General features: G+C 48.1%; 7 protein-coding genes across 8 annotated transcripts; 5 read left to right on the top strand and 2 right to left on the bottom strand.

Moving 5' to 3' along the window:
• Positions 1-1,871: 1,871 nt before the first annotated feature.
• FOSL1 (FOS like 1, AP-1 transcription factor subunit) lies at positions 1,872-15,454 on the top strand. The gene is made up of 4 exons (XM_039366189.1): positions 1,872-2,008; positions 7,594-7,839; positions 9,869-9,976; positions 11,323-15,454. Exons 1-4 carry the CDS (start codon positions 1,904-1,906, stop codon positions 11,812-11,814), a joined length of 951 nt encoding a protein of 316 aa, XP_039222123.1. The 5' UTR covers positions 1,872-1,903; the 3' UTR covers positions 11,815-15,454.
• CCDC85B (coiled-coil domain containing 85B) lies at positions 15,259-18,518 on the bottom strand. Its single transcript, XM_039366190.1, has one exon. The coding sequence runs from the start codon at positions 18,481-18,483 to the stop codon at positions 17,806-17,808; it is 678 nt and encodes a 225-aa protein (XP_039222124.1). The 5' UTR covers positions 18,484-18,518; the 3' UTR covers positions 15,259-17,805.
• Positions 18,519-18,543: 25 nt separating this feature from the next.
• On the top strand, positions 18,544-32,432 carry LOC120318494 (FGF1 intracellular binding protein). Of its 2 annotated transcripts, none has more exons than XM_039366188.1 (11): positions 18,544-18,683; positions 24,331-24,479; positions 25,056-25,254; positions 25,890-26,016; positions 26,224-26,324; positions 27,673-27,806; positions 29,587-29,695; positions 30,009-30,072; positions 30,914-31,000; positions 31,574-31,671; positions 32,168-32,432. In XM_039366188.1, the coding sequence occupies exons 2-11, from the start codon at positions 24,395-24,397 to the stop codon at positions 32,235-32,237; spliced, it is 1,074 nt and encodes a 357-aa protein (XP_039222122.1). In that variant the 5' UTR covers positions 18,544-18,683; positions 24,331-24,394; the 3' UTR covers positions 32,238-32,432. The 2 variants fall into 2 exon arrangements, with proteins under 2 accessions (XP_039222122.1, XP_039222121.1); XM_039366187.1 differs by lacking the exon at positions 18,544-18,683 and adding an exon at positions 23,382-23,514.
• A 2,392-nt stretch (positions 32,433-34,824) lies between these two features.
• EFEMP2 (EGF containing fibulin extracellular matrix protein 2) lies at positions 34,825-48,027 on the top strand. Its single transcript, XM_039366253.1, has 12 exons — positions 34,825-34,962; positions 37,617-37,702; positions 38,959-39,007; positions 40,147-40,383; positions 40,516-40,638; positions 41,181-41,297; positions 42,526-42,645; positions 43,139-43,258; positions 43,741-43,867; positions 44,612-44,807; positions 46,289-46,494; positions 47,601-48,027. Exons 2-11 carry the CDS (start codon positions 37,625-37,627, stop codon positions 46,448-46,450), a joined length of 1,329 nt encoding a protein of 442 aa, XP_039222187.1. The 5' UTR covers positions 34,825-34,962; positions 37,617-37,624; the 3' UTR covers positions 46,451-46,494; positions 47,601-48,027.
• A 1,905-nt stretch (positions 48,028-49,932) lies between these two features.
• MUS81 (MUS81 structure-specific endonuclease subunit) lies at positions 49,933-60,173 on the bottom strand. Its single transcript, XM_039366219.1, has 16 exons — positions 59,902-60,173; positions 59,068-59,248; positions 58,789-58,931; positions 57,903-58,001; positions 57,316-57,396; positions 57,013-57,101; positions 56,321-56,506; positions 55,770-55,868; positions 55,129-55,256; positions 54,489-54,601; positions 54,193-54,309; positions 52,811-52,906; positions 52,453-52,575; positions 51,552-51,655; positions 51,074-51,157; positions 49,933-50,428 (listed from the first exon to the last, which is right to left on the bottom strand). Exons 1-16 carry the CDS (start codon positions 60,013-60,015, stop codon positions 50,362-50,364), a joined length of 1,824 nt encoding a protein of 607 aa, XP_039222153.1. The 5' UTR covers positions 60,016-60,173; the 3' UTR covers positions 49,933-50,361.
• Positions 60,174-69,446: 9,273 nt separating this feature from the next.
• Positions 69,447-77,938, top strand: CFL1 (cofilin 1). Its single transcript, XM_039366218.1, has 4 exons — positions 69,447-69,641; positions 73,667-73,974; positions 76,200-76,276; positions 76,975-77,938. The coding sequence occupies exons 1-4, from the start codon at positions 69,639-69,641 to the stop codon at positions 77,085-77,087; spliced, it is 501 nt and encodes a 166-aa protein (XP_039222152.1). The 5' UTR covers positions 69,447-69,638; the 3' UTR covers positions 77,088-77,938.
• A 17,221-nt stretch (positions 77,939-95,159) lies between these two features.
• CD248 (CD248 molecule) lies at positions 95,160-97,335 on the top strand. Its single transcript, XM_039366263.1, has one exon. It carries the CDS (start codon positions 95,181-95,183, stop codon positions 97,254-97,256), a length of 2,076 nt encoding a protein of 691 aa, XP_039222197.1. The 5' UTR covers positions 95,160-95,180; the 3' UTR covers positions 97,257-97,335.
• The last annotated feature ends 14,511 nt before the right edge of the window (positions 97,336-111,846 follow it).

The raw sequence follows: 111,846 nt of genomic DNA, 5'->3' as shown, positions 1-111,846 counted from the left end.
AGAGCCAAGGTTGCCTATCCCTGCCCTAGACTGTACATCTTATCGTCCTCAACCATCAGTCCAGCTGTCGGGGCCTGATGGGTATTGGAGTCCTGCCACTTCAAAAGGAGCCATGGTTCCTCCTTCCTGAGCACAAAGTCCTGGGAAGCTACGTTATTTTCTGTTTCACCTTCTGCTTTCTGAAGCAGTTTCCTTTTGAATTGCTTTCGATTTTTCATTCAGGCCACCAGCCCTGAGAAAAACATCTTTAAAAAGGAAAGTTAACAGATCACACACCTCATTCAGTTTGAGGGTGAAATCCCTTTCTATGCTCAGACAAGACCTTGAAGAGTAGTATTTTGATCTAATAACCAAATAGGAAAAAAAAAACATGCCCAAATAACAGAATAGAACAAAAGAGTTGGAAGGGGCCTTGGAGGTCATCTAGTCCAACCCCCTGCTCAAGCAGGAGACCCTATCCCATTCCAGACAAATGGCTGTCCAGTCTCTTGTTAAAAACCTCCAATGTTGGAGCACCCACAACTTCTGGAGGCAAGCTGTTCCACTGGTTAATTGTCCTCGCTGTCAGAAAATTCCTCCTTAATTCCAGGTTGCTTCTCTCCTTGATTAGTTTCCATCCGTTGCTTCTTGTCTGGCCTTGGGGGGGGGGGCTTTGGAGAACAGGTTGACCCCCCCTCTTCTTTGTGACAGCCCCTCAAATATATTGGAAAACTGCTATCATGTCCCCCCTCGTCCTTTTTACTAGACTAAATATACCAAATCCAGGTTGAAGCAAAACAGACTAAATAAAAATTAATAGCGGGAATGAACTAGATGTACTAAATCCAGGTTGAAGCAAAATAACAGCATAAATAAAAATTAATAGCTTGAGCGAAGCCGTACAGTAAGGGATCTTGTGAACGCCACCAGGTAAGAGATCCGTTCTGATCTCTCTCCCGATCTGCGAATAAATCCTCGATTTTTAAGGGGGAAAGGGGCGAACCAGTTTTGCCCCACTTTTTTTTTTTTTTTTAATGAAACCGGAGTAAGGACGTTTCGCTTTAGGATTGCAACCTGGCTGAATTCCCACTGGGGAAAAGTTAGGGGATTTCCCCGTTTCGGCGCCCGGGGCGGGGGGGGGGAAGCGATCTGAGTCACCCGCGTGAAGAATGCACGGAGGCCTTCTGGATGAGGCAGATAAGACACGTGCCCGGCAGAATGCGAGGAGGGGGAGAGAAAGTTGGGACCCCCATCACTTTCTTTCTCCCCAGACCTGCCTCTCCCCCCCCCCCGCATCGTTTCCCCAAACCCTGATTTTTCACCCCTGTCCCAGGTCGAGATCTCGCTCTTTTCAGCAACAAGAGCGGCCTCTGGGCATGTGCAGAGTGTGGAGGCTGCCCCTGTCCTCTGAAGCACCCAGTTTTTATATCCCCCCCGTACCCCACCCCAAAAAACAGGTGGGGGGGCGAGGCGGCAAAGCCCGCACGTGCAAAGCCGGCACGAGAAGGGAATCCTTCAGCCGGCGCGCCAAACAGGAAGACATCAGCCCATGTAAGGGCATCTGCGTCACCGTCTCGTGACTCGAGGTTCGGGAGAAACCAAGTGCGGCCGCTCGTAGGGGGGGAGGCGGATTTGGGGAAAGCTTTTGGATTTCTCTCGGGGCGGGGTGAGAAAGGGTGGAGAGGCAGGTTGGGTTCACAAGGGTTTATTCCCCCTAATGGGCTGCTCGGACCTAGGCTTCCCCCTGCGGATGGCGGGTGGAAGGGTCCAAGTCCCTCCCCCGCCCTCCCCCCCCTTTGGAGAAAAGTGGGATCGCCCGCGCCGGGAGTCCCCATTCATTGAAAAAAAAGGGCCAAGGTCGAGCCGCTTGGCTTCTTTCGGGCCTCGCAGCGTCGGGCGTCGGAGGGGCTGAGCCCGGCTAGACATGTTCAAGGGTTACGGAGCAGGAAGGCCACCTCCTCCCGCAGCTCCGCGGCCAAGTTTATTTCCCGCCTTGCCCTCCGCAGTCCGCCCGGGATCTCAGCAGCAGGTAAGTTTCCCCTTTTGCCTTCTTTCTCTCTTTTGAACTCTGCACATGCTCGGGGGGCCGCTCTAGACTTTGCCGTCTTGCCTGGGGTGGCGCCAGCAAGTACATTTTCCCCCTTTCTCTCTTTCTTTTGAACTCTGCACATGCTCGGGAAGGGCTCTAGACTTGGTAGTCCACCCGGGAATGGAAGCAGCAAGGAAGTTTCGCTTTGCCTCCTCTCTCTTTTAAACTCTGCATATGGTCGGGGGGGGGTGTTCTAGAAATCTGCCCCCGTCCCTCTCTCCCCCCCCTCTCTCTTTTGAACTCTGCACATGCTCGGGGGGGGTTCTAGAAATCTCAGTGTGCCCCCGTCTCTCTCTCTCTCTCTCTCTCTCTCTCTCTCTCTCTCTCTCTCTCTCTCTCTTTCTCTCTTTTGAACTCTGCACATGCTCGGGGGGACTCTAGGACTCCCCTTCTAGCCCAGCTCCCGTTTCCAAAGAGATCTTCCAAAGGACTTTGGGGGTTGTCCTTCAACTCCCGCCGTCTTCCAAGGACTAAAACTGGGGCGCGAGAGGAGACAGATAAATCGCTCTTTGGGTGTGCTCAGAGGCACTGTGATCAGAGGGTTTTTGGGGGGTTCCGGAGAACGCGGAGAGGATTGCATCGGGCTGCAAGCGGCTCGCCCCCCCCTTTTGCGAGGGTCGAAAGAAAGTTGACACGGAACAAGGATGGGGATCGTGAGAACGGGGGGCGCGTGTTTAAATTTAATCCTTACCTAAAAGATTTTTTTTAAAAAAAAATCCACGTTCGGAGCGTGCTGTCTGGCAGCCTCTCCAGATCGGGATTCTCCCAAGGGGATCGACCTACAGCAACCCCCCCCCCCACCCCAAAAGTGGATTTTGCAATATTTCTGAAATAACAACCAAAAACCAACATGGGTGAATCAGAGAATGTGACTGCGTCTTTTCACGTGTCTTAACGTCGACCCTTGCAAGGGGATCCAGCCGAGGTTCCAACGCGTGTCTGTAACTTGATACTAGACCCCAGATATTGTGAGAAACGCTCTCCTCCGTTTCACCCAGTGTAATAAAAGGAGGCAATTTGCAATGCAAACGTGCTTCCCTGCAGCGAGGATTTTGTCTCTGTGTGTGTTGGGGGGGGGGGAAATCCTCTTTTTAGCAATAAGCATGCTGAGTAATGATTTTTTTTCAGACTCGGAAGAAGGGGAGGGGGCATTTAAAAGGCTGCTTTCTCATCTCTCCCCCCCCCCTCTAAATACCTGAGTCATCTGCTTCAGGCAGGACAAGGAGTTTGATTCCTTCTCTTGAAGGGCAGGTCATTTTGTGTGCTGTCATAAGTCTGAGTCATCCTCAGATTTGTCAGAACAGAGTCACCCGTTCTGCAGACGGAGCGTTAGGCCGGCCACTCCTTGCTGGGACCCAGTTTCAAAGTGGCTGGGGAGGTTTTTTTCTCTCTCTCTCTCTCATCCTTTCCCTGGCTTGTGAAATCACCCCCTCTTGCCCCCCCCCCAAGGGATAGGTACCCGGGCCTGCCTGATCAGGCCTACCTCGCAAGGCGGTGGATTCCCAGCTCTTTGAAGTCTGGCGTTAACCTGGCAGCAGCGCAAGAAAGATCGGTGGAAATTTTTTGTTTTTCATAATTCACTCTGTTCTTGGCTTGGAGTGCTGGTTTTAAAATGAAATAAATGAAATAAATTAAAAATAGGGAAAGCAATCTCTTCTTTGTTAAGAAAAGGCTGGACTGCCATTTGTCTGAAATGGTTTACAGCCTCCTGTTTAGGCAAGGGGTTAGACTAGAAGACCTCCAAGGTCCCTCCCAACTGTCATTCTATATTCTGACGGGGGGGGGCTGGACTAGAAGACCTCCAAGGTCCCTCCCAACTGTCATTCTGTATTCTGACGGGGGGCTGGACTAGAAGACCTCCAAGGTCCCTTCCAACTGTCATTCTGTATTCTGACGGGGGGCTGGACTAGAAGACCTCCAAGATCCCTTCCAACTCTGTTATTATTATTCTGTATTCTATAAAATCCTTTTGGAGGTTTCTTTGGGCAGTTTAAAATTCAGGGTTTTTAATCTCCACACACACCCCCCATCCAGCTAGTCAAACTCTCCCCAAGAAGGACCTCTAAGCAAAGGGCTTGCCTTCCTTTGCCTTGAGCGAAGTGCCAGAGAGGTAGACTTCCCTTGTCCATGGAGGATCCATTTTGCCCCAGGGCGCAGGGTGGCGGGGGGGGGGGGAAGAGAGCAACATCCCCCATGACTCAGCCATTCTTCCCGCAATGGATTCTGCATCTGCTGTGGGAGAGTTTGTCGTGTTTGGCTAAGTGCTGTTGTCAGAGGTGTGCGTGGCTCTAACCACTCCACTCCCTTGTTCCAACACCATTTCCAAAGCAGCGGCAAAGAAGATTTGCCCTTAATAGAGGCTAAATTAATCCTTACCCTCTTCCGGAAAAACATTCCTTTCCCGTTGTTTACATGACACGGATTGCCGAGTCATGTAAACAACACCAGGTGCCTTGCACAACTTGGAGAGGACTAAGTACCATGGTTCCCATTTGGGTTAATGGATCATTTAGTTCAGGGGTAGGCCACCTTGGCTCTTTTATGACTCGTGGACTTCAACTCCCAGAATTCCTGAGCCAGCCATGCTGAGGGAAAAGGGAGAGGTTTCCAAGCTGAGCCAGGCTGGCTCAGGAATTCTGGGAGTTGAAGTCCACGAGTCATGAAGGGGCCAAGGTGGCCTACCCCTGATTTAGTTCAAAGTTTAGCCTTTGGTAGAAAACTAAGTTAAATTCACCGATCTCACTTATCCAGCTCAGCTCATTATTGTCCTCAACTTACAACTGTTTGTTTAATGACCGAAGTTAGAACAGCACCGAAAAAAGGGACTTATGACCGTTTTTCACACTTACGACCGTTTTTCACACTTACGACCGTCGCAGCATCCCCATGATCACGTGATCAAAATTCGGATGCTTGGCAACTGACCCATATTTATGACGGTCGCCGTGTCCCGAGGGGGTCACGTGATCCCCTTTTGTGACCTTCTTACAAGCAGAAGTCAGATTCACTTAATAACTGTGCTCCATACTTAACAACTGCAGTGATTCGCTTAACATCCAGGGCAATAAAAGTGGTCATAAAGTGGGGGAACAGTCAGTTAAAAATGTCATGCTTAGCAACATAAATTTTGGACTTATTATCCTGTAGTGAGTGAATTAGGACAGCAGACCAAATTGGATTAATTGAATCTTGCTTGCGTGTATGTGTTTGTGTTGTTATCTTATTGTGTGTGTGTGTGTGTTGTTATTTTGCTTATCATTGATTTTCGGTTATTTATTTTAATAATATTTTTAAAACACCTCCTTCTGCCCCTGACTTTAAATGACTCTGGACAGCTTACAATTTAGAAAGCAGGAAGAATTAAAGGGGGAGGGGAGAAATTGTGCATGCAGGAAAAAACAACAACATACAAAGCACAACAATAACACCTGGCAACATAAGCCAAGGATATTTGGAGTATCTGGTGTTAAAGGAGCTTAGCTTCGTAGTCTGTGTCCTCAGTTATATAAATCCAGGAAATGGGTTTATTCAAAAAGAAAAAACTTGGCCTCTAAGCCAAAAAATTGCTCAGTCATGGCTTGGCTTACTCTCTAATGCAAACACAGCCCATGGCGTTCTTTTAGGGCCGGGAGTGCAAAAGAGGATTAACCAAGTTGGGTTAACTTTGATTCATGTCAATCCTGGTTAGGTTACCATGTGTGAAAGCAGCATTTCTGGCCAGCTGTTGGTTTGGGATATCATGCAAATATTTTCTCCCTCCATAGTCTGGCCTGCGTGCGAAACCTGCTCTTATAGGGCCAAGTAATCCCCATTTATGGCTGGTTGCGATGCGACAAGCCAGCCGGTGTGGCTTGTTTGACAAACCAGGGCTTAGCTCAATGCTGAATATCTAGATCCTACCTAATTCACCTTCATAGTACTGTACAAGCAGTGCTTAATTTACAACGATTCATTTAGTGACCGAAGTTACAACGGCATTGAAAGAACTGGCTTATGACTCCTTTTCACACTTAATGACCTGGCTTTGGAGCGCTTAATCCCCATGGTCACATAATCAAAACTCGCCCGCTTGGCAACTGACTCATGTTTATGACGGTGGCAGCCGTGCTTCTAACGTCACGACTGCAGGAATTCCCTCGTGGCAAGCGAGGTCGTAAAATGGGGCAAAACTGGCTTAACCAGTGTCTCACTGAACAATAGAAAGGTTGGTGCTCAAATGTGGTCGTAAGACGAGGATTACCTGTCACGCTTGTCCTCATCTAAGCAGGCAGCTGTCCCGGTGGCCTACCTCGCAGGGTCGTTAGTGAGGCTGGACGGCAGATAGGTGAATAAAAAGACACTGGAGAAGGGGACACCGCTATCCGGGGGTGTGTGTGAAGCAAGGGCAGCTTTGGTGGCTTGACGGTGACATGTCAGAACGTCCCCACCCGGGTTTGAGCAGGTCAAAACAGCCGGCCTCTTACGCTGCTTGGGCCGCCTCGCCCAGTGAAATGACGCCAGCACCCCACGCAAACAGCCGGGGCGGGACGCAGAAGTGTGCCAAGAGCCTCCAGGGCAAGGCAGAGGCTACCGGGGAACTAGGTCACCGAGTGTGGAAAGGGCAGGAGGTTTGCAAGCTCTGGAACAGCCAACCTTTTACCTCCAATCCGCCTGGTGGCTGGGGCGCCCTCTGTACATGCACAGATGGCTCCCCCTGGCCAGGGTGTACCTGGGAGGGGAAGGGCGAGTCAGGAGAGAGGCACCCTTAAAGTGGCTTTGGTCAATAGGGGGGGCTGGTCTACCGGGAAGTGGGACTGTCACACTGCGGGTTCTTGCAAAATGTAATTGTAATTAAAAAATAAGATTATTAATTTAAAGGATCCTATGTTACTTCGGGGCTCCCAGCCTCCCCCCTCCCCCACTTTTTTGTTGCAAAACAGAATTTCTCTTCGTTGAGCAAGCAGGGAAATATTTATCACTCAGCCATATAATTTTGGTCCTTCCTTCCTTCCTTCCCTTTCTTCCTTCCCTCCCTCCCTTCCTCCCTCCCTCCCTTTCTTCCATCCTTTTCTCCTTCCTTCCTTCTCTCCATTCTTCCTTCCTTCCTTCTTCCCTCCCTCCCTCCCTCTTTTCCTTCCTTTCTTTCTTCCTTCCTTCCTCCCTTCCTTCCTTCCTCCCTCCCTCCCTCCCTTTCTTCCATCCTTTTCTCCTTCCTTCCCTTTCTCCCTCCTTTTTTTCCTTCCTTCCTTGCTTCCTTCTCTCCCTCTTTCCTTCCTTCCTTCTTCCCTCCCTCCCTCCCTCCCTTCCTTCCTTCCTCCTTTCCTTCCTCCCTCCCTCCCTCTCTCCCTCTCTTTCTTCCATCTTTTTCTCCTTCCTTCTCTCCCTCCTTTTTTCCTTCCTTCCTTCCTTCTTTCTCCCTCCCTCCCTCCCTCCTTTTCTTCTCTCCCTCTCTCCCTCCCTTCCTTCCTTCCTTCCTTCCTTCCTTCCTTCCTTCCTTCCTTCCTTCCTTCCTTCCTTCCTTCCTCTCCTCCCTCCCTCCCTGAAAGAAATTCCAGCCGGATCTGGCAGCCGGGAGCAGCAACACAGCCGCCACCTTCGTGCCCAACCTCAACGCCATCACCACCAGCCACAGCCTGCAGTGGATGGTGCAGCCTTCCCTGATGGGCGCCTCTTCGGGATTCCCTCCTTTTCCCCGGCCTTATCGTTGCCCGCACTACACAGCCGGCATCCGTCCTGGCGTGATTCGCACCATGGGCCCGGGCTCAGTGCCTCGGAGGCGTCACTCGGAGCATGTGAGTGTCGGGGGGGGGGGGAGAAAACTCTGCAACAACATCAGGCTAATATTTTACCTGCCCGCTGGTTTGTTTTCATTCCGCTTTCCGTATTTTTATAAATAACTTGAGGACTAGAAGTAGAACTAAAGAGAAGCTTCCTGACAGTGAGAACAATTAACCAGTGGAACAGCTTGCCACCAGAAGTTGTGAATGCTCCAACACTGAAAGTTTTTAAGAAGAGACTGGACAGCCATTTGTCCGAAATGGCATAGGGTTTCCTGCCTGAGCAGAGGGTTGGGCTAGATGATCTCCAAGGTCCCTTCCAACTTTATTATTATTATTATTATTATTATTATTATTATTATTATTATTATTATTATTATTATTATTATTAACTCATGGTGGAGTTGACGTCCTCACAACTCAACAGTTGCCAGATTTGAAAAAACTCTCATTGCAGTTCAGTTTGCACCCCTGCCTCTGTCAAATACGAGCAGTCCTCGAACTTACAGCCGTTTGTTTAGTGACCATTCAAACTTACAGCGGCACTGAAAAAAGGGACTCGGGGCTGTTTTTCATCCTTATGACAATTGCAGCCTCGAAATTTCATCACTTGCCAGCCGGCTCACATTTATGACGGTCACCGTCTCCCGGGGTCACGTGATCCCCTTTTGCGACTCTCTTGGCGAGCCAAGTCAATGGGGAAGGCGGATTCATTTAACGACCATGTTCCTCGCTTTATAATCGCAAGCGATTCACTTAACAACCGTGGCAGGGAAGGTTGTAAAATGGGGCAAAAATTCACTGAACAGCGGTCTCGCTTAGCCACAAGAAATTTTGGCGTCAGTTGCGGTCGCAAGTCGAGGACTACCTGTCATTTTAAAAAGGAAAAAGCTCGGAGCCCGTTTTGGAGGGGAAAAAAAGTGGAAACCCTCAAAACTGAAAAAACAAAAAAAAACAAACCAGGTTCTCTTGGATTGTCCTGGTATTTTGCGCCCCCTCCTGGCCATGAGGTGACATAATTATTCTGATAACGGGAATAACAGAGCTGGAAGGGACCTTAGAGGTCATCTAGTCCAACCCACTGCTCAGGCAGGAAGCCCCATACCATTTCAGACAAAATGGCTGTCCAATCTATGATCTACGGATCTAGGATCTATATAGAGATGGGTCCACCCCTCTCACTTGGTGCTCTGATTTGATCCTGCTTCTCCTGAAATTCAGGCTGGGGAGTGGGGATGATGGGAGATGTATTCCAAGAATCCCGAAAGTGAAAAAAAAAAAAAAACCCAAAATCGCATTCATTGTCTGCTTTTTAACACACCGCCATCTTGTTTTTACGGTCTAGAGATTCAGACCAGGCTCAGCCAGAATCGGTCTGGTTTGGAAAAAAAATTTTTCTGCAGATTTTGCACCGCTAAGCGAGGCGGTGGCAAAGTGAGTCGTGCCTGATTTTATGACTTTTTCCCCACCATTGTTAAGCGAATCACACAGTCGTAAAGTGAACCTGGCTTCGCCATTGACCTTGCTGGTCAGATCGAAAAAGGGGATCACGTGACATTGGTGAAGTGGGTTTTGCCTCATTTTACGACCTCTCTTGCCACCGTTGTTAAGTGGATCACTGCAGCTGTTAAGTTAGGAACACCGTCGTTAAGTGAATCTGGCTTCCCCATTGACTTTGCTTGTCAGAAGGTCGCAAAAGCGGATCACGTGACCCTGGGACACGGCGACCGTCGTAAATACAAGTCAGTTGCCAAGTGTCCAACTTTTGATCACCTGACCTTGGGGAGGCTGCAACGGTCGCAAGTGTGAAAAATGGTCATAAGCCACTTTTTTCACTGCCGTTGTAACTCCGAACAGTCACTAAGTGAATCATAAGTCGAGAATTAACTTTATCTTTGGGGGGGGGTGTTGCTGCCTGTTTGCAGAGCTTCCCCAAGTCCTTCTGAAGCAGAGCAGTTGCACGCAAGGTTGTGTTACACACTGTGCTGCTCCAGAGACGGTTGCTTTGTCTTGTGTAGTTGTGACTCCAGACTCTCCTTTGCAGCTCAGCCCAGAGGAGGAAGAGCGACGGCGTTTGCGGCGGGAACGGAACAAGCTGGCGGCCGCCAAATGCCGCAATCGGCGCAAAGAGCTGACCGACACGTTGCAAGCAGTGCGTTCAAGACAAGCGGGATATTTTAATTGCGTTAGCACAACAGTCTACCATAGGCGGGGGGAGGGAGGGGGTCAGACTGGATGACCTCTGAGGTCCCTTCCAGGTCTTGCAGGCTGAGCTTGCAAAGGATGGACAGGGTCCTTCCAAAGAAGGGTTTGTTTTCATTGGGGGGGGATTTGGTAGGGGGTGAGTTGGCTCCTGGGAAGGGGTATAATTCTGGTTTGCCGTGCCTGTTTGCAAAATAGGTTTGTTTGGTAACCAGGTTAATCAGGACAGGCAAAAATGAACTGCTACGGGAAGTTGCAGCCATCTTTTTCTGGATTTTGTCTTTCTTCCAATGACACCCCTGCTTTTTGGGTCATTATAGAATAGAATGGAATGGAATGGAATTGGAATTGGAATTGGAATTGGAATTAGGAATAGAATAGAATAGAATAGAATAGAATAGAATAGAATAGAATAGAATAGAATTATGGAATGAATAGAATAGAATAAAATAGAATTATGGAATAAATAGATTATAGAATAGAATAGATTATAGAATAGATTATGGAATAGATTATAGAACAGAATAGAATAGAATAGAGTAAAATAGAATATAGAATGGAATAGAATAGAACAGAAATATAGAACAGAACAGAACAGAATAGAATAGAATAAGCTGGAAGGGACCTTGGAGGTCTTCTAGTCCAGCCCGCTGTCCAAGGCAGGAGACTTTACAGCAAGGGGTCTGCCAGAATTCCCCAGCCAACATGGCTGCCCAGGGAATTCTGGGAGTTGAAGTCCACCCAAAAGTGGCAACTTTGGAGACCCCCCCACTTTATACAAGGCAGTCCTCGACTTATGACCAATCCACTGAGCCCCAAGTTTCTGTCGCTAAACGAAACATTTGCTAAGCGAATTTTGCCCCCTTTGACGACCTTTCCTGCCACCGTCGCTAAGCGAATCGCTGCGGTTGTTAAGTTAGTCACACGGCTTCCCCCGTTGACTTTGCTTCTCCGAAGGTCGCCAAAGGGGATCCCGGGACCCCGGCACACACTGCGACCGTCATAAATAGGAGTCAGTTGCCAAAGCGTCTGAATTTTGATCCCGGGACCACGGGGGACGCCGCAACGGTCGCAAGGGTGCAACATGGCCCTAAGTCCCTTTTTTCAGGGCCCTTGTAAATTACGACCGTTCGCCGTGAGTCGAGGACTACCTATACATTCCGGTCAACTAGTTTTCTGGGTCCGTTTTTGGAAAACCTCCTTGCAAGGAAGCCCCCCAAACATCAGAAGGATGGGATTCCTTCCCGCCTCCCGGTCTAAATCCCTTTTGTTTTTCATTCTCCCCCCCCCCCACAGGAAACGGATCAATTGGAAGCCGAGCAGTCGGGCCTCCGGAAGGAAATTGCGGAACTGCAGAAGCAGAAAGAACGTCTGGAATTAGTGCTGGAAGCCCACCGGCCCGTCTGCAAGATCCTGGAAGAATCGTCCGGAGATGTGGAGGGGGGCCACAGCCGGCCAGCCGTCCCCTCCGAACTGCTGGACAAACAGGAGTCTCCTCCGGGCCCCCGGCGTGCCTCTCGCCGGACGGCCCCGGTGCCCCCCAGCATCACGCTGCCCCCCAGCGGCCTGCTGGAGCCCGAATCCCTGCACACCCCCACCCTCATGTCCACCCCGTCTTTCACCCCGTTTACCCCCAGCCTGGTCTTCACCTACCCGGGGCCGGGGGACCCTGATGGGCCCTCGGGGTCCGGCTTTCCCTCCGAGCCCTGCTCCTCCGCCCACCGAAGGAGCAGCAGCGGGGACCACTCCTCGGATTCGCTCAATTCTCCCACCTTGCTGGCGCTTTGAGGAACGAGCTGGATTCGAATCTTGTCCACATTTTTTTTTTTTTTTAGGGGGAGTGTCAAGAGGGTTAACCACCCTTCCTGGCCCCTTTGGCCATACCCGATTCTCTTTGGCCTCGCTTTTTGAGAGCCCTGTAGTTACGGGCCTCCTGTGTCCCCGCCCAGACGCAGGCGTCAAGTTGCTAGTCCTCAAGAGCAGCCAGGAGCCTCTTTTCTTTGGTTCGGAAGACCGGCTGTCTGAAAAACCCGAATTCCAACCAATGTTATGTTCTTTCGCGAAACACTAAAATATATCTCTTACACAGGCCTCTGGTCCTTGCCCTTGTGTTGTTTATAAGGCCCAAGTGGCTAGTCCTCAAGACTGACTGGTCAGTCTTTTTTTTTTTTTTTTTTTTTGGACACCCAGAATCCTCTTTCTGGAAAAACGAGCAAGGCTTTTTGGGTCCTTCGATCACGTTCAAGGAAAAGACATCGCCATTTTAAAGTCGTTTTTCACTTTATATCTGATTTTTGAAACCAAGAGAAGAAATTTAGGACAAATATAGATTTATTTTTCTACAATGACTTACAGCCAGCGGGATGAAGTGGGATGCATTTCTTTGTGGTCCAGAACTGAAGCTGGTTGGATATACTGTATATTATTATTATATATAAACATACAAGTGGTCTTATTTTTCCTGATGCCTCATGAAAGTTGCATTACAAGGGATGTTTGGACACAGTTGTGATGGTTTTGTGCAGTTTTCGACGCTGGTGGTCCTTGATCACTTGAAGCTTGTGCAAAAAGGATTTGATACAAATATATATTGTCATTTTTTTGCGTCTTCAAACGTCATAGGAATTAATCTGAGTTTAGTGGGACATTTAAATAAAAATGAAGTGAGCACAGCAAACTGTGACATCGCAGATTGGCGAGGGATCAATTCATCTATTTGTATTCTGTTATTTTTTTTGAAAATGTATGTTGAATAATAAGCTTAAGAAACCTGCAGGATTCCACAGTGCTGGAGCCAATCCCAGATGTGTTGTTCTAGATGGGCTGGATATTTTTTTTCCCCCCTTTTGGCTTAATTTTTCTTGGAAAATAAACCAAACATTGCTGCTGGACCTCATGAACTCTGTGATTTGGCCAAGAATACTATCTAACCGTAGGACAATTGTTTTGAGAAAGCTGGGAAAACAAACAGAAAGATGTGAAGATTCTCCAGAGAATAGCCTTACGACGGCAATCCAGGCCACAGGTATTCCTCGCTTTACAACTGCAATCCAAGCCGCAGGTATTCCTCGCTTTACGACCGCAATTGGGATCAGAATTTCCTCTGCTAAGCAAGGCAGTTGTTAAGTATATGATTCTGAAACGCTGCAACCGTCATCAATACATACCAATTGCCAAGCGCCCGAATTCAGATTACATGACTTACAAGGACATTGCCGCGGTCGTAAATGTGAGGACCGGTTCATAAGTTAACTCTTTTCAGTGTGGTCGTTACTTCAAAGAATTGCTGAGCGAATTGTTGCAAATCAAACACTGTCTACCTACCGCACTTTGCAAAGTCAGATCAACGCTTTGCCTTTGCAGACTTCGCCTCAAACCTCATGAGGACTAGCTGCCTGCAGAGCCAAGCGCCATAAATTTGTGATACTTTAAGGCTAAACAATACTGTAACCGCTCTTGGCCTTGCTTCCCGAAGCCGTAAAAGGAGATTTTAACCTACCTTGGACTGGAGAACTAAAGAAGAAGAAAAATGAAGAATTTTGCTCATTCGTCCGCCAGGGAAATCATCTTTTTCCAAGAAAAATCACAGCCAGAAATTAACACTTGAGTTGAAAAGTTTTATTTACAGCCAGTGTTTAGTTCCATCATTGCCAAAAAAACACGTTTTCCATTTCTTGTACTCCTTTTTTCGTGTGTGTGTGTGTGTGTGTGTGTGTGTGTTGGCAGCCCCCTTCTTTTTTTAAAAAAAAAAAAATTGTGCAAGCAGCTTTGGGAGAAAATGTTTATTTGGAAAAACGGAGGAGTCTGATTAAAAACAAATACTATTGCAGTGGGATTTGTGTGGATTTTGTGTGTGTGTGTGTGTGTGTGTGTGAGTGTTTTCAGCCCAGGACGAGCCGCAGTTCTGGGCAGGTGATTATAGAGAGTGGATTTCTTTCAGGCCAGCCAAGGAAACCAATTAAATGGATGGATAAAAGCCAGGAAAACTTCACAGAAGTTTGTTTTTATTGGCTCAGGGTTCCCCGTTTCTGGCCACGTTCACACAACCAGTTTCCCCGAGTCGGTAGAAAATGTGAGTTAGTTCAGGTTTGAGGTGAGAATCCCACCTGTCTGCATAATTTACAATTTGTGTATTATTATGCCAAGCCAGGAAAGGGGGATTTTGATCCCCGGGTCAAACAGGTTGTGTGAATGCGGACTTTCACGGGTCAAGAAGGAAAACACACACACACATACTTTCTGCTGCATTTAATCTGCCTCCGCTCTTTTTCCAAGTCAGATTAACCGTTTTCATTTTGATCGAGCAACGTCAAGAGTCCCCAAGGCAGACCAAGGGATCTCTCCATCCGGTCACGTGGATGGTCAAGGTTGCCCTTATCAGAAACCAGGATCCGGCCACCTGCTTCCTGGCTTACGAGATCTTTTGTCTCCATCCCGGCTGGGCAGGAAGTGTCAGGAAGGCCGTTTTGTGCCCCCATTCCGTTGTGATTTTGCAAATAGCCGACGCGCCTTGTGGTTCCTCCTCTTGCAATCCTCCAGGGATAGATCATACGCCGACCAGCAAATCTGAAAGATTTTGAACAAATCAGGATTGTTGTTGGGCTTCCCTTGGGGAGGTGTGTGTGAAATTCTTGGGGTTGCCGGCTGTTTCCACCCACTCGTAACCCTCAACCCTATTGTTGCGTTTGCTAAATGGGGGGATGCCCAAACTGAACCCTATTTTGATTTGTACGGGCTAAATGAAGTTGGAAGGGACCCAAGACATGTGGACTTTATAAAGCAGTCCTAACACTTCACGCGATCTTGATTTTATCCCTCTGTTAATGCAGCCTAGAATTGTGTTGGCTTTTTTGGCAGCTGCAGCACACGGCTGGCTCATCTTTAGGTGATTGTCTACTAAGACTCCAAGATCCCTCTCAACAGTTGCTACTATTGAGCAAGGTACCACCTATACCAGAGGTCCCTAGCGTTTTGGGCATCGGGGACCCGTTCCGTGGAGAGAGGTTTTTCCACAGACCAGAAGGTGCGTGGTTTTGTGTGCTGCCTGCATCCCACAGATGGGGCTTTGCTCGTTTGTGGGGACCGAATGCTGGCATGCCACAGCCCTGACCTACACCATCCTTGTGCATTTGGTTTTTCTTGTCTAAATGCTACTCGGGAACCATCCCCATATCTCCATCCGGGGGAATAACGCAAACCCACCCATGCAGAAATTCTCCACCAAAGTTGCTGTTTTTTGTTTTTTTTAAAGATATTTATTAACATTCTCACTTTCAAGAGGAAGAATCCGACCTCCGCTTTTCCAAAGAGGCCCCTTTGCCTTTGTCCAGGCGTTATCAATTCAGCCAGATGTTGTTTCCTCTTTTTTAAAAAAAAAATCCTGCCACCCAGCTTCGCTCAGGGCTGACTGAAAAAAAAAAAAAAAAAACCCGAAAACAATTGGCAATACAACAGGGGCGTACGCAAGAATTTGGGGAAAGGGCCTCTCTCTGGCTGGTGACCAGTAATGTCGTTTTATTTCTATTTAAAAGGAAAACAGCCCTCTTTCGCTGACACAGGCATTTCTGCAATCTGGCCAGGGACCGTTCCAAATCGCGACGGCACCGAAAAAAAGTGATGGAATGACCGCTTTTCACACTTAACGACCAGGTGATCAAAATTCGGATGCTTGGCAACTGAAGCACATTTATGACGGTCGCAGTGTCCCGGTGGGATCCCCTTTGGAGACCTTGTGACCAGCAAAGTCAAGAGGGAAGACAGACTAACTTAAAACTTGCAGGTCGTCAAAGGGGGCCAAACTCACTTAACGAATTTCTCACTTAGCAATGACATAAATTTTGGGCTCAGTTGCGGCCGTTAAGTCGAGGACTACCTGCAGCTGGTGCTTTCCCCATTTTTCACCCCTCCCCCGAGCAATCTTCCAGCCCTTCCCTCTGCCCTCTCTGGGGTGAATGGGCACCCAGAAAAATAAAACCCCAAGCCATAACCTGCCCTAAAATTTCATTTTGGCACATACGACAGCCAAGTGGCAAGGAGTTCCACAGTCCACCCTCCTTTCGAGCTCCACCTTTGGGGTCCAAAGCTGGATCTTTGAAATATTGCTCATCAGAAAGAAAGAAAGAAAATGGGGGACGCGCGCCCCCCGCACATATTCTATCGAAATTCAACGCCCCCCCCCTCTTAATTTCCCTGGATAGAAGGGGGAGGGAAAACAAGGAAGATTTCAACACTAGCAGAACTTCGAAAAGTGCAGGGATCTATTTCAAGGCTGCAAATCTTGGCTTAATTGGCAACCTTGTGCGCCCAAACTCTTAAAACTGGGGTATCTTTGAATCACAAAAGGCACCCATAAAATTCTTATTTTCCCCACCCAGTTTTGGAGTGCAAGTCTCAGCACTGCTATGTAAAAACAGGCTCAACCTTTAAGCCAGGGAATAACAACATTTTGAAATAGTTTGGCAATTCCCCCCCCCCCTGTAGGGGACCCAGTTGGATGGATGGATAAACGGGAATCTGTCCTTCCAAACGCAATGCACCCTAAATTTGCACATCCTGTCTGCCAGGTCTCCCAACACGGCTGCAGTTTTTACAGTATTTTGCACCCAGATTTAGCTTGTCCATAGCTTAACCCATTGTTTTGTGTATGATCCATCGTATTCCAGGAATTCAGAAAAAAGGGTTTATTCAGTAGCCTTTTAAAAGTCCTTTCTTTTTTTGGAGTCTATGATCCCCGTAGATCTCTTTCTGTGGTTCCTCCAGATCTGCTCTTGCAGGGATTAAAATTGGGAGTCAACAAGAGTGGGGAGAAAGTGCCAAGGAATCAGATGCTTTTTTCCCTCCCCCCAAAAAAATCCTGTCCAAATTCAAGCGATAACCACATTCGTGAACGCCGGTTCCAGACAGCGAGAAGAAAGCTACAAAATGGTGAATCCTTTTTTTTTTTGCAAAGTTTCCACCAAATTTGCAAACGGCTTCTCGGATTTTCTCTCTCATTTGTCCTGCAGGAAATCAGAATCCAGGCAGATCTGTCTCCTCCTCAATTCCGCCTAACAACCATCCTGCAGGGCAGGCCATCCCGAGGATATGCAGAGAAATTCTTCACCTCGGTGGAGGAAGCCAGCAAGGCGACCCCATCCAAACCGCCTGTGTTTCCATCTGGATGGGGGGGGGGGAAGTCCACAGGCCAAGTTAAGCCAAGGGGCGGCTTTCGAAAGACTCCTGTGAGACTCCCAAACCTTGCTACTCTCATTCAAGGGGGAAAAGGGGGGGGAAGAGGGGGGGATTTAGCCATAAAAATTCCTCATTAGGTTAGTGAAGGAGAGTCTTCGTTCTTTGACCCGCAAGGATCCTGCTTCTGCTGCTCAGCTGCCTTCAAAGGAACTGACTGGCCAGCAGGGTGGCGGGTTCGAGTTCTTCCCCAGAAGAGACACCTCGGGGGGGGGGGGAAAAGATCAGAAACCTACACAGGTCACCCAAAAGCCTGGGGAGCCAGCATTTGCCCACCAGCCTTTACACCTTCTAACTGAATTTTAAAAAAAGTTCCCCGCCGAAGAGTATTGTGTCATCCAGAAGCTGGCTGCGTTGGCAACAGACTTGGAATCGAAGTTAAATACCGGGAAAGAGAGGGTGTGTGTGTGTGTGTGTGTCTGTCTGTGTCTGTCTCTGTGTGTGGATTGCCTCCTTCCTCTCCTCCCTTCTTCCTCTCCGCGGGGTTCCCACGCTCCCGGGCTGCCGTCCGTCCGTCCGTCGGGCGCGTCAGCCCCAGCCCCGCCGGCAGCCTCACTCGTCGGGGGACCAGGCGGGGTGCGGCTGGTCGGGGCTGCCCACGCTGCCGGTGCTGGAGCTGCCGTCGCCCAGATCGCGGGGTCCGCAAGGCAGGCTGAGCTCGGACGAGCCTCCGCCCGGGCTGGGGCTGGCGTCGGGGCGGGCGCCGGCGGCGGCGGCGCTGGCGGCGGCGCAATCCTCCAGCGCCAGGCAGAGCTCCTTCAGCTCCAGGTTGTCCTGCGCCAGCCGCTCCTGCAGCCCTTCCAGGCCGGCCAGCTTGCGCAGGCAGGCGGCCACCTCGTCGCGCAGCACTTGCGCCGCGTGGTGCCCGAAGAGCTGCCAGTGGCGGGCCAGGCGCTTGGCTTTCAGCCGGTCCTCGTCCAGGAAGCAGCAGAGGTCGCGCAGCTCGCGGTTCTCCGCCTGCAGCCGCCCGTTCACCGCCTTCAGCTCGCGGATCTCGCGCAGATGCTCCTGGAGCTGCCGGTTCACGCCCTGGATCAGGCGGCCGCGCTGCACCAGCGCCGCCAGCTTCTCGGCCTCCTCGCGGCGCAAGCGGCGCACCAGCTCCTCCTTGCTGCAGCCGCCCAGCTCCGCCTCGCCCGCGGGGGCCTCGCCAGGCGGAGGCGGCGGCGGCGCAGGGGCAGCCGCGGCCGGCGGGCTGGAAGGGCGGCTGGCGGGCGGCGCCGGGAACATCGCCTCGCTCAGCTCCGGCCGGGGCCCGTGGAGGAAGGCAGCCGGCTAGCCCGCCGGGGCGGCAGCGGCATCTTTGCAAAGCGGGAAGGCGGCAGAAGCGGCGCGCTGCGCTTGCAGCTGGGCGTCCAGCCCGCCCCGGCGCCGGGAGAATAACGGGACGCGCGGCCGCCGGGCGCTGCGCCTCCGCCGGCCAGGAGCAGGTGCATCGCGGGCAGAAGGGCGCCTGCGCGGCGGGAGGGGGGGGGAGGGAGGGGAGGGGGAGCGGCCTGGGGCGGGGGGGGTCGGTGCAAAGGGAGTGGGTGGGTTGGGAGGCGGAGGAGCGCGCGCGCGCACGTGTGCACGCAGGCGCGCACGTGTGCATGCACGCGTGCAGGCGCGCACGTGTGCATGCACGCGTGCAGGCGCGCACGTGTGCATGCACGCGTGCAGGCGCGCACGTGTGCATGCACGCGTGCCTGCGCGAGGGGGGGGCGGGTGGGAGAGGAGGGTGTCGCTGGCTTTTGCAAGCCGGGAGAATTGGGGGGGGGGTGAGTGCGTGGGTGGGGTGGGGAAACGGAGCTTGTCTGCGGCCCCCCCCCTTCCACGGATTGGCATCCGGATTCAGGGGTTTCTCCCGGGATACCCACGCACCCACCCACTCCGGGTTCTGGGACGCGCGAGCAGCCGTGTTCTGCAGCTTGGCAAGGCGCGGGCAAAACAGATTCCTGGTGCTTCCCACGCAGGATGGGGCGAGGGGCCGTGGAGATGGAGATGAGGAAGGAGTGGGGGGGTCCCCGTGGGGTTTGGCGTAGGGCGCTAGCCGAGATGCGGGTTGGAGGAGTTGATGCAAAGGAAGATGGGGTTGGGGAGGTTGAATGTCGCTTTGCAAGCGAAGGAAGGACTGGCAAGCCCGCCAGGGTCGTCTGAACGTGCGGCAGCAGGCTTGCTGGAAGACACGGGGGTCTTCAGGATGGCCTCAACAGCGGTTGTGGAGGGGGGAAACATCAAGGCGACGAGTTTTCTGGGCTTGGGTCGCTGAAAGAGGCTGGAGAAGGGGCGAGGTTGCCCCGTTCTGCGGTTTGTGGCTTGGCCCGTGCAGGCTGGGGTCGTGTGAACTCTGCCAACGGGTTAATGAAGGAGGTGGCGGGAACCAATTACTCAGGGCTGCGTCGTCTGGCTGCTCTGCCAAGTAATTTCCTTTGCATTCTGTGGGAAACGGCTCTGAATCACTCACTGGCGGCCCATTTGGCTGGCCGGCACATCCTGCCCTGCAGCTTTTGTGTTAAGTGAGTATTGTCTCACTTTGCAGGATACAGTCAGCTTTCTAAAATCCAGGGGTTGGGTTATCTCCCAAACCAGGTTTAGCTTGACGGGTGAGTCACTTAAATCCAGTTTTCTACCCATCGGTTTGGAGGGGGATAAATCAAATTCCTCTTTAGGATTGCTTTGTCAAATGCTATTCCCCCACACACCGTGGAAAACAGATTTTAAAATCCAAACTGATTCAATTTGAGGCTTCGGTTTTCCTTTTCCCACCCGGAGTGTTTTCCTTCAGTGTCGTGCCTTCGTCAAACAGCAGCCCCCAAGAGCAAAGGGCCTTCTTTGGACTGGTTTATAATTTGTAAACTGGAAGTTTTTAAGAAGAGACTGGACAGCCATTTGTCCGAAATGGTATAGGCGCCTGAGCAGGGCGTTGGACTAGATGACCTCCAAGGTCCCTTCCAACTTTATTATTGTTATTATTAAATTTGATTGTGAAAGGTAAATAAAATCTCAGAAGTAGTGGTTGTAATTCTTTTATACCAAAATAAATTGGGCTTGCTCTCCTGGCAAGGACAGTGTGACTGATTCCTAGCCTGGTTAGCCAGACTATGGTTTACCTTGTTAAACTACAGGTCGTCCTCAATTTACAGCAGTTCATTTAGTGACCAGTACAACAGCACTGAAAAAAGTGACCTAGGTCCGTTTTTCACACGACCCTTGCAGCATCACCATGGACAGGAGATCAAAATTCAGATGCTTCGCAACTGATTCGTATTTATGATGGTCACTGTGTCCCAGGGTCGTGTGATCTCTTTTTGCGACTTTCCAACAAGCAAAGTCAACAAGGAAGCAAAATTCATTTAATAACCATGTTACTAGCTTAATAAATGTAGTGATCTACTTAAGAACTGTAGAAAGAAAGAGAATAAGAATAGGAATAGGAATAGGAATAGGAATAGGAATAGAATAGAATAGAATAGAATAGAATAGAATAGAATAGAATAGAATAGAATAGAATAGAATAGGAGTTAGAATGGAATAGAAAATAGAATAGAATAGAGCAAGGAAGAGAATAGAATAGAATAGAATAGAATAGAATAGAATAGAATAGAATAGAATAGAATAGAATAGAATAGGATAGAATAGGATAGAATAGAATAGAAGGGAACCTTGGAGGTCTTCTAGTCCAGCCCCCTGCTCAAGCAAGAGAATCTATACCATTTCAGGTAAGTGACTGTCTAGCTTCTTCTTAAAGGTCGTAAAATGGGGCAAAACTTTCACAAATGACTTGCTTAGCAACAGAAATGTTGGGGTCAGGTGTGGTTATGAATTGAGGACTATCTGTAATTTTCTGCAATGTTTTGAAGCCTAAACTCTGCGTCGGGCTCTTTCGGGGTTCTGTCCGTGAACCTCCAAAACCTGGCTTAGCCCGGCCTTGATTCTTAGCTTGCTGCTAACCCTCTTTGCAAATTTCCCATTGATTGATTTTTTTTTTCCCTGCTAGGGGAAAAGACAGATAAGCAAGATGGACAGGCCAAGACACCTTTAATTTGTTTTTCTCCGGGGTTACCATCGTTCAAGAGGATGTGAGTCAGGCCAGAAACTTTAAAGGGGAGGGAGAGAAAAATCTTGAGTTTTTGACATGCCTGGGTGCTGTGCCAAGTAGAACTCGGTGCCTGCCTCGTTGCTTGGCACAAAGGAGAGTTTTGTCAGTGCTGGCATTAAAAGGAAAGCAGAAAGGGATTCCTGCATGGAGAGAGTTTGCAGGCAGAGACTGTGTGTGTGTGTTTGTGTGTGTTCGAAAGTGGGAGCCCCCCCAAATTTGCTGCAAAAGAGAGAAACCAGCACACAGCTCTACCAGTAGGAACGCTTGGGCTATTTAACATGTCCCATCCACCCCATCAACACCCCAATTAACAACACACAACCAGGCCCTGCATAAATACAGGTGGTCCTCAACTTACAACAGTTCATTTAGTGACGGTTCGAGGTTACAACGGCCCTGAAAATGGCCGTTTTTTTTCCACACTTAACAAGAATTCTGAGGTCAGGCAATCCAAATTGAGTCCCTTGGCAACTGCCTCGTGTTTTGTGCATGTCGTTGTGCTCAGGGTACACTGGCTGAGGAGGATGGTTGTTGTAATCCTTATCTGGGTGATAACATAGTTCAGTTCAACGCTCCTCCTGCTTTCGAAGTTAAATCGGCTTATTTTTGCCTTTCTCCAAGCATGTTGAGTGGCATCTCCCATGATTCTGCACTGGCCGCTGGGGATGAGTGGTGTGGTAGTTAGAGAAATCCCTGTTTGGAAGGAAGGTGCTTATTCCGTGGATTACAAATCCAATACTTGGTTATAATGTGAGTAGCTGGGCCCCAGATGAGCCCCATGCCAAGAGATGGCAGAATAACTGATGAATAAAGGAGATTTTATTTAAAAGTACAAAGGGATCAATGTTCTTCAGTGCTCAAAACAATGAATTAATCATGCTTCTAGTCCTCAGCTTCAGCACTAGTTCCAGCCCCAAAGCCCAAAGGGATCATTTTTTTAAATGCACAAAACACTGAATTAATCATGTTTCTAGTCCTCAGCTTCAGCACTATTTCCAGTCCCAAAGCCTAAAGGGATCAATTTTTAAAGAACGCACAAAGCTGATTAATCATGTTAGTAGTGCTTAGCTATTTTCCAGTCCCATTTTAGGTCTCAAAATGTGCGTGTATATTTTTTTAATTTTATGTTCATTCCAGAAGGCTTAACCACCCTAGGGAAGCCTCCTCTGAAATGCATCGGACCACAACTCCCACAAGCCCCATCCTAGGCTTTTGACCCGTATATGAAGTCTCTATATATACATAGATCATATGTGGGTCATAAGCCTATGATGGGGCTTGTGGGAGTTGTGGTCCGATGCATTTCAGAGGAGGCTTCTCTAGGGTGGTTAAGGCTTCTGGAATGAGCAGCATAATACATATACATACACACACACGCATATACATGTACACCATATATATATATATATATATACACGTTATCTACACATACATACATATATAAATATATATATACATATATATATATAGTAAGTGTTTTCCAGTGAAACTGGTCTAATAGAGCACCTGGTCTACTGTTATGATTGCTTGGCTAAATAGCTCTAAATAGCTATACTAGTCTCCCTTTAACTCTTGTCAGCAAAATCTAAATTACATATATATATATATATATATATATATATATATATATATATACATACACACATATATATTATACACACACACACACACACACACACACATATGCACATATACATACACATTTTGAGAACTAAAATGGGACTGGAAAATAATTAAGGTCTAGTAACAAGATCAATCAGTTTGGACTGGAAAATAACTAAGGACTAGTAACAAGATCAATCAGTTTGGACTGGAAAATAACTAAGGACTAGTAACAAGATCAATCACTTTGGACTGGAAAATAATTAAGGTCTAGTAACATGATCAATCGGTTTGGACTGGAAAATAACTAAGGACTAGTAACAAGATCAATCAGTTTGGACTGGAAAATAACTAAGGACTAGTAACATGATTAATCAGGCCGACGGGTAGACGAAGGCCTCTAAGGAGGCGCTTGCCAGTTGTAAAGATGGAAACCGAGAATACAGCGCGGGGCGGGAGGGAACGAGAAAGAGTGTGTTGCGCATGCGCAAGTCCCATCCGGGCGAGCGGCGACCCGGAAGAGATTCTGCCCGGCGAGGTCACGTGAAAGGCTCCATCTAAACAGCTGCAAATGGGCGCTGGTGGGTTTTGTTTGCAGCTGGGATGCAAAATGGATGGGTATCGAGGGGGCCGTTTGGGGCTTGGCTGGCCGGGCTTTTTGTGCGGAGATGGGCCGCTGAACGGGCCGGGAAGAGACGGGGAGTCTCTATCCAGCGAGGGGAGGGGGGCATGGGTGCCTCTGAGCATGTACAGAGTGCCACGCCTCTTCCCTTTCGGGGGAGCAGAACGGCTGGCAGAGGCTGTAAAGCGAGGAGGGGGAAATAATAAAAGTACGAGAGGCGCAATTCAAGAAAAGGCGAAAAAAATAGCTGTTGTGCATATGAATCAGACTTTTAACTCCTATAAAATAACTTTTTTTAAAAAAACCGCACCTTTCCTAGAGTGCATTCTTTCATATGATTTAATCCCCACTCTCCTTCTTTGGGGAAAATATATATATATTAAAGGGGTCTTCCCCCGTAAATGTGCAATAATCGAGTGGACTTTAACCCTTCCGTGAACGTGTACTATTTTTAAATGAATATTTTAAGTATTTAATGTTTCATACCACATATGCTTGCTTTGGGATGTGTTTAAACATCCTCCTCTTTTTCTAGTGCTTTCTGCAGAGACGAGAGTAGTTTTATTTTAAAAATTTTTCCATCCTTTGATTCAATATTTCAGGGCAGTTGGCTGCCTGAATTCCCCCAAAGACTTTAAAACACAAAAGTCACAACCGGGCTGTAAAGGCCCCAAATGTTGGAAGACTTCTGGGTTGGAGCTTGCTGGCTACGAGAGTCTCAGAGGTGGAAAAGACCTTGTGGACGAGAACCTTGACTTCTCTGCTTTCCTTGCAGGCTGTGGGGTGCAGCCCGATGCCGGCAAGGGATTCCGTGTCAGAAAAAAGGGACTCCATTAATCATGACCAGCAATCTGGACATTTTTGTGGGGAACACAACCTTGATTGATGAGGAGGTCTATCAACTGTGGCTAGATGGATATTCTGGTAAGTCTTGGTCCTTCACATCTATGAGAGTGACAGTATAAAACAGTGATTCTCAATCATGGTAACTTGAAAATGGTGGACTTCAACTCCCAGAATTCCTCAACTGGCTGGAGAATTCTGGGGTTGAAGTCCACCCATCTTAACCCATGCTAGTTGGGGAATTCTGGGGGTTGAAGTCCACCCATCCTAAAACATGCTGGCTGGGGAATTCTGGGAGTTGAAATCACCCATTTTAAAGCATGCTGGCTAGGGAATTCTGAGAGGTGAGGTCCACCCATCTTAAAACATGCTGGCTGGGGAATTCTGGGGGTTGAAGTCCACCCATCTTTAAGCTGCCACGTTTGAGAAACTCTGGAGTAGATGATCTCTAAAATCCCAGTCCTGGCAATCTGGGAGGACATTAACTGGATTCATACATGTGTTTCATTGTGGGTCTGTGCATGCTTTTTCTTGGCTTTGATTGGTTACAGTAGCTTTAAAGCCAGGCAGTCCACAAATATTTGCAGTCCGCAAATCTTCCCCTGGTGTGAAACTCATTTCTTGAGACAAATCTTTCCCTCTTGGCTTTTTCCCCAGTGGACGATGCCGTCTCTCTCCGCCTACGCTCTGGCATCCTGGAGCAGACCGGAGCCACGGTTGACGTGCTCCAGAGTGACACCATGGACCATTACCGCACTTTCTACATGCTGGAGCGTCTCCTCCATTCGCCCCCCAAATTGCTGAACCAGCTGCTTTTCCAGATCCCGCCTTGCCGACAGACCATGCTGATTGAGAGGTGGGCCAGCCAACAGGAGAATTGAGAAAATGGCATCTGGGTTGGGTTTGTGCAACACATTCGTTTAGGACAGGGGTCTTCAAACGTGGCCCTTTGATGACTTGTGGACTTCAACTCCCAGAATTCCTCAGCCAGGCACGCGTACATACAGTATCTCAGGTTTGACAAAACCACTATTTACATGATAATATCAGGGATCTGAAGGATAACTTGTACAATGAACGCCTAAGGAAACTAGATACGTTTAGCCTAATGATGAGAAGGACTAGGGCAGACATGATAGCAGTGTTCCAATATCTCAGGGGCTGCCACAAAGAAGAGGGAGTCAAGCTATTTTCCAAAGCACCTGAAGGCAGGACAAGAAGCAATGGATGGAAACTAACCAAAGAGAGAAGCAACCTAGAACTAAGGAGAAACTTCCTGACAGAACAATTAACCAGTGGAACAACCTGCCTCCAGAAGCTGTGACTGCTCCAACACTGGTCTAGGGTTTCCTGCTTGAGCAGGGGGCTGGACTAGAAGACCTCCAAGGTCCCTCCCAGCCTTAGGAGTCTACTTCTTTGTTTATTTGGAAGGAAGTAATTTGATAAATGATGGTAATGATTTGATCCTGCTCTTATTCGTCCAATTTCCAGGTACTATGCCTTCAATGACGCCTTTGTCCGCGAGGTCCTGGGTAAAAAACTATCAAAAGGAACCAAGAAAGATCTGGATGATATCAGTGCCAAAACGGGGGTGACCCTGAAAAGCTGCCGCCGACAGGTAAGTCTGGACCTGAATTCCCAGGACCAGCTTTTTTTATGGAATGAATGGAAAATATGTTCTCCAGATACTTCACAATCAAGAATATTTGCTTGTTTGTGTCAGACACGGTGCAACCCCCATCCTGATTTTTTTTTTTGCAACTGCAGACAAACATGGTTGGCCTCCCGCGTTCATGTCTGTTGTTGTTGTTGTTTTCTTTTTCAGTTTGACAATTTCAAGCGTGTTTTCAAGGCCGTGGAGGAACTGCGTGGATCTTTAGTTGAAAATATTCAACAGCACTTCTTGCTTTCCGATCGCTTAGCCGGGTACGAAAATAAGCATGTGTGATGTTTGTGCTTAAGGTAGAGTTTTTAGGACTCCTACTTTGGGCAGGGGGGTGAGACTAGAAGATCTCCAAGGTCCCTCCCAGCCCTATGATTCTATGAATCCCAGATTCTGGGCACCCAATCCACCATAGAATTCAAGGAGAGATTTTGGACTAGTCTCTGTTTCTCTCGCGTCCTTCCTCCCTCCCTCCCTCCCTCCCTCCCTCCCTCCCTCCTTGTTTCTGTCTCCTTCCTTTCACCTTCCTTTCTTCCTTCCCTCCCTCCTTCCCTTTCTGTCTCCTTCCTGTCTTTCTCCTTCCTTTCTTCCTTCCCTCTATATCTGTCTCCTTCACAAACACACACACACACAGGCTAAGAGCAGTGTTTGGTAACCTTGATAGGCAGTGTTTCTTAACCACGGCAACTTTAAGATAGGTGAACTCCAACTCCCAGAATTCCCCAGCCTTACTGGCTAAGGAATTCTGGGAGTTGAAGTCCACATATCGTAAAGCTTATAAAGGTTGGGAAACACAACTCTAGAGCTTCCAGAGCTAGGGTGGGATTGCAGTAAAGAATGACACAGTTTTGTCCACCCACCCCCTCCCTGTGTGTTGTTCCCTGGCAGCGAGGGTCCAGAGATTTGAACGCAGCGGGCACCGTTGCTAGAGGATGTGCCTCTGAGCGCATGCAGAATGCAAAACGGCCCCCAAAGTCATTAGCAGGAAGGCCCACTCCCATTGTTTGGTTGTGTCTGAGATGCAAAATACCAGTTTAGCCCAGCTAGCAATTAATCTGTTAATTTTTCCAACTAGACCGGAGAGGAATTACGACCAGATAATGCTAATTTCTAGTTTATGGTAAAGCTATATTGACAGGACCTTGCAAGTCTGAAAGCAAAGCTGGCTGAGGAATTCTGGGAGTTGAAGTCCACCAGTCTTATTACACAGCTGAGGGCTCGGCTGTCTCTTCTCTTGTGTCAAGATGGCTGGCAAACAAAATGAATAATAATAACAGTATTAATCTAATCATCTCTGTCTTGTCGTTCAGTGGTCTTTTACTATTACAGAATCCCACCAGATATTGGTTGCCCCTGAACTAAAAACAGAGATTTCTCCAGAAATACATCGAAGAAGGAAATATTTTTTTTTTCCTTCTAAACTGAAGTTTGAAGAGAAAGGCCCTTGGGTCTCTTAAGCAGAAACGGACTTTTTACGCACAATTAACCTACCAAAGGCAGACTTGGGCCGATCGGTCAAGACCCTCCCCTTCATCCTTGCTGACCAACTGCCCTAGTGGTTAAGATGTCCTGGCTTAAACCCCCAAAACTTCTTCCCCCCCCCCTCCACAGGGATTATGCTGCCATTGTGTTTTTCGCCAATAGTCGCTTTGAGACGGGAAAAAAGAAACTGCAGTATTTGAGCTTCGAGGATTTTGCCTACTGCGCCGAGCAGATGATCGAGAACTGGACTCTGGGGGCGATGGGTAAGATGGCAGATCCTTCAGGGTACGGGGTGGGGTGGGGGTGCTGGAGGAGTGGAGGCTAAAACATATAAGGAATTGTTGCTGGAATTGGGTATGTCTAGTTTAATGAGGAGAAGGACGAGGGGGGACATGATAGCAGTGTTCCAGTATCTCAGGGGCTGCCCCAAAGAAGAGGGAGTCAAGCTATTCTCCAAAGCGCCTGAAGGCAGGACAAGAAGCAACGGATGGAAACAAATCAAGGAGAGAAGCAACCTAGAACTAAGGAGAAACTTCCTGACAGTTAGAACAATTAACCAGTGGAACAACTGCCTCCAGAAGCAGTGAATGCTCCAACACTGGAAGTTTTTAAGAAGAGACTGGACAGCCATTTGTCCGAAATGATATAGGGGTTGGACTAGATGACCTCCAAGGTCCCTTCCATCACCACCACCATCATCATCATTATTATTATTATTATGGATCATCGCACAGTCAGCCAGATGTTCAGACTGGATTTGGCATTTTATCTACCTATCGAGTCCTTACCCAGGACCTGGGATAGGCAGATGTGGATGTTTGATGGTATTACAGGTATCGTCGCAGGATGGAAGCAGTTCCTAATAAGGCCGCCTTTTGCAATTGACTAATAGCGAATTTGTCAATGCCAATGGTGTTCAAGTGGTGCTCCAGTTGTTTTGGGATTGCACCCAAGGAGCCTATGACTATTGGTACTACCCTTGCTTGCTTTTGCCACAGTCTTTCTATTTCTATTTGTAGGTCTTTGTATTTTGTTATCTTCTCCAGTTCTTTCTCTTCTATTCTGCTGTCTCCAGGCACTGCCACGTCCACTATCCAGACTTTTTTGTCTTTCTTATCGACAATTGTTAAGTCTGGGGTGTTATGTTGCAGGTGCTTGTCTGTTTGAATTCTGAATTATTATTATTATTATTATTATACTGTTCCCTTGGCACTGTTCAACTAGTTGCCACATACCATTACACCTGCCACCAGACTCTGTAATTTAAACCCTTAATTCTATCATTTAAATCCATTCTCCTCTGGCTTTTGCTTGGCGACATTGCAAGCCTGCATTTAAAGGGCATTTTCGTGCCCTCTTTTAATCATATCTTCTCCGGGCTAAGCCATTCCCTACTTGTAAAATCTTGTTTCTAACTCTCCAGTCATTTTTCTCCTTGCCCTTTGGGAAAACATGTTCCCAGCTGCCTAAATTCGTCTGAAATGTGGGCACCTATAAGAATATCACCCACCCTCCCCAGAGATAAGATTCTAGTCCTCGTTTGGGTCAAATTCTTCGACAAATTAAAGCTGTGGTCCCTCGGAAGGAGGGACCAAGAATCTGTCAAGGTAGAGAAATATAAACTTGGTAATTATGAGGCAGTTCGGTGTAGTGGTTAAGATGCTGGGCTGGAAACCAAGAGATTGTGAATTCTAGTCCCACCTTAGGAATGAAAGCCAGCTGGGTGACTTTGGGCCAATCACCAGGAGGCTGTGAGTTCTAGTCCCACCTTAGGCATCAAAGCCAGCTGGGTGGCTTTGGGCCAATCACCAGGAAACTGGGAATTCTAGTCCCACCTTAGCCATGAAAGCTGGTTGGGTGACTTTGGGGCCAGTCACTTTCTCTCAACCCAGCCCACTTTACAGAGTTGCTGTTTTTAAGTTAAAAAAAAAAGAGAAGGAAGCAACAATTGCAGACCTTCACCACCTTGGGTTGCTTATAAAGGAATAAAGGCGGAAACAAACAAACAAACCAACAAACGGCTCATTTTATTTGTCCTGGCAGATACGAACGTGGACGACATGGACGTCGACTTGGATAAAGAATTTTTACAGGGCCTGAAAGAGTTAAAGGTTCTGATTGCAGACAAAGATCTGTTGGATCTGCACAAGAGGTATGGAAGGGGCTGCTGGGAGGGGGCTTTGCAGAATACTCAAAGTTTTGGGTTAGCGCACAAGGCAAATTCGTGTTTTGCACTTTGCCTATAAGGCAGGTGAATAATGTGTTAGGAACTGGCTGGAGATGATATTACTAGATATCTGTCTGGGATGCTATAGAGTCACCTGCTTGGGGGGGGGCTGGACTAGAAGACCTCCAAGGCCCCTTCCAGCCTTGAGCATTCCAACATTTGAGTGTGTGTGTGGGGGGGGTGTTCTCTAAAATTTCCTGATTTTTTTTCCTGGTTCTTTTTCATTCTTGCTCCACAGCCTGGTCTGCACAGCGCTGCGGGGGAAGATCTCCGTCTTCAGTGAGATGGAAGCCAATTTTAAGGTGGGTCCAGCTGGAGCCCAGGTCCAGAGTTTGAATCCTGACACACCTCCCTTTGCTCCCACAATCTCCTTGTTATGTAATAGGTAAAAAAAAAAAAATCTGAATTTTCTCCAGAATCTGATACAAATCGGGAAGTCCTTGTGAGCGGTTATTTATCATTTGGCCACACGGGGGTGCCAGTGCACTTTGGGGAAAAAAAGCCCACCCTCCTGCAGAGCCACAAAATAGGGGTTTTACAGATGTAGACAAGATAAAAATAGCGGGGTTTTTGGTGCAATGTCTTGATCACTTTAAGATAAGTGGACTTCAGTTCCCAGAATTCCCCAGCAGCATGGCTGGCTGGGGAGTACTGGGTGTTGAAGTTCACAGATTTTTTAAATTGCTGTGGTTTGGGAATACTGTTCTAATTATTGATTCCCTTGTCTGTTCTGTTCTATTCTATTCTATTCTATTTCTAGTCTATTCTATTATTCTATTCTATTTCTATTCTTTCTATTCTATTTCTATTTCTATTCTTATTTCTATTCTAATTCTATTCTATTCTTATTTCTATTCTATCCTATCCCGTCCCATCCTGTTCTGTTCTGTTCTGTTCTATTCTATTCTACATTCCTTATCTGAGATGGTATAGGTTCTCCTGCTTGAGCAGGAGGCTGGACTAGAAGACCTCCAAGGTTTATTCTATTCTATTCTGTTCTATTTTATTCTATTCTAATTTCTATTCTATTCTATTCTATTCTATTTGATTCGATTCCATCCCATCCCATCTTATTTTTTCATTTTATTATATTTAATCAAATTTCTATAGCTGCCCATCTCACCAAAAATGACTCTCTTGCAGAATCTCAGTCGGGCTTTGATCAACATTGCCTCGAAGCTTACCCACAGCAAAGACGTCCGGGATTTTTTTGTTGATCTGGTGGAAAAGGTAATGTGAATCCCTTCCAGCTCTGGGAATGTGGGTTTTGAGCTGCCTAACATTTATAGTTTTAGATCTAGATATCAACTCCCAGAATCCCCCAGCCAGCTTGCTTTAAGAGGAATGGACTTCCACTCCCAGAATTCCCCAGCCAGCTTGCTTTAAGAGGGGTGGACTTCCACTCCCAGAATCCCCCAGCCAGCCCTGTTGGCTGGGGAATTCTGGGAGTTGAAGTCTTTCCATGTTAAAGTTGCCAAAATTGAGAGACACCACCTTGGAGTGCTACAGGATCTCAGAAAGTGACCTGGAATTGGAAAAACATCAACACCCCTTTAGGCCCCGCGCTGAATCCATTCGGTTTTTATTTAAGCTGCCCCTGATTTTGTGGAATTTGGGAATCTTTCTCCGACTCTCCTCCTTCTGGGAACGCAGCCTCTGCCCCTCTTCCAAAGCTCACTGGGGCTCCCAGCCCAAATTGCTCCTTTCCAAGGCTCGTAAATTATCACTTTTCCTACCGGGAAGCCTTTGCCCAATTTTTATCCTTTTCTCCTTGTTTTTTTTTTTTTTTTTTCTTTTCTGAAGTTTGTGGAGCCGTTTCGATCTGACAAATGGAGCTCAAACGACGTGCAGCTTTTCCTGACCCAGTACACAGCCAGCGCACACTCGTTGGAAGTGTTCAGGTTTGCAGCAGCGCCTTCCGCACACACACACGCCTCGGTTTGTTTGCGGGGCGGGTAGTCCTCAACTTACGGCCTCGGTGGAGCCCAAAGTTTATGTCGCTAAGCGAGACATTTGTTTTAAGTGAGTTTTGGCCCGATTTACAATCCTTCTTGCCGCAGTTGCATCCCTGCAGTTGTTAAATGAGTCACACGGTCGTTAAGCGAATAGGGCTTCCTCCCCGCCTTGACTTTGCCTATCAGAAGGTCGCAAAAGGGGATTGTGTGACACACCTCCTGGGATGCTGCATCCGTCATAAATGTGAGTCAGTGGCCCAGCGTCTGACTTTTGATCACGTGATCAACGGTCGTCAGTGTGAAAAACATTCATAAATCCTTTTTTTCCAGTGCCGTTGTAACTCTGAAACGTCACTCAATGAATGGTTGTAAGTCAAGGAATACCTCTTATTTATTTTCATTTCTCCAATTTTTTCCAATCTCTGACTTTCTCCTCTTGCAGGCATCAAGTGCTTTGGGAACGATATATGGGCACCCTCAAGGCCTGCCTCCTCAAGATATACCACGACTGAACCCCACTATCTTAAATTTCTTTTTTCTTTTTGCTTTATTTTAAATAGATGTTAATATTCCCTCTAGGGAAAGACCCGGTGCCATTCCTCTGTGATTGCTCTCCTCGCACCCGTAGCCCAAAATTCATCCTCCCCCTTTTTTCTCTTCTCTCTCTCTCTCTCTCTTTTTTTTTTTTTTTTTTTTGACAATGAGGACTAGTCAATTGTTTTGAGTTTTTTTGCTGGGATGAAATAAAGAATCCGTTTTGTTCCCAAGCGGGCGCGTGGCTTGATTTGCCTGGCTGGTTGAAGTAGGGGCACTGAGTCTTAAGGACAGAAGGCCGTGCCTGGTGGGGGATTATGGGGATTGTTGTCCAGTCGATCTGGCAAGAGAATGGTGGGGGGGGGGTTATTCAGATGTCAGAATTAAAATTGGGGACTGGCTGTCTTTTGGGGGAGATTTTGCTAAGAAAAAAAAAATCTCTTGCTGGGTGGCCAGTTGGTTGAATTAGAGCAGAGTTAAGGGGAGAAGGTCAGGCCTGGTAGGGGATTATGGGAGATGTCATCCAATGCATCTGGAAAGGGAAGAGCCTCAAAGTGTCAGAATTAAAATTGAGTTTATCGCTCTTTGATGGTGCTAGTTTGGTTCTTGATGGTGGTGGGGGCCGGAAAGGGGGGGGGGAGGAACATTGATTTTCCATAAGTGATAGACTAGATGACTTCCAAGGTCCCTTCCAACTTTATTATTATTATTATAGTGGCAGGATCAGACTCTGAATCAGAAACCTGGGAATAGAGATTCAGACATAAGCTGGACTGCCCCCAACTTATCCCAGCATGGAAGAATGGGGAAAAACTATGTTGGCCATTAAAGAGAGAGAAGATGGCTGGGACAGAACAAATCAGGCAGTCCTCAATTTACAACCCATTCATTTAGCGACCGTTCAAAGTTACCACGCCGAAAAAAAGTGACTTATGCCTGGTTCTCGCGCTTACGGCCATTGCAGCCTCCCGGGGTGACGTGATCGCCATTTGCGGCCTACCCAGACAGCTTCTGACAAGCCAAGTCAATGAAGGAAGCTGGATTCACTTAACAACGGCACGATTCGCTTAACGTCCATGACAGACACGGTTAAAATCTGGCATGACTCATTTAGTAACCACCTGGCATAGCAGTGGAGATTCTGGTTCCCCAACAAAGACTTTGGGCTAGTGTTCCTCAACTTCAGCCATTTTTAAGATGGGAGGACTTCAACTCCCAGAATTCCCGAGGTAGCATAACTGGCTAGGGAATTCTGGGAGTTGAAGTCCATTCATTTTAAAGTCTGTCAGGTTGAGAAACACTGCTCTAGATCAAAGTTTCTCAACCTTGGCACTTTAAGATAGGTGGACTTCAACTCCCAGAATTCCTTCACCCACCCACCTCTCTACTAAAAACTTCCTTACACCCCCCCCCATTTTTGACTCAAGCACCCCCTCCCACTCCCTACCTCCTTTTCAAACACTGCCTGGCCCTGCTGACATGCAGCTGTCACCCCCTCCCCTCCTCACCCAGGACTAGAACCGATCTGAAAAAAGGTTTTTTTAAAAAGGGGGGGGGAATTCTCTGCATCGCCAAAGGGGACACACACACACACCCTTGCAGTTGATTCCTGACTTCGGGGAGCTTTTCAAAGCACCCGAAGGCAGGGCAAGAAGCAATGGATGGCAAATTATTAAGGAGAGAAGCAACCGAGAACGAAGGAGAAATTTCCTGACAGTTAGAATAATAGATCAGCGGAACTACCTGCCTCTGGAAATTGTAGGTGCTTCATCCCTGGAAGTTTTTAAGAAGAGACTGGACAGCCACTTGTCTGAAATGGTATGGGGTCTCCTGCTTGAGTAGGGGGTTGGACTAGATGACCTCCAAGGTCCCTTCCAGCTCTGTTATTCTATGAAGTTTTGGGTGGGCTCCATGCCTAATAAAGAGAAAGCTTAGGGGTGATATGATAGCACTCTTCTAACATTTGGGGGGCTCTCATAAAGAAGGGGGGAGGATCAACCTATTCCACAAAGCACCAGAAAGCAGCAGAAGAAACAACGAATGGAAACTCATCAAGGAGAGAAGCAACCTGGAATTAAGGAGAAATTTCCTGACCGCGAGGAAAATCGATCAGTGGAACAGCTTGCCACCAGAAGTTGTGGCTGCTCAAATCACTGGAGGTTTTCAAGAAGAGACGGGGCAGCCACTGATTGTCTGAAATGGTTCAAGGGTTGGACTAGAAGACCTCCAAGGTCCCTTCCAAGTCTGCCGTTGTGTCATTCTGCCAAATCGTTTGAAATCAACCGCATCCAGATTCTCCAATGCCACCCTGCAAGGGTGGGTGGGGGTCTGCCCCTCCCTGAGGAGTGCAGCAAGTGGGGTGGGGGGGTACAGCAAATTGAGGGGGACAAAGGCTGGTTCGGAGAAGCAGCCTCGGCTTAATGGATACAAACAGCTGGCTGGTCCCGAAAGGGTGTTTATTGCAAGCTAAGTGAAAACAGATGTTGGCTGCCAGCCTTTGACAACATCTGCTTGTCTCGGGGCCAAGAATTCAGGGTGGGGGGTTGAGTGTGTGTGGGGGGGGGAACCAGCCAGCGGCATTCTCCCAGGGCACACCCTCCCGTCACTTCTCTCTCGCTCTCCACGCCCGGCCAGAATTGGGGGGTGTTTGCCGGAGACGGAAAGAAAGGGGTGCCAGAGACCGTGCCAAGCGCTTGTCAAAGGGTGAGTGATGGGAAGTTTCTTTCTGGGGTGGGTCTGGGGGCTGGAAAAGGGGGCTGAGAGAGGAAGAGAGGAACAGGCCAGGCCTGCGAGAAGGAAACGGAGCTGGGAAAGGGAGGAAGGAAGGAAGGAAAATCCTGCGTAATGGCAGAAAAAGGTGGCTTTTTTGTAAGCAACGCAACGCTGCGCCAAAGGGGCTTTGCTCCATCCAGTGGGGGTCCAGGCCCCAAAGTGGGGGAAAATCTAGGGGTGCCCCTGCTCAATTCTGCTTTGTTTTTTTGCAACTGGGCACCAGAGAGAGAGCGAAGAAATGTATTTCCGGTGCCTTAATTTTGTGCCCAGTTCCTCTTAGCCATGTTGACTTCATCTTGGTTTGTTCTGCTGCCCGAACGCTCCAGCTGACGTTTTGGGGGAGAAACAGAGAACTAGCCTAGTTTTCCCAGAGACTCTCTTAAATTTTGGGGGGGTGGGGTGCATTTATAGATAGGGCTCTGAGGACGAGATAGTCCTTGGGGGTGCCTGGTACCCCCAAAAGCCTCTAAAACCAGCCAGCAAACTCGAATGTCTGTTCTTGCAAGCCAATGTTTATAAATCTGGAATTGATGTGCGTTCTGCATCTGCTCCGGACCGTCTTTTCCGGCATGTTGGTTCAAAACCTAAATAATCTGACGGCTCTCTTAAAAGTTTGTTCTATACCTGAAATAATAATAATAATAGTAGTAGTAAAGTTGGAAGGGACCTTGGAGGTCATCTAGTCCAACCCCCTGCTCAGGCAGGAAACCCTACACCATTTCCGACAAATGGCTTCCAGTCTCTTCTTAAAAACTTCCAGTGTTGGAGCATTTCCTGCTTCTGGAGGCAGGTTGTTCCACTGATTAATTGTTTTCACTGTCAGGAAGTTTCTCCTTAGTTCTAGGTTGCTTCTCTCCTTGATTAGTTTCTACCCATTGCTTCTTGTCCTGCCTTCAGGTGCTTTGGAGAATAGCTTGACTCCCTCTTCTTTGGGGCAGCCCCTTAGATATTGGAATACTGCTATCATGTCCCCCCTTGTCCTTCTCTTTGTTAAACTAGACATCCCCAATTCCAGCAACCGTTCCTTGTATGTTTTAGCCTCCAGTCCCCTGATCCTCTTTGTTGCTCTTCTCTGTACTCTTTCTAGAGTCTCAACATCTGAATAGTATATCCATGTCAGTTTGGGTTTGTTTTCCCAGGCAAAATTGAAAGACTATTTTAGTTCACTTGATCTGTTAGAACAATGAACCAGGGGAACTACCTGCCTCCAGAAGCGGCGAATGCTCCAACCCTGGCAGTTTTTAAGAAGAGACCGGACAGCCATTTGTCTGAAATGGGATAGGCCAGCTCAGCTCCTGCTGGCTCAGGAATTCTGGGAGTTGAAGTCCACGAGTTATAAAAGAGCCAAAGTTGCCTACTCCTGGCCTAAGGCCTCCGGGTTGGACTAGATGACATCCAAGGTCCCTTCCAGCTCCATTCTGATTGATTAACTGACTTACAACCAAAACTGAACAAGCAAGGTGCTTGTTAAGTGAGTCGCACCCCACGTCGCAACTTTTTTTTGCCCCGGTTGTTAAGCGAATCACCGCAGTTTTTAAGTCACACAGTGGTTCCGTAAATCTTGACTCCTGCATTGATCCAGCTGGAAAGGTTGCAAACAGCGATCACGCCACCTTGGGATGTTGGGACCCTCCTAAACGCCATTGCAGCACCCAAATTTTGATCACATGACCACGGGGGACCGTTGTAAGCACGAGGACCAGTCGTAAGTCACTCTTTCAGTGCTGTTGCCACTTTGAATGGCCGCTAAACGAAATGGTTATAAGTCGCGTTGCCAGCCACTTTGAGGTAGGGATGATTTGATGGCCGGTTTAAAAAGAAAATAAACACCGGATAAACTCAGTGGCCGGGTGTGTTTTATGTGTATTGTGTACGTTTTGTCTGACAAAAGGCTGTATTTAGCGTTCCTTGGAGACAGTAGCTCTCTTGTGTAAATATACACCCGGCTTGATCCATCTCCAGAAGGGCCTCCAGATTCCTGCAGGAACTGAATTTGCTTTCAAACCACTGGTTTAAAATGAAATAAACCCCAGCGTTTGGAGCGTAGGACTGCTGCCTCTTCGTAAAGGACAAATTGGGTATATTTTATTCCTTTAACTTTTGCACGCTGTAAACAAGAAAACAAAAAACACCAAAATCCGGAGTGAGTTTGGGATCGGATAAGATTCGCTCGGCCTGGTATGTTCAGCCTGCTACAGATAATGACTCGATTTACAACCGTTCATTTAGTGACGGTTCAAAGGTGCCACGGTGCTGGAAAAAAGTGACTTTTTTTTTTATACTTACAACGGTCGCAGCATCCTTGCGGCCACGCGATCAGAATTCGGACGCTTGGCAACTGATTCAAGTTTGCGATGGCAGCGTCCCGGGATCCCCTTTTGCGAGCTGCGGTGATTCACTTAACAACAGTGGCAAAGAAGGTCATAAAATAGGGCAACATTCACTTAACGTCTGTTGGGCTGAATTGTGTCCGATCGGTGTGTGTGTGGCTCAAACGGCAGAGCTAGCAAAGAACACAAGCTGCAAATACGTTGAATTTTTAAATATATATATATATATTTAATTGCTCGTTCTTCCTCTCCCAGGTGTGAAAATGAAGGTGGTTTCCTGCGTCTTCCTGGCCTCCCTGCTGAAAGCGGCATTTGCACAAGAGGACCCCAATACTTACACGGTAAATGTTCCGGATCAGAGCTCGCGGAGTCCGTATTGCTGAAACAGGAGAGGAAGGACATTTGCACAAAAGTTTTGTCATCCGTAATCCCAGAATCGCATTCTTGGTGGGGATGTCAAGAAGAGGGGGACTCTGTGCGTGCTGGATTCAGACTCAAATTTTGTCCAGATTTTCTGGACAAGACCAGCTTCTGTGTGTGTGTGTTAGCCTATACTACCCTGAAGGGTTGTTGTTATGATATGGAGGGGAGGGGGAGGACCATGTAAGCTGCCTGTAATTATAATGATGATGATGAGGAGGAGGAGGAGGAGGAGAAGAAGAGGAGGAGGAGGAGAAAGAAAAAAGAAAGAGAAAGAAAAAAGAAAGAAAGAAAGAAAGAAAGAAAGAAAGAAAGAAAGAAAGAAAGAAAGAAAGAAAGAAAGAAAGAAAGAAAACAAGACTTAACTTTTGTCCAGATTTTCTGGACAAGACCAGCCTGTGTGTGTCTGTGTGTCTGTGTGTGTGTGTGTGTCTGTGTGTCTGTGTGTGTGTGTGTGTGTGTGTGTTAGCCTATACTACCCTGAAGGGTTGTTGTTAGGATATGGGGGGAGTGGGAGGACCATGTAAGCTGCCTGTAATTATAATGATGATGAGGAGGAGGAGGAGGAGGAGAAGAAGAGGAGGAGGAGGAGGAGAAAGAAAAAAAAGAAGAAAGAAAGAAAGAAAGAAAGAAAGAAAGAAAGAAAGAAAGAAAGAAAGAAAGAAAGAAAGAAAGAACAAGACTCAACTTTTGTCCAGATTTTCTGGACAAGACCAGCCTGTGTGTGTGTGTGTCTGTGTGTGTGTGTGTGTCTGTGTGTCTGTGTGTGTGTGTGTGTCTGTGTGTCTGTGTGTGTGTGTGTTAGCCTATACTACCCTGAAGAGTTGTTGTTAGGATATGGAGGGGAGTGGGAGGACCATGTAAGCTGCCTGTAATTATAATGAGGAGGTGGAGGAGGAGAAGAAGAAGAAGAGGAGGAGGAGGAGGAGGAGGAGGGAAAGAAAGAAGAAAGAAAAAGGAAGGAAGGAAGGAAGGAAGGAAGGAAGGAAGGAAGGAAGGAAGGAAGGAAGGAAGGAAAAAGAACAAGATTCAATTTTTGTCCAGATTTTCTGGACAAAACCAACCTGTGTATGTGTGTGTCTCTCTCTCTTAGCCTAAAATACCCTGCAGGGTTGATGTTAGGATACGGGATTTCTGACCAATTTTTTTCAAACTTTTCCAATTTCTTCCGTTGTAGGAATGCACAGACGGCTATCAGTGGGACTCCGAAACCCAGCACTGCAAAGGTATCGCTCAGCCCCCAGACCAGTGAAAAACAGTGTTCAGCCTGCATTCCGCTGCCCTGCCTTTCAATTATTGGGTTAAATGGTTGTGGGAACAGGACTTGCGAGTTAATAGCGGGTTGCAGGGGGAAAAAAACGATGCAAAAAAGTGGGTTTTTCAAGCTCTCCGATCTGTCTGCCTCGAGAAACAACGGATGGAAACTAATCAAGGAAAGAAACAACCTGGAATTAAGGAGAAATTTCCTGACAGTGAGGACAATTAACCAGTGGAACAGCTTGCCACCAGAAGTTGTGGCTGCTCCATCACTGGAGGCTTTTAAGAAGAGACTAGACAGCCACTTGTCTAAAATGGTCTAGGGTCTCCTGCTTGAGCAGGGGGCTGGACTAGAAGACCGCCAGGGTCCCTTCCAGCTATTCTCTTATTCTGACTTCCAAAAACAGGGCAGGCTGCCAACTTCACCCATTTGTCATCCATAAACAGAATGTTGAACAACTGACCTGTTAAGCTACGTTTACTAAAATTTGACGGGGTTAGTTTGTGCTTTTGCCTCAGTCCAGCTCTTTAAGTTAGTCTGAAGTTAGTTGTCCTTGACTTACAACTATCCATTTAGCTACTTTTACTTGCAACAACACTGAAAAAATTGACTTACAATCGGTCCTCGCACTTAGGACTGTTGCAGGGTCACGTGATCAAAATTTGGGCACTCGGGAGCTGGCAATTACTTAACGCTTGCAGTGTCCCGGGGTCCTGTGATTGCCATTTGCGACCTTCCCAGGCGGCTTCCGACAAGCCAAGTCGATGGGGAAAGCTGGATTTGTTTAATGACGGCCCGATTCACTGAGCGGCAGCAGTGATTTGCTTAACAACCGCGACAAAGCGGTCGTAAAACCAGGCAGGACTCCCTTAACTATCTCTCTTAGTAGCGGAAGTCCTGCTGCCACGTCTGGCTGTAAACCGAGAACAGTGCAAAGGCAGGGAATGAGTTCCTTGGGTCAGGGGTTTAACGTGTTGTGTGAACGGGGTAGTGGGTCAGAATTGGGGGCAAGGGGGAAGCAGCCAGCTTGGATCCTGCCCGTCTAGATGTCTGAAATTTGTCTGAAGTTGTCAGTTTTTAGTTTGAGAGATCTTTCTGCCCGTCTAGACATTAACGAATGCGAGACCATCCACCACGCTTGTAAAGGAGAGATGAAATGCATCAACCATTATGGCGGGTACCTCTGTCTCCCGCGTTCCGCCTCGGTCATCAACGACGTCAACGCCGAACGAGCCCCCCTGGACAGCCCCCCCAGGCCAAGACCTCGCCTGCCGCCCCAGCCCTCCGTCCGACCTCACACTTGCGCCCAGGGTTACGAGCCTGACCGGCATGGATCGTGCGTGGGTGAGTTAGCCGGGCCTAAATTCTACGTGCTGTCGCTATTTCTATTCTTTCCCTTTTCACCCTGCTGGCAACCTCCATTTTCTTCCTCACAATCTTGGATTCCAATCTGCCTTTTTGTGTGTCTCCCTCTAGACGTGGATGAGTGTGAATATGATTTGCACGACTGCCAGCCCAGCCAGCAGTGCATCAACACCATCGGTAGTTTTCACTGCCAGTGCCCGGAGGGCTATCGGAAGATCGGCACGGAGTGTGTCGGTAAGTGAGTCGCGCACACTCGGCTTTGCTTGAAAAAGGGGTTGTGTCATTCACTGCTTAGTGCAGGGGTAGGCAACCTTGGCTCTTTTAGGTCTCATGGACTTCAATTCCCAGAATTCCTGAGCCAGCACGGCTCAGCTTGGAAACCTCTTCCTTTCCCCTCAGCGTGGCTGGCTCAGGAATTCTGGGAGTTGAAGTCCACAAGTCATGAAGGGGCCATAGTTCCCCCATGCTGGCTCAGGAATTCTGGGAGTTGAAGTCCACCAGTCATGAAGGGACCAGTTTCCCCATGGTGGCTGAGGAATTCTGGGAGTTGAAGTCCACCAGTCATAAAAGAACCAAGGTTGCCTACCCCTGGCTTAGTGCATTGTTGGGCACAGGGGTTGCCTGTACCCAGAGCACCCCGTTAAGGATTTTATTTATTTATTTAGGAAACTGAGATTGCCGCCTACTCTCACAGGGCGACTCAAGGCGGCTTGCACGGATTTATAACTTCATAATTCAGAAATTCCTTCTTGGTTTTCCCCTCTTTTCCGCTGCAGACATCGACGAATGCCGCTACCGCTACTGTCAACACCGTTGCGTCAATTCCCCAGGATCTTTCACTTGCCAGTGTGAATCCGGATTTCAGCTGGCCAGTAACAACCGCTCATGTGTGGGTAAGAGAAAACTCACCCCCTGGAAGTCCCATACAGGTAGTCCTCGGCTTACGACCAAGACTGAGCCCAAAATTTACGTTGCTAAGCGAGACAGTTGTTAAGTGAATTTTGCCCCAGGTTACAACCTTTCTTGCCTCCGTTGTTAAGTGAATCACCACACTTATTCAGTTAGCAACACGCTTGTTAAGTGAATCTGGCTCCCCCCCTCCCGCCGTTGGCTTTGCTTGCTGCAAAAGGGGGAATCACATGAACCCGGGACACTGCAACCGTCAGGAGTACATGCCAGTTGCCAAGCCTCTTTTCATCACGTGATCATGAGGACGCTGCAACGGTCTCAAGTCACTTTTTTCCACGCCGCTGTAACTTTGAATGGTCACTAAACGAACTGTCGTAAGTCGAGGATTACCTGCCCTGCGCTCCTTTTGTTCAAGAGACACAATTTCTGATCAAAACACACACATTCAGAGTTGGGACAGATCCGCAGAATCTAAATTCCTGAGATCGGAGGGGCCCTGGCCATTTCTGTTGAATAGACTACTGCAGTAGGTTCTACCTGGGGCTGCCCTTGAAGAGTATCCCAAAGCTTCAACCGGTGCAAAAAACAGCAAAGCAGGCCGTTACGGCCCCCCTGCACGTGTTACACCTCAACTCTGCCAGCTCCATGGCTTGCCAGTTTTGCTTCCGGGTCCATGTGTTGGGCTGGGGAATACTGGGAGTTGAAGTCTTTAACATTGCCAAGATTGGAAAAAATGGCATTAATCCGTTATTTAGTGCTTTGAAGGACCCAGGGCAGTTGTAGGCAACCTTGGCTCTTTTATGATTGGTGGACTTCAACTCCCAAAATTCCTGAGCCAGCCATGCTGAGGGGAAAGGGAGAGGTTTCCAAGCTGAGCCATGCTGGCTGAGGAATTCTGGGAGTTGAAGTCCATAAGTCATGAGGGGGCCATAATTCCGCCATGCTGGCTCAGGAATTCTGGAAGTTGAAGTCCACAAGTCATGAGAGGGCCATAGTTTCCCCATGCTGGCTCAGGAATTCTGGGAGTTGAAGTCCACGGGTCATAAAAGAGCCAAGGTGGCCTACCCTGACCCAGGGTGTGTTTTAAAGAGAGGGGAATGGCCCTCCAAAGCCAGACCCTCCCTATTTTAAGCCTTTCAGCAGCCTACAAACAGGCTCAAGTATTATGGGATGTAAAGTCTGACATTTGTGCAACCTTCCCCCCCCTCCCAGATGTGAACGAGTGCGAGATGGGGGCCCCTTGCAAACAACGCTGCTTCAACACCTACGGCACTTTTATCTGCCGTTGCAACCAAGGATACGAACTGGACCACGATGGCTTTACCTGCAAAGGTAGGCGGGGCTTAGCCCCACCCCTTTATCCTTCCCATACCTTGTGGCAAGCTCCTCCCCCTGCCTCTTTGCTGGTTCAGGAATTCTGGGAGTTGAAGTCCACAAGTCATAAAAGAGCCAAGGTTCCTCACCCCTGTCCTAGACTTACAACCATTTGTTTAAAGTCACAACGGCACTCAAAAGAGGCTTAAAACCCATTCCTCGCCCTTACGACGGCCGCAGCATCCCCATAGCCACACAATCCAAATTCGGGCGTGTATTTACGATGGTGGCCACGTCCCCGGGGTCACCTGTTCTCCATTTGCAGCCTTCCCAGCCGGCTTCCGACAAGCCAAGTCAACGGGAGGATCTGGCTTCGCTTAACGACCGTGGCAAAAGCCCTAAAAATTGGATGTGGACTCACCGAACAAGCGCCTCGCTTAGCGACCGAAATAGCGGTCGTAAGCCGAGGCCGACCTATATAACAACCCTCCTTTCTTTCTCTCCTGCTCAGACGTGGACGAATGCAGCTATTCGAACTACTTGTGTCAACACCAGTGTGTGAACAAACCCGGTCACTTCTCCTGCATTTGTCCTCAAGGTTACAACCTCGTGAACACCCGGCTTTGCCAAGGTAGCCGTCGCGATTTGGGGTGGGTGGGTGGGGAAAAAAAAGACCCCAGGTACCAGCCCCCATTTGCTGCCAGCCCTCATCAGCTTAAGTCCTTGGGAGATTTTTCAGCCAGGACTGCCTGAAGTTTGCAAAAATTAATTTGAAAGGGATTCTTTTGCGTGGGTCGGGGGGAGGGAAGGATCTGGCAGGGGGGCTGTTGGCAATTTGGTGTGCCCAAGCAAGAAAAGGAGAAAAGAGAATTTTTGATAGGGGGTGGGTGTGGGTGGAGATGTCCTGTTTGAGTCCCGATTCAGCCAGTGGAACTCCTTGCCTCCAGAAATTGTGGGCGCTTCATCAGTGGAGTTTTTTTAAGAAGAGATTGGACAGTCACTTTTTCCTTCCTTCCTTCCTTCCTTCCTTCCTTCCTTCCTTCCTTCCTTCCTTCCTTCCTTCCTTCCTCCCTCCCTCCCTCCCCCCCATCTTCATCTGTCTGGCACCCACAGACATTAACGAATGCGAGTCAGGCAGCCATCAGTGCACGGAGTCCCAGAACTGTGTGAACTTTCACGGCGGGTATCGGTGTGTGGAGAAGAAACTCTGTCAAGAACCCTACATCCACGTTTCTGAAAAGTGAGCAGGGACAGGTCTGGGGGGCTGAGCGGGCGAGGGGGGGGGAGAGAAGCAGAGGAACTATAAACAGACCTGGTTGTGCTTGCATGGGGCACAAAGGCTCCTTTATACCACCCAGAGTCAGTCCCGTGGGGCAGTTTGCAAACGCCGTTCAGTGATTAACTAACCTGCAGGATTTCTGGCCCTGCAGAAGCTAGCAAGAAGTACCTAGATAGCCGAGGAAGAAATAAAGGCCATCCAAGCCTCCACATATAGTGGCAGTCTACCTTTGAGCATCAGTGCCTTTAACAAAGAAAGAGTGGCGTTCTAACTGGTCGGCATCTTCAAACATTGCCCTAAGTGATGTGAACCCAGGTCCATGGGGGTTGGAAGGGAGGGAGGGAGGGAGGGAGGGAGGAAGGAAGGAAGGAAGGAAGGAAGGAAGGAAGGAAGGAAGGAAGGAAGGAAGGAAGGAAGGAAGGAAGGAAGGCTGGGGAATTGTGGGAGTTGAAGTCCACCCATCTTAAACCAAGCTGGCTGGGGGATTCTGAGAATTGAAGTTCACCCATCTTAAACCAAGATGGCTGGGGGATTCTGGGAGTTGAAGTCCACCCATCTTAAACCAAGCTGGCTGGGGAATTCTGGGAGTTGAAGTTCATTCATGGTTGAGAAATCCTGGTTTAACAACCCCGCTGAGAGAAAGCGATGCTCACAACAGAGCTGGATCACAACCTACCTCCTTCAACCAGTTTATTCCTGTTGCAGCCGCTGTCTTTGCCCGACCACAAACCCCCTTTGTCGCGATAAACCATCCTCCGTTATCTACCGGTATATGAGCATCCTGGCTGATCGGCCAGTGCCCTCGGACATTTTCCAGATTCAGGCTACCACCTTCTATCCAGGAGCTTACAACACCTTCCAGATCCGCTCAGGCAACGAGGATGGAGAATTTTACATCCGGGTAAGTCCGTATCCTAGCAACAGGCAATCACAGTCATTTTTTTTTTTGTAAGGATGCTTTGCCAGCAAGTTTACTCTGGTACCCAGCTTCCTAACACTGATACTTTAGGACAGGGGTTTCCAAACATGGCAGCTTTAAGAGTTGTGGACATCAACTCCCAGCTGGCTGGGGAATTCTGCGAGTTGAAGTCCACAAGTCTTCAGTTTGGAGATTCTTGCATTAGGATTATTAATATATTTTATTGAAGTGGTCAATTGCACCGTTTTTGATCCCTCTGGGTGGAAAAGCCAGCTCTTAATTAAATAGTGATCATCCCAAAGTTGCTGGAGGGTTTTGCATCCTGTTTAGGAAAAAAAATGTCTGCATTACAGATAGTCCTTGAGTTACAACCATAATTGGAACTAGGATATCTGTTGCTAAATAAGGCCGTTGTTCAGTAAATCATGCCTGACTTTATGATGTCTTTCGCCCCGGTTGTTGATCAAATCACTGTAATCAGTTGATTTCAATTGTAATCTGTAACCAGTCAATGTAATCAATCAGTTACCGCGGTCGTTAAGCAAATTACAACTAATCAATTGTCCCCCCTGTCCCCTGTGGGCATATGACTGCCCATTGCTCAACAACTCAGTCAGCTGTTTGCCGTGTCCAACAGTCACATCACTGCATTTTGCGACAATTTTGCAGAAAACTGACACTTCCAGTTTCTGGAAAAAGCTGCACCTATAACAAACAACAGGTTTGCATTTACGACCGCTGTGTTTGCTTAAAGAGATAAATAAGAACTTTGAAAACAGGATCTACGATGAGATTAATTAAGGTGATCCATTAGAAAAGAAGCTTTAAATTGATGTGATTGTTAAATACTAGAAAAAAATGTTTATATTCAATTGTCTATCAAAATACTAAGAAATGGACTAATTCAAGGTCTATTTATTTATTTATTAATAAAATTTATATGCCGCCCAATCCCTAGGGACTCAGGGCGGTGTACAAAATTAAAACAATAAATTGTAGGTTGATAAAAGAGGATATTATTGGAAGAAGGGAAAATCAAAAAGTTAGTATGGAGATTATGGAACTACAGAAATTAATTGTTATTGATTGGTTTTAAATGTAAACCCAGACAGCACACTGTTTACCAAATATTAAAGTGACTATGTTAAAAAAAAAAATCAATAAAATATATATTTAAAACAACAAATAAACAACAGATTTGCACATACGACTGTTGTGTTTGCTTAAAGAGCTCTGCAAAAAAAAAAACAGCGTAAAATCAGGTCAGTTGTATTGCCAACTCCTTTGACAGCTTGTGATTTATACTCCATTATACAGTCGTAACTCGAGGACCACCTACAATAAGACTAGCGAGTTGAATCCATGTCCCAGGGTTGGGGTGAGCTTCTGTTTGTTGGAGGTTTGAAACTTTAAATCCTTCTTCTGAACTCACGGCCAGCTTCTCACATCTGTTTCCTCTGCAGCAAATCAGCAACATCAGCGCCATGCTGGTGCTATCTCGGGCGGTGTTGGGTCCCCGTGAGTTTGTGCTGGATTTAGAGATGGTCACCGTCAATAATTTGATGAGCTACCAGGCCAGCTCGGTGCTTCGCCTCACCGTCTTCGTGGGGGCTCATCCGTTCTAGTGGGGGCAGGTCTCCTCCCCTTACCTGGTGTGGCAAGGAAGGGGGTAAGTTGGCTTTGGGATAGGGTGGAAAGTGGGTTGGGGGTCTCCAGTGAAGGGGAGAGCATAGCCCTGGGGTTAGAATCTGTGCTTTGCATGCAGAATGTCTCAATTTCAATAATTTGGGGTCAAATTATTCTCCAAAGCACCAAAGAAGCAATGGATGGAAACTAAAGAGAAAAGCAACCTGGAATTAAGGAGAAAGTTCCTAACAGTGAGGACAATTAACCAGTGGAACAGCATGCCACCAGAAGTCGTGGGTGCTCCAACACTGGGGTTTTTAAAGAAGAGATTGGACAGTTACTTGTCTGAAACAGTATAGGGTCTACTGCTTGAGCAGGGGGCTGGACTAGAAGACCTCTAAGGTCCCTTCCAGCTCTGTTTTGATTGAGGGATTAATTGACACTTTTCACCCTTATGAATGCTGCAACAACATCCCCATGGGCATGGGATCAAAATTCCGATACTTGGCAGCTGACTCATAGTTATGACGGACGCAGTGTCCTGAGGTCACGTGATCCCCTTTTGCAACCTTCTGACAAGCAAAGCCAGATTTACTTAACAACCATGTTACTAACTTAACAATTGCAGTGATTTGCTTAGCAACTATGGCAGGAAAGGTCATAAAATGGGGCAAAACTCCCAACTGTCTCGCTTAGCAACAGAAATTTTAGCTTCAGTTTTAGTCGTAAATCAATCAATCAGAATGAAGCTGGAAGGGACCTCGGAGATCTTCTAGTCCAACCCCCTGCTCAAGCAGGAGACCCTAGACCAGGGATAGGCAACCTTAGCTCTTTTATGACTGTGGACTTCAACTCCCAGAATTCCTGAGCCATCCTGGCTCAGCTTGGAAACCACTCCCTTTCCCCTCAGCATGGCTGGCTCAGGAATTCTGGGAGTTGAAGTCCACGAGTCATAAAAGAGCCAAGGTTGCCTACCCCTGGCCTATCCCATTTCAGACAGGTGGCTGTCCAGTCTTTTCTTTAAAACCTCCAGTGATGGAGCACCCACAACTTTGGAAGGGAAGCTGTTCTCTCTGGGCACCACGTTCTACAATGGCAGAATAAGTTTAGTTCATTGTGCGGAATGCCGTTTTCCTGTCTCTCTTACAGAAACGTCTGTCCAAGGTGGAGGAACGACCCAACAACAAAAGGACACAATTGCTGCTGCTGGAAAAAAAAATGGAAGTTTGACGGTCCCACGGTCTTCTCCACCCACTATCTACCAGAATCACCAATTGCCAGAACTGGATGAGTCCCGCAGAACCAGACCTTTAGCTTAAAAGATGTTTGTGGCCATCCTGTACCCAATCCACCCTTCCTTAGCATCGCTTCTTGACCCGTAACGCCGGCCAATAACGCCACCTTGTCTCGTGTTCCCAGGGAGAACAACTGCATAGGGATAGAAGGACCCATCTCTGCACTTGGGATGGAGAGAGGACATTTGAACCATTTAATAGAAGTTCCATTTTTATTTCTCTGGTTCCAAGAGAAAATGAGAAAGAGAGAGATAGAGAAGAAGAAAAAAAGACCAACAAGATTTAGTAAAAGCTTGTTTTTTTTGGGGGGGGGGGGAGAAGGAAAGACCGAGGGAACGGTTTGTGATGTCTGGTTTGGGAAGGATTTGAAATGGGAACGGGGTGAGTGACCGCAGGCCTTGCAAATGCTTCCTTTGGAAAAATGGCTCAGGTTTTGGGTCAGCTGTGGAAAGACTGGCTTTACTCAAAGAGCAGTTGTTGAACTGGTTGACTTTTGCCGAGGTTTTGTGTAAAGTTATCTCTGTTTTAGGGGAGGGCAGAGCAGAAGAGCACGCAGGTGGACTTCGCCGGTCGATCTTGGTTGGCTTGGCAGCTAAGTAGGATGAGATGATGCCATTCGCATGGGAGATGATCAGAAACAACTGAAGTCCCCAAGTCTTAAAAGTTGCCAGGGTTGGAGACTCCTACCTTAGACCATGGAATCTCAACCTTGGCAGCTTTAAGACAGGTGGGCTTCAACTCCCAGAATCCCCCAGTCAGCATGCTTTAAGACAGGTGGACTTCAACTCCCAGAATCCCCCAGCCAGCATGCTTTAAGAGGGGTGGACTTCAACTCCCAGAATCCCCCAGCCAGCATGCTTTAAGAAAGATGGATTTCAACACCATGATGGCTGGGGAATTCTGGGAATTCTATTTTCAAGTTGCCAAGATTGAGAAACCCTACAGGTAGTCTTTGTCTTACAACTGTTCATTTAGTGACCGTTCGAAGTTACAACAGCCTTGAAGAAATTGACATACAATCGATCCTCGGACTTAGGTCCACCACTGCATCCCCATTGTCCTGTGATCAAAATAACGGCTGCTTAGCAATTGGCGTGGAGGCAGCCTCCCAGGGTCACATGATTGTAGTTGTAAGTTGTATACCTAATCTGCATTCGGAGGGTCTTCAAACTTGGCAACTTTAAGACTTCATCTTAAAGTGGACTTTAACTCCCAGAATTCCTCAGCCAGTCCACAAGTCTTAAAGTTGCCAACTTTGAAGACTCCTGCTTTGGAGTCACTTTTAAGAGGTAACTGAAAATAGCCTCTGAGCCTAATTGGAATTTTTCTCCCAAGGTCTGGAAAGTCCTGGGTGGAATTAGAGCATCACGACTAAAAACAGGCACTAATTTTGACTTGGAGATTAAAAACTAATATTTGCCTTTCGAATATTATGAATTCTTCCAGTGGTCCTGGAGCTAAGGACGGCGAGCTGCTTATTTTTTCTCTCGGACTGCCCTACAGTTTTTGCTCTTCTTCCCACCTATAATATTTGAAAGCCTCAAACAAACAAATGACTCTTCTTGAAGTCTGAATATTACCTGGGGATCCAAACATGGTAGTTTCTTTTTTTAAAATATATATATATATATATATATATATATATATATATATATATATATATATATATATATAATCTAGCCCCCTTCGATGTTGTTTTGAAGCTCCAGTTCCAATCAAGGAGGGTTAGTTTAAAAAAAGGTGGAATGCTGAAATATGGTTCGGGGAAATTAAGTTTTATTAAATAAACCATTGTTGGCTGGTTTCACTCAACGATGGCTTGAGACACTGTAGGAAATTGGAAAAGGGCCCGGCTGCATTAGACCAGGAGTTGCATTTGTCAACTATAGGTAGTCCTTGACTTATGACCAAAATTTGTAATTGGGAGGGGAGTAGGAAATAGATATTGTGGGAAGGGAAGGAGTCATTAAGAGGAAGGAAAAGAAAGGAAGATATTGTGGGAAGGGAAGGAGACCGAGGGGAGGAAAGGAAAGAGGGAGGGAATGAAGGAGATATTGTAGGAAAAAGAGGGAGATGGAAGGAAGGAAGGAAGGAAGGAAAGTAAGGAAGGAGATATTGTGAGAAGGAGCGAGACTGAGGGAAGGAAAGGAAAGGAAGGCAGTTGGAAGAAAAATGAGAACGCTTGCTTTTAAAAACTACTAGACATTTTATTGGAGTATTAAGACAATTTTCTTAGGACTTTATTAGCACGTGAGTGTATTTCTTAGATTGCTTTCAATCAGACAGGAGACAGCTAGGCACTGAAGGGAACGTCCATCTGTCCAAACCCTTTTCTGGGGAAGGGGTATATGTGTGTGTTTGTTGGAGTGCAGGCAGAGATGAAAACCACCTCCCCTTCTGGGTTGTGCAAAGAAGTGCAAGCTGGGGAAAAAAACTTTGCCTGCAAGATTTGAGGCACGCTCCTTTCCTGGTGTTTTACAAGAGGTGACCAATTGTGGGAATTTTTTAACAGCACAGTAAATGTCATTATTTTATTTCTCTTTCTCTGATTCTCTCTCTCTCTCTCTCACATACACATACAGAGCCAGCGCACACTTCTCACAGCCTTTTGATGTTCAAGGCAGCGGTCCGGGTGTACAGTACAGCTGAGCCAATGTTTTGCTAAGAGAAGGACCCAGATTTCTGGAAAAAAAAAAAAAGAGGCAGGGATTATTTTTAAAAGGCAAATTCTACGGCTCGTTCCTTCCTTCCTTAACCCATCCAATTTATTGGGCATCACTCTCTAACAATCCCCATCAGCTTACAGGGAATCCTTGAGTTATGACCACAACGGAGTTTATCCACCACGGTGGCAAATCGTGACGCTTGCAAAACGGGTCAGTCACACCCACGCGACCCAGTTGTATGACTTCGGCTGTTAAGCAAACGCGGCAGTCGTTAAGCAAGCCACGGGCGTGGTTTCGCGGAAAACCTGAAGTCACGTGATCAACATTTAGACCCTTGGCAACTGGCATGTATTTACGACAGCTGCAGCATCCCGGCATCGCACGATTACAGGATTGCCACCTTCCCAGCCAGCTAAGTCAAGGATGGGGAGGAGAAACTGGATTCTCTTAATGACCAGGAGTTTCACTTAACAACCGGGGAGGAGAAAGGTTGTAAAATTGGGCACTTATCTGGCTGGCTTAGCAATGAAAATCCTGGTTCCAATTGTAGCCATATGTCAAGGACTACCCAATATTTCGGGGGGGGGGGGCTGAGGGAGCTTGTGCAAAGGGGGGGGAGAGAGGAAAGACCCCCTCCCCCGCCCCCAGCTCTAATCCTCACCTCTGCAATTGGCCGCATTTGATGGTGCTCAGCAATTGCTCTTTATTTTCTGCATCTGGACACGCAGCGTAAGCCTCCATCAGGCTGAGAAAGAACAGGGAAATACCAGGGAAGGTTACCAGCCCTCAATGTTGACATGCCAAGGAGAAACCCCTCATGTTTCATCATACATGTGGATCCTAACCCTTCACCGCATAGGATGGTGCTTTAAACTAGGGTACAGCATGGTCTGTTCTGCCAGCAACCAGCCTCTAAGCCAGCTTTTCTCAACCTGGCCAGCCTGAAGATGCTGTACTGCAGGGGTCTTCACAACGTGGCCCTTTGATGACTTGTGGACTTCAACTCCCAGAATTCCTCAGCCAGGCACGCATGCAGTGCAGGAAACTGTTAATGTTGGCTTAATTTCACACATGACGCGAATGCCAGGCTAACAAAATTAATTCCACCCCCCCCCCAACCTTCTTCCTGATCGTCATACCTGGCAGGCGTTTTGTATTTTTCCAAAATGGCAGCCGCCTTCTCTCCGCTGAGGCCGCTGATCTGCATCAGTTGCCTTGCGAAGACTTCGTACACGGTCTGTGCCTGGGAAAGGGAAGCAGGAATGGGGTTCAAAAAAAAAAAAAAAAAAAAAAAAAGCAGGTTTGCCGGTTGTGTGAATGCAGCTCAGGACCTGGTTCAGCCAGACTGATTTTCTTCCCTGTCTTTTGGTGAAATATCTGGACTAAATTCGTGTGGCGGTGAAGGCACCGGATGAGAGACTGGAAGACCCGAATTCAAATCCTGCCTTAGGCCCAAAGCCAGCCACGCCCTCTCCAGCCCTGGGAAGGAGGCAATGACAAACCAGCCACATCCAACCACGACCACCATTGAGCCGAAAATTTCCATGACTAAGCCAAGATGGTGAAGTGAATTTTGCCCCTTTTTACGACCATTCTTGTCGCAGCGGTTAAGTGAATCACGTTAATTGTTAAGTTTGTAATATGGCTGTGGTGTGAATCGGGCTTCTTCACTCAGTTTGCTTGTCAGAAGGTTCTCCTGTTCTGCTTGAGCAGGGGGCTGGACTAGAAGACCTCCAAGGTCCCCTTCCAGCTCTATTCTAATCTAAAGGTTGGAAAAGGGGACCTTAGGGCCCTGAGACACGGCTGCCGTCATAAACGTGAGCCAGGTGCCAAGCGTCCCAATTTTGATCACAGTCGCTTTTTTCAGGGCCGTTTGTAACTTCAAGCGGTCACTAAACGAATCGTCGTAAGTCGAGGACGGCCTGTGTTTTTCTGTTCAGTCTGGGATCTTCCACATGGAAAGAACGTGTTCCCCTCTTGAGGTCTTTCCTGTCGTCTATTTTTTCACCCCCAAAAATGCAATTCCGCCGGATTCCTCACCTTGTTCTTCGCAGCCCCTTCGTTAAATTCAGCAAATGTCAGAAGCCTGCAGGTCCCCTCCATGGGCTGCAGGGGGCGCTCGTCCTCCAGTTCCTGTTTGGTACAGCTCAAAAGCATTTTGTCCTACAGAGGGGAAACCGAGGAAAATAATCCTTAGAAAGCAGCTCTTTTCTTTCCCCTCCCCCCCCACTATTGGTCTATGTCTTTACAATCAGTCCTCCACTTACGACCAACTTACGGCTGATCCTTGACTTACGACTTTCCCCCCCAAAGTAGAACTCTTAACGCCAAGCTTAAAAAAAAAAGTAAGAGACTAGTCCTCATGAGGGCCAAGGAGTCCATATCGCTCCAAACTTACCTCGTACAGCCTGGTCAAGTGACGGGTCATGACGGTCAGATAAGCGGCAGATTCCCGAATGTCACGAGTACGTTTGACAAAGAAGCCATCTACCACCTGAGGAAGATGAAGATGATGAAGGATGATCACGGCCATCCCAAAACCCCTTTGGAGATTACAATGAATGCAGCTGAAAGGAACAAGTTAAAGACGTGGCAAAATCTGGGACCAGCTAGAAAGCAGGTTTATGGTCAGAATAACCAAATAACAGAGCTGGAAGGGACCTTGGAGGTCATCTAGTCCACCACCCTGCTCAGGCAGGAAACTCTTTACCATTGAAGACAAAGGGTCATCCAATCTCTTCTTAAAAACATTCTCCAATGTTGGAGCACCCACAACTTCTGGTGGCAAGCTGTTCCACTGATTAATTGTGTCAGGAAATTTCTTCTTAGTTCTAGGTTGCTTCTCTCCTTGACTAGTTCCCATCCATTGCTTCTTGTCCTGCCTTCAGGTGCTTTGGAAAATAGCTTGACATCCCCCCCCCCCGCTTCTTTGGGGCAGCCCTTCAAATATTGGAAGACTGCTATCATGTTGCCCCTCGTCCTTCTTTTCTCTAGACTGGCCATACCCAATTCCTGCAACCGTTCTTCCGAGGTTTTAGCTTCCAGTCCCCTCATCATCTTTGCTGCTTTTGGAATTTGAGACACAAGTTTTCCTCTTTGCAGATAAACCCAAAGGTAATTTGACAACTGGACTTTGTTTTTCTTCAAAGACGTTTCGTTTCTCATCCAAGAAGCTTCTTCCGCTCTGACTGGATGGTGGGGAGTGGAAGGATATATACTCCTTGCAGAAAGCTGGTCATTTGCCTCCTTTTAGAGAGTCGTTGAGGCCACTTGGAGGTTTACCTGTGTGCTTAGGGTCACCTGAGTGGTGCAAATGGATGTGGAACACATCCTTTCAGCAGTTCCAAGAAGGATCCACACCCACTTGTACCACTCAGGTAAACCCCGAGGACACAGGTAAACCTCCAAGTGGCCTCAATGACCCTCTAAAACAGGGGTCTTCAAACTTGGCCCTTTTATGACTTGTGGACTTCAACTCCCAAAATTCCTCAACCAGTGTGCCTGGCTGAGGAATTCTGGGAGTTGAAGTCCACAAGTCATAAAAGGGCCAAGTTTGAAGGCCCCTGCTCTAAAAGAATACAACTGGCCAGCGGTCTGCAAAGACTATAAATCCTTCCACTCCCCACCATCCAGTCGGAGCTGAAGAAGCTTCTTGGAGGAGAAGGGAAACATCTTTAAAGAAAAACAAGAAAGTCCAGTTGCCTCTTGAAAAAACACCTTTGGGACAACCAGGACCTGGAAGATGGACAACCTCCGTAGACGTTTGCAGGTGAACCTCACCTGAGTGTTGACAATCGCTTGTTGCAGCGTCTTTTCGGGGAGACTGAGATGTTGCACGGAATTCGCATCTTCTACCAAGTAGACGGGGTGGGAAAGACCACACTGTCGTAGGCGGAACTGGATTTGAGGCATGACAGAGGACGGAATGAGGGTGTGTGTGGTGTGAATAGATGGTTAGGAACCAGAAATTAAATCATGAATGAACATTACAACCTCAATCAGGACTGGAAGATTCTATACGTCCAATTTACAATTCCTTCCCAACTTGGTCAGATCCTGAATTAAGAGGACTCTACCTTTTGTTCCCGAAAGCGACCGTCGATGATGCTTCCACACAAATCCGGCATCCGTTTCCGTTCCACCACGTAGTCTAACACCAGCTCACGAACCGTGGTTGGTGGCAACTGCTCTGAAAAGGGAGATTAGAAGGGAGAATTTAAGGATTTAAGCACAGGGAAGCCGAGATTGCCATTCTCCCTTTAGGAACAAGGGTTTAGGTCAGGGGTAGGCAACCTTGGCTCTTTTGTGACTGGTGGACTTCAACTCCCAGAATTCCTGAGCCAGCATGGGGGAACTGTGGCCCCTTCATGACTTGTGGACTTCAACTCCCAGACTTCCTGAGCCAGCATGGGGGAACTGTGGCCCCTTCATGACTTGTGGACCAACTCCCAGAATTCCTGAGCCAGCATGGGGGAATTATGGCCCCCTCATGACTCCTGGACTTCAACTCCCAGAATTCCTCAGCCAGCATGAGGGAAACTTTGGCCCCTTCATGACTCGTGGACTTCAACTCCCAGAATTCCTGAGCCGGCATGGCTCAGCATAGAAACCTCTCCCTTTCCCCTCAGCATGGCTGGCTCAGGAATTCTGGGAATGGAAGTCCACCAGTCATAAAAGAGCCAAGGTTGCCTACCCCTGGTTTACATTCTCACCCACCTGCCACCTGGCTCCTCCTCTCTCTGGCCACCCAGAGGAAATCCCCCACGTGAAGCTTCCGGATGCTAAACGGGACGTTGTGACGTTGAAGTTCGCGCACCAGCTCCTGTTTACGGGAGGCAGGTCCGCTGCAAGCGAGAGGGAAAAAGTGCTTTTCAAAATCTATTTCTAAGAGGAAATTACTTTATTTCATGACCCAACTAGGTAACTTCATCAGTGCTGGAAGGGAGGGGTCTTTGTGGAGAGAAGGAGGAGGAGGAGGAGGAGGAGGAAGACGACTGTGGGGTCCTTGGTGCTCTCTGAGCTTGGCTGTTTTCTTGCAGACATTTCATGACCCAACTAGGTAACATCATCAGTCCTGGAAGGAATGGGGTTTGTGGAGGAGGAGGAGGAGGAGGAGGAGGAGGAGGAGGAGGAGGAGAAATAACTATGGGGTCCTTGCTGCTCTCTGAGCTTGGCGGTTTTCTTGCAAACACTGCAGAAGTTATGTCAGTCACCTGTAACTTCAAACGGCCACTAAACAGACAATCATAAGTCGAGGAATACTGCATGAGTGAAGGCAGCTGGATTTTGTACACCGATACACACACTGTGCGTGACACATATGATGTGGGGTTTTTTTAATCCCCACGGCTGCTTACCCTGTCGTCTCGATGAAATCCACGCAAAGAATCACGTCAAATTGTCCAGGTCGCAAAACCAACTGGGCTTTGGACAGCCCCGAGTTCGGCTCTTGACAGCTGAATCAGGAAAGAAAAGATCAGCAAGAGAGAGGATAGCCGGGCGGGTGAAATTATAGGCAGTCCTCGACTTACGACGATAACAGAGCCTGCCCCCCTTATGGCCATTAAGTTGTGACGATCGTAAAGTGGATCGTCCCGTTTAACTGACCCCGTTTTATGACCTTTTCGCAGCGGTTTTTAATCAAATTCCTACAGTCCTTAAGTGAATCTGCCGTCGTTAAGCGAAGCCATTGTTTGGCAGGGAGCATTTTTGCCAAGAAACCATGGAAATATGGAATGGGAGTTTTTTTGCCAATAATGCAGTGGAAATTCTTTGCATTCTGATGGAATGCAAAGAATCCTGGTCCCCCTTGTGGGTCGTAATTTGAGGACTACCTTCGCTTGCTGGTGGGGCTGGTCCTCATTGTGGAAATTCTGGTCCCCATTGTGATCGTAATTCGAGGATTTACCTGTATTTGCCGGTGGAGCTGCTGGCTGAAATTTCTGAGCCCAACGAGCTTCCGTCGTTTTGCTCCAAAGCGGTTTCTCTTGTTTGGGGTGCTGCGGTTTTTGGGGTGCTGGAATGGTCTTCCTTCAGTTCTTCAGAGGCCTGCAGCTCCCGGGCAACGGTCAGCCCTGCTTCGGTCAGAGAATATCTGCTTGGAAAGAGGTTGCAAGCCAAGATAGCCTTTTAGGGTCCGGTTCTCCGGAAGTCCCTCCGCTCAACCGTGAGCGTTAGTTCCAGCCTCCTGAATTTTTAAACTTGGATTTTTCACTTTGACCCTTGTTCTTAATTCTGCTTCTAAGTTGTGGATTTACAAGGTTTTGTGATGTTGTGGTAAACCACCCATTTAGGAGAGATGGGTGGGGTAGAACTTTTAATAAATGCAATTAACCAAATAAAAATCAAAGGGGAAGAAACATGGCTCTAAGGCAAATTTAACCCTGGATTGGTGCTTCTGTCACAGTTTCCAACCATCTTCCATTCGTCGTCCGTTTATCTCCTCGTTCTCTCTTGGACTGACAAGCAAATCTTGTCAAAAATGGACCAGTTCTGTTAAAACACGACCTCTCTCCAAATTCAAGAAAACCAATAGGGTGTAGGCAGGTTCTCCCCCCTCCCAACTCTTTAGTATAACCAAAAAAAAAAAAAAAAATCAACCTGGCTGGGATGTTAGTCTTGAGGACTAGCTCCTTGCGAATCAGAGTGCTGACAATAGACCAGGCGGTGCTCTTACCTCCAGAATCGGCCTGTAATGGGGCAATCAGCATGAGAATTGCTAGTCAAAATAGCAACAGAATTATCAATACAATACAATACAATGCAATGCAATGCAATGCAATACTTCTATTGCTGTCATCAATCAAGTCAATTTGGTCTGACTTGAAGACTCACACACAAAGAACCAATTTTCAATAAATTTAATCATGGGTGTAATAACAAGCAAGGAAGAGATCAGCTTACCAGAAAGAAAGATTTATCACACAGCGGCTGAGCAGTTTTCTGCAGCTCTGCTTTGCTCAGATAGCCCCGGGAATCAGGTTTCTAGGAAAGAAATCCAATTCCTCTTTAGCAAAGTGGCCGTTAAGCGAATCACTGAGTTGTTAAGTGAATCATACGGTCCTTAAGCAAATCCAGCTTCTTTTATTCACTTTGCTGGCTGAGGAATTCTGGGAGTTGAAGTCCACAAGTCTTAAAGTGGCCACGTTTGAAGACCCCTGACATAGGGTGATCACAGGACACCCCACCACCACTCCCGGGATGCTGCAACCATCATAAATTCACGCAGGTTCCCAAGCCCCCAAATTTTGGATCAGGTGACCACGGGGATGCTGCCACAGTTGTTAAGTGCGAGGCCCCTTTTTCAGTGCCTTTGTAACTTTAAATGGTCACTAAACGAATATTTGCAAGTCAAAAGGACTACCTCTAAGTAGAATCTAACTGGAATCGAATCAGAATCTAAATAGAATCGAATCAGCTGCTTTGCAATCAGCCGATTCAGCCCTGAAACGGTTCTGCAGACCACAGGGCTGGCACCCGCTGTATCTTACCACGGTGTGATTGTAGAGTGCCAACAGAACCGCATAAGCCGGAGAACGCCGAGTTGGCATGTAAGTCCGGGCCCGCTGCCGTGGAACAGTCTGCTTTTTCTGGAAAGAAAAAAAAGAAAAAGAAATCCAGACCTGTCTTTTTCGATAGTTTGGATATCGTTGTGGTTTGTTGCATAGTCAGCCTGATGTTTAGACTTGCCACGCTTGTTAAATGAGTCACCGCAGTTGTTAAGTTAGTAACACAGTTATGAATCTGGCTTTAGGCCCACCTATCTATCGAGAACCAACCGAGAACAATTAACCAGTGGAATGGCTTGCCTCCGGATGTTGTGGGTGCTCCACCACTGAAGGCTTTTAAGAAGAGATTGAACAGCCATTTGTCTGGAATGGTATTAGAGTTTCCTGCCTGAGCAGGAGGTTGGACTAGATGACCTCCAAGATCCCTTCCTACTTCATTATTCTGGTATTCGTTTTTCCTTCTTTCCTTCCTTTCCTCCCTCCCTCCCACTGGAGGCTTTTAAGAAGAGATTAGACAACCAGTTGTCTGAAATGGGTTTCCTGCCTGAGCAGGGGGTTGGACTAGATGACCTCCGAGGTCCCTTCCAACTCTGTCATTCTGATAACAATCTTCCAATATTTGAGGGGCTGACACAAAGAAGAGAGCTTATACACCGGAGACAAATTCCTTGTGTGTCCCAGTCACGCTTGGCCGATAAAGAATTCTATTCTCTTTACTACTGTTATATATAAAATGTATTTGCTGCCTGTCTCAGGATTCAGGTGACTCTGAATTCTCTCCTCCCCGCTCCCCTGTCCATCCAGAGTCACCTGCACGCACAAAACGATGCAAACGGTCCCAAAACGAATGGAGGAATGTTATCCATACCAACGGTCTCAACTTTGAGCATTGCTCTTGATGTTCAACTGGCTCCAGAGAGGGCTGAGCTGGTTGTAACACCGGCCTGTCGCTGGAAGTTGGATGGTCCACATCTTCACAACTTTTCCACGGAGAAGTTGGGATTGGCCCACCTGGAAGGCATATGACAAACTCTTTCAACTGAAGCTTCTGAGCTTTGAGGTAGACCAGGGGTCTTCAAACCTGGCCCTTTTCTGACTTGTGGACTTCAACTCCCAGAATTCCTCAGCCAGGCAAGTTGAGAACTACCTGTAGTGACTCCAGGCCTCTCTCCTTCCATACCGGCCAGCGCTGTAGCGTCCTGGGTGCTGCGGTGTCTCTCCAGCTGTTCATCCAGCTGACGGCAGATCTTCTCCCCAAAATACATCAGGATCCGAGCCTCACAGCCGCTGCGCAAAGGGAGGGGATATTTGCGGAGAGAGCTCAGCGCCTGCGCACGACAGAGAAATGTCAGATAAATTGGGGGCCCAGAGCAGGAATGAGATGTTGCTTAACTCAAGACAGTCATTTTTAATAGATTTTTTTTTTTTAATCCTGACTTTACAGAGGCCAGGTGGTCCTCGACTTACAAGCTTCTTTAGTGACCGAAGTTGCAGCCATGCTGGAAAAAGTGACTTAGGACCGTTTTTCACACTTACGACCCCATGATCACGTGATGTACACTCAGATGCTTGGCAACTGACTCATGTTTATGACAGTCATAACTCACTTAACAAATGTCTCACTTAGCAACATAAATCCTGGGCTCACTTGTGGTCGTAAATCGAGGACTGCCTGTAGTCTCGACTGACTAGTTACGTTAATCTCACATGCAAAGTTCTGCTCTTATTAAGCTAATTGTATATTAGATAATGCTAATTCCTGCATGATTGTATTGATCACTATACTAACAACTATTGCAAACGGCATTATACCAAAAGCTGGGTTAATTATTGCATTTTTATTGTCATTATTTTTCTAATAATTATTCTAACGGCTATTATATGAAGACTTTTTCTCATTATTGCAGGATTAATAGACGCATTCATTTTGAGGCGGGGCTTGCCTCTGTGGGCGGGGCTTGCCTCTGTGGGCGGGGCTTACCCGTTCATAAGCGCGTTGGCTCTTCAGACGGCCGCTCTCCGCGGCCTGGTCGCGCCATTCTTGCAGCCATCGCGTAAATAAAGGGTTCGGGCCTTCCTGCGGCGGCTTCGGCATGTTTCAAAGCCCGCCGCCGGTTTTTTCCCCCGTTTTCTCTCCTTTTCGCGCTCTCGTTCTTTTAAAAAAGGGAAATCGTCGGGCTCTTGCACCAAAGAGTTGCAAGGGGGCAGAGCGGCTGTCCGCTGCAGCATCGGCGCAGGCGCAGTTTGTCCGCCGATTGCGTAGCGCTTCGTGCGTGGTGCCTCTTCGGAGGAAGCCATAGAGATAGAAATATAGAGAGGCTGTCGTTTGAACATCTCATTTCCTCAACTCCCCAAATTGGTCTTTGCAGAGAATAATTCAATATTTTATTGCGTTTGTTGCCCTATGTGTAAAGCAAACAGTGCAAAACAAAGTGTCAGAAATCCGTCCTTAACTGTCCTCTCCAGTCTTATTTGGAATATTTTAAATCAGTTTTTTTTTTCCAATCTTTAGTGCAGAGGTTTTCAAACTTGGCCTTTTTATGACTTCTGGACTTCAACCCCCAGAATTCAGCCAGGCAGGAAGTTAAAAGTCCACAAGTCATAAAAGGGCCAAATTTGAAGACCCCTGCTTTAGGGTGTATGGACTTCAACTGTTAGAATTCCCCAGCAGCTCCCACATTGGGGCATTCTGGGAAACAGACCCTTGGTAATTATTTCAGTCCTTTAAGTCAGTGTTTCTCAACCTCAGCAACTTTTAAAATGGGTGAATTTTACTTCCAGAATTCCCTGGTCAAAATGGGAATTCTGGAAATCAGGTCACACTGCTTAAGGCATGTTGGCTAGGGAAATTCTGACAATTGAAATCTACGTGTCCTTAAAGTTGCCAAGATGGAAAAACACTGGCTAGAGTGATGTACAATATTTAGGATGGGCAACTGCTTTTAAGATGTCTAGGAAAATAAATATAAAGTAGCTACTTTGTGTAAACATGTCTGGCCATAATCTAAAAGCACAAAGCTATTCTCTGCTCCAAAATGATAAAAAGCACATTCTCTTCATCAAATATTTTTGCAGACATTGCTCTCCTATTGGAAGTAAAACTCCTGCTTCAGATGCTAATGTCTCTGCACCGAATATTACTTGTGTATTGTCAAAATATTGGCGCTTATATGCACAATGATCAATATTCTGGACAAGCAGTAACAGTTTGATGGAATCGGCAGTTTTTTTAGGTGGATCAGTCTCCAGCTAAGCTTCTTAATTTGGTTAAAAGCGTAGCAGTTTGTTCCTATTCATAATAATAGTAAATCTATTTATATTCTGCATTTCAGCAGAGAGCTTTCTTTCCCATCGCCAGCTAAAAGATCATTTTCATTGAAAAAAATATGAATAAGAAATATTACTCCAAACATTTTAAATGGATAAATCTTTCTGCTTCCCCACAGACTTTTCTGGCTTCCGTGCAACAGATTAGTTATGCTTTAACCAGCTTTTAAACTAGTTCTACTATTACCAAAACAGCATGTTAGACTCAATCGGCCTTTGATCTGATTTAGTGCCTTAATCTCTACCCTCCGTTTGCAATTTGTATTTTGGGTGAAAAAGCTGGCATTTAAAGCCAGCCCTGGATTAATCATTAAGAAAACTAAGCCCCTGTTTACCGCATAAGGAGGGGCACCCCATTTTTTCCCCCTCCCAGTAATTATGCCTTTAACTCTTTCACAGCCCTGCCCAACTTTAGTTGAATTTTCCCATATTTGGCCGCCTTGCCCTGTTCGATTTTCATCTGCATTGTTTAGATAAAATGTTTTCTTCAGCTTGGGCAATGACTAAAGTTTAAAAGTTTGGTCAGAAGATGTTGCTAAGAAATTAGATTTATCACCATCTCCTGGCATGAGATTTTGGCTTGTGTTGCAGAGATACCCTCGGTGCATTCTGCTCAGGGCATCCATTGGTGTTCCTCCAGCTCTGCTTAACCCATGAAGTAATTTGGGGGAAATGTTATCAAGCAGAGCGAAAAATAAAAATAAGAGCGAAATCTGCTTGTGGGTTTGAAAAGATGGATGGTTTTTTGTTCGTTTGTTTCTTAAGCAAACTTATTTGGGCCCATCTTGCAGTTCAGATGACTGTGAGCGTCATCTAGCCTCTGTTCAAGATCCTCCATCCATGGAAGAGCCACCATCTCCTGAGGCAGGCAGTTCCACCGGCGAACAGCTCTTCCCCTGAAGCAGTTCTTGTGGATGTCCCACCCAGATCGCCTTCCTTGTAATTTAACCTGGTTTCTTCTCCTGGTTTCTGAAACAGGTCTGAACAAGTCCACCACGTCTTTGACATGGCAGCCCTTCAGACAGCTACGAAGACAGCTGTCAGCTCCCCCTGCAGCCTTCTCTTCTCCAGGTAAACCTGCCCAGTGTCTCCTTCTATTTCCCATTTATTAATATACAGTAGGCTAACATGCTTGACTTCGCGTCAGGAACGCTTTCCGTCAGCTTGGCCAAAATTCACCACCTTTGTTTGCCCCCAATCTGATCTCTGAAAAAAATGCACTCTTCTGCTTAAACAAAACAAAACAAAAATCTTATTTTTCTAAATTCAGGATCAATTATTATTAGCATTCAGGGTTTTGGAGGAGGGGCTAGTTTTTAAATTCTACATCCCTCTCTCCATCCATCCATCCATCTCTCAATCCATCCGTCTCTCCATCCATGCATCTATCATTCCTCTCTCCATCCATCCATCCATCCCTCTCTCAATCCCTCCCTCCCTCCATCTGTCTCTCCATCCATGCATCTATGATTCCTCTCTCTCTCCATCCCTCTCTCCATCCATCCCTCCATCCCTCTCTCCATCCGTCTCTCCATCCATGCATCCATCATTCCTCTCTCTCTCTCCCTCCTTCTCTCCCTCTCTCCATCCATCCATCCCTCCCTCCATCTGTCTCTCCATCCATGCATCTATGATTCCTCTCTCTCTCCATCCATCCATCCCTCCATCCCTCTCTCCATCCATCCCTCCATCCGTCTCTCCATCCATGCATCCATCCGTCTCTCCTCCCCTCTAACCCTCCCTCCTTCTGTCTCTCCATCCATTCACCCACCCATCCATCCATCCATCCACCCACCCACCCACCCACCCATCCATCCATCCATCCATCCCTCTCTCCATCCGTCTCTCCATCCATGCATCCATCCCTCTCTCCTTCCCTCCAACCCTCCCTCCTTCTGTCTCTCCATCCCTCCATCCCTCCATCCCTCTCTCCATCCATCCATGCATCCATCCCCCTCTTCTTCCCTCCAACTCTCCATCCTTTTGCAGTCACATCCGCAGCGGGCGCTGTCCTGCCCCCCTTCCCTCGCCCTCCGGCCGGACTGCGCTACCCGGGCGATGCGGCCGGAGGGCGCCCGCGTGCCAGGCGCTGCGCCTCCTCCGCGCCCTGGCTGCAGATGCCCATATAAGGGCAAATCGGGCTGCGGGGCGGGCGGGCGGCGCTGCCGGGGCTCCATCACCACCTTATTTGGACTCGCTTCGCAGCCTGGCGGAGAGGAAGAGGGGGAGGCGAGCGCGCGCGTCTTCCTCGCCCGGCCCCGCTTTGTTTTTCCGGTCCTGCGCTCGCCCGACGCTCCAGCCAGCCAGCCTTTGCCCCGGGCTGGGCTAAGCGCTTTCCCCCCCCTTCGCCTGCCCGCTTTCCGGGTTGCACAACATCGGCGTGCCGGTTGCGCAACAGCCCCCCCACTTCCACACACTTCTGCCCACCCGGTGCTTTTTTTGCACAATTGCAATGAGGAAGAGCGCGCCGCGGGTGGGTGGGATGGGAAGGCGGGCCGGCCTGGGTTCACACGACCTTCTGAACCAGATCCGGGGAAAGAGCCAGGGGAAAACAAGCGTTGTGTGAACGCAGCTTTCCTCTTATAGCAGTTTGCATTTAGCTGCACGGTTCCTTGGTGCTTTTCCAGCATCCAAGGAGGATACATGGGGCAGCCTGGGGGGGGGGGCATGAGCAGCCAAGCCTGTCTTTTTTTTTTTTTTGTGATGCTTGGGACTCACAACTCAGGAGGTGTGTTGCCCAGGAGGAATCTTGCTTTTTCTGAAACAAAGTCCTGTTTTGTAGGAGGGGGCCCAAATCTTGCATCACCTGGCTCAGCAGGAGTGCAGCAAAACTTAATTTTTTGCAACCAAGACTGAGGGCGGGCGGATAAGATCCCCATGAAAGAATCCAGCACCACCAGGAAATCACTTTTGATCAAACAGCAATGGGTGTGGGTTTTTTTTTTTTGCCCTCGCTCCTTGGCTGCGTCTGTTTGTTCTCTTTTTATTTTTAGCGGTGTTTCAGGAAGGAAAAACTGAAAAAACCCCAAGGTCTCCCTGACAGTTATACCTTCTTGGGCATGCACAAAAGAGGGGGGGGGGAGAGTCGATAAAAGGAATGAATGGAAGGAGAAATTTAAAAGTTCCTTCAGCCTCTCTGCCCACAGAAGTCCCGTCTCCCAACAGCGAGGCCGCCTCCGTTTCGCTGCCGTTGCACAATGAAGCAATTCATGGGCCCATAATATGGGCTGGCTTCACCCCACGTGCCAAAGGTTGGCCTGTGGGGCACATTCAGACAGTTGCCTGGTTGAATTGAGTTCCAACAGGGCGATGGTGGGGCCGAACACTCTCTCCAGCCATCGGTGAGAAAGAAGGAACTTAATACAAGTAGTTCTCTGCTTACAATAGTTCATTTAGTGACCGGCACCAAAAAAAATTGACATGACCGTTTTTCACACGATCAAAATTCAGACTGACTCACATCTATGACTGTTTCAGTCACATGATCCCCTTTTGCGACCTGACAAAGTCCCTGGGGCAGGGGTAGGCAACCTTGGCTCTTTTATGACTTGTGGACTTCAACTCCCAGAATTCCTGAGCCAGCATGGGGGAACTATGGCTCCTTCATGACTCGTGGACTTCAACTCCCAGAATTCCTGAGCCAGCATGGGGGAACTATGGCCCCTTCATGACTCGTGGACTTCAACTCCCAGAATTCCTGAGCCAGCATGGGGGAACTATGGCCCCTTCATGACTTGTGGACTTCAACTCCCAGAATTCCTGAGCCAGCATGGGGGAACTATGGCCCCTTCGTGACTTGTGGACTTCAACTCCCAGAATTCCTTAGCCAGCCTGGCTTAGCTTGGAAACCTCTCCCTGTCCCCTCAGCATGGCTGGCTCAGGAATTCTGGGAGTTGAAGTCCACCAGTCCTAAAAGAGCCAAGGTTGCCTACAACTGCCCTGGGGGAAGCCAGATTCACTTAACATCTGTGTGAGTAACTTGTCAGCCGCAGTGGTTCTCTTAACGACGATGGCAAGAAAGGTCGTAAAGGGGGGCAAAATTCACTTGCTTAGCAATGGAAGTTTTGGGTTCCGTTGTGGCAAGTGGGAGGACTTGCCCGTATAAGGTGTTCCAGATATTCATTTATTAATCAATAAGCCATGTTTATTTCCGCACAAGCTGAAGGAGCATACAAAGTCCTCCTTTCTTTGACACAGACTTACCCAATTCCTGCCACTGTTCTTTATATGTTTTATTTTCCAGCCCCTTAATCATCCTTATTGCTCTTCTCTGTCCTCTTTCCAGAGTCTCAACCTCTTTTTTTTTGTATCGTGGTGACCGGAACTGGAGGCAGCATTTCAATTTTGGCCTCAAGGTATAAAACGGTATTCTTTCTCCCATCTCTGCTTGGACAGTGAGAATTCTGCTTTTTTTAAAAAAAAAAAACAACATACAGTGTAATCGATTTCTATTCTGTGCTTGGAGTCTATGAGCCTTTTGCCAAGGTGGGGAAGAACAGGGGTGCTAATCTCTCCACTGGGGAGACCCCCTATTTAGAAAACTGTAGTGATCTTAACAAAGGGGATCAGAGCTTCCTTCCACCAGCTCTGCCCCCTCCCTTCTTTTCTTTGTGCAGCAGCAGATTAAAAAATGAACTGTAGGTTGCAGCTTTCTGCCTTGGAGTGGGTGAGCCAGAAGGTGGGGAGAAGGCTGCTCTTCTTGTTCTGCGGTGGAGCCCCAATTGTTTACCTGTAGCAAAACCCCCAAGTCCAAAGGCTGCCCCTTCCCCATGTGAATATAGATTGCTGAAACAAAGGAAGTGTGGGGGTGGGGAGGGGAGAATAGAAGCAGGTTGAATAGAATAAGGGAAGGGAAGGAAGAGGGAAGGGAGGGGAAGGAAGAGGGAGGGAAGGGAAGGAAGAAAAAGGGGGAAGGGAGAGGAAAGGAGAGGAGGGGAAGGGAACAAAGGGAAAGGGAAGGAAGAGGGAGGAAAGGGAAAGATGAGAAAGGGAAGGGAAGGAAGAGAAGAGTGGAAGGGAAGAGGGAAGGAAGGGAAGGGGAAAAAAGGAAAGGAAAGGAGAAAGGGGGAGGGAAGGAAGAGAAAGGGAAGGGAAGGAAGTGGAAAGGAGAGGGAGGGGAAGAGAAGAGCAGAGCAGAGAGAAGAGAGTGACCAAAACAGAGTGGAAAATCCCAGACTCATAAACCAAGCAGAGGCTGTAGCTTAGGAAATAAATGATTGCACAGCAGGGCTCAAATACCTCCAACTCGGTTCCTCAATTACCCCACTTCTTGGTTTCAGAGAACAGACTCAGCCCTCAAGGAACCAAGCCTGCTGGCTGGCTTGGCTTTGCTGTAACATCTTGAAAGTACCCAAGATTGGAGCCGTGCAAGGTTAGCCTGCTTGTGCGTGCGGCTCCAGTGGCTGAGCCTTGAACCAGGTTAAGAGATGGTCAGACGCTGGGGGTATCTTGGTCAAAGCACCATTCTTCAATGCCCACCCACCCCCTGCTCTTTTATCCTGGTTCAAAGAAGGGTGGAGCGTCAAAGGAGAAAAAGGAGAAGTAACTAAGGAAACCCCAACAGAGTGATAAAGCTGGATGGTGGGAACGCAGCTGATGTTAAGCAGGGCTTTTGTGAATTCAGACAGAGCCCAAAAGTATTTGGGGTATGCTTGTTCCTGCTTCAACGGCTTTTTACAGTGGGCAATTTTCCTGCTGGCAAACCAGAACTTTTTTCTCTGTCTTTTTTTTTTCCCCTAAAAAGGGCATATAATTTATGAGTGCCTACTCCCTCCCTCCCTCTCTCTCTCTCTCTCTCAAAGAATGTCTGTTGCTTTTCCTTTTCCAAAATAAAATCTAGTAATTCTCTCTCTACCCCCCTCCCTTCCCCCCCCCTTTAAATTCTCTTAGCAGGCTGTGGGGGATTTTGCAAAAAGGGTTCAGAGCTGCAAAGCTGCGGCCTTTCTTTCTATCTTTCTATACCTTTCAAGCTTTCTCCCCTCAAGCACTGGAGCGTTGGAGAGCTGATTTAGTTGCATATATATACTGGATTGTGGCCAACCCTCGTCATTGTGGCCAGCTTTTCACCCATTGCTCTGGCAAAACATCTCCAGAAAATCCGTATTCTCTAACCCAGTTAAAGCAATGGGTGAAAAAGATATTCATCTTTTCTATTTATTTATTCTTTTAATTTATGATACCCAGTAGCTGTCAGAGTCCGTTCCCGCTTCGCTCTTCCCCCTCTCCAAAAAGTACAAGCCGTCCTTGCCTTACAACTGTTCCAGTATCCCAGGGGGTGCCCCAAAGAAGAGGGAGTCAAGCTATTCTCCAAGGCGCCTGAAGGCAGGACAAGAAGCAACGGGTGGAAACTAACCAAAGAGAGAGGCAACCTAGAACTAAGGAGAAATTTCGTGACAGTGAGAACAATTAACCAGTGGGACAACCTGCCTCCAGAAGCGGTGAATGCTCCAACACTGAACGTTTTTAAGAAGAGACTGGACAGCCATTTGTCTATAATAGTATAGAGTTTCCTGCCTGAGCAGGGGATTGGACTAGATGACCTCCAAGGTCCCTTCCAACTTGATGATGATGATGATAATTGTCACTGTATACAAAGATCATGTGATCTCCTTTTGTGACCTGACAAGCAAAGTCAATGGAGGAAGCCAGATTCACTTAACAATCAGGTTACCAATTTAACAGCTGCAATGATTCACTTAACAATGGTGTCAAGAAAGGTCGTAAAATGGGGCAAGATTCATGTAACAAATGTCTCATTTAACAACAGAAATGTTGGGCTCAATTGTGGTCGTATGTTGAGGACTAGCTGTGAATCATCTGTACTCACTGCAAAAGACCTACAAAATGCATTTGCAAAACAAGCTATTAGAGTTATCTTGATCAGGGTTTTTTTTTTTCTTTCCTCTGCCAGCCCAGCCTGTTTTCTTCATTTAGGCTTCAAGGCAACCTGGAAAACAATTTAATTTGGATTAAGCATTAGCGAAGTGCTTTCCTTTTGAAGCAATGGTGGGCCAATGCAGAAGCTGGTTTTTCGGCTCTTGCCGCAGTGAAAGTTGTGGTCCTGTAGTGATAAAAATTGCTAATCAGCCAATCAATAAAAGCCTACTTCCTTTTGACATTTTATGTTTTTAAAAAAGGCTCTTGCATTTTTGGAGCTCAACCCCAACAGTTTTTTAAAAAACGTTTTATGATTTTTGAAGCTGCCTTTCCCCTTTTTGGGGGGTTCTTATTTATAGTGTAATTTTAAAAGAGAAGGTTTGACCTCTTGAACTGCAAAATCAAGTTGGGAGAAAAAGTCGAACAAAAGTCGAACAAACATACGGAAGAAAAATAAAACATTTTTTCCCTCTTTTCTCCATTTCAATTTTGTAAAGCGGGATTGGGATCAGACCAAGCACTATTTAGCAAGGAAAAGGCCATTGGAAGGCTCTGCACCAGCTTAGCTGTGCATCTTACATGGAAGATTTAGGAATTAATTTGGCAGATAATCCAGAAAGTCTTTAATTTCCAAAATAAGCCTCAAGTGACATCTTCCCTCCTTTAAAAAAAATATTTATTTGTTATGTATATGTAGGGATGTGGGTCTATACCTATGTTGTATATCGTATGTTTTAGGTGTGTGTCATGTATATGTTTCACTTTGAGAGTGGGCAACTAAATTTCATTTTTGATGTGTGCCATTTGTGCCCACAGTAAAAAAAAAAATGACAATAAAGATTATCTTGTCTAAAAAAAAAAAAAAATCTCATTAATTCACTTTCTCCCCCAGTTTCTCTTCTTCCTTCCTCCCTTTCCACTGTCTTCAAACTACACTTCCCATGCACCCCCGGGCGAAGAGGCGAACTTCCCATGAGCCTTTTCAACAGCCCACGAGGAGAAAAGGCGCGGGGACAAAAGATAGCTCGTTTTATGTTTTTAGCTATTCCCGACGGGACCAATATACATAATGATTGATTGATTTTTTAAAAAAAATAACAATAGTTCGCGGGGGTTTTTTTGCGCCCGGCAGGAAGGAAATGAGAAGGCCTCCCGTTTCTATGGCAACCACGCCCCCTTCACGCGCCCGGCCGCCATTCCTCCGCAGGGAGACAGCGGCACGGAAAGAAGGCGGAGAGACTCGCTTTCCCGGCAGGCCGTGCGCCTCCGGACCGGAAGAGGCTCCTCCTCGGGCGGTGCCTTAAAGCGGAAGGGCCAAGGCGGGGCGGGGCCGCAGTTCCTTTCGGGCCTCGGCAGACGCGCAGCCGCCAGTCGAAGCCGCCGCGGAGCTGACGAGGCCAGGAAGCCGCCCGGACCGCCGAGAGCACCGCCGCCTCCGCCGCCTCCCTCTTCTCTTCGCCGCCTCCCTCTTCTCTTCGCCGCCTCGTCCTTGTCCCCCCTCGCCCGCCCGGCGCCATGGTAAGACCCGCCGCTCGCCCCCTCTCCAACCCCCCCCCCGCACGTTAGGCCGCCATCTTGTCTGCCGGCCGCCATTTTGTGGGGGCTTCCTCGGGGAGGCGCCGGGGGGGAGGCCGTTATACCCCCCCAAGTAGAGTGGGCATCCCTATCTTGGCTTCCCTGAGGGCGTTTCATTCAAGCCCCCCCCCCAATATCCCCTTTCCCGGGGCCTTTTCCCTCTTTCCCCCCCTTGGAGCTGCTTCTCCCAACTTCTGGGGGGGGTCTCCTTCCTTGCCCCCCCCTACCCTGTAGGTCAGGGCCCAGGGCGTCTGTGAAACTCTTTTGTGCCCCCCCATCTTCTTCCTCAGTGCCTTTTCTCTCACAGCCCCCCCCAGACCGGTTTCTCCTAATTTGGGGAGGGGGCTGCTTTCTTCCCCCCCCACACACACACCCTGCAGTTCGGGGGGGGCTGAAGGAGTATCCTCATGACCCCCCACCTTAGAAGGGACGATTCTCCCCCCCATTGATAACTCCTCCCAATTTGTGTGTCTGGGGGGGTCTCCTTTCTCCCCCCCAACTTGCAAGTCGTGTGTGGGGGGGGAACTGAAGGAGTATCCTCATGGCTTTTGTGCCTCCTCCCCCATCTTATTCTCCAGTCTATTCTCTTCCACCCAATTTGGGGGTGGTCTCCTTCCCCCTCCCTCCAAACATGGGGGGACATGTATCCTCATGGCCCCTTCTGTGCCCCCCCACCTTAGAAGGAAGGAATTCTCTCCCTGCCCATTGATGATGCTTTCTCCCCCCCCTTAACCCAGCTGCCCTAATGCCTCCCTGGATTTGGGGGGGGGAGAAGCCAGAATGCAACCCCATCACCCCATTTCTCTTTCTTCCCCCCCTTCCTTATCCTCATCTTTACTCTCCCCCAATTTCCTGTTGGATTTCATTTGGTGACCCCAAGTTGTCCTTTTTTTCCACCTTTTTCTTGCTGCCTAAATATTGGGAAGACCCTGAAACCCCAATGCACCCTCTAATGGCTTCATTCCCTCCCCCCCTTAGTCTTTACAAAGGGGGAGGAAAAAACTCCTATTTCCCCCCCCTCAAATTCTCATTTTTTTATTGTTGCCTAGTTTTCTCCCCTTTGCCAGGACACTAGCCCCGCTAGTTGGGCAGTTTGGGGGCTTTGCGGTGTATTCCCCCCTATTTCCACCCCACCCTCCCAAGGCATTGTCCACCTCCAGCCCTGGGATTCATTGGCCTCCCCAAGATGGCTGGAAGACAAGGGGCTCATTATCCCCAGCCAACACATTGCCTGAGAAGGATTTCCCCCCCCCCCTCTCCCGTTTGTCTTTGCACGCCTGCGCTTAAAGGGCTGTGCTGTACCATGGAGGCAGGAGAGGAACATGGGCCAGCATGATCGAGAGAGTCCTTTCCGGTCGGTGTGGGCCGGCTGCTGTGCTGTGGGAGGGGATGATGGGAACTGCAGGCCCTGTCACAAGTGGAGGGGACGTAGCCCTGCACTGTGTGATGCGCGTGGAAGAATGTGAGTCCCTCCCCAGTTCTCCGCTATTGATGGGGACTGTAGTCTCTGTACCTTTCCAGGAATCACAAGTTCCAACTTCCATATATGAGCAAGGGAAAATAAATGCAGAATATCCCTCTGGGTGTTTAGGAGAACAAAGTGTGACGTGTATGGAATTGCTGCATAGCTGTACTATTGTTTCTGGACTCTCCCCCCCATTCTTCCCTCTCCCTGCATCAATTCTACACCTGCATCCCTCCCTCTTTCCCCCCCCCACCAGCCTGCCAAAAGACCCCTTTGAGTGGCCTTTCTCTTTGCTTGACCCCCCTCCCTTATTTTCTCTCCTGCCTTTCAGTGCTCCCCTTTGCTTCTTGGTTGAGGGGGGGGGTTGGGCTAGCAGGGTCCCTTCCAGCCATATAATTCTTATGTTCTGTGCTTGGGGGAACCCCCCCCCCCCGCAGGCTTCCCTCCTCTCAACTCTGCCCTCCTGAATTTTTCTCCCCGTGCCTCTTTGCCTCCACCTCACGCTCTCTTTGCAGCTGCCCGTTTGCCAGCCTCTGCCTCCCCCCCCCTCTCTGCAGCAGGGCGCCACTTCCCCTTCTGCAGCCCTGAGCACCCATCTGCTGAGCTGGCGGCTTCTTTGGGCCACCTGCTCTTTTCTTCGGCCTGTAATTTTCCTTCCCCAGCAAGCTATGCATTGGGCTGATCTTCCCCCCCCCCCCGGAATCTGGAAGACGGGATTGCTAAATTGCTAATTGTCAGCGGTTCCCTTCCTTCCTTCCTTCCTTCCTTCCTTCCTTCCTTCCTTCCTTCCTTCCTTCCTTCCTTCCTTCCTTCCTTCCTTCCTCTCTCGGCTAGTGCCACGCCCAGCTCTCCTGCCTCCTCTTCCCCTGACTTTGCCCTGGATCGCGCTTCTCGTGAGGCTGGGAGCTTCTCTCTTCAGCCGGTCCTTGTGAAAAAGTCTTTGCTTTTAATGAAAGAGGTTGAGACTTTTGGTGGAGCTGGCTTCCAGCCACCCCTTTCATCCTGCTGGGTTTCCTGAGCAGACTCTTCAAACTTTCCCTGGCCTCTCTAATCACGACGATGCCCCCTGGGTGTACGGCTGGGGAGCTGCCTCGACAGGCAAGTGCCTAAACACACAAGCCGTGACGTTCTGTGGCCTGGTTGCCGTCGTTTCGATTGGCCGGGCTCCTGTCCCGAAGAACAAATAGCCCGATCCCTCTTTTTAGCCCAGCCTAACACCTTGTGCGAAACTCAGCCGCTGCTGTCCTGAAATGGGTATTCTACAGAGGGACTTTTGAGATCTCGGTTGATCAGTTCCCTTTTCACAGCTAGCAATACTCGGCGCCATTGATACCGCCGGGCCGAGGTTTGCCCAAATGGTACTCAGTGGAAAGGAGGTGGCAGAGCAGGGGTGGTGCAGCCTTTTGTGGCAATCCAACCCTTGTCTTGGTATCTCAATCTGAAGGGACCTGGGGGGGGGTGTCTTCTAGTCCAAGGCTGGCTGTGGAATTCTGGGAGTTGAAGTCCACATGCCTTAAAATGGTCAAGGTTGAGAAACACTGTTCTAGTCCAACCCCCTGCTCAAGCAGGAGATCCTGTGCCCTTTCGAACACATGGCTGCCTTAAAAAACCTCCAGTGATGGAGCACCTACCACTTCTGGTGGCAAGCTGTTCCACTGGTTAATTGTCCTCACACTGTCAGGAAGTTTCTCCTTAATTCCAGGTTGCTTCTCTCCTTGCTTAGTTTCCATCCGTTGCTTCTTGTCCTGCCTTCAGGTGCTTTGGAGAATGGGTTGACCCCCCTCCTCTGTGGGGCAGCCCCTCAAATATTGAAATATTCTGTGAAATAGGGTAGAGCATTTGAAGAGAGCTCCCTACTGGTAGCTGTCAGCTGTGGCTTCTAGCTTAGCGTATTAACGGGAATCTTCTGATCAATGGCTTGTTCAGTAAACCTGGTTTAGCAAACCATGACTTAAAAACCTAGCCCGTGCCTGCAATCTCCCACTGGTTTTTATTGCCTGTAGTAATCTTGTACAGCTCAACCGCTTGTGATCACAATTGAGGCTAGAATTTCCATGGTTAACGTTTTATTTTACCACCCCTTTTTTAAAAAAAAAAACCTGGCCGTTAAGCGAATCACTGCAGGTGTTAAGGGAATGCAGCTTTCCCCATTTGCTGGTCAGAAACCGGCTGCGAATGGCGATGGCGTGACCCCGGGATGCTGCGACTGTCATAAATGCATGTCGGTTGCCGAGGGCCTGTGTTTTCATCCAATGACCGTGGTTGTGTGTGTGCGCTGCAGGAGTCATAAATATGAAAAGGGGTCCTAAGTGGCATTTTTCCCCATGCCGTGGTTAACTTTAAACGGTCGCTAACTCGGTGTAAGTTGACTACCTACTAGGGGATTCTGGGAGTTGAAGTTCCACCCATCGCCCTGCTCTGACTGCCTGTTGTGGCAGCCTCGCGGGGGCCGGCGCTGAGCGTGTCTCCCCTTGGTCTCTTTCCCCCCCCCCCCCCCGCACAGGCCTCTGGGGTCACCGTCTGTGACAAAGTCATCCAGGTCTTCAATGACATGAAGGTGCGCAAACACGCCCCCCAGGAGGAGCAGAAGAAGCGCAAGAAGGCCGTCATCTTCTGCCTGAGCGAGGACAAGAAGAAGATCATCCTGGAGGCGGGGAAGGAGATCCTGGTGGGCGACCTGGGAGACACCGTCGACGACCCCTACCTGCACTTCGTCGCCTTGCTGCCCCCCAGCGACTGTCGCTACGCCCTCTACGACGCCACCTACGAAACCAAGGAGAGCAAAAAGGAAGACCTGGTCTTCCTCTTCTGGTGAGGCTTTCTTCCTCTCCCCTCCCTTCCTCCCTCCCTCTTCTTTCTTTCCTTGCTCTCTTTCTCCTTCCTTCTCTTTCCCTTCCTTACTCTCTTTTTCCTCCCTCTTTCTTCCTCCTTGCTCTCTTTCTCCCTCCCTCCCTCTCTTTTCCTTGCTCTCTTTCTCCTTCCTTCTCTTTCCCTTCCTTACTCTCTTTTTCCTCCCTTTCTCCTTCCTTCCTTGCTCTCTTTCTCCCTCTTCTTTCTTTCCTTGCTCTCTTTCTCCCTCCCTCCCTCTCCTTTCCTTGCTCTCTTTCTCCTTCCTTCTCTTTCCCTTCCTTACTCTCTTTTTCCTCCCTTTCTCCTTCCTTCCTTGCTCTCTTTCTCCTTCCTTCTCTTTCCCTTCCTTACTCTCTTTTTCCTCCCTTTCCCTTCCTTCCTTGCTCTCTTTCTCCTTCCTTCTCTTTCCCTTCCTTACTCTCTTTTTCCTCCCTTTCCCTTCCTTGCTCTCTTTCTCCCTCTTCTTTCTTTCCTTGCTCTCTTTCTCCTTCCTTCTCTTTCCCTTCCTTACTCTCTTTTTCCTCCCTCTTTCTCCTTTCTTCTTCCTTCTCTTTGTCCTTCTCTCTTCCTCGCTCTTTCTCCTCCCTTCCCTTTTCTCCTTTCTTTCTTCCTTCCTTGCTGTCTTTCTCCTCCCTCCCTCCCTCTCCTTCCTTCTTTCCTTACTCTTTCTCCTTCCTTCTCTTTCTCCTCTCTTCTTCCTCTCTCCCTCCCCCTTCCTTCTTTCCTTCCTTCCTTCCCTGGCAGCTTCAGGTATGGCCAACTTCCCCTCCCCCCAGACCCTTGGTGACTGAAGGCTGAATACTCTGAGCAGAGAAGCTGCTTTCTTCCCTATTTCGGGAGCTTTCCCGATGGCAATTCAACCAAGCCTGCTTTCAGGGGCCTGAGCTGGCTGGAGTGCCTCCTTGTCTCACCCCCAGCCTCTTATCTGAATTGGTGGCTTGCTTTTTCTGCAATCAAAGCTGCTTGGCCGTGTGCCATCCAGGAAGTTACTTTCCTCCCATCTGCATGCGAGCTGGGATGCGGACCACGACTGGCCCCCCTCCCCTATTGGCACCAAGAGCCCTGCAGGGCATTGAGCTGTCCTCCCCATCTTTAAAATTAAAGCACTCTAGGAAGGCGGTCCCTTTGTCCCGCCCTGCTCGCCTCTCCCTTCCAGCCTCCGTAACTGGGGAATAGACTTCTAGACTGTAGCTTCACTCCCAGGGCGCGAAAACAATAATTAACTTGGGTGAGCTGTATAATTGAGGACCTGGAGACGGGTGTCTGGGGCTGGCCTCGCGCTCAGCTCCCCGTCCATTGGAGCCTGGACGAAAAGAGTGCGCGGGGGAGAGTCTAAACAACATCCTGCTGTTCTGCTGCAAAAGACCACCTTCCTTTAAGTCAGGGGTCTTCAAACTTGGCCCCTTTGATGACTTGTGGACTTCAACTCCCAGCACAGCTGGGCAAGGAATTCTGGGAGTTGAGGTCCACGAGTCATCAAAGGGGCCAAGTTTGAAGACCCCTGACTTAGAGGAATTCTGGGAGTTGAAGTCCACGAGTCATCAAAGGGGCCAAGCTTGAAGACCCCTGCTCTAAGTGCTTCCATTTTAAAGGTGCATTGCTTCTTGACTGCAGAACAGCAATTAGCTTCTGGCTGGCTTGAGGTTGACTCGTCCTTCCGAGGTCGGCAAAATGAGGACCCAGATTGTTGGGGGCAGTAGGCTGACTCTCTAAACCACTTAGAGAGTGCTGTAAAGCACCGCGAAGCAGTATATAAGTCTAAAGACTATTGCTATTCCATCACTAGTGGCACAGTGGTTAGAAGACAGTGTCGCAGGCTAATTCTGCCCACCGCCGGCAGTTCGATCCTGACCGGCTCAAGTTGACTCAGCCTTTCGTCCTTCCGAGGTCGGCAAAACGAGGACCCCAGTTGTTGGGGGCAAAAGGCTGACTGGGTCCACCGCTTAGAGGGGGGGCTGTAAAACACTATGAAGCGATATATAAGTGCCATTGCTACTGGGGGGGGAGGATTTATTGATGAATAACATTTCACATTGGCCTCCTTCTTCCACGGCATGAGAGAGTCGCCTCGTAGGGAGACAACAGGGAGCATAAATGTTTAATAAAGGAAAATAAATGGCGAGCTGGCAGGGGAGGAGGCTAGGAACACAACCCGGTGCGTGAATGCTGCCGTCTCTTCCCTGTAGGGCACCGGAGAGCGCTCCTCTAAAGAGCAAGATGATCTACGCCAGCTCCAAGGATGCCCTCAAGAAGAAATTTCCAGGTGAGAGGCTACAGGTGTGAGCGAGCACCTCCGAAGGGAGAGGCAGGGCTGGTGCCAGCAGGTTTCTGGGAATTGAAAGTCCACAAGTCATAAAAGGGTCCCCTTTGGGGTGACGGGGGACTCCGCTGAACCAGGGGTCCCCAGCCTTGGCAGCTTTTAAGACTTGTGGACATCAAAGCTGGTTCCAGCTTTGGAGTCCACAAGTTGAGGTTCCACTCAAGCACCATGTAGAAGGTGGAAGCAACTAGTTCAGCGGTTCTCCACCTGTGGGTCGGGACCCCATTTGGGGTCGAACGACCATTTCACGGGGGTCGCCAAACAACGCAGTCCGCCATTTTTTCTCCCCTTTTCCTTAGCTGTGCTACTCCCTTTTATTCTATTGGCTTTTGAAAGCCAATAGAATAGACTCTCTTGAATAGAGTCTAATTCTATTGGCTTTCAAAAGCCAATAGGAATTGTCCAGGCTGTCTCTGCCCTGCTGAGCCCACCAAAAGTCCCATTCTGCAAACGGTGCTGCACCAGTTGAGTAGTCCTCGACTTACGACCGGTTGAGTAGTCCTCGACTTACGACCGGTTGGGGGGGGGGTCGCGGCATTAAAAAGGTTGAGAACCACTGCTCTAGTAAGACCTCCCGGGTCCCTTCCAGCCCTAAGACACACACCCCCTCCATCTCACCTCTCCTTCCTCTTCCCTGGCAGGCATCAAGCACGAATGGCAAGCAAACGGCCTAGAAGACATCAAAGACCGCCAGAGTCTAGCAGAAAAACTGGGGGGCAACTGCGTCATCAGCTTGGAGGGCAAGCCCGTGTGAGACCCCCCCCTCCTCCCCTTCCCAGGTCCCCTGTCGTGCCAGTGACTCTGGAGCTTCCATGTTAATGGCCCCGTGCTACTGTTGGGGGGGTTGGGGGGGTCCTTCCTTTTCTTGGTTCCATTCCAGTTGTTTTTTTTCCCCCCCCCCCCTCCACCTTCTCATCTTCCTGGCCTGGTGCTCTCCCCTCCTGTCTCAACAGCTGGCCTGCAGGCTGCTGTTCGAATTTTGCCAAATGCTACAGCTTCTTTTCTCCACTTTCTTTCTTTCTTTCTTTCTTTCTTTCTTTCTTTCTTTCTTTCTTTCTTTCTTTCTTTCTTTCTTTCTTTCTTTCTTTCTCTCTCTCTCCCCCCCTTTCCAAACCTTTGGGTTGATATTCCTAAGGGGGAGGGGGTGTCTCCATTCCTCAGCATCTCCCTTGGTTTTCTTGGCCCACTTCTCCTCCTCAAGGATAACAATGGCGGTAAGCAGCCGACGGTTGGGATAATGGGGACCCGAATTTCCAGAATTAGTCCATTTTCCAGTGTGTACAAAAGAAAAAAGTTTTTTTTTAAAAAATGGGTCTCTGTACATGTGTGTGTTTTTTTTGTTTCGTTTTTTTTTTTTTTCGAGAGAAAGCGTGGAATGGCATCTGCGTCCCCAGCCCCCTTCCCCGTGATGACTTCCTCCCCCTTCCTCTTCTTAACTGCCATAGTAGCTCTGTGCTTTGTCTGTAGTACTGTGTACAAATAAAATATTGTGGAAAAAAACAAAACAGTTGCACCCATCTCTACGTTGGGGTGGAATTAACCGTATGGAAGCAGCACCACCAAGAACCTTCGGTAATAAAATAAAACAAAAATGTTCTACCTTTAGCATCTCGCGTCATTGTAGTTGCGTGGCTTTGGGGGGGAAGGAAGGGGCTGGCGTCAAAATTGGGGGGGGTGAATCTCTTGTGGATGGAGGAAAATATTTGAACTGTGGGGTCCTTGGTGCTCTCTGAGCTTGGCGGTTTCCTTGCAGACGTTTCGCAACCCAACCAGGTAACGTCGTCAGTGCTAGAAGGGTTTTGTTCATTCCAGCACCGATGAAGTTGTCTATTTGGGTCGTGAAACATCTGCCAGAAAACCACAAACTCAGAAAGCAGCAGGGACCCTGCAATCCTCCACCACTCCACGCACCGCACCACCACCTAGGACTGATAATGTTACCTAGTTGGGTAACAAGACATCTGCAAGAAAATTAACCAAGCTCCGAGACCCCCACAGTTAATCTCTTGCCTTGAGTTGGTTGAGATTGTTTGATCAATTCCTACTTCGGGGTGTGACCCAAAATTTCCTTTTTCTTCCCCAATCCCCAGGGTCCTATCTCCCAGCTCTGCACCTCCAGGAATTACAATTTTGAAATGTGGATTTTCAGGTTAGCATTCTGCTCCATTTCAGTTTACAGGAGGGGGTGGAAATTGCCAGTTAGATCCTTTTTCCTCTCAAACACCCTTACCCATCCTCATTTAAATTCTACGTTTGGTTAACAACGTATTTCACGAAGAGTGAGCTAACAATTTTGCCTTCTGGTTTTTGCCTTTTTAGAGCGATTTTTCCTCTAAAATCCTCACATCCTGGATGTGTGGACTTTCAACTCCCAGAATTTCTCTGGGAGTTGAAATCCACCCACCGAGGTTGAGAAGCTCTTAAGCCTCAGGCAGGCAGGCAGCAGATTAAACTCACAAGTTTCTGGAACATAGTTAATATCTAGTTAATATCTAACCAGGCTGCCTTCAGGGGTTGGGCGACAATCTCCAGCAATAGTTGATCGAGGTTTCTCTCGGGATCGGCAAGCTCCCATTTCACCAAAAGGATTTCCACACAGGCTGAATAGAAGAAGCCTCACTTCGTTCCCTCTCCAGATGGGTCCACCCAGGTTCTAGAAGTCTCAGGGGAAAAAAATGGTGGAGGGCTTTGATCTAGTCTGTTGTGGGCAAACCAAGACTGGGTGCAGCTTAGCAGAAAGCAGGTGGCTTCTAAGCTAACTTGGGTTGGACTAGAAGACCTCCAAAGTCCCTTTCAGCTTTGATTCTATTCTATTTTATTCTATATTTTACTCTATATTCTATTCCCATTCTCTATTCTATTTTCTATATTTTATTCTATTCCGATTCTATATTCTATTTTCTGTTCTATCCTATATTTTACTCTATATTATATTCCCATTCTCTATTCTATTTTCTATTCTATATTTTACTCTATATTCTATTCCCATTCTCTTATTTTCTATTCTATATTTTACTCTATATTCTATTCCCATTCTCCTATTTTCTATTCTATATTTTACTCTATATTCTATTCTATTCCCAATTCTATTTTCTATTCTATAGTTTACTCTATATTCTCTTCCCGTTCTATATTTTACTCTATATTCTATTCCCATTCTATTCTATTTTCTGTTCTAGTCTATAGTTATTCTATATTCTATTTCTGTTCTATTTGTGAGATGATCACGGTCCACACAAGATTTGATAAGAGAACCCTCAATTTACAACCAGTTCATTTACTGTCTGTCCAAAGTTACAACAATCTTGAAAAAAGTGACTTATGACCATTTTCAGCATTCCCAGGGTCACGTGATCAAAATTCAGACACTTGGTAACGGGCTCATATTTACGACGGTCGCGGCATCCCGGGGGGGGGGTGTCGCACAATCCCTTTTTGCGACCTCACCGGCTAAGTTAATGGGGACGCCAGATCCACTTAACAACCGGGTTCCTGACTTTTGACACAGTGAAGGGGCAAGAAAAGGAAGGGGTTAAAATGGGGCAAAACGCAACCAGCTGTCTTGCTTGGACACCGTCGTGGTCGTAAGTGGAGGACCGTCAAGCAGACCCGGAAGCCGTAAGCCGAAGACTGCAAAGCAGGCTGGCCCTTGCGCCAGTGAGCTCTGGTGAGGTTGCAAAGAGCCGTTGTCGGTGAGAGGCAGTCCTTCTATTTGGGCAAGGTGGCTTCCTTTAGCCTTGCGTGACCCACGGCACAGTCTCCCAGGGATGGACCCGCAACGTAATAATCTCAGTTCTGGGAGGGGCAGGGCCTTGCCGTCCTCGGCCCTATCTGCCTTCGCTCCTTGGGTGCGGCTAATCCGGTTCCTGCAGCCCCACCAGGCGAGACCAAAGTCCTGCCAGGGTGGAGCTCCCCGCCATCGCGGGCGGATCACTCACGGCACCTGGGGCACCCTGGAGCTGAATCACACCTCAGTGCAGACTGGGCTGCTCCTGGTACGTAGCGAAGCACCAGGTGGGAGAGGAGAAGTCGGCCCTGCCGGATGGCCATGGAATGAAACGCCTGGAATGAATCCCCGCAGGAAGAAAGCTCACCTCTCAGGGCTGGTGGTGATATCTCCACTTGGAAGGAGGAGGAGAATTAACCTCACCAGAGTTCGCTGGCGCAAGGGACAGTCTGCTTTGCAGTCTTCGGTCCTTGGTGCTCTGAGCTTGGTGCTTTTCTGGCAGATGTTTCGTGACCCAACTAGGTAACATCATCAGTGCTAGAAGGGAGGGGAGGAGGAGGACTCCTCTGAGCTCTTTGTTGGTTTTTGAGCTTGATAGTTTTCTTGCAGACGTTTCATGACCCAATTAGGTAACATCATCAGTGTTCAAATAAGCAAACTCCCTTCCTTCTGATGATGTTGCCTAGTTTGGTCATGAAATGTCTGCAAGAAAACCACCAAGCTCAGAGAGCACCAAGGAGCCCACAGCTGTCCTCCTTCCCCTTCCTCCTCCCTGCATACCCCTTCATTCTAGCATTGATGATGTTACCTAATTTGGTCATGAAACGTCTTGCAAGAAAACCACCAAGCTCAGAGAGCACCAAGGAACCCACAGTCGTCGTCCTCCCTCCTCCTCCTCCTCCTCCTCCTTCTCCTTCTCCTTGCATACCCCTTCCATTCTAGCACTGATGATGTTACCTAATTTGGTCACGAAACGTCTGCAAGAAAACCACCAAGCTCAGAGAGTACCAAGCACACACCCCCCTCAAAAAAAAAAAAAAATCTCTCTGGATTGACTGAAGTTCCTATGTCCCTTCACATTGGTAACACTAAACTATTCCAACGTGTTCTTTTCTCCTTTGCTCTATCTTCCCCACCATCCTGCGAGGTAGGCCGAAGATTCGCCAGTCGTTTGCATAGTCTGAAGGACAGTTGCATCTAACGAGGCGGAAGAATTCATATTTAAATGAATAATTCCATTTAAATAACGACTGTGGACATTTGGAAGTGCTTAGCAATGATAGCTTTGGCTATTTCATTAGGCTTTTCAAATTGCAAAGGCTTGCGTGCTTGATGGGGAAAAAGAGCACACGAGCTAGTATCGTTTCAATTAAACTGAAAACGAGCAAATTATATATTTCGTTCAGGGCAAAGTGACTTTAAAAGGAGGGCAGCAATGCACACTGCAGGTGGTATTTTTATATGTTGCATTAAATCTTTGATGTGGATTATCTGGTTTTCGGTCAGCATAGGGTGCAGCCACAGCCAATTATGGCTTGTTTCATAAACTGGTTAGAGAAACACGGTTTAGAGAAATAGGCAAGCTGAATCAGCATACTGCACCGTAATTAATCTAAAATAGAAATCTTTCTGTGAAAGAAAGAAAAAAATTGCATTCTGCTATATTACTGTAGGCAGAACAATTGCTCCAAAAATGTTGTGTTGTTGTTATTTTTTTGCTTGTTTGTTAGGAAAAAAAAAATTCAGATTCCTGTCTATTCTCGCTTCGATTTCCAGTTCACATTGCATGCACTGAGTTCAACCATTTTACTAAATGCCACCTTATCTTCAGTCCATCTGTGTCTAGTCTAACAACGAGAAGGACGAGGGGGGGGGGACATGATAGCAGTCTTCCAATATTTGAGGGGCTGCCCCAAAGAAGAGGCAGTCAAGCTATTCTCCAAAGCGCCTGAAGGCAGGACAAGAAGCGATGGATGGACACTAATCAAGGAGAGAAGCAACCTAGAACTAAGGAGAAACTTCCTGACAGTGAGAACAATTAATCAGTGGAACAACCTGCCTCCAGAAGCGGTGAATGCTCCAACACTGGAAGTTTTTAAGAAATTATATGTACAGTTATATATATCTTTTAATTCTACCATTAACTTGAAGTCTGAGCAGTTCTCCTTAATTCATACCAACGGTAAAATTTGGAAGTTTTAAAAAGAGACTGTACCACCATTTGTCTGGAATGGACTGGCAGCGTGTCGTTCGCACGCTAAATCTTTGAGCAAACGGGTGGATCGGTTTCATGTAAATCAGATCTCCATTTTAGGGCATCAAGCGTGCTCAGAGTAAACTCAGTTCCTGAGCATGTGTTGAAAGACTTGACTTCCTTTCCCCTCTCCTTGTCCTGAGCTTGTGGTTTCAACCTTCACAACCTAAATTGGTTTCTCTCTCTCGATGATGCACGCCAGATTCCATGCTCTGTGGCCAAATGACTCAAATGAGTCATGCATTGCATTTCGCCCAGGGAGAAACCAGGGTATACCTTAAAAACAAACGGAAAAAAGAAAGGTTTAGACTAGAGGGTGCACCAAAGCATGCACAGAGTTCTCCCCCTATCTGCCATTTTGGGATGCAAAATGTATTTATGCGAGAGATGTCCATCAGGAGCGGGCAAGCCCTTTCTCCAAAAATGTAGGAATTCAGTTTAATTAGAGAAAGGAAGTGAGGTCACCTGTTGTTTAAAAATTGTGTTGTGCTGCCCTCTGGAGGGGATGCAAAATTCGCTACAAACCCGAATTTAACCACTAAATTTGCTTTTTTTTTTTTTAATCGAATCCAATCAAGTCTCCTTCTTTTTCATCGAAATTCTGGAGAGTAGCAGAACTAAGTAAGGCTTAAATGAGATTAGACGCTTTTGGGGGTCCGCAGGATGGCGTGATATAGTCCAGGCCATGGTTTTCCCAGTTGCAATGTACAGCGGTGAAAGTTGGACCCTAAGAAAGGCCGAGCGCCAAAGAATGGAGGCCTTGGAACTCTGGTGCTGGAGAAGACTCCTGCGAGTCCCCTGGACTGCAAGGCGATCCAACCGGTCAGTCCTAGAGGAGATCAACCCCGACTGCTCTTTGGAAGGCCAGATCCTGAAGTTGAAACTCAAATACTTTGGCCACCTAATGAGAAGGAAGGACCCACTGGAGAAGAGCCTAATGCTGGGAAAGATGGAGGGCAAGAGAAGAAGGGGACAACAGAGGATGAGGTGGCTGGATGGAGTCCCTGAAGCAGGAGGCGTGAGCTTCAATGGACTCCAGAAGATGGTAGAGGACAGGAAGGCCTGGAGGAACGTCGTCCATGGGGTCGCGATGGGTCGGACACGACTTCGCAACTAACAACAAGGATGGCGTGAACGGAATTTTTCGCAGGCCCTAATGTGGAATCACGGAAGGTATTTAACTTTTCAGAGGAAGCTTGTTAAACCGATCCAGACAGACACTGGAGAAGAGATGAAAAGGAGAACAGAGAAGGGATTTGAACAGGTCAAGGCAGTTAAAAGTTTCCTGATGTATGTCACTTATAAATTACGAAGGACTGAATATCCAGCTGGTCCTTCGCTTTGTCAGCCTTCGTTAGAAGTTACAACGGCACTGAAAAGAGTGACCTGCAATCCGTCCTCGCACTTATGACGGTTGCAAGCATCCCCATGGTCACGGGGTCAAAATCTGGATGCTTGTCAATCAGCCTGTATTTATGACAGTTGCGGCACCACAGGGTCAGTTGATCGGACCTTCCCAGCCAGCTTCTGACGAGCAAAGTCTGTAAGGCAAGCCGGATTTGCTTAATGACCGCCGTGATTCAATTAATAACTGCAGTGTGATGGAAGTTCTGGTCCCAATGGTGGACATAGGTTGAGGACTCACTAATGCAATATATTCAGCACTCACCTTCAACCGTTTCCCTGAACGAACAGCTGTAACTCAAGCACTTGAGAACGCTATATCAAAGTTAAAGTTTCCTGCCTGAGCAAGGGGTTGGACTAGAAGACCTCCAAGGTCCCTTCCAGCTCTATTCTATTCTATTCTATTCTATTCTATTCTATTCTATTCTATTCTATTCTATTCTCTATTCTCTAAATTCCATTCCATTCTCTTTTCTCTATTCTCTATTTTTTATTCTCTATTCTATTCTATTCTATTTTCTATTCTATTCTACTCTACTCTACTCTATTCTGTATTTCTATTCTATTCTATTCCCATTCTCTGTTCTATTCTATTCTATTCTATTCTATTCCCATTCTCTATTCTCTGTTCTATTCTATTCTATTCTATTCTATTCTATTCTATTCTATTCTCTATTCTCTAAATTCCATTCCATTCTCTTTTCTCTATTCTCTATTTTTTATTCTCTATTCTATTCTATTTTCTATTTTCTATTCTACTCTACTCTATTCTGTATTTCTATTCTATTCTATTCTATTCTATTCTATTCTATTCTATTCTATTCTATTCTCTATTCTCTATTCTCTAAATTCCATTCCATTCTCTTTTCTCTATTCTCTATTTTTTATTCTCTATTCAATTCTATTCTATTTTCTATTCTACTCTACTCTATTCTGTATTTCTATTCTATTCTATTCCCATTCTCTGTTCTGTTCTATTCTATTCTATTCTATTCTATTCTATTCTATTCTATTCTATTCTATTCTACTCTATTCTGTAATTCTATTCTATTCTATTCTATTCTATTCTATTCTATTCTCTATTCTCTAAATTCCATTCCATTCTCTTTTCTCTATTCTCTATTTTTAATTCTCTATTCTATTCTATTTTCTATTTTCTATTCTATTCTATTCTATTCTATTCTATTCTATTCTATTCTATTCTATTCATTTCCATTCTCTGGTCTGTTCTGTTCTGAACATTTTTCTAGACATACAGTTTTTGCAAAACTGAACAATTAGATCACCCCACAAGCTTCTGCTGCAACGGAGGCAACGCCTAGCAGGAAGATTGTGCGATGGCAAAGGGAACAAGTGTGACGCCGTTTGTCAAGGATAACCAGCTGGCTTGGCAAAGCTGAGAAAGGGAATTATTATTTTTGCTTTTTTTTTTCCCCGCCCGAGCAAAGCTGACGGAGCAGTTCTCATATCAAGCAGGAAAGAGATGGAATCGCACCATTCCCTAAGCTCCTTCCGTCCTTCAACACCTTCGGCTGTTTATAAAGGAAGAGTTTGCACTATTCGCCAAGCAAATTCGGGCAATGTTGCTCAAAAAATAACTCGATGCTTGGCTAGGCTAGGCTAGTTTGTGCAAACCCTGTGAGGTTGGTTAATATAGAGAAGTTTCTAAACCTTGAAGATATGTGAACTTCAGTTCCCAGAATTCCCCAGCCAACATGGCTAGCTGGGCAATTCTGGGAGCTAAAGTCCACCTGTCTTATCCATGCTGATTAGGGAATTCTGGGAGTGGAAGTTCATCCATCTGAAAGCATACTGGCTGGGGGATTCTGGGAGTTGAAGGTCACCCTTCTTAAAGCATGCTGGTTTGGGAATTCTGGGAGTTGAAGTCCTCCCATCTTAAAGCATGCTGATTGGGGGATTCTGGGAGTTGAGGCCCACCCATGTTAGGGTTGCCCAGACTGAGACACCCTGCTATAAAGGACAACAAAGTTTGTGAACCCAGAAAGTGGATTAACTAAATAAACAGTTTTGAGAATAGAAAGACAGATACACAGGGTGTCTTTTGTATGTGTCTAGGCAATACAAGAATAATCCAAGCCACATCAGCGTGGGTGGGTTCTTGGCTGAGTTCTTTCCCCAAATTTATTGTTTCAAATGGCAATAAATAAGATAACCTTTGTAGGAACTGATCCTTATCTAAGCTATGTGACCGGTAATAAAATCAGCTCATCCTGCAAGAAATATGATCCTGTTTTGTGTTCCTGGGTCAGTTCATCACAAGGACAACTTCGGCTTCCCAGTCTTAAGCTATTCTCTTTTAGCTGCCATTATTAAATTATTATACAGGTAGTCTTCGATTTATAATGACCGTTGGGACCAGAATTTCCACTGCTAAGCAAGTAGGTCATTTTTTTAAGGGATTCACTGCAGTTGTTAAACAAATCACAGGGTCGTTAAGCAAACGCAACTTGGCGGATCCCTTTGACCCCTGGATGCTGCAACCATTGTAAATAACTGCCAGTTGCCAATCACCCAGATTTGAGCATGGGTAGGCTGCAATGGTCATAAGTGCGAGGACTGATCATAAGTCATTTTTTTAAGCCCCTACCTAACTTAAAAATACCCCCCAAAATAGTCAAAATAAAACCAGGTCAAAAATAGGTGAGGTGCAATTTGCCATGTCGGCCACCAGGGGGCACCTTAAACCCCTTTTTAAAAAAAAAATCCAGGAATAAAATTCTGTAATTTCCAGCACTAACTCTCTCCTCCACTCCCATATATATATATATATTTTCCAACCTTGAATTCTCTTCTGAGTTTGTCCCCTTCTCTTTTATGAGTCTGGGACTGGTTGGAGAAGAAGGGGTGCTACGATTTGCATCAGGAAAAATGGAGCTGAGGAAGAAATGGGGGCGTTTCTCAAAACCCCTTTGGGGATTTCAGCACACTCGTTCGGAGCGTCCTGTAACTTTTCTGGCTGGCTGCAGCTTCTTTTGAGCATGGAGCTGGGAAACCTCCCATGTTTGAGCGTGCAACACGGGCCCTGACAATCCCAAAGGAATTTAGTGTGTTTATTTTTCTGAGAGGAAGAATCGGCTTCCACTTTGCACTGGAACAGTGTGTAAAAGTCTCACTTCCTCAGGTCTTTGCCAAAAAAAAAAAAAAAACGAGATGGGGAAAATATAGCGCAAGTTTTCACGACAGTGCATGCACGCATGTACACCTCACCATGCAAACTTGCATTGCTGCATGGTTGCTTGGTTGCATTCTCCCAGCACGTCTCAGATTCCTGACCCTGCTGTAGTCATTTTACAGTTTGTTTGTTTTTTTTCCTGCTCTCCATGGCTGGCTGAGAATTTATTTATTTGTTTGTATCCCACCTTTATTATTTTTACAAATAATTCAAGGCTTTCGTGCCTAAGGCGGGACTAGAACTCACCGTCTCCTGGCGATTGGCCCAAAGTCACTCAACTGTCTTTCATGCCTAAGGCAGGACTAGAACTGATAGTCTCCCACTTTCTAGCCTATTGTGTTAACTACTATACCAAACTCTTTCTATCCAGAGTTGGGAGGGTCCTTTGAGCTCATCCAGTCCACCCCTTGTTCAGTTCAAGAACCCTATCCAGTAACTCAGCTAACCCACAGATTTGCAACCCAAGCTCCGTGCTAAGAAGTGGTGGGAAACTGGTGAACTCACTAAAATAAATTTCAGGACTCGTGGATCAGAGTGTTGTAGGAACCCAGCCGGACTGCAAATGTGGGGTGCAAATCAGACCGTCCTCTAATGCCTGCAATTGAACAGAATAACAGAGTTGGAAGGGACCTTGGAGGTCATCTAGTCCAACCCCCTGCTCGGGCAGGAAACCCTATACCATTCCAGACAAGTGGCTGTCCAGTCTCTTCCTGAAAACTTTTAGTGTTGGAGCACCCACAGCTTCTGGTGGCAAGCTGTTCCCCTGGTTAATTGTTCTCACTGTCAGGAACTTTCTCCTTAATTCCAGGTTGCTTTGATCTCCTTGATTAATTTCTATCAACAGTTTCTTGTCTTGCTTTCGGGTGCTTTGGAAAATAAATTGACCCCCTCCTCTTTGGGGCAGCCCCTCAAATATCAGACAACTGCTATCATGTCATCCCTGGTCCTTCTTTTCATTAAACTAGACCTACCCAATTCCAGCAACCGTTCTTCATATGTTTTAGCCTCCAGTCCCCTGATCATCTTTGTCGCTCTTCTCTGCACCCTTTCCAGAATCTCAACATCTTTTTTGATAACATGGTGACCAAAACTGGATGCAGTATTCCAAGCGCAGCCTTAATTTCTTTGGCCCAAATATCTCCTGCTTATCTTTAGTTAACTAATGTTTTAACATTTATCCACATCTAGATCATTTAAAAAGAAGCTGAAGGGGTGGGTGGGTGGGTGGGTGCAGTTTGAAAGGACCAGCCACGCAACCCCCCCCTTATCTTGATCGTCTTCTCCCTTCAGTACAGGACAAATATTTTTTTGGCAGACCTAGAGACAGAAAACTTTCATTCTTCCCTCTCTCCACCCTGGGCAGATGGGAAAACTCCCAAGCTGTAAAACTTTCAACCCAATTTCGGGATGCTGGAAACCAGCCGGGGAGGGGGGGAAAGGGGGGGCAGAAAAATCACAGCCTCCTCCATCCGTCATTCTGTGCAATCCGAAGCTGGGACGAGGAACACGCAAAAGATACAAACGGCATGTGTTTCTCCGTCCCAGAACTTTCTCGATATAACCTCATCGTTTTTTGGCCTGCCGCTAAGGGACTTCTGCAATGCTTTACTGCTTATTCATGGATGTTCCCGCACACGCTACTCCATCCGAGGTGATGCTCTGCGGCCCAACGGGCCGGATCTTTGCCCCGATGTGAAGCCACAAGTCTTGAAAAGGACAAACTGTTTCTTTCCTTCTCCATCCCACCCTGTCCCAAAGGTACGGGAGGCTGTCTTATTAGGATGATACTGTGAATATTATTATTATTATTTTTTAAAAAATACGAGCTGTTCAACACATGCCCCAGGGTGCGAGCGGAAAAAACCTGACCAGCCACGTCAAAAAGGAAAGAGAAATCTCCTGCAGCAGCTTTTGAGTCAGAGCAGAAATCCAGGGGAAAACAAAACAAAACAAAACACCCTCCTGGCGAAATTAATGGGCTGTGATGTTGGAGTGTTCCCCCAAATGGTTGGGAAATGATCAGCCATTTTTCCCAGTCGTCTGGCTGTGGCCGCAGTTTGGTTGCAATCCAGCTGGGTTGGACTCCAGGGCCTATCACTCTCCAGCTGCGGCATATGGGGAGTGTGATCCACAGCTTTGGAAAAGGAGCACCGTTTGGGACATCGTCTGTGCTGTCTTTGGTTTTTGATTCCAGCCAAGTAAAAACAGCAGAATATCGTAGCTATGTAACGAAGTTGGTGGCTGTGTGGGGGGGAGGTCTTTAGTGGTCTCTAAGCTTGGTTTTCTTGCAGAGACATTTCATAACCCAGCTGGGTAATATCATCAGTGCTAGAAGGGAGGAGGGTTTGTGGAGTGGAGGAGGAGGAGGAAAAGGTGGAGACAGGGAAAGAGAAAGAGAGAAAGAGAAGAAATGTGGGGTCCTTGTTGCTCTCTGAGCTTGGAGGTTTTCTTGCAGACATTTCATGACCCAACTAGGTAACAACATCAGTGCTAGAAGGGGGTAAGGTTTGTGGAGTGGAGGAAGAAGAGATAGAGAAAAGGAAAGAAAATAAAAATAAAACAAGAACTGTGCAGTCCTGGCTGCATTCCACCCTTGGTGGTTTTCTTCCAGATGTTTCGCTACCAAACTAGGTAGCATCATCAGTGCTAGGTGGGGTTTGTTTCTAGCATTGATGATGATGATGATGTAATAAAATGTCTGCAAAAAAATAGAACACAGAATAACAAGTCGGGAGGGACCTTGGAGGTCTTCTAGTTCAACCCCCCTGATGAAGCAGGAGAGCTCAAGGGACCAAGGACATCACAGTCCTCCTTCTCCTCAAACTCCCCTCCCTTCTAGCACTGATGATGTTAGCTAGTTGGGTCATGAGACGTCTGCAGGAAAACCACCCAGCTCAGAGAACACCAAGGACCCCTCATTTCAACCCTGACCTGCAAACATTCTTTTCTAAAGCAAACCATTCAAATATAATCTTGAGATATCGGGAGTTTTGGGCCCTCCCACCCGCCCGTCCTCGCCTGTCTTGGCCCAGTGACTTCGATCGAAAGCTCTGACCCAGATCGCAACCGATGGAGAAGACTCAACTGATTCACATCTTTCTTGGACTTCCCATAGTAAGCTGCAGCCAGCCGACCCGGGGGTTGACCATTTGGCAATGTTTTTGACTTCCTGATTAGAGGCTTATGGGCTTGGTGGTCCAAAGCACCTGCATACCTACTTCGGAGTCAGTTCTAAGACTGCCGTTTGGGTCATTCAAGCGGAAACTGGTCAGCAGCAACGCTCCAGCTGAGCCCCCAAACGTGACGGAATGCTCAGCCCGTCGGCTTGAGAGTCCCTTCCATTTCCTTTCTTCCCCCCCCCCCTTCGGCAAAAGAATTTATTCTCACTTGGGTGATTTCACAGCCAATGACTTGTTTAGTTTAAGATATGCGCAGCCTAAGATGGCAGGTTGTCAAAACACGCTCCAGAAGCAGCAATGAACGAAACAGCAGGCTGATTAGATCTGTCTGCTTTGGAAGGGGGGGAGTTGAGCAGGAGACGGTGAGTTCTAGTCCTGCCTCGGGCATGAAAGCCGGCTGGGTGACTTTGGGCCAATCGCCAGGAGACGGTGAGTTCTAGTCCCGCCTTACGTTTGAAAGCCAGCTGGGTGACTTTCGGCCAATGACCAGGAGATGGTGAGTTCTAGTCCCACCTTAGGTTTGAAAGCCAAGATACTTTGGGCCAATCACCAGGAGACGGTGAGTTCTAGTCCCGCCTTACGTTTGAAAGCCAGCTGGGTGACTTTGGGCCAATCGCCAGGAGATGGTGAGTTCTAGTCCCGCCTTAGGTTTGAAAGCCAAGAGACTTTGGGCCAATCGCCAGGAGACGGTGAGTTCTAGTCCCGCCTTAGGCATGAAAACCAACTGGGTGACTTTGGGCCAATCCCATTCTGTCAGCCCAGCTCACCTCACAGGGTTGTTGTTGACGGGAAAATAGGAGGAAAGTATATTGGCTATGTTCGCCACCCCTTGAGTTATTTGTCAAAATAATAAAGGCAGGAAATGAAAAAGAAAGAAAAGAAAGAAGAAAGAAGGGAAGGAAGGAAGGAGGAAGGAAGGAAGGAAGGTGGGAGGGAGGGAAAGAAAGAAAGGAAGGAAGGAAAAGGAAGGAAAGAAGGAAAGGAAGGAAGAAGAGAAAGAAAGAAAGAAAGAAAGAAAGAAAGAAAGAAAGAAAGAAAGAAAGAAAGAAAGAAAGATTTGGCATGCTTCGGGTCCCATTGACTGAAAGGAGTGATGCCCTACAGTGCCAGCTCCCGGAACAGCTGCCATGCCCGCTGAGATTACCCCTACCCTGCTCAAATCTCGGAGGGGGGTTGGCTGTTCCAGAAGGCTGTCCTTTGGAGAGTTGGCTCTTCTCCCTTCCCCCCCCCCCCAGTTAGGGAATGTTTTGTCCTTTGGGAAATAGGAGGGTGTTGAGGGCACATATTGACGACTGGCTCAAGCCCTCCAGCCTCTGGAGCATCCTTGTTGTTTTAAAAGACCATACGCAGCTTGGTCGCTGTAAACTTGGACGGCTTTTGGAGCTTGACAAAGAAATAAATAGAAATAAAGTGGGCCCATCTGGAGAGAGCAGCAACAGGGCTCTCTATGGGGCGTATAAAAGAGAGCGAAGCTGCAGAGCCACCCAAACAAAGAAAAATGGACGGGTGGAGGCCAGAATGAAGGCTTCATGAATCTTCTCCCTGGCAAAGCCACGTTTCTTCCAGGTTGCTTCTCTCCTTGATTAGTTTCCATCTGTTGCTGCTTCTCCTGCCTTCTGGTGCTTTGGAGAATAAGTTGACCCCTCTTCTTTGTGGCAGCCCCTCAAATATTGGAATATTGCTATCAGGTCACCACTAGGCCTTTTCTTGGTTAGACTAGACCAGGGGTAGGCAACCTTGGCTCTTTTATGACTGGTGGACTTCAACTCCCAGAATTCCCGAGCCAGCCATGCTGAGGGGAAAGGGAGAGGTTTCCAAGCTGAGCCTTGCTGGCTCAGGAATTCTGGGAGTTGAAGTCCACAAGTCATGAGGGGGCCAAAGTTTCCCTCATGCTGGCTCAGGAATTCTGAGAGTTGAAGTCCACCAGTCATAAAAGCGCCAAGGTTGCCTACCCCTGGACTAGACTAATGAAACACTGTTGGGTTTGTTTTAATATAACAACAACAATAACAATAAAAAAGTTGGATGGGACCTTGGAGGTCATCTAGTCCAACCCCTTGCTCAGGCAGGAAACCCTACACCATTTCAGACAAATGGCTGTCCGGTCTCTTCTTAAAAACTTCCAGTGTTGGAGCATTCACCGCTTCTGGAGGTGGGTTGTTCCACTGGTTAATTGTTCTCACTGTCAGGAAGTTTCTCCTTAGTTCTAGGTTGCTTCTCTCCTTGATCAGTTTCCATCCTTTGCTTCTTGTCCTGCCTTCTTGATTCTCCATTTTGCAGTTTAAGGCATCAGCTTCCCAACGGGTTTTGCCTCTTATCACGTTCAGATTTTACAGACTGTGATTAAATTCAGTAGCTGAGCTACATCTGGTCAGCAGCGGTTCCCGGTCACGCTGTGCAAAAACTCAACTTTACAACGATGTAAAAAAAAAAAATCATCTTCCTGAAAAAGGGGCTTGTTTTTCTACTTCATCTCCAGTGAGATAGAAAATCCCTCTCCAATTTCTTTGAGTCGCTCTTTTTTTTTTCTGCCCTTCCTTGACCCCCATGGCATTAAAAAAAATATAAAAAAAGCAACATTAAGCAGGATGGGCAAGGCATTATCTTGTCACAACAACCTGGGCAGAAAAGTTTAGGAAAACTTTGGCAGTAAAATAGAGCCCGGATTTTTCTCCAGCAGATCAAGACAAGAGACTTTTTCCCAGCCCAGCTTAATCCTGGATTAATTACCCTGAAATTTAGAGGGGTGTTTTAGGATGGAAGAAGCTTTTTGTTGCTTAATTCCTCTTTGGGACGGCCCACCCATCCTGCTGTAGGCCCTGGTGATTGTGTGGTGCGGTTTTAATCCAAGTGAAATGTAGTCTGTTGGGCAGAGACCCAAGCCAATTTGCCCCTTGCCAAAAAAAATACATGGACGTGTCTCCAAAATCTCCAAATCCCGTGCCAGAGATGCTTTGTTTTTACCTATGCAGAATGGGGTTGGATGCATGACGGGGTTCTTGGCTTGAGATTGAATTCAGAGCTTGCCAAAGCAAACTGCAAAGCCCAGCATGTGTGTGTTTGTGTGTGTGTGTGTTTTGTGAGTGTTACAAGAGTCGGTCCCTCTTCAGATTGATCACATGCATTTTCTTCACCGTTTTTTTCAGTCCTGCTTATTTCCCAGCTGATGCCCAGGTATGATAGACACGGCATGAACGCAAGATATTAAGCCTCTGAGCCAGTTAACAAGCAGAGCAGATGGAATTTGTGAAGTGGAATCCTTGGCAGAGGCTGGTAGCTTGTAGTAGGGGAATTTTGGCAGGGGGAGGCATGCAAACACAGCTTAGTGCAAAGTCAGGTTTGTACGGTTTTCTTTATCCCAGTGTTTCTTGACCTTGACGACTTTAAGATTCAGGAACTTCAGCTCCCAGAATTCCCCAGCCAACATGCTTTAAGATGGGTGGGCTTCAACGCCCAGAATCCCCCAGCCAGCATGCTTTAAGATGGGTGGACTTCAACACCCAGAATCCCCCAGCCAGCATGCTTTAAGATGGGTGGACTTCAACTCCCAGAATCCCCCAGCCAGCATTCTTTAAGCTGGACAGACTTCAACGCCCAGAATCCCCCAGCCAGCATGCTTTAAGAGGGGTGGACTTCAACTCCCAAAATCCCCTAGCCAGCACGCTTTGAGATGGGTGGACTTCAACTCCCAGAATCTCCCAGCCAGCATGCTTTAAGATACACGGACTTCAATTCTTAGAATCCCCAGGCAAACCTACTTGCCGGGGAATTCTGGGAGATGAAGTCCACCCATCTTCATGTCTCCCAGATCGAGAAACCCTGATTTACCCTATTCTCTTCATAGCCACCCCAAAGGCAGCAGGCAAAACCAGCTTTGCATTACCGCTGGGAATCTTAACTCTGCTGGAATTCAACCAGGGGTATCATGGGGTGGGGGCTGGGGAATAGTAGGTGAAACCCCAGTGCATTCTCAAATAATGTCTCTCCCCTTCTCTTGCCCCCCCCCCAGCAATTGTTTTTAACCATCTTGTCTGGGGTGGGTGAGAGTTTTGGCTTACAGCTTCCTTCTCCAACAGATGTGGTTTGAAGGCAACTGCCTGGCTTGTTTGCGGCTCAGCAACAGACTTCAACTCAGTTGTCCTGCTAATCATGGCTTACTGCTTCCCAAGGGTCTCAAGCTGATGTTCTCTCTCTCTCCCTCCCCCCCCCCCACCTCCAGCTCTTCTTAACTTCTCCGGGTACAATAAACCCCACCCAAAACACAGAATAACGGAGTTGGATGGGAGGTCATTTAGTCCAATCCCCTGCTCCAACCGGAGACCCCTGTAGCATTTCAGACAAACGGCTGTCCAGTCTCCTCAGCGATGGAGCAAACCCGCCATTTCTGGTGGCAAGGAGTTCCGCTGGTTAATTGTTCTCACTGTCAGGAAGTTTCTCCTTAGTTCTAGGTTGCTTCTCTCCTGGATTAGTTTCCCTCCGGGGCTTTGGAGAATAGGTGGACCCCCCCCCTCTTCTCTGTGGCAGCCCCTCAACATCTCCAGTTTCGGAAGCCCAGCCAGGACACACACACACACACACACACACACACACACACACACACACACACACACACACGGACCCCCTCCTCCATTATCTTGTAAAGCTCTCCTGGCGTCGGGGGGGGGGGCGGGCAGGGACTGAAATTAAAGGATGGAAGCCCCGAAAGGCCCTCCAGGTCCCAGCGACAGTGCGGTCGAGCGGTTAGATCAGCCAAGGCCCCGCAGCCGCTTCCCCCTCGCCCAGCGGGACCCCGCAAGTTGGGGAGGGGGAGGCGGGCCGACCCTCTCCGCTTAGCCTGCTTCCTGCCTTTCCCTTCCCCTTTTCTCCAGCGCCGGCTGGCTGCCCCCCCCCTTCCCCTCCATCCCTTCCTCCCCGCGTGGCAGGAGTTCAAATCCGCGCCCTACAAGGGCCGAAGGCGGGGATCGGGCAAGCCCAGCGCCTCCTCCCCGGACGGGGAGGGGGAAAGAGGCTGGGAATGGGTGGGTGGGTGGGGTGGGGGGGCTCCGCGGCGGCTTTGTCAGAGCGCCGGAGGCCCACCGCGCAGCACAACCATGCTGGCCCCGCGGCTGCCGCTCGGCCCGGTGGGGCTGCTGCCGCTGCTGCCGCCGCTGCTGCTGCTCCAGCTGTTCCAGCTGCCGCTGCCCGTCCGGCCGGATCCCGAAGCCAGCTGCGACCCCGACGGCTGCTACGCGCTCTACAGCCAGCCGCGCAGCTTCCTCGACGCCTGGCGCGCCTGCCGGGAGCTGGGGGGCAACCTGGCCACGCTGAAGCGAGCCGAAGAGGCGGCCCAGGTCAGCCAGCTGCTGGCCGGGAGCCGCCGGCCCGGCCCGCCCCGTCTCTTCTGGATCGGGCTGCAGCGGCAGCCGCGCCAGTGCTTCCCGCAGCGGCCCTTGCGCGGCTTCAGCTGGGTCACCGGCGAGCAGGAGACGGCCTACAGCAACTGGGCGCGGGCCGGCCCGGCCGTCGGGACCCCGGGAGCCGGCTGCGCCGCGCCGCGCTGCGTGGCTTTAGACGACCGCGACTTCCAGTGGCTGGAGGGCTCGTGCGCCGGCCCGGTGGACGGCTACCTCTGCCGCTTCGCCTTCCGAGGCATGTGCGCCGGCTTGGAGGAGGGGGAAGCGGTCGCCCTCCGCTACGCGGCGCCCTTCGGGCCGCTGGCCGCCGCCGCCGTCGGGGCGCCGCCGCCGCGCTTCGTGCCCTTCGGGACGGTGGCGTCGGTGGGCTGTCCCGGCGGCGCCTCGCTGTCCCTGCTGTGCCTGCAGAAGGAGGACGGGCGGGCGGGCTGGTCCAAGAGCGGGCCGCTGTGTCGGGAGCCGTCGGGGGCCGCGTCGGCTTCGTCCTCGGCCGCCGCCTCGGCGTCGGCGTCCAGCTGGTGCGAGGGGGACAACGGCGGCTGCCAGCAGCTGTGCCTGGACGAGGGCTCGGGCTACGCCTGCGAGTGCCACGCCGGCTTCGCGCTGCTCCCCGACGGGCGCTCCTGCGCCGCCCGCGACCCCTGCCGCCACCGGCCCTGCCAGTTCGACTGCGTGGCCGAGGAAGCGGAGGAAGAGGAGGAGAGCGGAGACGGCTACCGCTGCCGCTGCCCGGCCGGCTACGAGCTGGCTTCCGACGGCCACCGGTGCGAGGACTTGGACGAGTGCCTGGAAGCGCCGTGCGAGCACCAGTGCGAGAACACCGAGGGCTCCTACCTCTGCCGCTGCCACCTGGGCTTCAGCCCGGCCGAGGACGAGCCGGGCCAGTGCGTGGACACGGACGAGTGTCAGATCCCCGGCGTGTGCCAGCAGATGTGCGTGAACTACGTGGGAGGCTTCGAGTGCTATTGCACCGAGGGCTTCGACCTGGAAGCCGACGGCATCAGCTGCAGCCCGCTGGACGGGCTGGCCCCCGCCGGCCCCGACGCCACCCCGCCGGAGCTGTGGGTCGACCCTTTCCACGTGCGCTTCACCACCCGCCAGGCGGACGAGCCCAGCGCCCCGCCGGTCCGCTTCTCGCTCTTCCGCGACGGGGAGACCGGCTCGTCGGAATCCGCCGCCTCTTTCTTGTCGCTGCCCGACCGGCTGGTCTTCCCTCCCCCGCCGGGACCAGCCGCCACGGCCCCCGAGTTGGACAGCGCCTGGGACAATTCTCCCTTGGAGCGCGCGGGGGCCTCGCCGGGGCAGCCCGAGGTCCTCCATCCCACCCCCGCCGCGTCCCGGCTTCCTCTTCTTTTGACGAGCAGCGTTGGGTCCCTGCCTGTTGGGGTCCCGGGGGAGCCCCGGACGACCCCGCCGCCGCCTCCCGGGGCGTCCGCTCCCTCGGAGGAGAAAGTGGAGCCGGTGGTTGAAGGAGTCAGGGCGCCCCTGCCCACCTTCGCCACCCCCGGCCCGGCCTCCGAGGAGGAGGAGGGGGGGCAAGGGCGGCCGAAGAGGGATGACCGGTGGCTCCTGGTGGCCTTGCTGGTGCCCATCTCCGTCTTCTTGGTGGTCATGCTGGCCCTGGGCATCGTCTACTGTACCCGCTGCGGAGCTCGGGCCAAAAGCCGGAGCGTGACTCAGTGTTACCGCTGGGTGATCAGCACGTCCGAAAAAACGGCCCCGCCCGCCTCGTCCCGGCTTTGCCAACCGGCCACTTGCCGGACCAGTGTCTGAAGCACGGGGCCAGCGCCGGGGGAGGGGAGGGGGCGAGGGCCCTGCTCCCTGGCCGGGTGGGCACAGGACAGGAAAGACCCCCCCCTGCTCACCAGCGGGGCCAAAGCCACCCTCTGCCAGGATGCAGAGACCCAGCTGGAGGGGCGCCCAAGGCTGGGGTCCCCCCCCCATTCTCCCAGACTCGTGATTGGCGTCGGGGCGAGGCAAAAAAAAAAAAAACTTGGTTGCTGGAGTTAAAAAGACTTTTTTCCCCTTTTTGGCACGGGTGGGGTGGGGGCGCAGAAGCCCCCTGCCCATTGCAACTTGGCACCCCCTGCCTTGAGACCCGGGGCTGCTGGAAGCCTGGAGAGGCTTCATCCAAAACGGGCAGCGACTTTCTGGACAGTGTGTGTGTGTGTTTGGGGGGCAGGGGTTGAAACCTTAGACGACTTCGTCTGCCCAGCGCCCAACCAGGAGACTTAAGTTTCTAGTCCTCATGGCTTCGGAAGAAACCGGATTTCCCCCCCCCCTCTTTCCCCCGCCAGCTCTTTTTCATCTGGAGTCAAACCACGGATCCGCACAGCTCAGGGTGACTTTTCCCACTCCGAACTTGGCGCGCGCGGGGGGGGGGCTTGTTAAAAACTTTTTTAAAAAAACAAACTCTGGTGGGACAGAGCCCCGTAAACACACTTCGGTTGATGGGCGTTTCGTCGGCTGCCGAAGGGGGAACTTTCCGAAACGGGGGTGGGGGTGGGGGTGGGGGTGGGAGGGCTAAAGCTGGAAGGCTTTTCACGCCCCCCCCACTTCAATCTGTGGAGGAAGCAGAGGGCGGGGGTCCTCTAGGGACCAAGCATCTGGGAATGACAAGCTTGGCGCGGTCCGGGGGTGGGTGGGGCCGCGCAGGAGACAGGGCGGGCTGCCCCCGTTGCAAAACGGGGAGGTGGTGGGGGGAAGGAACCCCTCTGCATCCGTGCTGTGGGGGTGAGGGTCATTGACTTTGCCCGCTCATGGGGTCTTCTTGGTGGGGCGGAAGATTCCTGGATGAAGCAAAAACGAAACAAAACCAAAAGAACCCGAATATTGTGTGAGTGTGTTTTGCGTGTCAAATAAAAGGACTGGATTTTCTAATGGGCTGGAAGTAAAAAAAAAAAAAAAAATGGGGGAAGAAATATAAAATGTGCGTGCCTTTGTTGGGTGAGAAAGGGGGGGGTAAAAGGGACAAGGAATACAATTCAGTGAATTTTAACCACTGCCTTTTTTTAGCTTGAAAAGGTTAAATGGTGCCTCCCACCATTCTCAGACCTCCCCCCCATTTATGACCTCCCCCCCATTTAAAGAAGTGCCAATTGGATTAAGAAGACAAAGTCGCTTTAATTCAGGGTTGGGAAAGAGGAAAAATGCGGTTCTATCTGAGAGTCATGAGGACTAGCCACCTAGACGGGAACACTAAAAGCAGCCTGAAGGGTGCAATTAAAAGTTTAAGAAAGCCTGTTGTTTGCAGAGAACATAGAACAAGTAGAACGTAGAACATCATCAGAATTGGAAGGGACCTTGGAGGTCTTCTAGTCCAACCCCCTGCTCAGGCAGGAGACCTTATGGCGCCTATGCCATTCCAGACAAAATGGTTGTCCAATCTCTTCATAAAAACCTCCAGTGATGGAGCACCCACAACTTCTGGAGGCAAGTAGTTCCACTGGTTAATTGTCCTCAGTGTTAGGAAGTTTCTCCTTAATTCCAGGTTGCTTCTCTCTTTGATCAGTTTTCAATCATTGTTTCTTCTCCTGCCCTCTGGTGCTTTGGAGAATAGCTTGACTCTTTGGGGCAGCCCCTGAGATACTGGAAGACTGCTATCATGTCCCCCCTCGTCCTTCTCTTCATTAAACTAGACACACCCAATTCCAGAAGCCGTTCCTTATGTTTTAGCCTCCAGTCCCCTAATCATCTTTGTTGCTCTTCTCTGCACTCTTTCTAGAGTCTCAGCATCTTTTTTATAATATTGGTGACCTAAACTGGATGCAATCTTCCAAGTGTGGCCTTACTAAGGCCTTGTAAAGCAGCATTAACACGTCGTGATCTTGATTCTATCCCTCTGTTAATGCAGCCGAGGATTGCATTGCAAAGGGTCCTTTGTACTGTAAAAACAGGAAAACTAATAACAGGTTAATGGAAAAAGAGCTTGAAACGGACAGGAAGGGAGAGATATAGAAAGATAGCGTGTAAAGTTTTGTGGTCTGAGCAGTAAAAGGATTGGAAAAGCATAGCGAAAATGCATGTGTGTCTCTCCGCCAAGCCTTTAATTTTAAGATAATTAGAAGATGCTGGTTGTTTCCAGAACTTTCCAGCTGCTGACATACCTACTATCTTCAAAATCTTTTCTTCCTCTGGTTGGGAAGACAGTAAATAAGGACGTTTGTTTAAACTGTCGTTCTGCTTTGCTTTGGTGGTTTGCTTCTTCTTTTTGTTTATAGGGTCACCTCCCTTCAGCATCAGGACTGGGAGGGGAGGGCTTACGAAACATCCCCCCCCACACACACACCCCTGCCCCATAACTTGAAAGGGGGAAAGCTGCAAGTTTCACAACAGGCTTTTTTTGTTGGTGTGATTGCGTGCAAAGATGTGCAAGGGGTGAAGCGTTCAAGAGTACCAGGGAAATTTGTAAAACACAAATAGCCAGACATACAGACACAGATAGACACAGTCTTTCTGTCTCTTTCTCTCTCTCTCTCTCTCTCTCTCTCTTTCTTTCTTTCTTTCTTTCTTTCTTTCTTTTTCTCTCTTTCTCTTTTTATCTCTCTTTTTTCTCTTTCTCTTTTTCTCTCCCTCTCTCTTTTTATCTCTCTCTTTCTCTTCCTCTCTCTCTCTCTCTTTTTCTCTTTTTCTTTCTCTTTTTCTTTCTTTCTTTCTCTTTCTCTTTCTCTCTTTTTTCTCTTTCTCTTTCTCTCTCTTTCTCTCTGTCTCTTTTTCTTTTTCTTTCTTTCTCTTTCTTCCTTTCTCTTTTTCTCTCTTTCTCTTTTTCTCTCTTTTTATTTCTCTTTCTCTCTCTCTCTCTCTCTCTCACACACACACACACACACACATACACATACACACAACCACATGCAGTTTGTGTCCGACTATAGCTTCTTTTTAGAGCTCGATTCTCAGCAATACAGGTTGTCCTCAATTTACAACAGTTCTTTTCGTGACTATCTGAAAACAGTGACTTGCGGCTGTGTTTCACTCTTACAACTGTTACAGCCTCCCCGTGGTCACGTGATCAAAATTCAGACCCTTGGCCACTGGCTCGTATTTACGACGGTCGCCGTGTCCCCTTCTGCAGGTTCGCTTAATGACGGTGTTCCTAACTTAACAACTGCAATGATCCGCTTCACAACTGTTGGCAAGAGAGCTGGGGCAAAACTCAACAAATGTCTCCCTTAGCAACGGGACATCTGGAGCTCCGTTGCGGTCGTAAGTGGGGGATTTACCTGTACGTCGAATTTTATGCAGTGCTCATGGCCCTAATTTTCTGGACTTTTCCTGATCCGAAGGCACAAAGTTTCTTGCTTGTTTCCCCAGCCAGGATGCCTGAAGTTTTCAGCTTGCACTGAGCCTCTGACCCTGATTAGCAAACTAACCCCTTTTCTGAGTTCCCAGCACCCTACACTCCCCATCTGGCCTGTGTTTGCACCTCTCTAAGAAAAAAAAAAAACAAACCAAGAAGAAAGTCACAATTGTCTTAAATTTCGCTGTTTCCTGACTCTGCCAAGCTCGGTCCAGCCCCCTTGGGCTGGCGGGTGGGTGGGGGGGAAACCTCTAAATTGATGCGGGGCTTCTAACTCCCCCCCTTTAAATCCCCAAAAATTTAACCCTTTGCAGGAGTTTGGGAAGGGCTAGGAAAGATCTCAGGAAATCCGGGAGAAAAACTGGCAGGCTGTCAATGGAGAAGAACTAAGCTTTATTTCGGGCGGTGGGGCTCTTTTCCAGACCCTTCTGATTTTCTCTGCGAACCCCACCTCCAATTTCAAAAGAGAAAAAAGAGTTTTAAGAGTAAGGGGGCATGTCACTCCCCTTCCCCCCCATCTAGGGTTCCATGCTTAGCATTCCTGCCTCGTTCCCTCCCTTTAAACCCTTTAAAAGAAACACACCCCACTTTATCACAAGTTTTGCCTTCCCTTCTATTGCCCCCCCCCACTCCTTCCCAGATTTAAGTGGGGAGGTATAAATGGGGGGGGGGAAGGAGGGATAGAGGAGAAGGCTCCAAAGAAAAGGTGTTTCTTTTTTCCTGGATTTTTTTTTTTTTAAAAAAAAACTGAGGTATTTTTTTGAAAAAGGGGTGATGGGCTGCTGGTTTTGCCCACCCCTGGCACGGCAAGGGTTAAACTCTGGAATGTGTATTTTGCAGAGACTTTTAATAAAGACCAGATGGAGGAGAGCATGTGCTGATCAGAGAAGACGCCCCCCTCCCCACCAGGGTTCTGCGACCCCCCCCTCCACCTACCCTCCACATTAGATCAGGGCCTCCCTTCCTGGCTCAGCAGAAAGCTGATGTTCAACAGGTAGAGCTTCCCCCTCTCCTTACCTTGCTAGGTGTGGTGAGTGCTGAACCTGTGGAACGGCTGCCTCCTGCTGCAAGGGGGGGGGTCCCTGTGAGTGTTCTGCGAGGGAGGGGGTTGGAGCAATTTTGAAAAAAAGGAAAAAAAGGCACTTTGGGGCTGGCTTCACCCCACAGAATGCAGCGAGCAAAGAGAACTCGTTTGGGGGGGGGGTTCAAGGAAAGCAACAGATGGAGGAACTGGATCAGGGGTCCTCGAACTGGGCCACTTTAAGACTTGTGGACTTCAACTCCCAGAATTCCCCAGCCAGCCTGGCTGGCTGGGGAATTCTGGGAGTTGAAGTCCGCAAGTGGTTGAAGTCCGCAAGTGCGCAAGTTAGCCAAAGTTTGAGGACCCCTGAACTGGATTCTCGCCATCTGCTATAGCCACAAAGGAACAGATGGAAATTGTGCCTCTTGCACAAAAGTACAGTAATATTCATAATAATAATAATAATAATAATAATAATAATAATAAAGTTGGAAGGGACCCTGGAGGTCATCTAGTCCAACCCCCTGCTCAGTCAGGTCTTCAACCTTCCACGGAGCTGAACAACCAGGTTTGCAAATGGCCTATGCATTTTTTAGGAGTCCTCAACTGATGACCCCAACTGAGCCCCAAATTGACGTCGCTAAGCGAAACGTTTGTTCAGCGAGTTTTTGCCCCATTGGACCATTTTTTGTTCAGTGAATCCCTGCGGTTGTTGAATTAGTCACACGGTCGTTAAGTGGAATCCGGCTTTTCCCCCCATGGGCTTTGCTTGTCGGAAGGTCGCAAAAAGGGATTGCGTGTCCCCCCTCCGGAGACGCTGCGACCGTCATAAAAGTGAGACAGTTGCCAAGCGTCCGAATTTTGATCCAGTGACCATGGGGGAGGCTGTGATGGTCGTGAGCTTGAAAAATGGTCATTTTTTTCAGTGCCGTTGTAACTTCTGACAGTCACTAAATGAACTATAGCAATGCCTGTACTTTGCATTTCAGAATAATGGAATAACAGAGGTGGAAGGAATCTTGGAGGTCATCTAGTCCATCCCCCTGCTCAAACAGGAGATCCTATATCACTTCCGACAAATGGTTGTCCAGTCTCAAGAATAGAAAAGAATAGAATAAAAATAATAGAAAACAATAAAATTAAGAATAAAAATTAGAATAGAATAGAATAGAATAGGAGATTACAGATTAAGATTAGAGAATAGAATAGAAATTAGAATAGAATAGAATAGAAATTAGAATAACAATAAGAATAGAATAGAATTAAAAATAAAAATTAGAATAGAATAGAATAGAAATAAGAATAGAAATTAGAATAAAAATAAGAATAGAATAGAAAACAATAAAATTAAGAATAAAAATTAGAATAGAATAGAATAGAGTAGGAGATTAGAGATTAAGATTAGAGATTAGAGAATAGAATAGAATAGAATTAGAATAGAATAGAATAGAAATAAGAATAGAAATAAGAATAAAAATAATAGAATAGAAAACAATAAAATTAAGAATAAAAATTAGAATAGAATAGAATAGAGTAGGAGATTAGAGATTAAGATTAGAGATTAGAGAATAGAATAGAATAGAATAAAAATTAGAATAGAATAGAATAGAAATAAGAATAGAAATAAGAATAAAAATAATAGAATAGAAAACAATAAAATTAAGAATAAAAATTAGAATAGAATAGAATAGAATAGGAGATTAGAGATTAAGATTAGAGAATAGAATAGAAATTAGAATAGAATACAAATAAGAATAACAATAAGAATAGAATAGAATAGAATTAAGAATAAAAATTAGAATAGAATAGAATAAGAGGGAGGGAGGGAAGAAGGAAGGAAGGAAGGAAGGAAGGAAGGAAGGAAGGAAGGAAGGAAGGAAGGAAGGAAGGAAGGAAGGAAGGAAGGAAGGAGGGAAGTGCAACCTTGATCCTCTCCTCTTCAATCTTGCCCTCAAGGCAGCTGAGCCTCAGAAGCAGAGCCCACCCACCTTCTCTGATACATTAAGGGTTGGGTCTGCCCTGACATGCTTAACCCAGGTTACCCGAGTCATGAGAACAGCTGCAGCCTTGCAGAAGGAGAAGGAAAGAAGCATCCTCATCATGATCTTAACAAAAACCCTCCACGAGGGAAGCCCTAAAACAACTGGGTTTAATTCTCTCCCCCCCCCCCCGCTTTCTTGGCTATGTTGCTCTGACTTAATTGCTTCAGAGAGCTGGGGACCGTCGGCTTTCAGAGGAGGGGGTGTAAGCGAGACCCCCCCCAGGAGCCGAACGCCAAGTGCTCTGAGGGGGTTCCAGCTTTTCCTCTTTCTTGCAAAGACCCTCCCTCCATTTGGCCCGGACCCTGAAGAAGGGCGGAGAGGATCACCACCTTTGCCACCAAATCTAAGCATCCCCTCTCTGGCCGGTCCAGGGTGGGGTCTTGTCAAGCTTGGTGGCATTCACAAAAGCAGGATTGCCGCCAAGGATTCGTCAACAAAACCTAAGAACTTGGGAAGACAGGAGATGTTTCGGCCAAGGAAATCAAGAGCTGAACAGCCATCAGAGGATGGTCTGATTTGCGCCCCACGCTTGCAATCTGGCTGGATTCCCCCAACACGAATCCCAAAATTTATTTTAGTGAGTTCACCAACTTAATAATAATAATAATACAGTTGGAAGGGACCTTGGAGGCCATCTAGTCCAACCCCCTGCTCAGGAAGGAAACCCTAGACCATTTCAGACAAATGGCTGTCCAGTCTCTTCTTAAAAACTTCCAGTGTTGGAGCATTCACCACTTCTGGGGGCAGGTTGTTCCACTGGTTAATTGTTCTCACTGTCAGGAAGTTTCTCCTTAGTTCTAGGTTGCTTCTCTCCTTGGTTAGTTTCCACCCGTTGCTTCTTGTTCTGCCTTCAGGTGCCTTGGAAAATAGCTTGACTCCCTCTTCTTTGGGGCCGCCCCTGAGATATTGGAGCACTGCTATCATGTCCCCCCTCGTCCTTCTCTTCATTAAACTAGACCTACCCAATTCCAGCAAGTGTTCTTTGTATCTTTTAGCCTCCAGCCCCCCAATCATCCTTGTTGCTCTTCTCTGCACCCTTTCTAGAGTATAAACAGTATAGGGTCTCCTGCCTGGGCAGGGGGCTGGACTAGAAGACCTCCAAGGTCCCTTCTGATACTGATTCTGCTAGGTCTTTCTGTAAGGTGCCTCAAGCCTGCCGCGTGAACCAAGGTCCCTTCCAACTCTATTATTCGGTGTCCTAAGCAATCTTTCCCCCTTGCTCCAAAGTTTTTAAGAAGAGACTGGACAGCTACCTGTCTGGAACGATAGAGGGTCTCCTGGCTGGGCAGGGGGTTGGACTAGATGACCTCCAGGTTCCCTTCCAACTCTCTTATTCTGTTTATCCTAGGGCTGGAAGGGAGAGCTTGGAGATCTTCTAGTCTCTTAAAAAGCTCCAGTGTTGGAGCACCCACAACTTCTGGAGGCAAGTCGTTCCACTGATGAACGGTCCTCGGAGTCAGGAAAGTCCTCCTTCGTTCTAGGTTGCTTCTCTCGGTTGGTTTCCATCTTCTCTTGGTGCTTTGGAGAATAGGTGGACCCCCCCCTCTTCTTTGGGTCAGCCCCTCAAATATTGGAATGCTGCAATCATGTCACACACACACACCCCCCCCAGCCCAAATAGATTTACCCCTTTCCTGGGTAGAGAGATTTAAAAAAAAAAAGACAGTTTGGCGTTCTGCCTGCCTTCATCCCATATATACATTTTATTTTACAGCAGGGACTGGAGGGTGGAGAGACATGAGCTAAACCCTAACCCTCCCCATGTCCCCATACAGATGCAAACAGGAACCAGATGTTTGCCCTTCGTTAGGGAGAGCCTCTGTGCCTTTTTGCCTCTCCAGGGCCCGCAGTTTCCCACCTCCAAACCTGCACACAAACACACACACACACAAAGAGAGAGTGTGCAAATTTGCTTGTCTTTATTCTTGTCTCTTGCAGGGATTCTGTGCCAGGGAGCCCCGTGCGGATCCAAGTTGGCCTGTCTCCCAAAAAAACCTCCAGCCCAGAAAAAGAGGGGGGGGGGAAATCCCACCCTTCCCAAGAACTCCAGCGAAGGGCGCCCCAAAGGGTGGGACTCTTGACACATCCTCCTTTGCATCACGGTCTCCCCCCCCAACCCCCCCCCCAAAACTGCAGAGAACATGGACAGAAAAAGAAAGGGAAAAAAAATAAAAATAAAAGGAGAAAGGCGAACAGCAGAATCCTAAGGGGTTCTGCCTCCTTGTGGGTTCACACCCGATGACGTGTGAAGCAGCGTTGTGAAGCGGCCAGTGTATGTTTCCATGGTTAAAAAAAAAGAACAACTGATTTTGCAAAAAAGAGCCATTCGGAAGCTGGGTGGGACAGAACTTTTGAATCCTAGGGATGGGGCACCACGAGGAGACCCTGAGGCTGGAGGCTAGGCTAGGAAAATAAGCAAGTTTATATATATATATATATATATATATATATATATATATATATATATATATATATATATATATATATATATATATGTTTTCTGAGGTTTTCGCGGGTATTTGTATATAGGTCTTTGGTTGTTCGGGTTTTCTCCCGCGTAAAATTTTACGCGGGAGAAAACCCGAACAACCAAAGACCTATATATATATATATATATATCACAACCTTGTCATTAGGAGTTGACCTTGACGATGGAGAGCTTGCTTAACAAACCATGGCTTAGCTTCAGTTCGCAGACCGATCGAAGAAAGCTACAGAAAATCACATTTGGGGAGCTGGCAAGAAAAGGGATTTGTCTGAATCCAAGCAGAATTCAGCTGACCTAGAGTTGAGGATAAACTTGAATGGAAGGAAAGCCAAACATGACTTGGGTTGCATAACACACTGGCCATCGAACTCCTTTCAAGTGCCAGAATTCAGACTGAAAGAAGGAAAAGTCTGCAGAATTAAAAATGACCAAGCTTGAGCAAAATTTTCCCTGTCCTCAAAGTACAGCCAATTTTTGGTATCTTTGAATGCAAGAATAAGAATAAGAGTAATTCTTGCGTTCGAAGATACCAGAAAGAGGTATTCTGGAAGGGACCTTGGAGATATATGAATAGAATAGAATAGAATAGAATAGAATAGAATAGAATAGATGGGGATGGGAATAATGGAATGGAATAGAATAGAATAGAATAGAATAGAATAGAATAGAATAGAATAGAATAGAATAGAATAGAATAGAATAGAATAGAATAGATGGGGATGGGAATAATAGAATGGAATAGAATAGAATAGAATAGAATAGAATAGAATAGAATAGAATAGAATAGAATAGTAAGTGTGGCCTTACCAAAGCAGTAAGCAGGCAGTCCTCAAGTTACGACCGTAATGGAATTATTCCCCATCTGTTCTAGGAACATTAGGGCAGTGCTCCTAGGACCGACAACAAAAAGAGAATGGCTCCCTTTCAGTCATAACTTGAGGACTCTCTGTAATGGTCCCAGAACAGATGGGGCAAGAACAAGGCCAAAACCCGGGCGAAGCTAGCTTCTTTTCCAGGGAGTCCTCCAGCTACGACTGTAATGGCCAAACTCCATTATGGTCGTAAGCCGAGGACTGCTCCTAGAAAAAAAAGCTAGCATTGCCAGGTTTTGGGGTTTTGTGTGTGTTTTTTGCCTTGACCTTTCTCCATCTGTTTTGCTTACTGGCGTTCTGGTGCTGAGTTAAGATGAAGTCATACATTCCACGCCCAAATTCTGCTTCTCATCCATCCAGCCTCTGCCCTGGTTTTTTCTTTTAAAAAAAGGCTGCTGACTCAAACGAAATCTTTTTCCCATCCCTGATTGAGAAACTCCGGCTTTTGGATTCGTGGGTCATGAATCAAATCATTGTCCCTGACCTGGGTTAAATATGCCTATTGTGCAATCCTCACTGGGATCCAAAGCCCAAATTTTTCAAAAGAAAAAAGAGAGAACAGAATTAACACAGCTGGAAGGGACCTTGGTGGTCCTCTAGTCCAACCCCATTGGAATTTTGATCACGTGACCCTGGGGATGCGGCAAACAGTCCTAAATGTGGAGCAGGGTCCTAAGCCGCTTTTTTCCAGTTCCGTTGCAACTTTGAACGGTCACTAAATCAACTGTCGTAAGTTGAGGACTGCCTGTGACTAAATGATGATCTATTGCAGTGATGGTGAATCTTTTAGAGACCGAGTGCCCAAACTGCAACCCAAAACCCACTTATGCATCGTCGGGTGCTGGGTGGGTGTGGCCCGTTGGGTGGGTGTGGCCCATTGGGTGGGCGTGGCCCATTGGATGGGCGTGGCTGCACTGGCAACAGCAGACTGGGTGGGACTAAAAAGTTCAATCAATTCCAACTTTGCAAGATCTTTTTTTTTTCCGCGAGAAGTTGTAATTGACTGATTGATTGGACCTTTTTTTTTTTTTTGCACATGGCGGTGGAGGCCTAAAGCGCAAAGCTTTTATAAAACCCAGCTGCCCACAGAGAGGGCTCTGAGTGCCACCTCTGGCACCTGTGCCATAGGTTCGCCACCCCTGATCTATTGAATAAGCCAGCAAAGTTTGGTCTTGTACGACACGTTAAGCCCCAACGAGCCTCGTTACACCTCCATCTGCTGCGCCAACCGAGTCATTTTTTTCCTTATTATGTTTTGGCAAAGTTCATTTCATACCAGTTTATTAAATAAACCACAGTTGGCTGCTCTCAAGCGATCAGCCCAGATTCACACGCAGGGTTTGGCCTATTAATAAGACAAAAATTAAACAGAGCCCAAATCTCTGAACTCACATTCGCAGCCGAGAATGGGAATCCCATAGAGTTTAAAAAGGGAATGAGAGCCATATGTCTTGAGGAAATGGTTCCCCGCTGGCTGGATCCTGCCTCCTCAGAGCCTCCACGTTCAGTGGCAGTCTACCTTGGTGGCTGAAAGCATGGGCTTTTTAAGCACCGAGTGGTCCCCGATTCAGCAGAAGAGTCTTCCTACTTTTGTTGCATTGGGAAGACCACCCTTGAAATATTTCGGTCACCACGATACACAAAAGATGTTGAGACCCTGGAAACAGTACAAGGAAGAGCAACAAAGATGATTAGAAGACTGGAGGTTAAATAATACGATGCAGGAATTGGGGATGTCTAGTCTAATGAAGAGAAGGACGAGGGGGGACATGATAGCAGCCTTCCAGTATCTCAGGGGCTGCCCCAAAGAAGAGGGAGTCAAGCTATTCTCCAAAGCGCCTGAAGGCAGGACAAGAAGTAACGGATGGAAACTAACCAAGGAGAGAAGCAATCTGGAACTAAGGAGAAACTTCCTGACAGTGAGAACAATTAACCAGTGGAACAACCTGCCTCCAGAAGTTGTGAATGCTCCAACACTGGAAGTTTTTAAGAAGAGGCTGGACTGCCCCTTGTCTGAAATGGGTACATAGCATCTCCTGCTTGAGCAGGGGGTTGGACTAGAAGATCTTCTAAGCCCCTTCCAATCCTATGATTCTGCGTTCTAAGCAACGTTTCTTCCCTTGTGGCTGTTCCACCCTCACGGAGGTTTCCAAGAACAGACCGGACAGTCGCTTGTCTGGGAAAGGTTGGACTAGAAGACCTCTAAGGGCCCTTCCAGCTCTCTTATTCTATTTCCTATTAGAAGGAGTTGTCCCGATGGAAAGCCAGCTGGTTCGCTGAGCCCACGAGTGCCCATCCTGGAGGTGCTGCAGGGCCAGGCCCCCTTCACTGCCACCGAGGTGGGCCAGCAGCCCAAGGGCCCTGTGATCGGAGCCAGGTGGACGCAGGGCCGGGCTTCTGACAAGATCCTTTCTCCCCTCCACCCAGCCCCTGGGAAGTGAGTCAGCCCAGCAAACATCTGGAGCGCGCATTCGCTCACATCTGATGCAGGCACCCCACCCCGCCCCACACCCAAAGCCAAGTGGACCGGCTGGGCCTCTTCTTTCCAAACCTCAAACAGGCCAGGGTTTACGAGGGGCCCCTGACCTTTCTCGGAATGTCCATCTCCAACCCAGAGGTCTCTAACCACTAGGTGACCGCTGCCTGCTCCAAACTCTGCACATGACCTGGGCTTTGGGGAACGTTGGTGGGCTGGGCTGGGCGGCCCACTCAGCCTACTCCTCTTCCTTTCAGCCTAGCCAGGAATGACAGCTGTGTCCCCCAATCTGGGCCGTCCCGATGTTTTGCGCGCAGCTAGGTATTCTGGGAATTGCAGTCCAGCAGGTGTGGAAGGAAAGGAGCCATACCAGGACATGGGGAAAGATCTAGTTTTGGTTCCAGCAGCCAGACGTTGGGCCTATGAGCTGCAGGGGCAACATGGAAAGAAATCAGTGTCTCTGCCCATGGGCAGAGGGCAAAATTGCCTGGTTCCAGACAAAAGGGAGTTCCCTCACATTGTCACTGCAATTTTTTTTTTCCTAACCGAGCCTTTCTCAATCTTAGCAACTTTTAAAAGTTGTGGACTTCACTTCCCAGAATTCCTCAGCTAGGGTCTATGCTTGGAAGCACGTTGGATGGGAAATTCTGGGAGTGGATGTCCATCCATTATAGAGCATGCTGGCTGGGGAATTCTGGGAGCTGAAGTCCATCCATTATAGAGCATGCTGGCTAGGGAATTCTGGGAGTGGAAGTCCACACATCTCAAAGCATGCTGGCTGGGGAATCCTGAGAATAGAAGTCCACCCCTCTTAAATTTGCCACGGTTGAAAAATGTTGGCTAGACAATCGTACAGATGTGTCCATCAGTACATCAGACACCGAGTTCAATTAGATCAATTTTCTCTTAAAATACTGTACACGAAAATAGACCCGCTGTGCTGATTGCAGCAGCAACATCTAGCAGCTTATAAAGAATTCTTCCCGAGAGAGAGAGAGAGAGAGAAAAAGGCTAAATTTAAGATATTTGTCCCCATAACTTCTCAAGCTGTCCCAAGGGCCTGTCTTCGCCCACGGAGCTGAGGGTGGCAAAGCATTTATTTCCTTTCCCAGCTTCTCGGCATCTGATTTCCGGTGCTCCCAGTGCTGTGACACATGGAAAGGGGAAGTCAGGCCAGATCTGGGCTCCCCTGGGATCGGGTCTCCAGGCCAGCTGTGGGCCAAGGAGGCAAAGGTCTCAGAGGGGTTGAGTAAGGATGGGAAGCATCGCACAGTTGCACCCAGTTGGGGCCAAAGGGATCTGGGAGGAAGAACTGGGATCTGGGATCCCAACAGGACTCAGAACACTGCTGGGAAGGAAGAAAGACCTCCCCCAAAACACTCTGGTGCTCAGAATCCACTGAAATCCACTGGGATCCCTTTGCCCTGGTCTGAATCCCCTGCACATAAATCTATAGTGGAAAGCTCCAAAGCAACAGGGCTTGATTGATTCCCTGTAGACGGAGAAGAACTGCAAAGGAGAGGCCAGAAGGCTCCTGAGGCCGTGCAGAGTGTTTTTTGCCTCCCCCCCCTTTCTTTCAGATTCCTTTTGTAGGTCAAATTCAACCCTCTTTCCTTTGGTGCGGTTCTTTTTTTTTAAAGAGATCATTTTACGTTGTAAAATTACAAAGGTGGATTGCAAATAATTTTCAAAACAAACAAACGAACAAATAAATACAACCGTTCATTTAGTGGCCGTTCGTAATTACAACGGGGCTGAAAAAAGTGACCAATTACCATCCCCCTCGGTCATTTGATCAAAATCCAGACGCTTGGCAACTGACTCGTACTTATGACGGTTCCAGTGTTGTCTCCCAGGGTCACGTGATCCTGTTTTGCGACTTTCTGAGAGGAAATCCAGGTTCACTTCACAATTGTGCTGCTACTAACTTAACAACGGCAGTGACTAACAACAGCTGTGGTAAGACAGGTCCTCAGATGGGGCAACACTCCCTTAACAGCGACAGAAATGTTGGGCTCAGTTCTGGCTGTAAATCAAGGACTCCTTGGAATTGATGCCCTGGTGATTTTCTTATTTCCATTTTGTATTTGCTCTCCCATTTCTTCCACCAGGATGGGTTATCAATGCCTCGAGATCCATCGCTCGATCGCTCGATCAATAATCAATCT

This window comes from Crotalus tigris, unplaced genomic scaffold (assembly GCF_016545835.1).
Source record: "Crotalus tigris isolate CLP2741 ecotype Arizona unplaced genomic scaffold, ASM1654583v1 scf7180000020245.1906669, whole genome shotgun sequence".
NCBI lineage: Eukaryota > Metazoa > Chordata > Lepidosauria > Squamata > Viperidae > Crotalus > Crotalus tigris.
The sequence above is the reverse complement of the archived record's forward strand: the minus strand, read 5'-3'. Positions and strand labels throughout refer to the sequence as shown.

Bases quoted from the DNA above. Each gene is read 5' to 3' on its own strand.
- MUS81 (XM_039366219.1), bottom strand. From the start codon at position 60,015: ATGCCGAAGCCGCCGCAGGAAGGCCCGAACCCTTTATTTACGCGATGG. The intron at 59,249-59,901 runs GTAAGCCCCGCC...TGTCGTGCGCAG, and splicing joins GCCAACGCGCTTATGAACGG to GCGCTGAGCTCTCTCCGCAA. The intron at 55,869-56,320 runs GTAAATCCTCGA...TTCCTGATTCAG, and splicing joins AGCTCCACCGGCAAATACAG to CTGTCAAGAGCCGAACTCGG.
- CD248 (XM_039366263.1), top strand. From the start codon at position 95,181: ATGCTGGCCCCGCGGCTGCCGCTCGGCCCGGTGGGGCTGCTGCCGCTG.
- CCDC85B (XM_039366190.1), bottom strand. From the start codon at position 18,483: ATGTTCCCGGCGCCGCCCGCCAGCCGCCCTTCCAGCCCGCCGGCCGCG.
- FOSL1 (XM_039366189.1), top strand. From the start codon at position 1,904: ATGTTCAAGGGTTACGGAGCAGGAAGGCCACCTCCTCCCGCAGCTCCG. The intron at 2,009-7,593 runs GTAAGTTTCCCC...CCTCCCTGAAAG, and splicing joins GCCCGGGATCTCAGCAGCAG to AAATTCCAGCCGGATCTGGC. The intron at 9,977-11,322 runs GTGCGTTCAAGA...CCCCCCCCACAG, and splicing joins TGACCGACACGTTGCAAGCA to GAAACGGATCAATTGGAAGC.
- CFL1 (XM_039366218.1), top strand. The intron at 73,975-76,199 runs GTGAGGCTTTCT...TCTTCCCTGTAG, and splicing joins GACCTGGTCTTCCTCTTCTG to GGCACCGGAGAGCGCTCCTC. The intron at 76,277-76,974 runs GTGAGAGGCTAC...CTTCCCTGGCAG, and splicing joins CCTCAAGAAGAAATTTCCAG to GCATCAAGCACGAATGGCAA.
- LOC120318494 (XM_039366188.1), top strand. From the start codon at position 24,395: ATGACCAGCAATCTGGACATTTTTGTGGGGAACACAACCTTGATTGAT. The intron at 29,696-30,008 runs GTATGGAAGGGG...CTTGCTCCACAG, and splicing joins CTGTTGGATCTGCACAAGAG to CCTGGTCTGCACAGCGCTGC. The intron at 31,672-32,167 runs GTTTGCAGCAGC...CTCCTCTTGCAG, and splicing joins CACTCGTTGGAAGTGTTCAG to GCATCAAGTGCTTTGGGAAC.
- EFEMP2 (XM_039366253.1), top strand. From the start codon at position 37,625: ATGAAGGTGGTTTCCTGCGTCTTCCTGGCCTCCCTGCTGAAAGCGGCA. The intron at 37,703-38,958 runs GTAAATGTTCCG...CTTCCGTTGTAG, and splicing joins AGGACCCCAATACTTACACG to GAATGCACAGACGGCTATCA. The intron at 41,298-42,525 runs GTAAGAGAAAAC...CCCCCCTCCCAG, and splicing joins TAACAACCGCTCATGTGTGG to ATGTGAACGAGTGCGAGATG.